Genomic DNA, 143,073 nt, shown 5'->3' with positions numbered 1-143,073 from the left:
TCAGAGACCTCCGAGTGGTGCTAGACAGCTAACAGCAAAAACAAAATGCTGCATTGGCCTTGACACTTTATTCAAACCAGTCTTGGTTGTGATACCAAGTGGAGGCAAATGAATGCTTCCTACCACTGAAAGTGCTGGCAGGGTTCTGTTGCAAGATGATTTGGTTGAGCTGGTCATTTCCAAGGTTATCTATGATTATGGGTTGTCTTCCACAGCTAGTGCTTACTTTATCAGGTGTGTAATGGCTGCTTGCACAAGGAGACTTTTGCTTTTCAGAGGTGGTCAAGCTGGCTGCAAGCGGATTTTCTCCCTCTTCCATTGGTGGAGCTGGAGGAGGCCTTCAAGAAGAATTTTCTATTATCCATTTTTGTTGTGTATGAGTCTTTAAAAATTGGTTCACAAAGCAGGAATGGTAAGCACACTTTACTCAGGTTTAAACATGGCATACACTTTGCTTGCAATCCTGAAGCAACTTCCAGTATGATATCACGTGTACATGTGCATTCCACGCATTACCAGCGTAACTTGCTTTCTAATATCATGCACTTGATTTCCCTTTTCTTATTTTGTATTTTTTTAATTTCATTCCATTTAGTGAAAAGGTTTTCACTTTTAATATGATAAATATAAATTAATTAGTAAAACACAAAGTTTTGCACCTAAGGCTTGGTCTGCAGGTGGATGGTGGGGGGGGGGGGGGTGCTCAAAAACTCATTTAGAGGGACATGGCCCATGAATGCTCTCCCCCATGACACCAGCCTGGCAGTGGAAAGGATTTGGAAAAGGATGATAAATTTGTTCAAGTCAAAACAGAAGATAAACAATAGCTATTTGTGCAACAATGTCAGAAGATATCATTCATGACTGATTTGTTTTTAAAGTTCACTGATTAAAAAAGAAGCCAACTTGATCAGGTGCCAAAAGCTTCTGTCCTTCATTTGATCTTGCCTCTCCATATCTAAGCAATTATTTTACAGCTCTGCTATTCTGCATCTTTAATTGTGGTCTCCTAATCAGCACTGAATTTCCTCTCCACATAAATCTGTCAGAAAAAAAATTGTTGCAACTGCACTTGAGAATGAGCTTGAAAACTGCAGCTTAGAAATCCACCATCTAGCATTAACCAGAAACGTCTGTAATGTGTGAAGGCATTGAGAAGTAATGGCAGGTGGAATAAATAGCAGAGAGATCAGCTTACCCCCCACCCCTCCCCACTAAGAGTAATATATTCTATCTGCTGTAGAGACCAAAGTTGAAAGCTCCATGAATTTTGTCCTCAGAAGAAGAACTTCAGTCATCAACCAAGGGTTTAGATATTCCTGACAATGTCAAGTCATGAGGAGATGTCTTTCACAGACAATGAATTTCTTACTCACAGACTTTTCTAATAGATTCAATGGAAACAAAGAAGAGTGCATTGCAGCCTCATAGGCTTGTCAGTTCCTCCAGTCCAATAATGTGAAAGAGAGTATAAATAGAGGTTACTTCAATCCAGTATTCTGTTGTCTCAAAGTAGTGGCTGAGGTTCACCCTATGTGAATGATAGTGGGACCTGTCCAATTCACTTGCTGCTCTGCCATTCCATCTTACTGCCTACTGAGGGAATAGTCAAGATATTGCTATTTGTAGCTGGAGGTCTTAATTCAAGTTCAAATTTATTTGTCATCCAGTTGTACCAGTACAATCCAACAAAACAGCGTTTTCCAGTCCACGGTGCAAAAAGTGCAAATATATTTACAGACATAACAAACATACAAGTGGTACATACAGTATCGACATTACATGCATTATATATTTTTTTAATATTACAAATAAACAGTAGAGTCACGAGGAGTTGTTTTATCAGTCATTCAGCAATCACACTGACTGATTGGTAGGGACACTGAATGATTGGTAGGGACCCTGCCTGATTTTACAAGCCCACTTTAAACAATTATCCCAGTAAATCACATCATTAGGAGAGAGGGAGATCCCAGTAATCCTCTCTGCCGCATTTATGATCCTGTGGATTGACCTTTGATCCGATGTGCTACAGCGACCATACCACACTGTGATGCAACGGGCCAGGATGCTCTTGATAGAACTCGTGTAGAAAGTTGACAGAAAAATGGTCAGTAGCCTTGCCCACCTAAGTCATTTAAGGAAGTGGAATCACTGTTGTGCATTTCTGTCCACAGTAGGTCACTATGTATGAGAAAATGGCAATGCTGCTGGAGCTGCTGTAATGGCAGTGCTACCATGTGTGGACCCACGGAGAGTGAGGAGCAGAGATACAGCTCACCTGTGGGGTACAACTGCCTAGTCAACTGCCATCACCTCCACACAGGTTTAGAAAGGCCTGTTAAAGGAGCTGATGGTAGTTTTATTTAAAATCCCGCTACAGCAAGGGTCTGTGCTCAAGATGGCAGCGCCTCTTAGAGTTGCAAACACCAGGGAAGTGGAGGACTGGCACAGAGCTCCAGAACATGGGGAGTCCACCCCCCCCCCCCCACATGTGAGAAGGAGTAGTAGAGTAGAAACCCACAAAATGGTGACCATGGTGGCAGATCATTGAGAGGCTCTGAGGCTGAAAGATCCACAGATGCAGCAGGCTGCTGGCAACTCGAGGCGAGGAACACATGGAGGCTCTGGGCTGCTGGAAACTGCTATCAGGGCAATTGCACCAGTTTGTGGGCTGCTGGAGACTGGCTCGAAACTGGCTGAAGAGGTACCAGGTATTGGAACTGGAATGCGAGGGGGTGCCGAAGGTGCTAAAGGGTTCCTGACTGTGTCGCAATTTCAGATCTGGAGCTCAGGTGGCCAATGATTTGGACTGGACTCTGTGTGGCTGCAGAGGCTGCAGGAGCGCTGGAGGCAAATCCATGGACACTCAATGACTCTGAGGGGACTATCTTTAGCTTTTCTTTCTTTGACTGGAAGAGGCATTTCACACAATTTCTGCTGATGGAAATCTGTCTTCCTTATAGCAGACAAAAGCAAATCCATGTAATATGACACAATGTTATTACATAACAATAAATTGAATCTTGAATCTTAAGTGGACTCTGAAGCCCCTTTCACACTTGCATCCCAGTAAATCGGCCATTCCGTGTCCTGGGGTAGGAATGGAGGTTTGACCTTTCACACTAGACCACTACTAACTGGGACACAAAACTCTTTCACTCTTGCAAGGTTTTATCCCCAGTGTTTAGTCTGTTCTACCTTTAATAGAAAGTGTCTGCAATGCAATTAGCCATTTTGCACTTACCTGATCTTAATGCCAATGGCTGCAGATGCCGGGGATTGTCCTAGGGGTCGAGGACAGCAGTCTCTGGCATGAAATGAAGTTATCTGACACCAACGTTGAGCAGATTTTTCTTTCACACTTACCACTTTAAAGGCCATTTGGCTTTTGATTCCTGGGATCACTGGCAAGTGTGAAAGGGGCTCAAGTAACTTGGTGCTCTCCACTCTCTCCACTACCGAGCTAGTAATGTGTAGTGGAGTCTGGTCGTTTCTGGTCCTCTTGAAGTCGATGATTATCTCCTTTGTCTAGGTGCAGGAGGATCAGAATGATAGCATCAGGATCACTCATATGGCAGTGATCCAATGAGAAGATCAGAGGTGATTGGCTGGGCAGTATTTGGGAAGAAGGACTGGGCCGGCACATCGCACGGCAACACACGCGGACAGAGATCGCTAAAGCAACTCCCAGGACAATGAAACAGCAGGGGTAGAAGCTGGGGCAGCATCAGACCAACAGCCCTAAAATGGCATTGGTCAAGCTGTCCAGCTAACTCACCAAAAACAGACTGGTGAAGAAGAGCATTCATAAGTATGGGTGTTCCCGCCCACTATTGTTATTCAAATGGGGGGATTCAGTCGATCACCAAATATGGCAGGAACTTGAACAGCATAAAAGCAGCCTTTCCAGCCCTAATAAAGTGAGTGAGCTTAACCTGCCACACTGTGTGTGTGTGTTTCTTTGTAGTGGTCGGCTATAATTGGTGACCCCAATGGTTTAGAAAGAATCTAAACCTAGCGATGGAGAACGAATCAACAGTCAGCGCAGTCGTTCTGAAGCTCCCAACCTTCTGGACAGTTCGACCCGGCATGTGGTTCGACCAGATGGAGGCTCAGTTCTAGATCTAGGGCATCACAGCAGAGTCCACCCAGTACTACCATGTGGTTATTGCCCTGGATGTGCAGACTGCAGACAGAGTGGCCAACTTTATCCACATGCCACCATCGGAAGGCACTTACACTGCCTTCAAAAAGCTATTAACTGAGACATTCGGACTCTCATGGTGAGAGCGAGGAGCACACCTGCTCCATCTGGATGGGCTTGGAGACAGATCCCCGTTGGCACTCATCAATGAGATGCTGGCCCTCCTGGGAGATGAGGAGCCCGGCATCATGTTCAAGCAGGCGTTCCTGGAACAGATCCTGAAGACACCCAACTACTCCTGGTAGATGCAGATTTCACCGTCCCCCAGAAAGTTGCAGCACAGGCAGACATACTGTGGAAACAGAAACAGAAGTGCTCAGCTACCCTGGGGCTCATAAAGAAGTCCCGCAATCAGACCAGAGCAGTCCCAAGCAAGGAACTGCAGACGAGAGGCAGCAGCTAGTCCAGTGACGGATGGTGCTTCTACACCGGAGATGGGGTAGCAAGGTCCGCCGTTGCCAGTCCCCCTGCGAGTTCCAGGGAAATGACAAGGCCAGCTGTCAGTCACTGATGGCCATGATGGCTGGCCACCAAGAGAGCCTCCTGTACATCTGGGACTGCCTGTCTGGCAGACGCTTTCTGGTGGATACAGGAGCAGAGGTCAGTATGATACCCCTGACAGGGTTGGATATAGGCACAGGCTAGAGGGACCCATGTTGAGGGCTGCCAACAACAGCAGTATACGGACCTATGGCACTCGTAGGCCTGACCTGCAGTTCAAGAGCAGTCACTTCTCTTGGGAGTTCACACTGGCTGCAGTGGAACAACCACTCCTCGGAGCGGATTTTCTGCGAGCCCACAGCCTCCTAGTGGACCTTAAATGTAAGTGACACATCCACACTGAGACCTACAAGACCATCGTACTGAGGGGCGCTAGGTTTCCGGCAATGCACCTGGACTCAGTCCACAGTTCAGAGGATGAGTTCTCCAAGGTCCTAGCGGGACTCCCCGAAATCCTTTCCCCTCAGTTCACAGCGGAGATGCCTCAATACAGCATCAGACATCACATCCTGTCCAAGGGCCCACCTCTCCATGCAAGGGTGAGACGACTTTCCCCGGAGAAGCTCTGACTGACCAAGGAGGAGTTCCGCAAGCTCGAGGAGTTGAGTGTTGTTCGACAGTCAGACAGCCCATGGGCCTCACCTCTGCAAATGGTGCCTAAAGCAACTGGGGGCTGGAGACCATGTGACAACTATCACTGGCTCAACAAAACCACCACCCTGGATCGTTACCCCATGCCACACATCCAGGATTTTGCGGAAAACCTGAACAGGGCAACAATATTCTTAAAAGTGGATCTCGTGCAGAAATATCACCAGATTGCGGTACTTCCTGATGGCATCCCTAAGAAGACCATCATCACTCCATTCAGGCTGTTTGTATTCCTGAGGATGCCATTTTGGCTCAAAAATGCAGCACCGACATTCCAGCGACTGACGGGTGCAGTGGGCTGAGAATGGATGGCAGTTTCATCTACCTCGACGATATCCTCATGGCAAGTAGAACCCGAGAGGAACACCTTCAGCACCTCCAAAATCTCTGTAGTTGTCTGCAGGAGTTAGGCCTCACCATCAACCTGGCCAAATGTCAGTTTGGCCTGAACACCATCAACTTCCTAGACCACAGGATTACAAAGGACGGGGCCACACCACTGCCCTACAAGGTAAGGGATCTGCAGCTTCCCGAAGCCCAGTACAACCAAAGGTCTGCAGGAGTTCGTTGGGATGATAAACTTTTATTGTAGGTTTATCCCAGTAGTTACTTGAGTAATGCGCCCTCTGTTCATCATGATGAAGGAGAAGGACCTGACCTGAAACGACGAATCCGCATGTGTGTTTGTGGAAACCAAAGAAGCCCTGACCAAAGCTGCACTCCTGATCCACCTCAGACCAGATGCACCCACGGCCCTCACAGTCGATGCCTCAGAAACAGCGATTGGTGGAGTCCTGGAGCAGCAGATAGAAGGAAGCTTTCTTCAGCAAACATCTGTGGCCCCCTGAACTAAAGTACAGTGCTTTCAATAGAGAGCTACTGGCACTGTATTTAGCCACCCACCACTTCCGGTACTTTCTTGAGGGAAGGGCTTTCACAGACCACAAACCATTGACTTTTGCCCTGGCTAAAATCTCTGATCCCTGGTCAGCCCGCCAACAGAGACATTTATCTTACATCTCAGAGTACAACACTTACATCCAGCACATCTTGGGCAAAGACAATGTGATCATGGACGCCTTGTTAAGACACAGCATCCACTCCCTCGTCAACAGTCCAGATTTCACAGCACTGGCAGAGACACAGCAGCAGGACGACGAGATCCCACAGTACAGTACCGCTGTCACAGGCCTTCGGCTTCAGGACATTCCAGTCGGCACAGGTGCTACCACCCTCCTGTGCAACGAGGCCACCGGGCAGGTTCGACCTATTGTCCCAATGGCATGGAGGCGACGAGTTTTTGACTCCATCCACGGGCTGCCACATCCATCCATCAGGACTACGATCTGGCTGGTGGCCAGCAAGTACATCTGGCATGGATTGCAGAAATAAGTCCGGGGGTGGGCCAAGATATGTACGCAGTGCCAAACAACCAAAATGCAGCGACACGCCAAGGCACCCCCACAGTCTCTCGAGTCAACAGAATGCGGCTTTGAGGCAGCAGGAGGAGACAACCACCATCCTGGACAGGCTGTGTGAAAAGGTCGGTAACCTGGCTCCGATCCCATCCTCCAGACATGGACAAGCCAAGTCCAACATCCCCAAAGAACTCAAGGACTGTGAGTACGTGTTTGTACACAGAGGACCCAACCGTTCACCACTGCAGAAGCCATACAAAGTTCCCTTTCAAGTCATCCGGAACAATGGAGCCACCTTCGAGCTGGACATCGGTGGTAAACCAAAGGTCTTCACTACAAACCTGCCCACACAGATCCAGCAGAACCTGTAGAGTTACCAAAACCTTGACACAGAGGCAGACCACAAAAGATTTTGGAGAGTATACCTATGGACACTATAGACTATAACGCCAGTTCTGGGGAGGGGGTGGTGTCATATGGCAGCCTGCAATTGCAGAGATTGGGCTGGCATATAGCGCGGCAGCAGACACAGACAGATTGTTAAAGTGACTCCCAGGACAATGAACCGGCGGGGGTTGAAGCTGGAGCAGCATCAGACCGACAGCCTTAAAATGGCGTTGGTTAAGCTGCCCAGCTGGCTCAGCAGAAACAGGCTGGGGAAGAAGGGCATTCATATGCATGGATGTTCCCACCTGCTATCGTTATTCATATGGATGAACTCAGTCAATCAGCAAAAACAGCAGGAAGTGTGTGTGTGTGTGTGTGTGTGTGTGTGTGTATGTGTGTGTGTGTGTGTGTTTCTTTGTAGTGGTCGGCTACAATGCATTATTATATCTAGTGGTAATTAAAGAAAGTTGACTTCATGTTGTGCTGGAAGAAATGAGTGAGTGTATTTTTATTTGTTTGTAAACATTGCCACGTTGAAACAGGTTGTTATTCGAACACCATTTCACAAGATTTTCCACCTCTGCATTATTTTGGTTAGGAGTCCAACTACTGTCATGTCATCTGCAAACTTGATGACTCTATTGCAGTCATCGGTGAGTGGCAGCCCTGAGATGCGCCAGTGCTCAGCGTGAAATGCTCAATGTTCTGCTGCCAACATGGACAGACTGATGTCCTTCTGTTAGAAAATTCAAAATCCAGTTACAGAGATGGCTGTTGATTCCCAGTGAGGATAGTTTCTCCACCAACCTCTGGGGTATGATTGCATTAAATGCCAAGCTGAAGTAAATGAACAATAGCCTGATGTATGAGATGTCATTCTGCAGGTGGGTCAAGATGGAATGGAGGGACGTGGCTATATCATCATCAGTGGAATAGTCCATCTGAAGGTGAATTGAAGAGGGTGCAGCATCTCTAGGAGTTGTGCTTTGATACCTTCTATCAGCAGATGCTCAAAGCATCTCATAATGATGGAGGTCTGTGCCACTGGGCGGTAGTCATTGACACATGTTACTGTCACCTTCTTTTGTTCTGGAATGATGGTGGGTGCCTTGGCACCCACAAAGATGTGTATAATCTCCATAAAGACCTGCATGAGTTGGTCTGCACAGATCATCAGTACCCCACCAGGTATGTTATCTGGACCCACGGCCTTGTGTGGATTCACCCTGGATAAAATTGTCCTCACCTTGGCCATGGTTTTGCAAGTGGGCTGTTCTTTTGGGGGAGACAGAGCTTTCTTTGGCATCAGCCTACTCTTGTTGAACTGTGCGTAGATGACATCCAGTCTGTCTGGAAGGGAGGTGTCATTGTCATTGACTCACAAGATTTTATAAGAGAGTTCAGCCCTGGCTAATATTAGTGCCAACTTGTCCCCTGTCCACAAGGTAGCATCTGGAACTCAGAAAAGTGCATGGACCTCAGCATCCAACCATGAATTTTGGTTTGCCCTGGTCGTGTAGCATTTGATATCCGGGATATCTTTGTTGCACTTGCCAAGGTAGTCAGTTACTCATCGATGTTTATGGAGCCATTGTATGTGGTCGCCTCCCTGAAACCACTCCAGTCCATGGTCAAAAAGCAGTCTAGTAGCGCTGCTGTGGATCCCCCCCACCCCCCCCCCCCCCATCCAAATCCCGATGAGGTTGGCCAGCAAAGTCTGCTCCCTAATCTGTTCCTTTGATATAGTTTTTAGTATCATGTTATGTGATATGAGATGTACGTTCAGGTTGGCTTTTGAGTTGACAGGATTCACCTGCATAGTGAGACAATAGGGTTTGATACTGAATTTAAATGTAGAAAGAATCAAAGGTAGCATGAATTTGATTGAATACAGTTTGAAATGAAATGCAGAAGGACCAAATCTTTCCTCACTAGTTTGTTGATGTACATGCAACTCTAACAGCTGCTGAGGCTAGTTTTGTTCGTCTTCCTCTAATTCCACTTTTTCTTCTACTGTGAGCTTCTGGGAATGTTCCCTTTAAATTGTAAAATACTGATAATGTAGAAAGTGGTTTATGTAGATACACTTTCCAGGACTGTGTGGCAAGACATGTTTGGACCAATCAAAGTAATTGAACCTTGCTTTCAGAAACAATTTCCTTTGCTCAATAAGTAATTTGAAGTTTGGTTCTTGTTTGTATTGTATACGCTCACATTTTATTTAGTAACCACACTGTAAGGGTTAACACAGGCTGAAAACCTTTCATAATTAAACCTTTTAATACCAAAACCATCCACAGCTTGTGGTCAGACAGAAGACACTGTCAAGTAGGAACCATAAACAAAGTTGATGTTTGGAAGAACAAAATGGTTGTTATTTCAGGAAGAAAGACCAAATGGGACATTTACAGGTCATAGGATTATGAGTCATGCTTTTGGGAAATTAAATCAGAAAAGATTTCAGTATTGATTAAGCAATTCATGTGATTGAGACACTTGAAGAACCAAGATTGATTAATGAGCATTTGGACATTTACTGCACACATTGTAATGTTTAGTTTTAATTGATCCACATCTGGGTAAATGAAGCCGGATCTTTCTTGCATTTGGATTGTGACCATTCTGATGGTCAGTTACTGAACCTTGCCTGGGTTCTTGGAAGCAATGTGGAAGTCACAAGTTCCCCCACATAAGGAACAGGGGAGTGGTGACAATCATTCGTATGAAATAACATTTATCTGGAAACAACTTGAAAAGGATTCATGAGTTTGGAGCAGTTTGATGACTCGGTATCTCCCCATCTCCATAATTACTTCTGAACATCAGTTTAAAAGTTTTGAGATTCAACATGGGATTTTGAAGACTGAAGTTTGGGAATTGAGTTTTCAGAAATGTGCCTACGCTGTAATAGTCTGGGTAATCCACACACACACACACACTCATAGGTATATTTGCACATAATCGTGGTTAAGTTTTGACTTGTTAAGTTTTTATATTATTAATAGTTATTAATAAATATATTGTTTTAAAAATACCATTGTCTTGGTGAATTTCTATTGTTGCTGGTCTATAACATACATGATCACCGTAACTCCTTTAACACTACAAATTTGCCAATGACACCACAGTCAGCACCAGAATGACAGATATTATTGAGGAAGCGTACAAGAGGGAAATAGATCAGCAAGTTGAGTGGTGTCACAACAGCAACTTTGCACCCAGCTTTAGAAAAACTAAAGAGCTGATTGTGTACTTCAAGATGGGGAAATCAGGAGAACATGAACCAGTCCTCATCGAGGGATCAATGGTGGAAAAGGTTAAACACTTCAAATTCTTGGGTGTAAACATCTCCAAAGATCTGTCCTTGGGCCTCCATGTCGATGCAATCCTGAAAAAAAAGTTCACCAACGGCTATACTTTGTGAGGACTGTGAGGATATTTGGTATGTCACAAAAGGGTCCTGTAAATTTCTACAGATGTGCTGTGGAGAACATTCTGACTGGTTACATCACTATCTGATATGGGGATCCCAATGCACAGGACAGAAAATGACCAGAGTTGTGAACTTGGCCAGCATCATCATGGGCATTAATGTTCACACCATTGAGGACATCTACAAGAGGTGGTGTCTCAAGAAAGCAGCCTCTATTCTCAAGAACCCTCACTACACAGGCCATGTCCTCTTCACAATGTTACCATCATGAAGGAGGTGCAGGAGCCTGGAAATAAACAGTCAATTGCACAAAACCAGCTTCTACCCTTCAGCCATCAGATTTCTGAATGGACAATCAACCACAACCACAGACACTAGCTCACTTTCTCTTCTTTTTGCACTAGTTTATTTATTGTCAAATGTAATTTGTAGCAATATTTGCATCTGTAATGCTGGTGTAAAACAACATTTTTTGTGACACTTTCATGACCATAAATTCTGATTCTGAAGGATGCCCCACTGCCAACAATCCCCAGCAATGTCATTGTTATCTGCAGCTTCAAAAGATAATGCACTATAATTTTTTTTTCCCAGTAAGCAATATCACCCAGCACAGAAAAAGAAATGCATGTAGCAGCAGCTACACTGCTCCAGAAAGAACACACACAACCAGAAGTGTTGAGCTCAGTGAGCAGACTAGTTTATTGCAGACTGCTGGCTGCACTTATACTCCCAGCCCGGAACTGGCTGAGAACCGCGCTGGAGGGTGCTGACGTCACCCGGGTGTCGTGTGGTCCAGCAGCGCGGGCTTCGAGCCCCATGCTGGGAGGAAGGAAAAACCCTTGACAACGCAATTTTGGCCGGCTGCCCTGCCACTTGGCTTACAAGTGGGGCCGGTTCGCCTGCCTAGTGGTGAGCCGCCACACAGCCCCCCTAGAACCGGCACCAATGTCCTTTTTTGCCTGGCAGCCTCACTTCTTGGGATGCACTACGTCCACGGGCTCGGTGAGATCGAGGTGCACTGGCTTCAGCCTGTCCAAGGTAAACAGCTCCCACCTGCCACCAATGTCCAGCATGAATGTAGAGCCAGAACGCTTTACAACCCTGTATGGCCCCTTGTACGGTCGCTGCAGAGGTGCCGCGGTTAGGCCCCGCTGAATGAAAATGTACACTGCGGAAAACAGTTCGCTGGGAACGTGAGATGGGTGGGTGCCATGCCTCAGAGGCGGTGGGGGTTCAAACGAGTCCAAGCGTGCCCGAGGTGAGGAAGTAGTTTGTGCGGCAACTGATGGGGATTATGAGGTGCGTTGACGAGCTACCAGGTACTGCCAGCGGCGCACCATAGACCAGCTCAGCTTATGACACCTGCAGATCTTCCTTGGGAGTGGATGGGATGCCCAGGAGCACCCATGGCAGTTTATCCGCCCAGTTGGGACCGGTGAGGCGGGCCATGAGTGCCGACTTAAGGTGGCGGTGCAGACATTCAACCAGTCCATTGGCCTGCAGATGGTAGGCCGTGGTGCGATGTAGCTGGATCCCGAACCTGTTGGCAAGCTGTGCCCAGAGCGCAGATGCGAACTGGGTGTCCCGATAGCTGGTGAGGTGACCAGAGACGCCGAACCAGGCGACATAACCATGCAACAGTGCTCGGGAGCAGGAGTTGCTGGAGGCATCTGGCATCGGGATTGCCTCGGGCCAGTGAGTGGTGCGGTCCACCATCATAAACAGATAATGATTGGGCCGAGAAATGGGTAAGGGTCTGGCGATGTCGACGTGAATGTGGCTGAACCATTCCCGGATGTGCTCGAACTCCTGTATGGGCACCCTGATGTGCCTGTGCAGCTTGGACGTCTGGCAATGGGTGCATTTTCTGTCCCAGCCCGTGATCTGCTTCCACAGCCCATGCCATACGAACTGTTCTGCCACCATCTGGACCGTGGACCTGATGGATGGATGTGAAATGTCGTGGATGTGACGGAAAACCTGCCTGCACCACTGCTGGGGAACCACTGATCACGGGATGCCCATGGAGATATCGCTCAGGATAGTGCCTTCGCAGCTCGGAGTCTGGAAATCTCAGAACCACAGGCCTATGATGGCGGTCCTGAAGGCCCTCATCTCCTCATCAGACTTCTGGTCCCGGGCAAGCTGGTTGAATTCGAGGCTGGGCATCAGTGCACAGATGGCTGGTTGTGAGAGTGCATCTGCAACCACATTGTCCTTCCCCACCTTGTACCAAATCTCGGAGGTAAACTCCGACAGGAAGGAGGGGTGACGCTGCTGGAGGGCCAATCAAGGATCCTTTCCCATCGCGAGCACCCGGGTGAGGGGTTTGTGGTCGGTGAAGATGGTAAAAGTCCTCCCCTCCAAAAAATAGCAGAAATGCCGCATCGCCAAGTACATGCCCAGCAACTCGCGGTTGAAGGCACTATACGCGTTCCGGCAGGCGTAGCAGGCGGCTGAAGAATGCCAGCGGCTTCCAATGCCCATTCACCTGCTGCACCAGGATGGCACCGACGGCTGTGGCAAAGAGGCATCGACAGAGAGTGCCATATGCAAGTCGGTGTGCGGGTGGGCGAGCATGGTGGACTTCGCGAGGGCATCCTTCGTGGTCTCGAATGCAGTGCAGGCTTCTGGGTTCCCAGCAAAAGTTTTGTGCTTGGCTGCAATGAAGGAAAATAGCGGCTCTATGATGCATGCAGCTCTCGGGATTAAACGGTTGTAAAAGTTGACCATACCCACGAACCCCTGCAGCCCCTTGAGGCTGTCCGGGCGTGGGAACTCCCTGATGACAGCGACCTTCACAGCGGCGGGTGAGTCTCCTTCGGCCATGATGGTATGGCCCAGGAACTGCATGGACTCTTTCCTGAACTGGCACTTGGCCCGGTTGATGGTAAGGCCGCAGTCACCCTGCCAGTAGAAAAGAGCGCGTAGGTGGGCCTTGTGTTGTGCCTGGTCCATGCTGGCGATGAGAATATCATCCAAATAACTAAAGACAAATCCAAGTCCCTGCCCACAGAGTCCATGAGGTGCTGGAAGGTCTGAGTGACGTTCTTGAGCCTAAACGGCATGCGCAGGAATTCGAACAAGCCAAAGGGGGTGATGATGGCTGTCGTGGGTATGTCCTCAGAGTGCAGGGGATCTGGTGATATCCAGGCACCAGGTCAACCTTGGAGAAAACCCTAACACCATGCAGGTTGGCCGTAAAGTCTTGGATGTGAGGGATGGGGAACAGTCAGGAACTGTTGCTGCGATGAGCCGTCGATAGTCTCCGCAGGACGCCAGCCACTGGAGGCTTTCTGGACCAGGTGGAGCGGCGAGGCCCATGGGCTGTCGGACCGCCAAATGATTCCCAGTTCCAACAGGTGTGAAAACTCCTCCTTCGCCACCCGAAGCTTGACAGGCAGGAGCTGGCGTGCCTTGGCGTGAACTGGTTGGCCCTGGGTGGGGATGTGGTGGAGCACCCTGTGGTGTGGCAAGGCAGTGGAGAACTGTGGCTTGGGGAGTGTCGGGAACTCGTCCAGGATTCGCTGGAACTCGTCTCTGGGCGTGCTGATCGTGGCCATATGCGAATGCTCTGAGCAGGAGACATCAAAGTGAATGGCCTGGAAGGTATGAGTGTCCACCAGGCGCCTACCTTGAATGTCCACCAGAAGCCCATGTGCAATGAGGAAGTCTGCACCCAGGATGGTGGTCGGAAGGAACGAGACGGTAAATCTCTAGGCTAAATTTTGATGGCCGATCTGGAAGTGGACTGTCTTGTCTCCAAACATCTGGATTTCTGTTGCGTTGACCGCACGGTGGGGAGGTCCATGAGGTCAGTTCCTGGACTCGACGGCCGTGGCCGGGATGACGCTGATCTGGGCTCCAGTGTCAATGAGGAACCGCCGGTCGCTGAGGAGGCTGTGTCCTTGGCCAGCCACTGCAGCCATTAACAGCTGCCTGCCTGGTAGTTTCCCTGGAATGAGCAAGGCTGACAACACTTCCGAGCCTTGGCTCCCCAATGCTGGTGGTAGAAGCAGAGACCTGGAGAGAATGCTGTGGCCTTGGTTATGCTCTTGGGGGCCCCTTCAGGGGCCAGATGCTCTACTGCAGCTCTAGGGATGGGCTTGGCGTGATTGTGCCCTTGCCTCATGACCTGCTGGACCACTGAGCCCTCTGGGAATTGTGCGAGCCATAGCTCTTGGACCTTCTGGGCGACCTTCCTCGGGTTGGTGAAGCTCTCCTGGACCAGCAGCGCCCGGATGTCCCCCGGCATATTGTCGAGGAAAATGCGTTCGAAGAGTGGGCAGTTGGTGTGCTCACCCATGAGAGCAAGCATCTCGTCCATCAGCTCCATCGGGGACCTGTCCCCCAGGGCGTCGCTGTGCAGCATCCGAGCGGCATGCTGGTGTCTGGATAGTCCAAGGGATCCAGTAAGCACTCACTTGATGGTCTCGTATTTGTCTTCGGCGGGTGGGTGCTGAACAAGATGCAGCACGGGTCTGGCAGTGGCATGGCCCAGGGCAGCAACCACATGGTAGAATTTGGTCATGTCAGATGAAATCTGGCAGAGGTGAAACTGAGCCTCCACTTGGCCGAACCAGGTCTCCGGCTCCTGAACCCAGAATTCAGGCAGTTTCTTGGCTATAGCACAGATCCCAGGCTCACTCATGATGGGTTCCGTCGGGGTCACCAATTGTAGCGGCAGCTAAACTCCTCCTGAAAGTACACACACAACCAGACGGGTTTAGCTCAGTGAGCAGACTAGTTTATTGCAGACTGCTGGGCTGCACTTATACTCCCAGCCCGGACCTGGCTGACAACCGCGCTGGAGGGCGCTGACGTCAGCCGGGCATCACGTCGTCCCCCAGCATAGGCTTCTGAGCCCTGTGCTGGGAAGGAAGGGAAAACCGCCTATGGCTCCATTTTGGCTGGCTGCCCCGCCGCGTGGCTTACAAGTGGGGCCGGTTCACTTGCCTAGTGGTGAGCCGCCACATGCACTCCGTTATCACGTGTAGTCTAGAACAACATCTTCTTATCCAACAATAATGTCGAGGGTCTAAAATAATGTTGTTTCTATGACTTTCCAAACTGGTCCTGCCCAGTGTCAGACTGTTGAATCCATGCTGACGATGTTCAAATTAGCAGATGATGTTTCAATAAAGGGAATACAATTTCCATTCTGTTCTAACAAATTTCTTGCATGTCCTTGCATAAAGAATCATTTAAAATATAACTTTTCCTCTATGGATCAACTGATCAGTAGAGCACATCATTCCTTTTGATACTTTAAGCTGATTCTACAGACTGCAATTTGTCCATCAGTTGATTTATGAATGCTTTGAATGACAAATTTTAACCCTATATCCAACACAGAATCACTTGAACAACTGCATCTGGATAATCTGAATAAGTGTATGCAAAAATGTTGTGATAGTCCATCATTGATATGAGGAAGATTCACCAGTGGCCTTGATGAAATCAACAATCCTTTTTTTTTACAGTGATAATGTTCAACCTGCTGTATTTGTCCAGCAGGTTGTTTTTGTCTACAGATTCTAATGTCTGCTGTCTCTTGTGGGTCACCAGAATTCTTAACACTGTGTCCTGATTCTTATGAGAATTTCTAATATCCCTGTGTGCCTGCACGTGGAACTATTTGGCAGATAATCTGTGCCTGTAGAGGCCATCTAACAACTTAATCAGCATTGTGAGTTTGTAAAATATCTGCAAATAATTTCACAAGTCCACCACATTGCTTTCAATTGTAATTTCCTTTTAACAAAATCCTTTTTAATACTGCCCAGTTATAAACATTGCCTTCAGTTAATGCTTATTTATCCTTTTTATTTTGATAAGTCATTGATTAATGATTTGGATAAATCTTCTGAGAAGAAATTATTTATAATCATCATAATTCCTTTAATGTTGCAGATTATGCCTCAATAAAACTGGTGTAACGGGTGGTCTGTCAGCACAGCAAAAACTCTGAGACAACAGACTGAGAGCTCAAGTAACACAACTGCTTTATTTTGAATTATGCGCTGCAGCCTTTAAGGCTGTGTCTAGTTCTGCCCCTCTTGCATCCCGGAACTTGTGTCATGCTGACGCAAGCATGTATGCGCCTTTCCGGTCCCGTGACCCCATCTTTTCCGCCACTGCACCACTGACTGTGTGACAAGCGAGGTCGGTTCACCGCTACAACTATGTGCGTCGGGGGACTGAGGTCTGCTGTCTCGTTGGCTGATCCCTACGAACCAGTGGGGAAACCTGTACCAGTTGTGTCAAGTCCAGGTGGGCCAGTTTCAAGTGGACCAGTGAGAACAATTCTTCCTTGCCCCCCAATATAGAGTATAAAGGTGAATGCATTTCTTTAGCAGCACTCTGGAGGGTCCTTCATAGGGGTGCTGAAGGGGAGGGGCCATGAGGTCTTGTGCTTGTCTCAAGTGACATAGGGGAAATGATGCTTATCTCTGCCCCAGTGTTCACAAGGAACCTGTAGCCTGAGATCCTGTCCCAGATGTGGAAGAGGCTGTTCGGTTGGCCAGCCACCGCAGCCACCAATGGCGGCTGGCCCTGTCATTTCCTGGAAATGAGCACAGCTGCCAGCACTTGTGCACTGCTGCTCCCAATGCTGATGGTTGAAGTACCATTTTGGTCAGGCCTTTCTGTCTTCTGGTTGGGCGGGGCCTTTTCACTTGGTGGACTGGACTTGGGTGTTGCCCTTGGTGGCATTTGTATAATGATATTAACTGAGTCCATGGTCTTGCGCTTGGAGCAGTAGAGAACATCTGCTCATGCCACGACCTTGCGTGGGTCGCTGAAATCCGCACGGCCAATAGGCATCTGATGTCTTCAGACATCTGCTCGAGGAATGCCTGCTCAAACATGAGGCAGGGCTTGTGTCCTTCTTCCAGTGTGAGCATTTTGTCCATGAGGATGGGTACTGTCACCTTGGCCATCCAATTGAAGATGCCTGGTGGCCCTCTTGCGCTGTTAAAGTCCATACGTGCTAATAAGGAGGTTTTTAAGATCCATGTATTTACTTTCCTTTGGCAGCATCTGGATGAGATCATCAACCCTTGAGGCAGCTTCCTGGTCAAGTGAGCTGTCAACATAGAAGTATCTAATCGAATTGGAGGTTATCTGTTTGATCTGGAACTGGGCCTCCGCTCGTCCAGGAAGTTGGCAGTTTCAATGCAACCGTGCCTGCGGCTGTGGGTTCCATTGTGCAAAGTCTTCAGAATGTGGAGACTCATTGGGATCCCCAGTGTACTGGGTTTTGCACGAGAACAGCGAAAAAACTGAGACCACAGGCCGACAGCTCGTTTAACAGAACTGATTTACTTTGAATTCCGCATGTTCTGGAGCTTGCATCACACTGGTACAACTGCACATGTGTTCTTCAGTCTAGACTGGAAGAAAAGATCCCACGATGCAAATTTTGCCGCAGCTTCCCCGCTGACCGCGTGTGACAAGTGGGGCCAGTTCGCCGCTACAACCATGAGTGTCACTACACTGTTTTAATTCTTAGTATTTTATTTTAACTTCATTACCAGAAAAAGTAAGCATGGAGCTCCATGTTGATAACAATTATATAGTGTTGGTCCATGTCAAATACAAATATCAGATCTATGCCTTTGACAGTAATTTGGTTGGAACATTTGATATTATCCAGTATTTTAACAAATAAAACTTATTTTGTTTGTTGGCTGATTCTTAACTGGTGAACAGTTGAAGAGAAATAATAATTCACTTAAATCAGTCAATTGTTTCATATTTTTCCTGTACAGTTTGATACTGATTTCACAGTTTGAGTACTGCTCGACTGTCAGAGCTAATCTTAAAATCAGTCAAAAGAAATAGATAAAATGTACTTTAAAATTAAAAAAAACACTATCGACTTTCCATTTCTTGCTCTGAAATAATAATTTCCTTTCTATTCTTTCTCTTATTACTGTTCCTTAAGTTGTTTCCTTGGAAGCATGAGTAAATTATTCAGCTCCCTGAGCATGGCTGACTTGTCTGCTTATACTTCACCACACTACACAAAATGAATTGATTTCAGCTTGGTAATAAATCCATCCAGCCCACTGAAAGAGAGAATGCTACACATTTCAAACATCTGAATGAAGAAATGTTTCCATTATGTCCAGAATGATCAACCTCTTATATTGAGACAACGTGCCTGAGTTCAAAACTTCTTTATGAAGGGAAAACAATCATGTTATCTGCCTTTTAGTTTCTTTTGAAATCTTAAATCTTATTTTCCTCTATCTTTTATTAAACTTAAATGCTGCATGTCATATTTATATTTTCCCTCACACCACAGGAATCAATTTGGTAAAAATATTGTCTGCGGCATCTCCAAGGTAATCAAAATTCATTCTTAATTCTAGTTATCATAACTACACGCTGGTCTCAATGTGACGTCTCATTGAAGGAGCTGTAGAATTGCAGCAGACCTTTATTTCTGTGTTTCATTCTCCTGATAGAAAAAAAACAGCATGTGATTTTATCTTTCAAATGTATTTTGAACAAAAATCGTCCAAGGGTATAAGTGTATGTTATGTGATTTCATCTGCAGTGACAATGTCAGGTAACTGCAAAATAGGATCAGTCTGTGGTCCACTTACCCAGAAATCCAACTTTTTGCTCTTGAAGAAGGGCTCAGGCACGAAATGTTGGTTATATATCTTTACCTCCTGTGGATACTGCATGACTTGCTAAATTCCTCCAGCAATTTTGTGGGGGATTTTTTATGACAACCACAGAGTCCGCAAACTTTTCACCTTATTTTACTTCGTTGGGTTTCATATGAATGTGAATTCCTATGCTCAAAAGCTTAAATTTCAAGGAACGAAAATTCAAATTAAGCAGTTTTTATTTGCTGTCTCTGAGATAATTTTATTCATTTTCTAATTTATTTGGAGGAAATGAAAACAGGATTGGTCAATGGGAGTTGGGGAATATATTTGAAAAGTTAGACCCATGCACTTCAGGAATGTAAGGAAAAGGAAACAATTCCACCTGTAACAGGAGAAAAATGAATCTCTACTGAAAACAGCAGATGATGTTGTTAACTTTTAATTTTCAATCCAGGACCAATAAAGTATTTGAAACCAATGCATGACAGCGTATGATAGTGTCGAACTCTCTTTGTATTAACTTTATCAGGTAGCCCCACAACAGAATCAATTTGTTGCCCATCTATCCAGAAACTGATCAAAGATTTAGTATCCCAGAATACCATGAGAGGGCTAAGGGGTCAGTAAATGCACAAATAATGGGAAGAGACAGAGAAAGAGAATTTATTGAATTTCACAATGTCCTTTCTATGCACAAATCAATAATATTTGTCCTTAATATTATAAAGGGCTAATTATAAACTGTATATAATTATTTTTTGCTGGTGACTTCAACATGACTTCAATGACTTCAATGTGAATTTAAAGGTATGATTTGTACGTTCACAGATGACAAAAATTGGTATTGATATTGACAGTCATGAAGGTAGCCTCAGGTTAGAGGATAATGTTGAATTGTGTTGTCATAAAAACAAAGAGATAGTAAATAGCTTACTTTTACATGTTATCTAAGCAAATTAATTCATACTGTGTAATAAATAAATAAGTAGAGGGAGTTGTGTTGCAATGATCCAAGAAGTGCAGGGTTTAGAGAAATGTAGTTACAAGTAAAACAGTACAAGGGCACTATCTTTTGGCAATCAGAATTTCATAACATCAAAAATAAATAGTCCTTGAATCTGGAAGTTCAAGTTTTTAAGGACATAACTTCTGCCCAATTAAAGGAGGGAGAAAATAATATGGTCAGGGTGGGATGGGTCATTTAATATTTTAGTATCTTCCCTGAGACAGTGGAAAGGATAGAGAGAATGGATGGTGTGGAGGTTGGTTTGTGTGATTTCCTGAGCTGTGTTGACTACACTCCGCAGACTTGGGCAGAGCACTCCCCCATACCAAGCGGTGCTACATCGTGATGGAATACTTTTGATGGACCATCTGTCAAGAGACATCGGATACATGCTGAATTGTCTCTGGGTTTTGTGAAAATAGTCGCTGATGTGCCTTCTTGATCATCACTTTGACATAGTTAGTAGGTCAAACACAAATTGCTTAAGGAACTCAGCAGAAAAGTGGCTTCAGAATGAGTAAAAGAAAGGTTGACGTTTTGAGCCAAAGCCCATCATTTCCATGCGAATGGCAATATTAACTCGTCAGAACATCAAGCTCTTCGCCATCTCCACTTCAACATAACTGAAAAATACCAGGATGTGTGTCGTTCTCCTGAAATCATTGAACAGCTCACTCATCTTGCTAACATTGAGGGAGAGCTTGTTATCCTGGCACCATGACACCAAACTCTTTTATCTCCTTTCAGCACTTCATCTCATTGTTGTCTGCGATCCAACCTATGATGGTGGTGCCATCTGTAAACTGTAGATGGAGTTAGAGCAGTACTTGGCCACACAGTCAAATTGATGTGTTGGTTCGATGTGAAGAGCAATAGCATATGGAATTTAATCCTGATACATGGGAGGACCAGAGTAAAGAGAATGAATTGAAAGACCTGAGGGAGTAATGAGAGAAAGATAAATCCAAAATCTCTGAAGTTAGCAGCATAGGAACATAAGATGGTCAAAAAATAGATTAACAAACACTTGATCATAGATTAAAAAGAAGCAAGGATTTGGTTTAACCATACAAGCAACTTTGTTAAGGTTACAGTTTACTGTGTTTAAGTCCCCACTATTGGATGGATGTGATTGAATCAGAAAGGGTGCAATACAGATTCATTGGGATTTTTGCATGGGGTGGCCATTTTAATTATGAAGAGAAATTGGAGATTCAATGTTTGTCTTCCTTGCAGAAGATTTCATTAATATGGAAGATAGTAGGAAGCTTTTTTCCCCCATAACGGAGGTGTGTAAAGTGCATACATCACGATGCTCAATAGTGACTACAGTTCACCATTCAAAACCATCATGCCTTCAAAACTAATCATTAAACTCCAAAACTTGGGCCTCAAAACCCCACTATGTAATTGGATGATAGATTTCCTCTCCTCCAAACCCCAGTCATTGCAGATTGGCAAGAACATCTCCTCCACAATCTCCATCATCACCGACCGGAGCACCACAGGGATGCATATTTAGGCCTGTGTTTTATTCAATTTACACATATGCCTGTTTGGCTCGGAATGAGAACAACATTGACAAATTTGCTGATGAGATCACAGTACAGGTCTGTATAACAAGAGGCGATGAGTAAGCATGCAGGAGGGAGATTGAAACTTTGGCTGAGCAACCTCTCACTGAATTGAATGTCAGCAAAAACAAGGAGATGATTGTAGACTTTAGAATTAGAAAACAAGGGGTATATAATCCAGTGATTATTGGGGGATCAGGGGAGGAGAAGCTGAGCCAATTTAAATTTCTGGGAGTCACTATCTCAGACAATCTTACCTCAACTAAATACATGAGTGCCATCATGAAGAAAGCACATTAGTGCCTCTACTTCCTCAGGACCATTACGACACTAGAAACCTTGGGAAGCCTCTAATGACGTGTAGTGGAAAGTGTGCTGACCAGCTGCATCACAGCAAGAAATACCTCTGAGTGGAAAGCCCTGCAAAAGGTAATGGACACAGTCCAATACATCACAGACAAAATTTTACTCACCATCAGGAAAATCTGCATGGAATGCTGCTGTTGAAGAGCAGTAGCATTATTCAAGGATTCACACCACCCAGGACATGCTCAGTTCTTGCTGCTGCCAGCAGGAAAAAGGTATAGAGGCCTTAAGACTTCTACCACCAGGTTCAGAAACAGCTGCTATCCATTCACTATCCTAAACAACAGACTCAATCAGAGACTCATTTAAAGACACTTACTTTGGACATTATTTACTCATTTAAAGACACTTACTTTGGACATTATTTATTAATGATTTTTTTTTTCTCTCTGTACTCTGCAGTCATTTTGTTTGCATTTCTTTCTTTGTTTACATTTTTCTCTATTGTATATGCATCTTTTTCCTTGAGTAAAGTTTACAGTTACCAATAAGTAGAAATAATTTCTGGTCCATAGCAAAAAAAATAAATCAGGGTTTTAAGTTTTGCCATGTATGTACACCGACAATAAATTTGAACTTTGAGCTTTGATTTTTAGTTTGAACTAAAGAGGTAAGAGCTTTGGAGGGGATCTGAGGAAGATTTAATTTTCCAGCCAGATTTAGGAATATGAATCTCATAGCCTAAGAATGTGGTGGAAGCATAAACTCTCACAAGAGTTAGGAAGTATCTGAAGGTACAGTTGAGCCACCACAGTCTGGGTGCTGGCAAATGGGATCAGTTGAGATGGGATTTATAAGCTGAGAGGAACATGCTGATCATATAGCCTCCTTCCATTCTCTATGACTCTGTATCACTACTCACAATATAGGCTTTATGTACCTGAGTTTGATACTTAAACCTTTGAACATGCCAATCTGTTGAGTTGTATCCATGACAAGATCACATGCCATGGTTGGCTTCGTAGTTAGTGCCACACCTTTACACCACCAGCAATCAGGACTAGACCAGGGTTCGAATCTTGTGCATTTATGTTCACCCCGTGTCCATGTTGATTTTCTCCAGGAGCTCTGGTTTCCTCCCACCCTTCAAATATGTACTGGGGGGTGTAGGTAATGGAGTTTAAATTGGGTGGCACAGATTCGTGGGCCGAAATGGCCTGTTAACATGCTGTATGTCTAAACTGAAAATTAAAACTTAAAATCTTTTTTTCTGTCCAAAGTGACCCAGGTGAACTTTGGGGGGGGGGGGGGGGGGGGATGGGAAACTCCAAGCAAATGAAGAATGACTCCACCTGGAACCCTAAAACATAAAGGGCTGTTTTAGTCACATATTTGGCTTTTTATGCCATTAAACAGTTAATTAATTTAATTGGAAGGAAACTGATGGATGAAAATCTTGTATTTTCTATATTCAGTGAAACCCTATTGTAAATATATAATTCTATTTCAATTATTGAAAGTGGCTTTCCATTTGAAATTAAATCTCATTATTATTTTAACCCAGCAATAACTATTGAAATTATGTTTGAAAACAAAAAAAAATTACAAAAAGTAACAGTAAAGATTAAAATTGTATGAAGGAGAACATAATGACATGAAACAGAGGAAAAGAGCTGAAATCCTGACTGGCTCAGGATATGACAAAAGGGGTGAGTGATAAACCTAATGTTACCTCAGAGGAGAAGCCCAATTTCAATTACGTTTAGAAGAAATAATAATGATAGAGCATGGTAGAAGGCTTTTCTGTCCCATGAAACCTATGCAGCCCAATTACAACCAATTATTCGACCAACTCCAGTATGCTTTGGAGGGTGGGTAGATACCAGTGCACCAGAGAAAATCCACATAGGTCAAGTGGAGAAGGTACAACCTGCGTGCATTGTTTGGGATAGGAATGGAACCTTCAGACCAATCTGTGGGGGAAAAAAAACAATGCAGAACATAGGTAAGACTGGAAGATTATGCTTCAGGTTTCAGAGTTAAGATGCTACTTTGAAATCCAAATCAGGAAAATAAATGGTGTCAGGTGAGAGATCCAGATATGAGCTTACAAAGTAAAGGTGCCGCAATGAATTATTTTTACCCAGGTGTGATGAGGGCTGCTCTCTGACCTAACTTCACAAAACTGTCATTGCTCCTGCTTCCCTGCCTAGTTATCTACATTCTTACTATTTGCATTTCCTAAGACTGGTCATTCAATCACTGCCAGTTGTGCAGGTTGTATATTTACAGTAGTAAATAATAAGAAACCAAAATTCTTTATTCTGCAGCAATTTACTTTTAACTTGAAGTTGTAGGTTAATAGTATGATTAATGTAACAACAGACTCCATAATACCCTTTCCTTTCTCTCTATCCCTCTTCACTATGACCTGAACATTGGTTGCTTGTGTTGCAATAGATTTGTGCTAACCGCAACCCAAGTTATCAATGGTTGGCCAGGTTTTACCTTAAAAATATAAATTCCAGTCACAAGGGCACTACATTCAAAGGGTAAGGTTGTCAGGCGAGAGCAGATAGTAGCAGGTGGACCTTGGAAGCAGAGCATGAACCAGGAAAGATGACTTGGCAGTTGCTTTATCAGATCATTGATGGATTAGTCTCTGAGACATATAGTTAAATTCAGGTCATAGTTATCACATTTGTGGCCCGAAATGTGAAGTTAATAAAACATTAAACACAACTTTATCAGGTAAACTTCTTAGTGTCTTTTTATTCTCCGGTTTCCTTTGTTCTCCTGCTTGTGTTCTTATCTCTCTCTCATACCACGTGAATTCCGGTACATCTCATACATATTCATTATCATGACATCCCTCCTTTAATCAGAAATAAACTTTACCTTCACTTACCAATATCCCTCGGAAACATACAAACATCGTAACTAATGGTAATACTATAACTCAACTACATAAAGTTAACTTCCTACAGCACTCATACATGCACTTTATGATATAAGATTAAATACTGTCCCAAAGTTCTTATTAAAACTATGGCACAAAGTCTTCATATCGTTTGGGCACTTTCCGGTTTCATTTCGGCCTGCCTGCGATATTGTCGTCGCTTCTCGGTTGTTCACTCTCAGCGTCGGAAATACTGCTCACCACGGCTTCGGGTGTTTCTGGCGCTCTAGTCACTTCATCAGGAGTGCTGGTAACTGCCTCTGGAACATCATCAGGTCTCTCAGTTTCAGCATCTCGTATTGGCCTTTCAACCTCTTCGCTCGATGTATCTCTGGACTGGTACCTTTTTACACCTGATACATTTCTCTTATACAGGACTCCAGTCGGAGACTTGACTGTCACCATACTGCCACTTCTGGATACGACAGTATAGGGTTGATGGTAATAAGGTGTTTCGAGCTTACCACCAGTTTCATGCCTCACTAGAACATTATCTCCTGGCATGATGTCTGAGTACTTGGCTCCACGTTTTGAATCTGTGTACAGCTTTGCTGCACCTTTCTTTTCAGCATCGTGGTCCCTCATCTCCTGATCGTCTCGGATTTCCTTTATTTCTGGCATTTTTGTACGGATTTTTCTCCCAAAAAATGCTTCTGCAGGACTTTTTCCAGTGGTTGCATGAGGCGTTGCTCGATAGACAGCCACATAAGATAGCAATGCTTCTCGCCAATTTTGTCCTTCTGCGTGTGCAATCCTCAATCGTTTTTCAATGGACTGATTTTGTCTCTCTACTTCTCCATTGGCTTGCGGCAATTTCGGAGTTACTTTATGATGGTGGATACCTGTGGTCCTCATGTATTCCGCAAATGTCTCTGAAATGAATTGTGGACCATTGTCAGAGTATAATGTAACAGGTAATCCATATCTTGCGAATATCTCTGCTAACGCTTGTATTGTTTTTTTCAGTGGTTGTGGACTTCAACACCACGTACTCATAGTATCTGCTGTAGTAATCTATCACTACCATAATTGATTCACCTGTCGGTAAAGGTCCAAGAAAATCAACAGCTACGTCGATCCATGGTCCTATCGGAAGTTGCGTACTCCGGATCGGTTCTGGCGGATTACTCCTACTTGTGATTTGACATCCATGACAAGTTTTAACAAATTTCTCTGCGTCTTTATCACAACTTGGCCACCATACCTTGGTTCTGAGGTTTTGCTTGGTACCAACAATACCTAGGTGTCCTTCATGCGCTAAGGATACGATCTTCGGTCTCAATCTTTGTGGTATCACCAATCTGCAACCTCTTAATACACACTGTCCGATGCAACAAAGTTCGTCTCTAATGGGAATGTAAGCCTTGTGAGTACACTTGTCCCATTGTCCACTCTGTATGCATTCTCTTACTTCCATGAGTTCTGGATCACGTTCGGATTCTCTCTCGACCTCCTTCGTAGTCACAGCTTTCGGTGTCGCCTGAATAGCTACGAAGCATACAAAGCTCTCTGTTTCTGTTCCCAATTCTGACTTGGATTGTGGACCACCATCCTTCACCAATCTGGACAGCGGATCAGCAATGTTTGCTTTGCCTGCAATGTGGATTACTTTATATTTATAGGGTTGTAGTCTGAGTACCCATCTCTCTATTCTGGCACATGGTTTGGATCTAGGTGCATAGATCACCTCTAATGGCTTATGATCTGTGATGAGTTCAAATTCAATGCCGTATAAATATGCATGGAATCTCTCACAGGCCCATACAAGTCCGAGTGCTTCTTTCTCTGTCTGAGAGTATCTTCTTTCCACATCTGATAACGATCTGCTGACATAGGCAATGATTCTCAGACCTCCATCATGCATCTGGGCCAATACGGCTCCTAAACCAACCAGGCTGGCATCCGCTATGACTTGGGTTGATGCCGTCGGATCGTAATATCCAAGAGTTTTTGCATCTGTCAGGCTTTGCTTCAGCGCTGTGAATGCTTTCTACTGCTCAGATCCAAAATGAAATTGTACACCTTTCCTGGTTAGTTTCCTTAGTGGTTCTGCCACTGTAGCGAAATTAGGAATGAACTTTGCACAAAAATTGACCAATCCCAGGAAACTCCTCACCTCTGTTGCGTTCTGAGGTGCACGTGCCTCTGCAATAGCTTTCACCTTGGCCTCTGCAGGGTTTAGTCCTTCCCGTGTAAGTCTGTGTCCCATGAAGTCCATTTCTGACACACCGAACTGGCACTTGTTTCCATTCACGGTAAGGCCTGCCTCCTGTAGTCTAGATAGTACACGCCTCAACCATTTGTCATGCTCTTCCTTCGTTTGTGCATGGACTATGATGTCGTCAGAAATGTTGGCAACTCCAGGAATGCCTTGAATCACTCGATTGATTTCATACTGGTAGATCTCCGAAGCTGCATTAATTCCAAATGATAGTCTCTTGTAACGATACAATCCACAGTGAGTCACAAATGTTGTCACATCTCGGGAACCTGGATCCAGCTCTAATTGATGATAGCCCCATTTCAGATCAATTTTTGAGAATACCTTGCTGGTAGTTAGTTCTTGAAGTATTTCCTCCACTATTGGTATAGGGTGTCGTTCTCTAATTATAGCTTCATTGGCCATTCTCATGTCAACACATAGTCTTATGTCACCCTTTGGTTTGGGCACAATCACTACTGGGCTGACCCATTGTGTCGAATGTTCCACCGGTTCAATAATGTCTTGTTTGATCAATTCTTTAATTTTGGGTTCGACTTTCCCACGAAGTCCAAACGGAGTTCGGCGCATTGATTGTGCCTTGGGTTTGACCGTTTCATCTACCGCTAGCTTCAATTGTTGACCTTTCAGCTTTCCTACTCCTTGGAAGACTGCGGGGAATTCTTGCTTCATATCCTCGTATGACTGAATTGAATTGACACAAGCTCCAATATGAAGTATTGCCAGGTCTTGCGCTGTGCTTCTACTCAGCAATGGTTCTCCCCTCTCTTCTATGACCATAAACTCTGCTTCGGTGTACTTATCTCCAGCTTCAACAGTTGCAGTAAAACATCCAATGGTCTGTAATGGCTTGGTTGCTGTGTATGGATACAGTTTCTTGGAACACTTCTTTGAGGTACAGATGATCTTTTTCCTTTTCAATTTCTCCCATAAATGTCGATCAATCACATTACTGTCACTGCCTGAGTCTACAATGACCTGAACTGTCACTCCACCATTGATCACTGGGACCTTCTCATGATGTCCTTCATTCAACGTAAATTGGTAACAACTCTGTTCCTCCTGGGAATCATTATCGTCACCGTCTATCTGGCGAATGGTATCTTTCTTTCCAGGATACTTTCCTTTCCCCCAGGCTTTGCCTTTGGAAGTTGTACTCTTCCTCTTCTGGTCACCGTTGGACTTGCTTTTGCACTTCTTTGCAAAGTGGTCCTTACCTCCACACTTTTTGCAAACTTTGCCTTTGGCCGGGAAATATGGGTCTTTTCCAAAGTGACCTCGGTTTCCACATCGATAACACTCCACGTCCTGTGTCAATGTATATCTTGGCTGATTATGCCGATGTGAGAGCCTCTTAATTTGCTGGCTTGAGTTGTCTTTCAGGGTCATGGTATGAAATTGCCCTTCAACAGCCTCTAATGCAGCAGCAATGGTTCCAACTCACTCCCTCTTTCCAGTAGACATCTTCTGAGTTTATCTGATCTGCAGTGCTGTACGACTTGATCCAATAATTGGTTGTCCAAATCAGCTGGCATGTAATTGCATCCAACTGCTAGCTGGCATAGTCTCGTCACATACTGAGCAATTGTCTGGCCATCTTCTTGACTCGTTCTCCGAAACAAATGGCGTTGAAATGTAGCATTCGGTGTCACTACATAGTGTGCATTTAATGCATCTACCACTTTCCGGTACTCATCTTTTCTTCCAGTATTCAAAAGTGTCTTAAATGTTTCCTGAACTGAGGGTCCTGCAGTGAAAAGAAGTAACGCCCTTCTCTGTGCTTTTTGTTCAACTGTACCGGTATCTAGAAATAGGCCACGACTGTCAGCGTAGGATTCAAATTCTTCCAGCCATGCCTTCCACTTCACACTTACAGTGCTTGCATCACCCGTTGGGTCAAAATGAGCAATTCCACTATGTGTTAGAAAGTCACTGTCTGCCCCAGCCATGAGGAAATATTCCAGCCCCAAAAGTACTGAGACAAAGAGAAAATTCTTATCACCTTGAAGTTGACTGTAATCCTCTGTAATCTTGTTTAGTCTTTAATTTTCTTCAAGCTTCTTTCATCCTCGTCGCCAATGTCACATTTGTGGCCCGAAATGTGAAGTTAATAAAACATTAAACACAAGTTTATCAGGTAAACTTCTTAGTGTCTTTTTATTCTCCGGTTTCCTTTGTTCTCCTGCTTGTGTTCTTATCTCTCTCTCATACCACGTGACTTCCGGTACATCTCATACATATTCATTATCATGACAATAGTGAAGAGGGATAGAGAGAAAGGAAAGGGTATTATGGCATCTGTTGTTACATTAATCATACTATGTGGTAAAATTCTGTCTAACAGTTCTTTGGCCCCAAGAAAATTAAAAAGACATCTGGAAACAAATTATCCCCAGCACAAAGATAAGGACGTGTCCTTCTTTAAAAGAAAGCCAATTTAACTTGGAACTAGTAAAGGTTTTATGATGGAAACCATAGAGATCAAAGATGGAGAAAGAGAATGAGACTGAAACTTCTTACAGGATAAGTTATCGAATTGTCCTTGCTGGAGAGGCCCACACTCTTGGAGAATATATCATTAAGCATTGTACAAAGGCCGTAGTGAAGTGCATGTTCAACAAGCAGGTCAGCAGGAAGTTTTATGCAATGCAAATATCAAATAATACTGTTGCAAGACATATTAAAGATCTAGCTGAGGACATAGAAGGGGAATTAATATGTCATTTGATGTTATGCGATACTTTTTCATTACAACTGGATGAGTCAACAGATGTAGCAGGTCTTCCCTGGACTTTTGGGATCCATTCTTTTATACACTAAAACAGTGCTGCTAGTCATCGGTAGTTAAGTGTATGAGAAGGATATTGAGGAAGATGTGCTTCTTTGTGAAACTTTGCAAGGGCACACAAATGGGGAAGACATTTTTTAATGGCATCAATAACTACATGATGAAGAATGCCATTCCATGGAAAAAGTGTTTAATGTGTGCACAGATGGAGCCAAAGCTCTCATGGGGAAAGTTGCTGGAACCGTTTCCAGAATTAAGAGGGTTTGCACCAAATTGCAGCAGTACTCACTGTGCCCTTCATAGACTTGCACTTGTAGTGAAAAAAGCACATGCCCTTGACAGAAGAGCTTGATGAAACTTTAAAAAATGTTAATTATATCAAAAGCCGACCTCTGCAGTCCCGTTTGTTTAAACCTCTCTGTGAAGAAATGAGAAGGCAACATACAGAAGTGAGATGGTTATCCCGAGGAAAAGTATTGGAAAGGCTATTTGAACTTCACCAATAACTTCATGTATTTTAGTGTATTCACCTCAAGCGTATTTTAATAACTTGAAGTCTTCATTTTCAGATTGCCTGTTCAGTTGGAGTTGGTTGGGAGGAGTCACATGATGGAGTAGTGGCCGGTAGGAGAATACCAGCCCTCTCTAGAAAAGAAGAAAAAAGTGAAGAAAAAACAAAGCCCCAGATACACAAAACACAACAAATAAAAGATAAAGGTGTGGAGAAAATGGCACTTAAGAAAGAAAAGCAAAAACAACGGGAAAAAAAAAGAAGGAAATACGCCAGAAGAAAAAGCAGGGACCTGCCATGGAAAGAGGAGCCTGCTCCCTGAGGTTAGTGGAGACCCCGCAGGGTCGCGATCTACTAATCGCGGGCCTACAAAAATGGCTCAGTGAGCCAAACAGAGGTGCGCAACTGCGCATGCATGAGGAATTCCGCAACTCCACATGTGCGAGGAATAGTGCAACTGCCCATGTGTAAGGAATCGCGCATGCGTGATGCGCATGACAAGGAGAACACCGACGGGAGGTGGGACCAGCTGTGGAGTGAAATTCCACAGCATGAACAGCTGAGAGATGCCCGACAGCAGGGCTCCCAGCAGGAAGATAAAGAAAGCAACAGGAAAGGAAGGGGTGAGAATGAAAAACGGAAGCAGGAGGCCCAACAGATAACCAGCCCAGAAGAAGAGGACCAAGATCAAGAAACCATGAAAAAAAACCTAACAAACTGGGGTGGGGGGGGGTGGAGGGGGAGGAGGAGGAAGAGGAGGAGGAGGAGGAGGAGGAGGAGGAGGAGGAGGAGGAGGAGGAGGAGGTAAAATGAATGGACAGTACATAGAATTTTTTTTCAAGAACAAATGAAAGCATTAAAAGAATGGCTGACACTACAATTTAGTGAAATGAAAAGAAAAATGAAAAATACAGAAGAAAAAGTGAGTAGAATAGAGCTGGTCATAACAGATGTAGGGAAAGGATTAGAAAATGTGGAAGAACGTGTAATGGTGGTATAAATGGAAGTGAATGACTTAAAAAGAAATTTGGAAGAAAGTGACAAAAAAGTTAAAGGAACACAGGAGTTGTTAGTTCAGAAGATGGATATAATGGAAAACTATAGTAGGCGAAACAATATGAAGATAGTGGGCCTTAAGGAAGATGAAGAAGGCAAAGATATGAAAGAATTTATAAAAGAATGGATCCCAAAAGTCCTGGGAATGCCAGAAATGTATGAAGGAATGGAAATAGCATGGGCACACAGAACATTAGCCATGAAACCACAGTCACAACAAAAACCAAGATCCGTTTTAGTAAAATTTCTGAGATACACGACAAGAGAAAATATATTTGAGAAGGCAATAAATAAAATTAGAGAAGACAAAAAACCACTCAAGTACAAAGGTCAACATTTTTTTTTCTACCCAGACATAAGTTTTGAACTCCTAAAGAAGTGGAAGGAGATTAACACAGCAAAATCGATCCTATGGAAAAAAGGCTATAAATTTATGTTAAGATATCCAGCAGTGCTTAAAATAGTTATCCTGGGGGAGCAAAACAGTCTGTTCTCGGATCCGAAGAAAGCGAGTGAATTTGCAGAATGCCTGCAAGACAGAAAGAGAGATGAAGAGATGTAACAAGAACAAAGAACGATGACAAACTACATATAAAAAAGTAAAAATAATGTATAAATAAGAACTAAAGGAGGGAAGAAAAGGGAAGTAAGGGAGAAGGGGGGTGGGAAGAGGAGGGGTTATAAAAGAAAAAGAAAAAGAAAAAGAGAGGAAAAGAGGGGGAGTTTATTGTAATGTGAAGATAAAAGTCTTTTCTGGATGGGGCTGGATGGGAGAAAATAACAGTCACTGTGAAATCAGTTGACACTTGCGAACGGGTTTGCAGTCCGAATGGAGAGGGGAGTTGTGGTTCCCCGGCAAGGGACCAGGGGTGACTCAGAGAGGGGGGGAATGATACTTGGGGTTAAGGGAATTTTAGATGTGGGAGTGGTTGAAGTATTTTATGTTTTAGAAGTGTTGTCATACAGTGCATTCAAAAAAAGAAAACTGAGAAATGAAAATGGGGAAAAGGTGGTGGTGAGGAAGTGGAAATGTGATGTAAACAGAATATGAGATGGCCATGTTGAACTATATGACTATAAATATTAACAGAATGCATAACCAAATCAAAAGGAAGAGGCTATTAAATTTACTGAAAAAAGAAAAAAAAAGATATATAATTCGTGCAGGAAACGCATCTAACTGAAGTGGAACACAATAAATTAAGGAGAGACTGGGTAGGGCACGTAATGGCAAAATCATATAACTCAAAAGCCAGAGGTGTAGTTAAATTAATCAATAAAAATGTACCAATAGAAATAGAGGAAATAATAGATCCAGCAGGGAGCTATGTAAAGATAAAGTGTCAGATATGTTCAGAACTCTGGTATTTGGTCAATATATATGCACCTCATGAAGAGAATCAAAAGTTTATGCAAGATATTTTTTTGAAGATTGTAGATACGCAGGGGAATATAGTGATAGGAGGGGAGTTTAACCTTAATTTGGATTCAAAGATGGATAAAACTGGACAAAGACTAGCAGAAAGAACAAAGTAGCCAAATTTATGGTTAAATCAATGCAGGAAATGCAACTTTTGGATATATGGAGGAGGCAACACCCAAAGGAGAAGGAATACTCATATTATTCGAGTAGACATAAAACATACTCAAGGATTGACCTGTTCCTGTTGTCAGCCCATATCCAAGGGAGAGTTAGGAAAACGGAATATAAAGCTAGATTGTTATCTGATCACTCACCCCTGTATTAGCAATAGAACTGGAGGACATCCCACCAAGAACATATAGATGGAGATTAAACTCCATCCTACTTAAAAGACAGGAATTTAGAGAATTTATTGAGTGCCAAATTAAAATGTACTTTGAAATAAATATGGAATCAGTTAAAGACAAATATATTATAGGATGCAATGAAAGCCTTCATCAGAGGGTAGATAATAAGTTATGTAACTAAGATGGAAAAGGACTACAATCGGGAAATAGAACAGCTGGAAAGGGAAATAGTAAGTACAGAAAAAGAACTAGCAACAAGGGAAGATACAACAAAAAGAAGAGAATTGGCAGACAAAAAATTAAAATACGAAACACTACAAATGTATAAGGTGGAGAAGAACACAATGAAAATAAAGCAGAAGTATTATGAGCTAGGAGAAAAAAATGCACAAAATATTAGCTTGGCAGCTTAAAACAGAACAAGCTAAAAGAATGGTATTGGCATCATGAAAAAGTACAAACAAATTACATATAACCCAACAGAGATCAATGAAAACTTTAAGGATTTGTACGAGCATTTATACTGAACTGAGAATGAAGGGAAAGAAGACAAAATAGATGAGTATCTAGCTAAAATTGAACTACCAAAATTGCAAGAAGAGGAGCAAAACAAATTGATAAAACCATTTGAAATAGAGGAAATACAAGATATATTAAAAAAGCTACCGAACAATAAAACACCTGGGGAGGATGGACTCACAATAGAATTCTATAAAACATTTAAAGAGTTACTAATTCCTGCTCTTCTAGAAGTAATGAACCAGATAGCAGAAACACAAAACATGCCAGATTCATGCAAAACAGCAATAATTACAGTAATACCAAAGACAGGGAAAGATCCACTAAAACCAGCATCGTATAGACCAATATCTCCACTTAACTCAGATTATAAGATAATCGCTAAACTATTAGCAAACAGATTGGCCGACTGTGTACCAAAAATAGTAAAACTAGATCAAACTGGATTTATTAAGAAAAGATGAACAACAGACAATGTCTGTAAGTTCATTAACTTTATCTATGCAGTACAAAGAAATAACCTGCCAACAGTGACTGTTGTTTTAGATGCAGAGAAAGCCTTTGACAGGGTAGAATGGAATTATTTATTCAAAGTATTACAGAGGTTCAACCTAGCAGAGAAATATATTAATTGTATTAAAGCATTATATAAGGGACCAATGGCGAAGGTGACAATAAATGGATATATATCAAATCAATTTAAATTAAGCAGGTCAACTAGGCAGGGATGTCCACTATCTCCCTCACTGTTTGCTTTAGCAATAGAACCATTGGCAGAACTGATAAGAACAGAAAATAAAAAAAGGGATAAAAATAAAAGAGAAGGAATATAAAATCAGTCTATTTACAGATGACATCATAGTATACTTTGGGAACCTCTGGTATAAAGACATTATGATTGCAGTAAAAACACAGAAATGGCAAAGGAACTCAGCAGGTCTTGCAGCATCCATAGGAGGTAAAGATATATCACCAATGTTTTGGGCCAGTTTTATCTCTTTACTTCCAATGGATGCTGCAAGACCTGCTGAGGCCCTCCAGAATTTCTATGTTTTATTATTATTGTCTTATAACAGTTTTCCTTCTTTGGCTTGGCTTCGCGGACGAAGATTTATGGAGGGGGTAAAAAGTCCACGTCAGCTGCAGGCTCGTTTGTGGCTGACAAGTCCGATGCGGGACAGGCAGACACGGTTGCAGCGGTTGCAGGGGAAAATTGGTTGGTTGGGGTTGGGTGTTGGGTTTTTCCTCCTTTGCCTTTTGTCAGTGAGGTGGGCTCTGCGGTCTTCTTCAAAGGAGGTTGCTGCCCACCAAACTGTGAGGCGCCAAGATGCACGGTTTGAGGCGTTATCAGCCCACTGGCGGTGGTCAATGTGGCAGGCACCAAGAGATTTCTTTAGGCAGTCCTTGTACCTTTTCTTTGGTGCACCTCTGTCACGGTGGCCAGTGGAGAGCTCGCCATATAACACGATCTTGGGAAGGCGATGGTCCTCCATTCTGGAGACGTGACCCATCCAGCGCAGCTGGATCTTCATAACAGTTTTCCAATATTATGAAAATAACCATAAATCCTTATTTCTTAATTTATATCTCCAATTTGGGTATGAGAGCCAGTAAGCATAATTAATGCTCATTTCAGTGGCTTTTCAGCCAATTTTGTAAGTAATTTAAAATTCTATCATATCAATAATGGCTTGGTCACAGCCCATTAGTGTGATGAAGTAACCATACATAAAATGTTTAACAAAAGCAGCAGGAGGTCCTGCTGAAATTGCATATTCATGGCAACATTCTGAGAAGTACTTAGATACTTAATTCAGGCTTCAAGAGTTTAAATAAAAGCTCAGCTGGATCAAGCTGAAGAAATTGCAGACAACCGTGTATTTTGGACTCAGATTTGCATGCAGTCATGTTGTTCAATCTTGTTATCACAATGTGAGTGTTCTTTGTGTTGTTGCAGCACATAGATTTAAAACTCATGCCAATGCTTCTAATGTCAGCCACGCTTGTCTATTCTTCTTCTTGACCTTTAATTCAAAAGAAAATAGCTCTGAAAAACTAAAAAAAAGATGGGAAACCATTTCTCAATTTAGACAGAGAAGAAGTGAAAATGTGATGGATAATTGCAAAACTGTTTGACAAGAATTATTCATTATTGTGAGGCATCAATAAATCAGCTAAATATAAAAAAAAACACAATGAAAACATTTGCATTTATATTGTATGGTTAATAGCTTCAGGATGTTACAAATCACTTTGCAGCCAAATCATTGCTTTTCAAGTGCAGTAGTCATTATTTTTGTTCTCAAATGCAACACCCAACAATCAAAGAGCAAAGTGTCATGAACAACAAAAGCCAATAACCTATGAATCAATTTTTGAGGTGAATGATGAATGTTCAAGGGAATCAGAAGAAATATACTGTTCTTCAAATGGATCCGTGAAATCTTTTCTATCTACTTGATCAGATAGGGCTTCAATTCAGCATCTGACCTCGGTAAACTTGTACCTCTCACTTTGTTCGTTTTAGATTGGTCACAGTGTTTGAGCTAGCGAAAGAAAACAGACACTCATGCCGAGAGCACTTCAGTTTATACAAATCTTTATTACTAAATCTAAAGCTGATTTCAAACTACAATATGCAAGCCCTTCCCAATTATACTGATCAACGCCTGGACTAGTCCCAACTGCCGAAGCGAGGCAACGACTGCACACTTGTAGTAGGTTGTCGGGGTGCTGGTAGCACCTTCTCCACCTCCCCCGACCGGGACGTTGGTTGGACTCTAGAAGTTCTTCTTCTTGCTGAAAGACATTTCCACCCCTCAGAGAGTCTGAAACTTCAGCAGCGGGACCACGGCCTATATTACCCATAGCTTATCACTTTGAATACAATGGTTTACTTAGCTTCAAGGCCTCACCTGACAATCTGCGACCAACAATCCCATCAATCTCAAACAGCAACCAGCTAACAAGCAGGAAGATTAATCATTCTTGGTACCAGATGTCTTTTTGTCAGATAACTGCATCTCTGGCCCCATGGTGGAATTTAGCTTATGCCTGCTGATTCCTACATTATTCTCAAAGTAGGTTACTGATACTCAGCCTTGCATAAGCAAAAGCATGGTCTAAATCCTCCATTACAAAATCTCATTAAATAGAGGGCACCAAGAGCAAGGAGTTAAACAAAAAAAAATATGCAGATGTTGTCATGAAGTTCAATGCACAAATGGGACAGAAAAACTCAGCAGATCATGCAGCATCCATAAGAAGCCAAACCTCAAAGTTCAAATTGATTGTCAGAGTGCATCCATGACATCATATGCAACCCTGAAATTCTTTTATCCTTCGGGCCAAGTTGACTTTCAAATGATCGATAACTTTAAACTGTAGAAGAGAATTGTGCTTTTCACTTGTGTTTTGCCCCTGGAGCAAGGTGACATCTTTAGTGCGATGCAGTCATCAATCTCTGCCTTCATCACAATCACACCATACAAACTCATCCCCAAGTTACGTGAGAAATGCATCAACAGACGATGGTGGAATCTTGAGCAGACAATGAATTGCTGGAGGAACTCAGCAGGTTAGACAGCATCAATGAGTGTCATTTGGTTTGGGTCCGAGCTCTAGCAAAACAAGGTAAATTGCATATATAAACTGAGAAAGCAGATGGGTGGTGGGACCCAGCACAACCATAGAACCATAGCACCTTCGGCCTTTCTAGTCTGTGCAAAACCAAATTTTTTTGGCTTAGTCCCATTGACCTGCACCCAATCTAGTCCCTAGCCCTCCATACCTCTCCCATCCATGTACCTGTCCAAATTATACTTAAATGTTAAAATCAAGCTTGCATTCACCACTTCAGCTGTGTGAAGAAGTTCCCTCTCGTGTTCTCCCTCAACTTTTCCCCTTTCACCCTTAATCCTTGTCTTCTAATTTGTATCTCACCTACCCTCAGTTGAAAAAAAGTCTGTCTACATTTACTCTGTCTATCCCCCTCATAATTTTAAATTTGTCTGTCAAATCTTCCCTCATTCTTCTATACTCCAGGGAATAAAGTCCTAACCTATTTAAATTTACTCTGTAACTCAGTTCCTGAATTCTGGATAGCATCCTAATACATTTTCTCTGCACTCCTTCTAACTTATTGATATCTTTCCTGTAGTTAAGTGACCAAAACTGCACATAATCCTCCAAATTTTGCATCACCAATGTTTTATACAACTTTATAATAATATCCCAGCTCCCATACTCAATACTTTGATTTATGAAATCCAATATGCCAAAATCGCTCCTTACAACCCTATCCACCTGTGATACCACTTACAGGGAATTATGTATTTGTATTCCCAGGTCCCTCAGTTTTACCACACTCTTCAATGACCTCCCATTCACTTTGTGCCTCCCTTCTTGGTTTATCCTTCCAAAATGCAACACCTCACACTTGTCTACATTAAATTCAATCTACCATTTTTCAGCTCAATTTTCCAGCTGGTCCAGGTCCCTCTGCAAGCTTTAAAAACCATCTTTGCTGATGCCTGACCACAATGCCTTCAATCTTACTGTTATCTGCAAAATTGCTGATTCAATTTACCACATTATCAGGGTGCTCCACCCGAAACTCAAAGAACCTGTAGAGTTGTGAATGTGATTTAAACTCTCCTTCCTTCCATTAACTCCATTAATAACTCCTTCTGCCTTGCCCCAGCCAACATATTGTAAAACTCATCCCACCCTGGCCACCCCTCCCCCATCACTTCCCAAGATCAAGTACTAACAGTTTCAGGGATAATTTATTTCCAACTGCTCTCAGACTCCTAAAGGAAACTGAAAGTTGTAAAATTATGCTGATTTTGCTTTGCAACAACTGATCTCTCTCAGTAATCCTGTTCTTTAGCACTGTACTACTTGTATAGTATAAGCAAAATTGTGCAGGAAATTGTGCTGACAGGTTACATCACGGTGTTACGAGCCCAGACGACCCCAAAACCCTGCAGCAAGATAAATGGTTACTTAAACAAAAGTTGATTTTAATTATCTTTAAACATGAAAACAGGATTACACTTTAACGTATTACTATTAACTTAACCTAACTTAACCTCCTTCTAATTCTAAGCACACGTGTATATAATGTGTATGTAAGTTTAGGCTTTGGTGCTTGAAAGGTAAATGGTTACCGCTCAGGAAAGTTCTTGTCAGTTTTCAGAGAGAGATTTGTTTTTCCTGGCCACGTCAGTGTCTTGCCAAAGAAACTTGACCCATCAGGGTTTTCCAGATGATAGCCTCTTTCTTTCAAGTCACCACAGTGTTCCATTTTGTGTCTCTTATTCCAAGTAAAACATTAGGAGCCAGTCCTCTCCTCTTACATGAACCACAAGGGCTTTGATCAGGCTGAACTAAGCACTGACAACCCAACTTCCAAATAGGGTTTTCCCACAAGCTTTCTAGCTTGTCCTATTCCTGCCTCAGCTGCTGCTGCTGACTGCAGCGCTGCAGAACTGATCTCTCTCTCTCTCTCTCTCTCTCTCTCTCTCTCTCTCGCTCTCTCTCTCTCTCTCGCTCGCTCTCTCTCTCTCTCTCTCTCGCTCTCTCTCTCTCTCTCTCGCTCTCTCTCTCTCTCTCGCTCTCTCTCTCTCTCTCGCTCTCTCTCTCTCTCGCTCTCTCTCTCTCTCTCTCGCTCTCTCTCTCTCTCTCGCTCTCTCTCTCTCTCTCTCTCTTGCTCTCTCTCTCTCTCTCTCTCTCTCTCGCTCTCTCTCTCTCTCTCTCTCTCGCTCTCTCTCTCTCTCTCTCACTCTCTCTCTCTCTCTCTCTCTCTCACTCTCTCTCTCTCTCTCTCTCACTCTCTCTCTCTCTCTCTCGCTCTCTCTCTCTCTCTCTCGCTCTCTCTCTCTCTCTCTCTCTCTCTCTCTTGCTCTCTCTCTCTCTCTCTCTCTCTCTCTCTCTCTCTCTCCCTATCGGCTTGCAAAACCACATGACCCTCTTAGAACATCAAGCTACACGTCAGACAGTCTGCTGTCTCTTTCATTTGTTGCTTTTCAAAACCACAATCCATTAGTGAAGTCTCTTGGGAACTCCCCAAAGTTTTTGCAAAGGCCCCCCAGGAGCCGCCCTGTCTGGCTTGAGCAGAGTTCTAGTATTTTAAATGAGATCTGTTTTGAAGTGTTTGTTTGTGACCTACACTAAAAAAAAAGGTTTTCCCAATTTATCTCCCCAAAACATATCTATAAACATTACAAACACAGCCCAAGACATTACAAGCAAACCCCTTGCCACCATCGAGAAAATCTATGGGCAATGCTGCAGTCATCAAGGATCCACACCATCCATCACATGCTCTGTTCTCACTGCTCAGGTAAGAGGTTTAGGTGCTACAAGACTCACACCACCAGATTCAGGAACAGCTGCTACCCCTCCATCATCAGACTCCTCAACAACAAACTCCATCAGGAATCCATTTAAGGACTCTTATATTTGCACTTTACTGTGTTTATTTCTCTTCTCCATCAGTATGCTTAAATTTTCTTATTTCTTTTCATGGGTACATTGGGCACAGTTTTTTTGTGCTCTACAAGAGTGGTAATTCTGCTTGTCCACAGGGAAAAAAATATCTCAGGGTTGTATGCACTCCTACAATAAATCAGAAATCTGAAATCACAAAATAGCCTCTACCACTGCATCTTTGGTACATGTGACACTAAACTTGAACTTGAATCTTCCAAGGTGGGCTGTTAACTCTCAGACACAAGAAACTGTACCCATTGGAATCTAGAACATTACAAAATAATGTGTTGGAGGAACTCAGTAGCTCAGACAATTTCTGGGTGCTGATTTATGGTTTTGTGACTAAGACAAGTTGAAACTAGACAGATTTATTGTAAATATCATGTATTTTCTTTGGCTAATAATTGGAATTTAAACATTTCAACTTTCATGAGAATGATATTTTTGCAATTTATGTTTTAATTATATAATTATTCATTGTCACATAAGTTAAATCAGTGGTTTTCAAACTTTTTCTTTCCACCCACATACCACCTTAAGTAATTCCTATGCCAGAGGTGCTCTGTAATTAATAAGGGATTGTTTAAAGTGGTATGTGAGTGGAAAGAAAAAGTTTGAAAACCACTGTTTTAATTGTACCTAATTGAGTCATTATGTGCACGGTTTCTGATGTACAATCAATAATCACAAAAGGCTGATATTGTGAAATTATCAGGCTTTTATTAACTAAAGATGGGAACTAACATTAATCTCATTGACTGATTGAAACAAAGAGAAAAGGACTATGGGTAGGATTGGTCTTGGAAGGCATGTCCAGCCAGCAGCAGCTGATCATGGCACAACAATGATTTATCACATTCACCCCTCCTTTTTAAGAAGAGTCCTGTGGGGCCAGAAAATAAAGAGAAGATGAAACAACCATACATATATACATTTTACAGATTAAACCTATCGGTTGGTTGTTGGGGGGAGGGGGGGTCTTTTTCCTCAGTGAATGATGTGACAATGGTTGGTGTGCCACCATAGCGTCCTGAGCACCTGGTGACATTGGTCTGTTAATTGTTTGTTGAGGGGTGGGGTTAGGTCGGGTAGTGGGGGAATGTGGAACTGGTACATTGTTGGCAACAACAGTGGTCTGGGATAGGGGGTGCTCAGATGCAGGCTATGGGACCACTAAGGTTGAAGTGGGAGGGGTTGACTATTGAAAATCAATGATGCCCCTGATGGACCAAGGTTGAGACCGTGTCTTTGCGCTGTCAGGGAAAGCAACATAGACACACTGGGGTTTGTGTGGAGAAGACGGACCATCTTGACCAATGGGTCAGTCTTAGACGTGCTTCCATAGCAGGACTGGTCCTGGTAGGTAAGCCAGGTGGGCAGCATAGTCCCAGACATTGACCTCCTTGGGAAAGCAAACATCCATTCATGAGGAGTGTTGTTGGTGGCCGTGCATAAAAGCGACCGGACGGAGTGACATGCATCTGGGAAGACTTCCTGCCACTGGAAGGCAGGAAGACCGGTGACCTCAGAGCCAGGAGGATGATCTTCTATACTGTGATGTTTTCACTTTCTACTTGCCCATTACCCCAAGGATTGTAGCTGCTGCTCCTGGTTGTGGTGATGCCTCTGGCTAGTAGATACTGCTGCAACTCGTCACTGGATACTAAAGAGAGTGAAGATATTCTGGAGGGCCTTGATAACAGTGGCCATGGTCATATTTGGGCAAGGTATGGCGAAGGAGAAACAGGAGTATTCATTGAAGATGGTAAGTAAGTAGATATTCCAGTTGGAGAGTGGAATCAATGCTGAGGCACTCAAAGGAGCAGGTAGCCTTGATCAGATCTGCTTTGTCCAGCGGTAGAATTAAGGTTTGCATTCGGCACAGACCTGACAGTTTTAGTCATAGTCTGGATGTCCTTGATGGAGTATGGTAAATTCTGAGATTTGATAAAATGGAAAAACCGAGTAACTCTAGGGTGGCAAAAGTCATTGTGGAGAGCCTGCAGTCTGTCCATTCGAACACTAGCACAAGTTCCTTGGGTAAGAACATCCAGGGGCTCATTAAGTTTTGCCACTGCCCAGATCTACATCTTGCCAATCAGGTGTGAGCCCAACAGCCAGAGCACACACTCCCATTGGCCAGCCCCGTACCTCACACCCCCTGCTGAGCAGGGGAAGTTATAAACTGCAGCACCTCATTTTCAGTTCCTCTTTGCCATGTGGTCACAGGTGAGGGACTAGTTAACCAGGCATTTGATGTAGACACAGATGATATGGTATTGTACCCCAATATCAGGGGTATGGGAGCATGTATATCCCTGTAGGTAGTCCATGTGTAGGGTGCCCTCCATAGTTGGAATTCCCCTGTCCCTATGGGCGTGTTCTGGAGTCAGAAGCTGGTTGTGTTCCTCTCTCCTCTCTCTGATTGCATGCTGCTACTGTGTTTAGGTTCCAAATGCTTGTAAGTTGCTAATTACTTTGCTTGGTGCTGTTAAATGCTCCTGATCTGCCACTGTGTTGCTGGGGTAGGTCATCCTGTTTGTTTCTGTGTTAATAAATTCTTTAGTTATCTATTCCATGTGTCTGGAGTCATTTCCCTCTGAACTCCAAACAAATCTTAACACAACAGATCCTGACTCTGCGCGCAAAAGTAGCACTTAGAGAGATCTCCCACAATGGCGGCAGAGGTCAGATCACTAGAGTAGTGGGATGCTGTAGGGGATTAGTCACTCACAGGGTGGGACGATGGCCCATCCCAGGATAGTGCTGCCCGCAGCATCCAAGTAGTCATCTGAGTTTTAGAGGACAACCTCCAGTGTCTCTGTATGTTCAATTTCCCTTTGCAGATTGAGAACCTTTTGCTCCAATAGCCTTTGCCGTATGTAAACAGAGTGGATACCTGCCACATACGCATCTCTGATGAAGTCCTCTGCATTCTGAGTGGCCGAAAGGTCCTTACAGTCATACGCCCTACATAGGATCTGGAGGGACTTCAGGTACTCAGCAGTTGACTCACCAGGTTGTTGTTTTCTGGTAGCCTGGAGATGCCTGGTGTAGACCTCATGAACCTTCCTGTGATACTGGGCTTCAAGGGTCTCCATGGTTGCTTGGTACAAGCTGGTGTCACTAGTCAATGGGAACACTTGGGGCTTGACACCAAAAAGGAGTAATCTCAATTGGTTAGCATCTGTAGTGATGGCATCCATGGCCAACACCGAGAAATTATCGAAGCAGCGTAGCCAAAATTCTATTATGTTTGGGGCATCTGGCATTTGGGGGTCAATATTGAGGTCCTCAGGTATTTTTCTTTGAAAAAAACTAGTTAATAAAATTGATTTTCTATCAATAATCACAAAAGGGTGATATTGTGAAACTATCAGGCTTTTATTAACTAAAGACAGAAACTACCATCAACCTCATCAACAGATTGAAGCAAAGAGAAAGGGGAACATGCAAGGGGCTATGGGTAGGATTAGTCTTGGGAGGTGTTTCCAGCTGGAAACAGCCAATCATGGCACAACAGTGGTTTACCACAGTTTCATAACTCCAAAGGAAAGGTATTTCATACCATCAAACTGCATAATATGGATGACCTTATGTTCTAAATGGATTTTTGCACAGACATTTTTTAAAAAATGCTGATTACACATAAGTTGGCTTGGATTGACTAAGAAGATTTCACATTCAGTGCTGAAATGTGGGTTGCTGGAGACTGGCTGTGTGAACCAGGTATCAGGACTGGGTGCTGAAGGGCCTTATTGTATCAGGGATTCAGAGCTCAGAGTTGAGCAGGGTGAGTTTGTGCCTGGAGTTGGAACAGACAGGAAGTTATGTGGCTATGGATGATATAGGAGTGCACGAGGCAGTGACATTGGAGGAGGAGGTGCTGGGATCTATGAATAATTTGTGTGTCCGAAGGAACGCTCTTTTGATTCTCTTTCTCTTCTTGTGGGGCCCGCTGGACAAGTGGCACCTATTTGCATGTTGTTATGGGTGAATAAAAGCAAATAGATTTTGTGTATTTATGTACATGACTATAAAATTGAAAAATTGTCATTTGTGTTCTATATGGGCATGAATGGCGTGATATCAATTTTGCTCAGCCATGTTCTGTTTGAATGATGTGGGCTTCAAGAGATGAATAGCTAACTTCTGTTTCTTCTTTCCCCAACATACCTCTGTCCACAATTGTAACAAACAACATTCAGAAACTCCTCTTCCAACAGCTTTCCTAAACCTCTGCAAACATGCATAAACATCTAATGAGCACTATTTTAAATCTGGTCTCAGTGATTGACATAATGAACAGTTTGCCCATTTCCATTAGCTAGCTGCATGTATGGATAATACTCCCTCTTCTTGAGATTTGGTAGTGGAATTATATTACAACTCACATATCTATGACTTCAGGATAAAAACGAATCAGAGAAGGAAAATATAAGATTGGAAGGAAGGAACTTATGGTATCTACAACAATTGATTATGCATTATTTCTGAAATTAGAAAACACAAAGGTTTGTGCAAGAAGTAATTTTGTGAATTCATATAGCAGGTTAATTCCTCAATTTTTTTTTTTAATTTAAAAACCTGAAAGGTTGGAGTGATGTATGCCTGAATTTCTGACATGGTGAGTGAAGTGGCTGTGCATGTTTAGAAAATGACCCAAATAGATTCCAAGATTTGAAAGAAGCTGCAGAGATTATCCAGTGAATCTGGCAATGGAGAGCTCAAGTTGTAGCTTGCTATTTACCATTTGGTATAAATTAATTATTCCCATGCATCTGTGAGATGACAGTGATTTCATTTGGCAGTTTATTCCTCTTAGACCTACCAATATTGTCTGTTCCAGAATTATTTAAAGCACAATTATTAATTTATGAGGTGAATTACACAAATTAGAAACACTTTGCAAAATGATAAACCCCAGCCGTGGCCAAATTTAATCAACTCGGAGCAAAGCATTCTGTTACATCCAAAAAAAAAATCCTGACTCAAAATAAATTTCTGGTATATTTACACGCATTTTCAATTTTGCGAAGCGTCTTAAAATTTTTCTCCTCCCAAGGCAATTTCATGATCAAAGATGATTGAGAAAGTTACGATCCACATACAAACCTCCTTTTTCACTAGTTTATCCTTCCCATGAAGATTTTTTATTTCACTTGGTAAGTTTAATGCTCTCTCCACCCATGCTTACTGGACATAACAGATTACTATGAGAGATGACCTAACCATATAATATCAGTTGCACCTATTAATTTATGAGGTGAACACAGATCTGTGATGACATCACAGATGTCTTTGCTGAATATCTGTCATGTGGCTGTGACTAAACCCTGATCTGACATGCTGAGTGTCTGTCTGAGGACATAAATTTGAAAGACAAAAATGAATATCTTTATTTGATGATTTGTGGTCTTTCAAATCAAAACAAAATTATGCTATCTGTTAAGAAATATACCTAAAGCTGGGATTGGCAAAAAGTAGATTAAGCATAACTCAATTTTCAAAAGCCATGAGCAAAATTATAAAGATGCATCTGTAAACAAGGAAAGATGGACAATGTGATGCCTCATCTCTATCAACAGTTTTAGCAGTGATCCTTCTGCAAACGATGTTAGAACATAATTTTTCCACCTACTGCCTGACTTGGTTTAATTAGGTTATGAATGTATTTTGCTCAGAGGAAAAGCAATAGCTACTTGTTTTGCATCCACAAGATGCAGGTAAGGAAAAGAGTTACTGTTTCATGTACTTCCATTGTGTCCTGTCATATAATCATGTAACAATTCACGGAGCGGAAACAGGCCATGTCGGCCTTTTGAGTCCGCACCGGTTCAATAGAACAATTCCACTAGCTCAAACCTCCCGCTCTCTGCCAATAACCCTCCAAACCCCCCTCACCTCCATGTACACATCCAACCTTATCTGAAATGACAGAAGGGACCGTGCTGCAACTATCTCATTCGAAAGATCATTCCATTCTGCCACCACTCACTGAGTGGAAAAAGCCACCTCTAATATTTCTCCTAAAGTATTGCCCCCTTACACTTAACCCATGGCCTCTTGTTCCAACCTCCCCTGACCTCAGGGGAAAGAGTCTGTTTATGTCTAGTCTCGAAAGACATTTGAGCCGATATATGGATAGGAAGGGTTTAGAAGGATGTAGACCAATGATTTTCAATTTATTTCTTTCCACTCACATACCACCTTAAGTAATCCCAATGCCATAGATACTCTGTGATTAAAATGTATTTCTTGCAAACAAATTACATTTTGTGGCTTTCAAGAAGATAGTTTACATATTCTTTGAGCGTCCATAGTAACAGTCTTTGAGGTAAGGTTATAGCTGAATTTTCAGACATCTTAGAGATTACCAGTTAGTTAGTTTCTTTGTTCTACGAAATGGTAAGAAATTAGAATGATCCGACAATTGACATCATGTGCACGGTTTCATAAACCAATTGAAATGGGCCAATGACAATTTTTCTCAAGCAAAATATTTCAGAAACAATTGGGTCTAGAGCAGTGGTTCTCAATTTTTTTTCCCCACTCACATTTCTTTGGCTTGGCTTCGCGGACGAAGATTTATGGAGAGGGTAAAAAGTCCACGTCAGCTGCAGGCTCGTTTGTACCTGACAAGTCCGATGCGGGACAGGCAGACACGATTGCAGCGGTTGCAAGGGAAAATTTGTTGGTTGGGGTTGGGTGTTGGGTTTTTCCTCCTTTGCCTTTTGTCAGTGAGGTGGGCTCTGCGGTCTTCTTCAAAGGAGGTTGCTGCCCGCCAAACACATACCACCTTAAGTAATCCCTTACTAATCATAGAGCACTTACGGCATAGGGATTGCTTAATGTCATATGTGAGTGGAAAGAAAAAAAAAGTTTGAAAACCACTGATGTAGACCAAATGAAGGAAAACAGCACTGACATGGAATGCCAACTTGGTTAGCATGACGAGAGGGTCCAAAGGGGATATTCCATGCATTGTGGCTCCATGGCTGTATGATGCTAAAATGTGAGTAGATTCTCTTCCTCGGCAGGAATGATTAAACACTTTGCTTGTGGGAACAGGTGAGTTTGGTAATGTCCTCCAATGAGTCAGATGGTAAATAATCTAATGAAGGAAACTGACAAATCCTCAGATCTCTGCAGCTCCATCAAAATCCTTCAAGGCCATTTCTGCTGCAGCAGTGGCACCTTTGCTACCCCAGCAACCTATTTTGTTTGTGCTAACGTCTCGCATGGAGCTTGCATATATGATCAGTTCTCAGTAAAGTATGCACAGCAGAGTCCAAGGGTAATCTTAACCAGCCTATACGTTCACCTGTTCCAAACAAGAGAAAGCAAATCAGTGGTGAATATCTGTTTCAGTTAAACTTCTTCCTTTTTTTTTGAATTGACTGCCCTGAGAAATTTTCATAATTCTGTCACACCTCACACTGCGCAAGTTAGCAGAAGGAATTCCCCATTGGAAGCAGAGTGCAGAGTTCCACAGTATGACTCTAGATCCCGGTACTTATATAAGATTTTACTCTTTATCCAAGCCTTCAGTAAGACCCTACCTTCTGATAAATGTATTCCGTCCTTGTGGGCTTCACATGATGACGTGAGTCCTACGGTGATGTTGCTTTACATATTTAATGAAATACAATCTTTTCACCAAAATGAAACAGTGTTAATTTTACCCATATCCATAAACTGTACTTATTCATCTTTTCTTTAAAGCAATCAATTAATTTAGCATTACATGCCTCAGCTAGATCCAGTTGAAATGAACACCTTTAGTTCTGAGCGTGCCTTCACAAATGATAATTATTTAAAATGTATTATTCAACACCAAATTACTTTTTTGAAAGCAAGATCTTAACTTTTATTATACTTCCTTTTCTCAAATAAATTGAGGCCAGCAGAGTTGCGCAGCTAATGGAGTGGTTGCCTCACAATGCTGCTGGCCCAGCACTAATCCTATCCTCGGGTACTGTTCTCTCTGTGATCGTGTGTGCTTCCTCTGAGTGCCAAAGGAAACAAAGATATGCAGGTCAGGAGGTTAAGTGGCCTCAGTGAAGTGGCTCCTGGTGTGTGTGGATGATTGATGGAATGCAGGTGATGGTGGGGGGGTTGATGGGAATGTAGGGAGGAAAGAAATGGGGTTAATGTAGGACAATGGTTTTCAAACCACCCCCTCAAACTCACATCTCACCTTCAGCAATCCCTATGCCATAAGTGTTCTGTGATTAGTAATGGATTGCTGAAGGTAGAATGTCAGTTTAAGGGGCAGTTTGAAAACCACTGATGTAGGACAAGTGCAAATGCATGATCGGCATGGAGTTGTCGGACTGAAGGGCCTGTATTTGTATTGATCTTTCTTTGAATCTTCTATTCATTTTATTTGGTCACCCCTAATTTTTATTCAAAGTGTTGAGAGCATTGGTTAGTTTTTAAAAAAACCTTTAGCAACAATGGATTTTCATCATTTCATAACAGATGGTTTGATTTCTGATGAGCAGCCGCTTTGCACCTAAATCAGAAAGTCAAGGTCACAAGCTGAATGTCAGGCAATTCTAGCAAATAGACTCCTTAGTTGACATTTCAAGCAGCAAATCCTGTCCAGATGTGAAAGATATTGGTTTCTTTTATTTTAATGTCTGCCTGAGCCTCACAGCTTTTGAGAGTCTAGAGTCCACTGAGAGTACTTGCATTTGTGCCAGGGTGAATCCTTGTTCCTTATCACATTGGTCTGTTTTGATGACCAACTGGAGCTCACAAACTCTGTGGAACCAAGAGAAGCAACTCTGAAGATAAAAATCATCAGGATTTGACCATGGGAAATGACCATGATTACATTACCTTCCTAATGGTACATAAAATTCACTTGCATGACCTGCGATGAGATTTATAGATGGATGGAATAGTTGGATGGAAGGAGGGATGGATGGATAGAGGGCTGTATGAGAGGAGGGAGGAATGGATGGATAGTTTAAGAAATGTTAATGACTATTTGGGCTTATCTTTTGAAAATAGTTTTCAACAATCCAGAATGTTTTTTTTTATTTTTAATTTTATTTAGAGCATAGTAGAAGCTGAGTCAGCCCATTTAAACCCATGTGACCTAATTACACCCAAATTAACCTACAAATCCATAAGTTTTGGATGGTGAGAGGAAACCAGAGCACCTGGAGGAAACACGCAGATATGGGGAGAATGTCCAAACTCCTTAGTCAGTGCCGGATTCGAATCCAGGTTTATGGCACTGCAATAGCATTTTGATAACTGCTTCGCTAACTGTGCCACCATCTTAACTTTCTATCTTCTCAAGTTTTAGCCAATAAATCATCCACACATCTTTCATTTAATAGTATGCAGTGATTCAAACATTTGTTTGAATGTGTTGGGAGACTTACAATAACATCACAGAATTTCCTACTGTATCGATAACAACAGCCAAATTCATGGATTTTATTGAAAGTCACGTGACTGTGGATTCTGTCCACAGCAATTAGACCAGATAACTGCAAGGCACTGAACAGGAAGATAAACTTAAAAAATTTAAATAAAAATGTCACTGGATAATGATCAGTAAGGTAACATTCCTGCAGAAATAGGATTCAGATATTTTGTCTTCTCAAATCTCTATAATCTCATGCTCCTTGAGGAAATCTGGTATTCAGTGAAAAGTGTATTCCTAAGGCAATATTTATTAATAATTTGGGACAGAATATCAATTGATTAATATGCCTCGTTGTGATTATGCCCACCAATATTACATGACTAGGAGAATTTCTGGTAGAAAATCTTCAGCATGCAATGATCTGAACAAAGTTTAGACTTCACTGATGGAGGGTCCCTATCTGACATATACTTGCCCATGCCACCTTTGGACTGCATCAATACTTACTTCCCCTGCTGGAGCCAACAATTTAGTTCTGAGTGTTCCATGTACAACTCACTTCCCCCTCTTCACATCATGAACTTACAAAGACAACTGGTTTTCTACATGAGTGCTTCAGTCCCTCCTCCCTCCAGAATCACATCCAAACAAATTCCCCCCATCTCACATTTCAGCACCAATTTCACTCCACGCCAACCTTTCTTACCCCCACTTCCTTCCTCAAATCCTGTTTGTCCCCACCACTGTACCTCCTGCACACACCCCCCCATGGAGTGCTCCCACTTCCTCAGCTTCTCTCCCTGCAGTTGACCCTTGCTTTACCACCTCTTCAGAATTCTTTCTCTCCAATATTGTCCTCAGCATCCTTCATACCTCCTTCTCCTCAGTTCTGCTCCATGACCAAATTGATTCCTAAGATGTGCCCTAATAGCTTAAATACATTTAAGATTGTCCAATCTCGGAAGCTAAGCAAGCTCAGGCCTAGTCAGTACTAGGAGGGGAGGCTATAAAAGAATATCAGATGCTGTAGGCTTCTGTGAGGGGCACTGGACAAAGTGGTGACTCTCTGTCTGCCTTATAGTAAACAAAAATTAAAGAATTTTGTGCTTGTTAAATTCCAAATGTAATATTATGGAATAATAATGGAACCTTTTACCTTTTACCTTTCATCCAATACATCTGAAATGTCCTCTTCCTTGAAGAAACTCAGATCTTCCTTCCCCATTCATCCTTCCACATCCTCAGGTACTTCTCACTGCAATCACAAAAATGCAAAAAATGTCACAACATCTACCCCCTTACCACCATCCAGGGCTACAAACAGCTCTCCAGATGAAGCAGAGCTTTATCTGGATATTGTTCAAACTTGTTATTTGCATTCAATGTACTCATTGTGGCCTCCTCTACATTGATAAGGCCAAACGTAAGTCGGATGGCCGCTTCTCCAAACTGTTCTGTGGGCCCAGGCTAGAACTTCTCATTGTCAACCATTTTAATTCACTTTACCATTGCCATGCAAACATGTTTTTCATTGGCTTTATCAGTCTGAGGCTAAACATTAACTTGAGGATCAAAACATGGACAATCTTGCACCCAACACCTTGAACATAGATTTTTTTTCCAGTTTTAGGAAACACTCACATGCATTCCACTGTTTTGATCTCTTCTTCATCTACTCCCATTTTTACATTTCTCTCTTAACCTTCCCCTCTCTCAATGGTCTCTCCCTCCATCTGTCTCTCCTCGTCTGTTACCTCCTGTCCAAAACCATCACCTGTGGTGAACGAAGCTGTTCCCCAGCTTTTTTCACCACCTCCTTCCTCTCTGTCCTTGATAATCTTGATCTCACTTCTTACTGTAGTCTCAATAGAGGGTTCTGAGCTGAAACCATTGACTGATTACTTCTACCCATGAATGTTGCTTGACACGCTGAGTTCCTCCACCTCCTCATTGTTTGCTAATTGAATCTTGCCTCTATTAGAATGTCATGTAAAAAGGTAGCTTGGGTTGAATAGCTTGAATCAATTTAATATACTTTATCCCTTTTTAAAATGATATTTCTAAGCTTGTTCACAAACCGTTGCATATTTTAAAAGATACTGGCATAATGGGTACATCTGCGCAAAGTGCCCCAAGTATAATAATCAAAAACAGCGAGATAAGAACCTATAAAGACACTTACAATTACATACCTCTTTCAATGTAGCAAGACTGTGGCATATGTAACAGCTTGTGCAATTCAAGTCATTTGTTTTGAATCATGTTGATATATAATGAAACATCTCAAGCCAGAAATAATAGAAGACACAATACAAAATGGTTACATTTTAACTCTATATTTATTAATGACTATTAACGATATATCTTAACACAATTAACCCCACTATAAGTATTTATAGCAAATATACAGAGATATAGTGGGGTTAATTGTGTTAAGACTGTGTGTTTGTGAAAAACACAGACCATTACATTCCCAATATTCAAAAAAAGGAAAAATTCCCAAAACTCCAGGTCAGTGAGTCAAGTAAGTCAGTCCAAAAAATACAGTCCACAGAATTCAATCTCAGAGTTCAATGTCCAAGTTCAGTTCTTTAACTGAATATAAAGGACATCGTTTTGAACGCTGAAGAGTGAAATGACTGACGTTACATTTTAGTAAACTTACAAATAATGACTTATGAGGCATCTGCATTTCACACAGCTTTCCAGCTGCCCTCCATCACTCCAACTGCTGCTCCTCTCGAAAGTTCCAAGCTATTGGTGAGTCAGCACTCAGCTGTACCACAAGTTGCACAGAGTTCTTAACAGAAATCCATCAGTGCAGTCCATGGTCCAGATGTACTGGATGAAAGGTAAAAGGTAAAAGGTTCCATTATTATTTCACTAATATAACAGATTTGTTCAGTTTGAATCAGGTATCCTCAGATTAATATCTAAATTCAATTTAGAAAATAATGGGGATTTGTGAATTTTCCATGCTGTTTTGATCTGAGATTGAGGTCTTTTGGGATTGTGATAATTTGGTTGCAACTGAACTAGTTAATTCAACAAAACAATATAATTGCACCCTCACAGTCTAAAAGCATAAAGATAAAGTAAGTTTGCTGTTTCCCTGATTTTGAGGTGTAATTCATTGCACACCTGAAAAATGGTGAATTGATTTTTTTTTGTTGGTTTAATTGCACAACAAGAAAAGTATTTCATCAAATGACCATGCAGACAATTTATAGATTTTATGAATATCAGCATTCATATGCAGAACCATACCACACTTTGATGTAACCGGCCAGGAGACTCTCAATATAATGGTAGCCATTAGCCATGCCTGCTTCAGTCTGCTCAGGATGTGCAGTCACTGCTGCACCTTGCTGTCAACTGAGGAGATGTTGAGTGTCCACAATAGGTCACTAGTTAAATGAACTCCAAGGAGCTTGGTGCTCTCCACTTTCTCTACTACAGAGTTGTTGATGTGTAGTGGAAGGTGGTCATTCCTGGTCCTACAGAAGTCCACAATCATCTCCTTGATCTTTTCCATGTTGAGATTTATAACATTTCACAAGATTTTCCACTTCTTAGCTGTAGTACAACTCATTGTTGTTGCTGATTAGGCCAACTACTGTTGTGTCATCAGAAAACTTGATGACACTTTTAGATCTTGACCTGGCATTGCATTCGTGGGTCAGAGGAGTGGAATGAGCACCCAGCCCTCAGTACTCAGCATGATGGTGCTTGATATTCTGCTACCAACCTGGACAGACTGTGATCTTTCCGTTAGTAAGTCCAGGATCCATTTATAGGGAGCGGTGTTGAGTCCCATCAAGGACAACTTCGCCATCAGCCTCTGGGGAATGATCATATTAAATGCCAATCTGAAATCAATAAGCAGCTCCCTGGCTTATGTGGTACCATTCTCCTGCTGGACAAGGATGGAATGAAGCGACAAGGCTATAGCATTGTCTGTGGAAATAGTTTCTTCTATAGGTGAATTGAAGTGGATCTAATGTCTCTGTGGGGTGTACTTTGATGCATTTCATAATGGTGGAGGTCAGTACAACAAGGCGGTAGTCATTGAAGTCTGTAATTGTTGCCCTCTTGGATACCAGAATGATGGTGTCTATCTTGAACTCTGCAGGAACAATGGACTGCTGCAATGAGATGTTAAAGATGTCTATGAAGACTTCCATCAATTGATCTGCACAGTCTTTCATTTCCTGACCAGGTATGTTGTCTGGCCCTGCCACCTTGGATGGGTTCACCTTGGATAGAGTGAAGACACTTAGAAGTAGAAGGTGATGCAAAAGAGAGTATTTTCAGAGACATCGATTGTCACCACCTCCTTCATTTCTACTGCTTTTTGCTTTCCCATAACCTCCATAGCTGCATGGTCTCTCAGCAATGAGCCTGAGTTCCAGGCATCCAAATCAACCTCCTCTGCCCGAGGTTCTAAATTCCCCAGAGCAATTAGGAACTTGTCAGTGCCTGAGACCTTTCATGAGTGCTGCTCACCATTGATAGCCTCATGACTCCTGGTCCCAACAGCTGATTCTCATTAGCCAGTTTCCATGAACACGCAACCTGGAACCAGTCCTTCAGTCATTGAGCCATGCATTGGTCCATTCTATGATGTACAATTTTTTGTAATGAGACTTTTTAAAAAAAACTTATCACTTGTTTTCATCCAGATGACCCAAACAAAAGATACAAGAATTAACAAGAAATGAATCAAGGTGGGGGGAGGGTGGGGGGTGGGGGGGGCAGGGGGTGGGGGGGGGGGGCGATGACACAACAACAGGTTAATGTAGGAGAGAGCATTTAGGCGCTGAGGAACCTTTGAGACGAGAAAGCCTGAACAGTCATTGGGCTACAGCAAATGATGAGTGAAAATCAGAACATTTCCTTTGATTTTTTTATTGTTACATTTTAACTGAATTAGTTTAATGCAACTGATTGCACTCAGAGACAAACACAATTTTAATAGCTTACAATCAATGGCCGGTAGACACAATAGTTCTCATGTGAATCTGAAGTAAGGCGGAAAAACCAGAGTTTATATTGGGGTAGGTGAGGGTGGAGCCAGGGGAGGAGCCAGCCATCTGAACAACACACAGACAGTGAAGTCCACTTCACTGCATTCACCCCTTTCTTCAGAATTGAGCCTGTGGATGAAAAACAGAAACCATTCATTGAAAAAAGCTAATAGTTTACAAATATTTACAAGTTAATTCTGTCAAGGGGTCTGGTAATTCTAGTTGAGCGATGCAGTACTAGAGGACTTTACGCTTCCTGAAATTCCTGGACCCCCTGTGGTGCAGGTTACTGCGTCTCTAGGACTCTGGCTCAGGTCGTGGTGTGGATTGTCAAACAGTGTCCTCTGGAACCCTGAGGGGGGTATTCAGTAGCTTCTGGCTTGCTTGAGGCATCGGATCCTCAGTTCCGGCGGGTGCCGGGTCTCTGATTGAGACAGTGTCCTCTCTGTTTTCAGGGTATGCCACCTAGGCATATGTTGGTTGGAGTGCAGCAGGTGCACCCTCTCGATCAGGGGGTCTGTCTTGCTCTTCCTCAGCAGGACTGGCCCTGGTGCCATTAGCCAAACTGGGATGGTAGTCCCAGACATGGATTCCCTCTGGAACATAATCATAAGCTTGTGGGGAGTTGTGTTGGTCACTGTGCAGAAGAGTGACCTTATGTACTGGGTAGGACTTCTTGCCAGCGTGAGTCTGGATGGCCTTTGGACCAGAGAGCCAATTTCACAGCCTTTCATACAGTTGCATTCTCTCTCTCAATGTGTCTTTTCCCCTGGGGATTGTAGCTAGTTGTAGCTCTTCATTATAAATGATGAGCCTCAGTCACTATGGATTACCCAAACAGAGTGAAAATAGAGTGCAAGGCCCTGATGACTGTGGTGGTTCTCATGTCTGAGCAGGGGATGGTGAATGGAAAGCATGAATACTTGTCAATAAAGTTGAGAAAGTAACTGTTTCTGTTGGTGGAAGGGAGGGGACCCTTGAAAACTGAGTTGTTTGAAGGGCCAGGATGCCTTTTTCAGGAGTGTTTTGTTGGGGCAGTAGAAGTGTGGTTTGCACTCCACTCAGACCTGGCAGGACCTTGTCATTTCCCTGATGTCCTCAACGGAGTAGGGCAAGTTGCATGCCTTGACGAAATGAGCCAGGTGAGTGATGCCTGGGTGGCAAAGCTCATCATACAATGACCGCAACTGGTCGGTGTGTGCAGAGATACAACTTCCTCTTGACAGAGAATCTAGAGGTTCATTGAGAGTACCTGGCCTGAATGCTATGTCATAATTATGGGTGGAGAATTCAATCGTCCACCTAGCTATCTTATCATTCTTTATTTTGCAGCTATCTTATCATTCTTTATTTTGCCCCTTTTTGCATTATTAAACATAAATACCACTGATTGCTAGTCAATGAGCAGTGTAAATTTTCTGTCCACCAGGTAATGCCTCCAGTGCTTGATGGCCTCAACAATGGCTTGGGCCTCTTTCTCCACTGATGGGTTCTGAAGCTCATGGCCTGGTAGGGTGCAGGATAAAAAGGCAATCAGCCTTTCTGCCTGGTTAAGAGTAGTGGCTAGAACTATGTCAGAGGCATCGCTTTCCACCACATGCATGGTGGCCTTTGTGATGTAGCTCCAAATATAGTCAAAAGCCTACAGCTGATAGTGGGAAGGAGATGGATTTTAAGAGGGGAGTGACCTTATCAGTGTAGTGAAGGACCCATTGGATGCAGTAGGAGAAGAAGCCCAGGCACCACCTTAAGGCCTTCATGGTCTTCGAGATTGGGAGGTTTAACAGGGGGCGCATTTGATTGGGGACCGGGCTAATGATGACATTCTCCACCACATAGCCAGGATCGCCAGATGTTTCATCCAGAACACACACTTATTGGAGTTCTATGTGAGGTTCAGGGCCTTGGCTGTGTGGAGAAACCTCTGAAGGTTGGCATCATGCTCATCCAGAGAGTGTCCACAAATGGTGATGATGTCGAGCTAATGGAAGGTGGCCTTCAACCTGTATTCATCGATCATTTTTTTTCATCTGTCTCTGGAAAACTAAGACCCTATTAGTGATGCAAAAGGGACCCTCTGGAACTGATAGAGCCATCTGTCTGCCTCAACTGCTGTGTAGGGGTGGTTCTTGGAACAAATCAGTAACTGGTGGTATGCAGCATTTAGGTTAATGGTCAAATATACCCGGTACTGTGCAATTTCATTTACCATGTCCGAAATTTGAGGGAGGGGGTATGCTTCCAGGAGTGTGAAGTGATTAATTGTTTAGCTATAGTCAATCATTAGCCTGGACTTTTCTTCCCCTTTCACGACTACCCCCTGGGCTCTCCATGGGCTGTTGCTGGGCTCAATTATGTTTGCTTTGAGCAGCTGCTGTGTCTCAGCTCCAATAAATTCCCAATCCCCTGCACTGTATCACCTCCTCTTTGTAGATATTCTTTTGCCATTGGAAGTCACGATTGGAAACAGTGGGGAGGGGGGATCAATACTTAGGGTGGAGAGACCACACGTGGTGTCCGATTTTTGGACCTTCCATCCAGCACTGTGATTGGAGAAAGTGGACCAGAGTACTCCATGGTCACGCTTTTAAGGTGACACGCAAGTCCAGGCCCAGCCACACTGGAGCACACAAATCCTTCAGTGCATACAATTGGAACTTATAAAATTCTCCCCCTTTTACAATACCCTTGGATTCTCGCTGAGTGCGAGTGTGAAGCTAGGAAAATATGATAGTCCGTGGGGTACACTCTTAAGTTGTACCACAGAGCCGTCGCAGAGTTTATATATCTCTCAGTGGAACCAGTGTCTACTAAGCAATCAGCCAAATGTCCATTTACACTCATCCCCATTGTCAAGTTATTCAATTGGTGAGGTATTGACGGATCCGGGATGACCAATGCCACTGCTCCAGAAACCCCATCGCTCCCCATGCTGATGTCAACTCTGTCTTCTTGGTCCACGGGCAGACAAGGTGTCAACCATGAGGGACAGCAAGATGTCTGCCCTCCCTCTTGATCTGAAGAAGGACTAGGTGGCATTGATCTTGAGATACGGCAAGATGACTGCCGTAGCTTCCCACGATGCTTTACCTCCAGTGCCAAGTCTCACCATGAGGTGCAGTAAGATGCTGACAGCAAATACCATGGAGAGTCTGCGGCCGTCACCGAGACTCGGGCATGGGTCGAATGATGATTTGGGGGTTCCACACGCAGTCACCCTCTTTGGGTTCCCTTTAGCTGGGCAGACCTTCACCCAGTGCCCTTGCTTACCACATTCTGAGTACATGCTGTCTTTGCAGGGTATCGGACATGGGGGTGCTGTGTCTGTCCACAGAAGTAGCCTCCCCAGTCACATGTGGCTGCAGCAGTCAGCACTGGAGCTGAGGGATGGTCCTCAGAAAAGGCGCCACTTTCGCACGTGAGGTCGTCAGCTCCCAGTTGGGCCTGCTCGAGCACTTTAGCCAGCTCCAGGGTGCTGCCTCAGTATTTGTTCCCCAACTCTAGCAGTCGTTGCTTTACGTATCTCGACCTCACTCCTGCCACGAAGGTGTCCCGGATTTGTTCCTCCTTTCTCACCCAGGCCATGAATGCTTTGTAGTTTAATTTTTTTGGTCAGTGCCCACAGTTCAAGAATTTAATCGTTCAGTCACTCACCTAGGTACTGCCAACCTTGAGAGAGTCGGTGCCTCACCAGCACATTGTTCTGGGGCCTCATGTTGCACGCCTTCATGTCTTCTATGGTCAACTTGTATGTAGCACTGTCTCTGATGACAGCGAACCCCTTGGGGCTAACTTGAGAGAAAAGTGCCGATCTCCAGAGACTTATCAGAGTTGAAGACGTCTTGTGTGGCCATCCTGTAGGAATGGAAGCACTCCAGCAAGTAGATGAATCCCTCTGGGGCCTCAAGGGACAGAAGGTCAACCTGGAGCATGCTTGGCTTCAACAGGGTTTCCATCCTGCTTAAGCTATTAAAATTGTAATGCGACTGATTGCACTCAGAGACCCTTTTAATATCTAACAATCAAAGGCCGGTAGACACAATAGGCTTCAGGTGAATCTGAGGTAAAGCAGGAAAACCAGGGTTTACGTTGGAGTAGGTGAGGGTGGAGCCAAGGGAGGAGCCAGCCATCTGAACAACACACACAGTCAGTGAATTCCAGTTCCCTGCAATCAGGAACTGCAATTATCTAAGCACTTCTTTCTCCTGGATAATGCAGAAGGATCCGTAAAACCACTTTATATCCTGATATGACTTACAGAATTTATGTTTTGCAAGGAAAGCTTTTAATATGGAACTGAACTAGTACCCAGCCTTACAGTTTATTTTTCGGTACAAGCACCTGGGAGAGTTCCATGCACTGAATGCTGAACAGTAGAATTCTTCTGACTGCCTCAGGATGAATGCTGTAAAATTAGTGTCAGGCCTGCCCAGAAGCTTCAGGTAGGTAACAACTGTTCAGCATGCCAGAGGCTAGCTAGTAAATCCATCACCCCATGGTTCCATGTCACCATCAGTACACAACCAAATAGGATACCTGTGCCAATAACCTTGATAACCATAACTGTAACTATCAAGAGTTCAGATAAAATAACATGACATTCTGAGCAAAAATGCCATAATGTAAAATAAAACTATAATTTTATTTTAAGGTATGAGCAAACAAATCTAAAAAGTAAATAACCTCGCATTCTGATGTTATTTCATATATACAAGTAAACAGAAATAGTGTTATTGAAAGATAATCCTTTATTAACCATATAACCATTTACGGAGCAGAAACAGGCCATGTTGGCCTTTCGAGTCCGCACCAGTTCACTGATTTTGTGCGCCCTCTTCAGGCATTGGTCCCAGTTTGTATGACTCGGTCTTACCCTCATTGTGAAACATCTTGGAGGTGCAGTTTGTTACCAATTAAAGAATACCCTCACTCGTTTCTTCCAGAAGACAATGGAGTCGACCTTCTTTATCCTCCTCAGACACAACATTGCATCTTCAACTCCCCGAACACCACCTAGCCAAACCCCTTTGACCTTCTCATTGGCTCAGTGCCACGTGGTAATCTCTCTCTACTCCTCCTGCATCCGAGATCCATCACCCATATACTGATGCTTAACACACCCGGACACATGGGCTAATCCTCCAGCGTGATGCTTCAATTACATCATCAGCGGCAACTGGCACCATTCCCAAAGCAGGCAGATGCATCACCGTGACAGCCCCCTTCCCCCCCATCTCCAGCCTCCAATCCATGCAAGGAGGCGACTGAATGGAACTGTCCCCAGTGTATTGAAGCATAAATTACAGTGATTGCATACTGTATGTCAAGAGCCATACCAATTGGTAAAAGTTTCCAAAAGGTACACACATGTTCATAATGCAATATTCTACTTCTGCTTAAAAAAAAGATAAACAAGCTCATTCAAAGCATCAATTATTCATGGCAGTGAAATCAAGCAGTTAGTTGAGCACTTAATCAATATGTTGTTGTAAATTCAATCAAGAATAAATTCATTCAATCTCATTGTCCATTGACCCCTTGTCTGCTATTTGCACTAAATATTCCTGAAGCATCTACTCCAGTCATCAGTAATTCCTCTGGATCACTTCCTTAAGAAGACCTAAGACACATCTGGACTCACAATTTGTTCTCTAATTCTTTCTTCACATAAATGTCTTCATGATGTTGTGATACAACACACGGATCATCCTCTCTATATGCATTGCATTTTGCAAATCAAACTGAACACAGAAACTAATACTTATAAATAAATACAGTAATGAGTGACCATTACATGTTATACCTAGCTGTCATGAACTCAATTGCCAGAATCTCTTTAATTTCAAATATAATTTTAATTTAAATTTAGAGATACAACACAGTGACTTTTGGCCCACAAGGCCGTGCCAAATGCTCCCATGTGACCAATGTATCTACTAGCACTGTACATCTTTGGAATATGGGTTGAAATTGGAGCACCTGGAGGAAACACACGCAGACATGGGGAACAACCTCCAAACTCCTCATGGACAGTTGTAGATTTGAACCCAGGTCACTGGTATTGTAATAGCATTGCATTAACTACAATGCCAAAAATGCTACCCTCTTCTTCAGTTGTTTCTTAAAGATCTTCATCTTTGTGTCTCTGCTCTCACATGGCTTGCATTCTGAGTCCCAAGCTGTCTTACTGTAGATGCCAGGCATTTATTATATACTTCCATCACCCCATATGTCATGAATTCAAGACTTACACTGCCTTGATTATCACCAGGGGTTTCAGTTATGATGTGATCATTTCCAATCTATACCCTCATACTTGGTCTAATATAAAATCAGAAGTGCCCAGTTAATATCATTCAAAAATTCCAAGGGCTTTGGAACTTTCTCCAATTTGTAATGATTTCTCACCTTCTTTGTGGACCATGACTTTTCATAAAACTGTGTGAATTGGTTTTGTCATGGTACTCTAACATATATTTTCTCTGAATTGCTTCTCTATTAATGTTCTGAAATTATCAGGGCACCTCAAAAGTATTACCTGAGCAGTGAGATGCCCACCTCACCTATTTTCTTCCATTGGCACTGAAATTGAAACATTTTTCCCCAGGTCCCTTAATGCAAGTGACCTCATCGAATCAACTCCCTCCTTTTCTGGTGCATGCTCAGAGTCTGTAACTACAATAAGCAGTGGGCCATGTTTTCTAAAGTTTGAAGGGTATCCTTGCACTTGTGTGTTTTGCTTTGCCTCAAAGGGTGGAGGCATTTTAGATACACATTCAATCCTATGACTGACAGCAGTATCAAAGCACATATATTTAGTTGCATGCTTATTAAATGTAGTTGTCTTCAATATTCTCTCTTTATTGGTTTCTAACTCCTCATTTTTTGATTCTTCCACACCTACAAAACCAAGAGAAAATATTTTGTAGGTTTGCTCACTTGCACCCAAGCCATGTAGAGACATATATTTGGCTCGAACTATCCTCAGTAGCTTTCACCACTATGAAATGTATTCTGCCTTGGGATAACAGTCGCTCTGGCAGTTTGGTATGAACATTCTAAGGACTGTTAGTCCCTGTGACATCCTTGACAATTCCAACTGACTCTTGTACAGAAGTGATCTGTAAGTTTTCCAGTAATCATACCTGCTTATTTTGTGGCTAAGAAGTGAAAAAGATCACCACACCAACATTGCCATCTCCACAAACTTTGTTGTTCACTGCCTGCACCTTAGAATCATTGTCAAAATGAAACGGACTCATGCTTTCAATATTGATCTCCTATAACTTGGAAGGTCCTTCCAATAGATTTGCCCAAACTCATTGCCAAACTGAAAACTCACACTTCCATTATATGTTCCGTATTAAATATAATGCATTATGTTAATCTAGTAGTCTTTACAATAAGTGATCCTGCAAAGTTCCAATTAAATAGATCTGGACATTTTATCTTTTTGCCAATGCTTTTGGACTGACCATACTTTTTCAACCATTTCCTCTGGTTCTGGTTACAAATGGCAAAAGTATAGCTCTTGACATCTTCTGACAGTATTGGATAAATATGTACTTTGAAAGTTTTCACTATGATCTCAAATGATGAACTAATTGAAAGGTCATGGTGCTAATAGACTTATTAATATCTCCTGCCTTAACTCTGGCAGAGACATCACCATCCACTTCTTGTGTATCACTGTTATTCCTTCATCTGTTTTCCACAGGACTTGGATGACATCATCTCAGTAAGCTTATGGAGAACTATCCTCTACCAAGATCTATTTGCCACTCTCGCCCCAAGGTAAAAGGTTGGCTGTTCACCTTAATAGGAAATCTTTTAAGTTCCTTTAATCCTTTGCTCTCTTACACCACACCCCCCCCCCACCCCAATTACCCCATGCCACACAAACAGCACTAAAACCCCAAGTCCCCTTATCTTGCTGACAGCACAATGAGGCACACAGACTAAATTCTTGAATCATGAGGCCAATGGTCCAGAATTATCCAACTCTCTGATCTCCTATCCACTCCATCCCCTATTGATCCCAAGCCTTCATACATGAAATATAAAACCTTAATGCAACAAAATGATAGAAACACAGTCAGTATGGTCATGAGCATCCAGGTGCCTGCAGTGCCCTCATTTTGGAACAATATCCTGAAACGACTTGCATGTAACTTTCCAAATAAATCTCAGGGAGTTTCAAAAATAGAAGCTTTACTCCCTCTCAGCTTCCTGCTCTGGGGGCCCAGATTGGAGGAGCCAAGATACAAAACAGCTGGAGCAGTTCATGTTTGGGAGTGTGGCAACAGCATTCCCTTCTCAATGACTATCAATATCCCGGTTATCAGATACGAGTTGCTGTTAACGATGCAGAATGTGGTGCAGGGGTGGCCAATATCCCACTCCCCTACTGTGGATATCACCTGAGCCTTTTTCTAGGGATCCACAATGTTCTTTTATGACAAAAATAAACATTATCCACAATTAAAAATATGTACAAAAACAAAGTGAAATTTCTTAAACTTTTTTTTTGTTATGCACTCTATGCATTCATATAAATTTTTCATCTATGAATTCTTCACATTACAGTGTTAGCCAATCATTATTCTATATTGATACTATTTCCATTAATCTGGTCTCCTTAGGTGGGTGACAACACTTCAGATGTTCAGGGGACTTCCCCATTAGCCTGAGTCTATCAATATTCAGAAGTGGGGATACACTAGATGGTGGTCCTTTCTCAGAAAGCCACAGCACAGACTGCACCATGCTTCATTGTTTTCCTCAGCACATACCCCTGCAGCATTCCCTCACTGACATTTCACTGTTCTGAAGGTCCAAAATGTTTTGGGCAGAGTAAAGTGCATCTTTCACAAAGCTGCTGATCTTACAACCATACTGGATGTCTGTCTCCCCAGCTTACTAATCAGAAAAGCCTCTGTCATGCTGCTTCTGGGGATGAAATGGGACAAGGATCTTTGCATTCTTGTCTACACACTCTTATAAATCAACAGTCAGCAAAGAGCCAGGCAACTGTCTCCTCTCAACTCCAACTGGCTTGAGGGCAAGATATGTTGGGGATGATAGTTCAGCTGCATAGGAAAGATGTGACCAGGAGAGCTCCGCTCTCTGTCAGCTAAGCAAGGCTTTGGTGTTTGTATGTTCTGGTAATGAGACTTCTGTCGGATCATCTGGATCATCTGATCAGAAAACCACTCCACAGTATCCATTGAGTCCTTGTCCCTCAGCATCTGCAGGAAGTTCTGTGCTGACCATTGCCTGATAGACTTGTGGTCAAAGCTCAATTACCTTTCAATTCTTTGTTCTGTGACTTTAGAAATTAAATATTCTGAAAAAAAACATGTCTTCTTATGGCAATACTTTGTGAGCTGTTGATATCATGAAAACAGAATAAAAATTGAGGATAGATCTTTTTTCCCTTTATGAAATAATTGTTTATTCCATGCTCCTAAATTATGTAGCAATAAATGACTGTCACCAAAATATAAGTGCATCTCATTAAGTCACTCATAATTGTGTAAGCATCTCTGGATGTTCTGCCAATTTTTAATATTTGGATATTCATGTAGTTTGCAGAAAATAGCTATTTTTAGGCTTCCTGGCAATCTTTTCAAATTCTTGGCATTTTCGATCTAGAGGTGATGGCAGAAATAAGAGCAAATGTGTTCAGAAATGTATTGTTGCTTTAAAATTAGTATTTTCATCTTTCATTCCCCTGAGACCATCATTGCATGGTGCTTTGAAACATATATATATATTTATATATATATATTACATCTCTGTCACATTCTTGCAAAACCACCTGGAGTACATATTTTAAAGAGTTCATCTGGTAGCCCAAATTTACAACTCCAATCTAACCTAGCAGCAGTTGGTGAAGTTGCATTTTTCTATAAGAGCTGCTGTTTTCAGCAATAGGAATCAGTTGTAACGTCCAAACCCTGTTTAGATGTGACATACATGTCAATTCCCATGCTCAATTTCACATTTCCCTTTCTACACATAGTCATTGGCAATTATTTCTTGTGGTCGATTATCTGACTGAAGGGCTGGGAGGGTTTATCTTTATCTAAAAATTTCTTGCTGTTATTTGATTGTATTTTGCTTTTTAAAAATCTTTTAAATAAAATTTGAAAACAAAAATCAGTACCCTAATGCATGTATTGTGGCTTCTTCGGATTCATCTCTACAGTTGGGCACCAGTGTTGAGGATGTAGTCAAAGTCATTGGGCCAGAATGACTGGACATTACTTAAACCGCAGACATGGGACCCACTGGAGGATAGCCAGTCGCTTGACTGCAAGGCTGAAGAGATACTAATGATGCTTTTTGTCATAATCATTATACAATGGACAAATGCACCAAAATTCTTATTTGATGATCAGACTGAGTGGAGTGTTTCAGAATATTGCATACTCCAAGAAGGCTCTTACTAGCCTCTTTGACTTTGTGATTGAGAAGCTGTCTTCCCTTTGTACGATACCCAGGCTAGAAGCTTACCTGTTGTTGAACAATACCTGACCATCCTGACAACCCATCCTACCATCATGATTACAAATGATGATTATGGTGGTGTGGTAATTCACCATCTTGTCAGAAAGTTATATCTGCCTTGACCTTGGCAAGGTATTTCAAGGTGGCAGTACATCATGCAGTATGGCATGGTTGACACAGCGGTTAGTGCAATGTCTTTACAGCGCCAGCCATCTGGATAGGACTGGGGTTTGAATCCCATGCTGTCTGTAAGGAGTTTGTATATTCTTGCCATGTCGGTGTGGATTTTCTCTGGGGGCTCTGGTTTCCTCCCACCTTTCAAAAAAAAACATACTGTGGGGTCTAGATTAATGGGGTGCAAATTGGTCAGCACAGACTCATAGACTGAAATGGCCTGTTACCGTGCTGTATATCTAAAAGTGATGTGAATTTCATAAGCTTTGCTCAGTACTTTTTAAATTTTAAGGTTCACTGTCACAGTTAATTGTCCGCACAACATGCTGAGGTTCAACCCTTCAATTTTCCTAAATACAAATGGGAGGCCAATTCACCTAGAATTTCATTTCTACAGCCTCCCTCCCTTCTTGAATAGTGGGATGACATTTGGAATTTTTTCCATCCTCTGGGACTATTCCAGAATCTATTGATTCTTGAAAGATCATATCCAAGCTTCCACAAACTCAATCTTGTGTGCAATCCATCTGGGCTGGGAAACTTACCATGAACTTGTTCATGAAGAATTTTTTTCAAGAAAAAAAACCTATGACCACATCTATAAGTCTATGTTCAGCATGGAAAACCCAAACAGATAGAGATGGGAATCAGACTTAAATGTAAGAAATGGTGAGCAAACCTGGTCTGAACTATGTCGGGCTAGTATGACTAACAATAAATGTAAGATATAGATTAGTGCAATATAATTTTGTGCATCAGTTATATCTCACACCACAGAAATTAAACAAATTAAATTCAGACATATCAAACGGATGTTTTAAATGTGGCGAGGAGGTAGGAACTTTTTTTTTACACATTCAACTTGGTTATGTTCTAAAATAAAACCTTTCTTGAGTTGATCTGGGAAATTTCCTAGAGCAGATCACAGATATCAAATTTCCACACAACCCAGAATTATTTTTACTGGGTAATATTACATGCATAAGACTATGCCTGAAACTATCCAAACATTAAAATTGCATTGGCAGTAGCTATAAAATGTATAGCAGTGACTTGGAAGTCTGATTCACATCTAGGTATGGCACGTTGGAACACAAAAATGCATAGTTTATTCCTCTTGAGAATATTACCTATAACTTAAGAAATAAGTATGACATACTTTTACAAGTATGACATCCATATTTAAAAATCACTGGTGTTTTTTTTAAAATTATGTTCATTCTAATCCTTGAAAACTGCATTGATCTTCTCCAAAGAAAATTAATCGAATATGCATTTATGATCTGTGGAGTATATGGCTCTTTTCAGCAGTCCATCTTGCTTTACTTTTTTTTTTCTTTTAAGTCTTGCTTTTCCTTCCAAATTTATCTTTTTTTTAATTTTCTTTGAAGTTTTTTTTTTGGGTGGGTGGTGGTTGGGGAGTAAATACTGGATTTACTTTTGTACTTGTATATTTCATTTTGTAATTGACTGCATGTATGGTCAAAATTTTAAAATAAATTAATATTTTTAAATGTTCAGTATGGAACATCCTGCAGGCACTGCAGAAGGGCAGGATGGTTACTATGTGATGGTTCACCAGGTGGACTATTCCACAGAGTTCACTAACAAGAACCTAGGTTACAGAATACCTGGAGGTGCATGAAAAGATAGGGTGATCAGCATGGTTTCCTTTAAGGAAAATCATGCCTGACAAACCTATTGCAATTTTTTGGAGAGATCATAAGTTGGATAGTCATGAGAGATGCAGTGGATGTTATGTATTTTGACTTTCAAAGCACCTTCGACAAGGTGCCACACATAAGGTTGCTAGACAAGATGGGAGCCCATGGAAGCACAGGAAGGATACTAGCATGGGTAGAGCAATTGCTGATCAGCAGGAAACAGAGAGCAGGAATATGATGTTGTAGCTATTGTGAGATGTGGTTGCAGGAGGGGTGCAATTGTCAATTAAATATTCCTGGATTTTGTTGCTTCAGGTGTGATAGAATAGGATGGACAAGAGGTGGAGGCGTTGCATTGCTTGCCAGAGAAAATATTATTGCAGTCCTTTGGCAGGGTAGATTAGAGGGCTGGTTTAGAGAGGCTATCTGGGTGGAAATGAGGAATGGGAAATGCAAAGTAACACTTATAGGAGTGTATTTGCAAGGAGATTGCAGGTATGTGCAGTAAACACAGGGTGGTGATTCTGGGAGATTTTAATTTTCTGAACATAGACCAGGAAACCCATATGGTAACAGGGATGGATGATTTGGAGTTTATGAAATGCGTGCAAGAATTTTTTTTTTTGCAGCAATACATAGAAATACCAATTAGAGAAGATGCAGTGTTGGATCTCCTGTTAGGGAATGAGGTAAAATCAGGTGACAGAGGTGTGTATTCAGGAGAACTTCTGGAGCAGTGATCATCATGCCATAAGTTTCAAAATAGTTATGGAGAAGGATAGGTCTGGACCCAGGATTAAGATTTTTGATTGGAGAAAGGCTAACTTTGAGGCAATGAGAAAGGTTTTATAAAAGGAACGGATTGGGGTGATTTGTTTTTTGGGTAGGATGTAATGGAGAAATAGAGGTCATTTAAAGGTGACATCTTGAGGGTACAAAATCTTTCTGCTCCTGTTAGATTTAAAGGAAAGGTTAAAAGATTGAGGGGGCCATGGTTTTCAAGGGAAATTGGAAACTTGGTTCAGAAAACGAGAGATGCCTACAGTAAATATAGGCAGCATGAAGCAAATGAGGTGCTTGAGGAATATTAAAAAAATGGAAAAAAATCTGAAGAAAGAAATTATAAAAGCTAAAAAGAAATATGAGGTTGCTTTGACAAATAAGGTGAAAGTAAATCCAAAGGGTTTCTACAGTTATATTAACAGCAAGAGGATAGTGAGGGATAAATTGGTCCCTTAGAGAGTCAGAGTGGTCAGCTATGTGTGGAACCAAAAGACATGGGGGAGATTTTGAATTATTTATTTTCCTCAGTATTTACTAAGGAGAAAGATATTGAATTATGTAAGGTATGGGAAACAAGTAGTGAAGTTATGGAAACTGAGGGGATTGAAGAGGAGGAAATTTTAGAGCTTTAAAGAAATATAGAGGTGGACAAGTTTCTGGGTCCTGACAGGATATTCTCTTGGATTTTGAGGGAAGTCAGTGTAGAAATAGCAGGGGCTCTGACAGAAATATTTTAAATGTCATTAGTGACAGGGATGTGCTGGAAGAATGGCAGATTGTGCATGTTGCTCCATTGTATAAAAAGGGTTCAAGGAGTAAACTGAGCAATTATCGGCCTGTAAGTTGAATGTCGATGGTAGGCAAACCAATGGAAAATGTTCTTAGAGATGGTATATAGAATTATCTGGATAGACATGGTATGATTAAGAACACTCAACATGGATTTGTGCTTTGAAGATCATGTTTGACAAATCTTATTGAATTTTTTGAAGAGGTTACTAGGAAAATTGACAAGGATAAGGTGGTGGATATTGTCTATATGGACTTCAGTAAGGCTTTAGACAAGGACCCACATGGAAGGTTAGTTAGGAAGGTTCAATGGTTAGGTGTGAATATGGAAGCGGTAAAATTGAGTCATCTGTGGCTTCATGGGAGATGCCAGAGACTGGTGGTAGATAACTTTTTCAGGTTGGATGCTGATGGCTAGTGGTGTGCCTCATGGATCTGTATTGGGTCCATTGTTGTTTTTAATATACATTAATGATCTAGATGATGGGGTGGTAAAATGGATTAGTATTGTTAGGTCTGCTTTGTTCATGAATGAGTGAGACAAACACCAGGCTGAGTCGAAATCAGGGTTCTTTGTTCTTTATTACCGGATTGTAACACTTGCGACTAACCATGTTAGTCGGAGAATGCATTCTGCCGTTATCAGCAAAATGGTGATTTTTTATACCCTTGGATATGTGCTTAGAACATCATCATATCATTACTTGTCCAATGACTAAAACTGTTGCTATCCTTTCCCTGCTAGCTTCCTGCCTCTCAATCCATCAATGTCTCTCTTATCTTGTAAGTACAAGGATGCATTCACATCTTGTTACAGCCCTGCACATTCCCATCTCATGATGTTTTACCTTACAGTATGTATGCAGATGATACGAAGATAGGTGGTGTTGTGGATAGTGAGGAAGGTTTTAAAATCTTGCAGAGAGTTTTGGGCAAGTTAGAAGAATGGGCTGAAAGTTTGCAAATGGAGTTTAATGCTGACAAGTGTGAGGTGCTACATTTTGGTAGGACTAATCAAAATAGAATGGTCATGGTGAATGGTAGGGCATTAAAGAATCCAATTGAACATAGAATCTAGGATTAATGGTACACAGTTTCCTAAAAGTAGAATCTCAGGTGGATGGGGTAGGGAAGAAGGCCTTTGGAATGCTGGCCTTTATAACTAGGAGCATGGAGTATAAGAGCCGGGAGGTAACATTAAAATTGTACAAGGCATTGGTGAGGCCAAATTTGGAACATGGTGTTCAGTTCTGGTCACCAAATTATTGGAAGGATGGGAACAAAATAGAGTGAATATAGAGAAGATGCACCAGAATGATATCTGAGTTTCAGCATCTGTTACAGAGGTTAAACAAGTTAGGTCTTTATTCCTTGGAGTGTAGAAGGCTGAGGGGGGGGGGGGAATTTGATAGGAGTCTTTATAATTTTGAGGGGGATAGATAGAGTAGATGTGGATAGACTTTTTCCATTGAGGATGGGGGTGATTCAAACAAAAGGACATGAGCTGAGATGTATGGGCCAAAAGTTTAGGTACAACACAAGGGGAAGCTTCTTTACTCAGAGAATGGTGTCTGTGTGGATGAGGGGCTACGCCTTGTCTACTGAGCAGCCTCTGAAACATTGGGGTTTTTGGTCTACACCCCCTGTGAATGTAATGAACTGACAACACTCAGAATGCAAAGTGACACAATGAATGTCAGAAAACAGTACATTTCTCTTTTTGTACTTAATATTTCTTGTATATATCTAAATAAATAAAGATTTTTCCAATCTCCCCTGACCCACAACTGGACTGTCAGATTCAATCTAACCCAATCATAACGTTGTCTATGATACAACAGTAGTGGGCCTCTATGACAATGATGGACGAGTTGCATTTCAGAGGAGGATGGAAGGCTGATAACCGAGGTCTCAAAGTGGTCATGACAATGGAGAAGGACAAAAGTCAGCCACTCTCCCTACATCAATGGTACATTCATGGAAAGAGTGGAAAGTACAAGGTTCCATAGTATGCATATAAAGGATGGCCTATCCTCGACCTCCAACACCTCTTCATTGGTCAAGAAGGTGCAGCAGCACCTACAATTTCTAAGGAGGGAAGGACTCTGCAGGAGCACAATTGAGAGAATGCTGTCTGGTTGCATCATTGCGTGGCATAGTACCTGCAAAGCATTGGACTGGAGGTCAATACAGAGGATTATCAAAAGGGCTGAGAAAACTACTGAGCATTTCCATTCCTCTATTGATGACATTCATGGAGAGCATTGTTTAAATAGGGCACAAATAATTATCAAGGACCCCTTCTATCCAGAAAACAGTATTTTGACCCACTATCATCAAAAAGGAGGTACAAGAGTATCAGAATCACACAGGCTGTGAGAAAGATTAATAGCATGCTGTAACCGAGTAAATCACCCAAAATATTGGTATATATTTATTTTAAATTATATTGTTATGCATTAATGTGATTTTTATGTGTTGTTTATTGTGTGTGCACTGTAGTCTAGAGAAACACTGTTTTTCATATTTATATGTACAATCAGACGATGATAAATGTGAACACAGGAAAAAGAATCTCAGGGATGTATATGATGTCATATAATCATCCTAAGAATAAATCTGAATAATGAACTTCTAAACTTTGAACTTGAATTCCCCAACACTAACCATAAATTACCCCAGGACCACAAAAAAATCCATATGCTTTACTAAATAATATTTTTTATTCTAGCATCAAATGCAACTGTGAATCTTTATTTATGTATCCTCTACTATTTATGGTCTCTTTTCCTTTTTTGGCATATTATGATCATTTTTATGCCATTGTAATTCTCTATCTTATGGGCCTGAGTAGCTGCAGGAAGTAGGAATTTCAGTGCATCTCAACTCCTCTCATTTCTTCTCCGCTCATCTCAATCCTCAAGGTGCTGCCATAGAAAAGGATTTGTGAGGATTGACTCTAAACATATACAGCATTAACCCTGTGTGAAATACTTAGTTTGTATTGTCCTAGGAACTAATAGCCCCCTTTTCCACTGGCAGTTTGCCTCAGGAATTAATGGGAAATTAACTGGTTAAGGGTGTAGTGGAAAAGGAAAACAATCAGCATGCCAAAATTAAATGACATCAAATCACACCAGGGATTGACGGCCTCTACCTTACTCATATCCCTGGCGTCAGCTGACGCTTGTGTGCTGATTAAAATGGAAAAAGGACAACTTCCATCCATTCCATTCCATTCGAAGGTAGACTCTCCGATCCCTGGGGATGAGTTATGTTTAGTGGAAAAGCAGTCAGTGTCCCAGTTAAGGGTGGCCTAGTGGAAACAGCACAATTGGCTTCTTATCCTGGGACACTGCATGGCCAATCAACTAGGATGCCAGTGGAAAAAGGGCTAAATATTGGCAATAGTGCTTGGGGCATATATTGCGCAGATACCACAAATGCACATAGCTAATAACACCATAAATGCATGAACTGAGCATCACCAAGCATAGAAAGAAAGCAGTTTTTTTTCCTACATATATTTTATATGAATACATTTTATTTTTTGAAATAAAAAAATATCCACAATCTTTTTTGCAGTCAGTCTGAAGCTGAACTGTAAACATTGTACAAATAATAAGACAAAAAATAACTAGGTGACAAGTTTCTTTCAGTAGTTCCAACCTGTCCATCTTAAAGCAACAATTCTGCTTCCTTTTATAAAAAAAAACAAAGAAGGAAACAATGTTGTACAAGCTGCTAAAGATATACAATCCAGAATTTAAATCACCACCACTTAATTTAAATGTTCACATTTTGTTATCCTCAAAATATACATTCGGAAATTGGATACATTTCAGGGTCTTGTGGTCAATAGTAGATTGACATGGTACATAGGAAACACACCTGTATTCACAAACTTACAATGCATGGCAGTTCAGTTTATTCACAATTGTACTTAAAACAAATCCATTTTGCTTAGTAATAACTATATTTAATATATTTTAAGCATTCTGTGAAGTTGGATACATTTCAGGGTCTTATGGTCAATAATAGATTGACGTGGTATATAGGACACACATCTGTATTCACAAACTTACAATGCATGGTACTTCAGTTTATTCACAATTGTACTTAAACAAACCCAATTTGCTTAGTAATATAATAATTTAATATATTTGAAGCATACTGTGAAGCATTCATCCTCAAATTTACTCATCAGACTAAATGTAACCCGAGAGTCCACATTGCCACTTGGATTATCTTTTGAAGATAAAATCACATCCTTAGTCCATGAGATCACCCCCGACAAATAAACCTGTACTCATTCATCACTGGACATTCCAGACTTGAGAAGTGCCTGGCTCCAGGCTGAATAGTACTCCAGCTCCCATTCCCCTTTCCAGATACCGTGCCTCCTCCTCTTAGGCCCCCTGCTGAACAGTTATCTTCTTTCTCTTCAACTTTCTTCTTGCTGATTGCTCCTATGCTCTTTACTTCATTTTAGGTGTTCTACATCACCTATCTTGCTATTAGCCATGTTTTATTGAGCAGATGCTAATAAAGCTGTGCTTGCTTCTATTTCTTCAAGGTGATTTGTCTCTGCCTCTGAACTCTTATATAGCTCCATTTATAGACTCCATAGCACTAAAAGTCTCATGGATGACAGGTACTTCTGCAGACTGTGTTCAGCTTTGGCTTCAATGCCGTTATCATCAACCTTCACTGTTTGATTTCATCTGATCCTACTGAAACTACAACAAGCTACAAGACAGCAGAGTTTTGGATGTTTCCTTACATTTGACAAGTTTACCACTGAAAAGCAGTCTCCTTTGCCAGGACTCTGCTTATTTCTCGGAGGGGCATCCAGCTAGGGACCATTTTTCTGTTGGCTTACTGTCCAATATATTTGATCCCAATCTCTTGATTCTCTTTTCTGTTATCTTCAAAGATCTTGGTCCTCCTCATCAGGAATACTTTGGACATTTTGTCACTTTTCCTTGTTTTCCAACTGAAGATTATTGCTTTTGATTTTCAGTTACAGTAGTTAACTGTCTAGCATCCAGATGATGCTCTATTCTGTGCTCTTATTAACTTCATCTCAGTTCCAAAATAAATGTAGGTACGGCATTAGATTGTTGCAATCCTGACAGCCAATTTGAGGTAAAACATGAAAGACTGCAGATGCTGTGATTGTAGTGACAACACAGAAATGCTGGAGGAGCTCAGCAGGTCACACAGTGTCCCTCAGAGGTCAAGACATATAACCAACGTTTTGGGCTTCAGCATCTATGACTTGTTCAGATCATCAACTCTCTTCATTACGAAGTCTTGCATCATGTGTCTGACATGCATAGCATTCATCTTCTTTTCAAACTTGCAAAATCACTCATCAGTTGAAGGGTAAAGATTGACATGTTTAGCAAGTGATGAACCTATAACATCTCGGTTCCAATCTGGTGCTGGGGCATTATCAGCTACTCCAAATACAAATGCTTTACTTCAACCATCTGCCCTATTCATGATTTCTGCAGTTTAAAAAAAAATTATATAATCTCACACAACTTCTCCCGTGCACCATCCTCCTTTCCAGTGAAATGATGGCTCAGAATCCCTTGCTTGCTGTAACGTTTGTTAAGTGTCTTTCATCAGAATGGTTGTGTCTGACCTCCTCCTCCTCATTGTCCTTGGATAACTTTATCAGGATCATTGGATTGTGGCTCCAGCTGCCTGCGACTCATGTGAATTACTGACATAGGAGGATGTCTGACTGCTCTTTCATCTGCCCTTGATGAGGTATTTATAAAGCCACAACACATTTTCACCAGGTATTCACAACAATCACATAGAGATCCCTCACCTCCCTCGGCTCCATCGACACACCCTACAGTCTAAGAAAGGCAGCTAACGTACTGAAGGACCTATCATACGCAGGACACAATTTTTTATCCCTTCTCCCATTTGCAGAGAAGGTTCAAGAGAGTGAGATTGTGCATCAACACGCTTTAAGGATGTTTGTTCCCACAGCCATCGGGTTTCTAGATCAAGCCTATAAGCGTGCATTCATGCTGGCCTTGCTTTGCATGAACTGAGCTTTTATCACATTGCAACTAATTTTAATTGTACTCTCACCTTTCTACTTTGTAGGATTGTTGGAGATGACCTGCCTGTTTCTTTTTTCATACCTTAACCAAGGGCTCAGGATAGAAATATTGGTTATATATCATTGTCTCCTATGGGTGCTGCAGGACTTGATGAGTTTTCCAGCACATTTGTGTATTTAATTTAATACTCTATATCAGCTATGCTTGTTTGCTTCTATATAGTGGTGCCAGGTGTCCAGTTTTACTAAAAGTAAACCCTCAGATGAAAGGAGGATAGGTGCTTCCACTGACATTAGTGCAAGGCTTCCTCCCTTCTTCAATCAAGTTGCTAATAAGTAATTCTCAGGTTTTCAAATGGTCAAAGTTGATACAGTATGTTAGCCCATAAATTCGTATCTCACCTTGAGCTGTAGTGTTTTGCATTTGGAAGTTGAGCCTGCTGGATCTAAACACTTCCCTCTGCAATTGGATTCTTGACTTGCAGCCAGGGAGGCCTCAAGCAGTCTGGATCAGTAACAACACTTCCAAGACCATTACACTGAGAACAGGCCATCCCCCAGGGTTGTGTGCTGAATCCACTGAGTTCACTCTGCTGACTGTGAGTTAAACACAACTCAAACCACATCATCAAGTTTGCTGACGACATGACTGTCATGGGCCTTATTAGTAAGAATGGGGAGTCAGCGTTCAGAGATGAGGTGCAGTTGCTAACAGATCTAACAACCTGCATCTGAATTTAATAAAACAAAAGAGCTCGTGGTTGACTTCAGGAGGACCCAATGGGACCATGCTCCACTAACCGTTGATGGCTCAACCATTGAGTATGTCAAGATTATCAAGTTCCTCAGAGTGCACCTGGCAGAGAATCTTACCTGGACTCTTAACACCAGCTCCATAGCCAAGAAAGTCCAGCAACTCCTCTACTTCCTGCAAAGGCTGAGGAAAGTTAATCTCCCACCCTCTATCCTCACTACATTCTACAGAGGATGTATTGAGAGCATCCTGTGCAACTGCATCATGCCTAGTTTGGAAGCTGTACCACCTCGGACCACAAGACCCTGCAGAGGATAGTGAAGGCAGCTGAATGATTATTGGAGGCTCTCTCTTCCTACCATGAAGGACATCTACAACACTCGATGCAGGCGAAAGACATTGTGAAGGACTCCACAAACCCGTCATGTAAACTGTTCTCCCTTCTGCCATTTGGTAGGAGATATTGCAGCACTCAGCCCTTACATCCAGATTGGGCAAGAGTTTTTTTTTCCCTCAAGCCATCAGGCTCCTTAATTCCCTGAACTTATGTGGATAGTGTATCATGGACTGTTACTGTATACATTTTAAATATTTATTATTTCAATGTGTTTAACTTCTAACATATTTATGTAAATATGCTCCATTGTCCTGGAGAAACACTATCTTGTCTTTACCGTGCGAGCATGGTATGAATGATAAATGGAGGCGACTTGACTTGACTTGATTTCCACCCTGAGAAAACAAAAGACACTGATGATCTATTCTATGCAAGTCTCACATAATATTATAAAAAAGTAAAACACAAACGTCTGCATACACAGTGGTTGAAGTAAACACACAATGCTGGAGAAACTGAGCAGGTCAAACAGTGTTCTTTATATAGCAAAGATAAAGATACACAACTGGTTTTGGGCTTTAGCCCTTCATCAAGGTCCCATAATTTTATGTACTCACATTAGTTCACTTCTCACTTTCCAAAGCTATTGAGGAATCAACCCAAGTTTGTCCAACCATTCCTTCGAGTTAATACTCTCTGATCCAAGCAACTTCCTAGTGAACCTCTTGGGCATTCTCTCCAAAGTCCCTACATCCTTTATAGAATGCAGCAACAAGATCTGTACACAGAACCTCAAATGGCACCTAAGAATTTTTTTTATAAAGCTGCAACATGACTTCCTGACTTTTATAGTCAATACCTCAACCAATGAAGGAAAGAATGCCATTTCCCTTCTTCACCACTCTCTCTATGTGTGTTGCCACATTCCTATGGACTTGTACTTCAACACCCATGTATGTACATATTACCATATATTACTAAAGATAGTGTGTGTGTTTGTGTGCGTGTATTGGCAACACAGGGTAGAGGTGGAAGTCATTGGCTTGAGTGGAAGTCTGTCACCAGTGATGGAGCTTCTGCTGCTTATAGGGTAGTTATTCCAAAGGAGGACATGGTCATATGTCACAGACTTCTACTCAAGCCAATGGCCAATTTGTAGACAGCTATATAGAAACAATAGCCAAAGGAACAGTCTGGGTCTGAACAATCTTCATATATGTTTCTTATGACCAAATTCTGAAGGCATCACAGATAAACTAACAATCAATACAATTTCAAAACCCCTTGTATAACCAGCATGTGGCCTTTCAGAATCAGAATCAGAATTTATTGTCACGAACAAGTCATGAAATTTGGTGTTTTGTGGCTGCATCACAATGCAAACATTCATATTGCGAACCATTTCACAACATAAAAAGAGGATAATATTGCACGAAAAATAAGTCAGTGTTTTTGGTTCATTGATTATTCTGAAATCTATTTTTTTTTACTTTATTTATTCGTTCAAAAAACAAATAATATATGACATATACAGCAATTAAACATGAACATTTTTAAAATATATATATAAAAAAAAAGAAAATATCCCCCCCTTCAGCCAACTCTCCTAAGGAGAGCCATAACAAAAAGAAAGAATATTAAAAAAAAGTTAAATATACATATTAAAATCTAATCAATATAAATATTCTGAGTATAACAACCACTTATTAATAAAAAAAATATAATTATCATGCAAAACATATGTAATTTTTTTTCCATTATTAAACAATATTTCATCTCATTATGCCATATATTAATATCAATCATATTTGTATCTTTCCACATACTAGCAATACATTTTTTTCACTATGGATAAAGCTAAATATACAAAAGCAAGCTGAAACGTATCTAATCCCAAGACTTTCAGAGATCGCAAACTATCCAATAAAAAAACTGTTGGATCTAAAACTATTTTAATCTTATACAGATATTCTAAAAACAATTGAATTTTCTTCCAAAAAGATTGTATATGTATACATGACCAAACATCATGAAAAAATTCCAACTGTTTCACCACGTCTAAAACACAAATCTGATTCATTAAAACCATATTTTTAAAAAAAATTTCAGGTGTCAAATATAATTGATGTAAAAATTGTAATTAATCATTGCTTAACATGCATTTATCAATCTAGTTACACTATCATAACAGATATCTAACCAATCCTCTTCAGAAAAAATAAAACCAATATCCGATTCCCATTTAATTTTAGATCTATCTCAACCTTTTTTATCCATACCATCCTGTAATATTTGATAAATAAATGAAATATAACCCTTCTCTGTTACCTTCATAAGAGAAGTCTCAAATTTAGTCATTTTAGGTAAAATCATATCTCTACCAAACATACATTTTACTAAAGATTGAATTTGATAATAAAGAAATAAAAAAATTCTTATCAATACCAAAACCTTCCCTCATCTTATTAAAAGATAAAAACTTACCCTCTTTAAAACAATCTCCCAAATTTTTCACACCTTTAAATCTCCAATGAAATAGACTTTGATTATGTATTGAAAAAGAAATGTTCATTATTATACAACGGAGTCAAAGCCAATAATTTACCCATAGAACCTATCATTTTATTTTTTCTTTATCTATAACTTCATTAAATGTTTTAGTACAGGCACATTATATTGTTGTAACAAATTCATATTCCACCTAAACAAAAACTGATGTATTTCAAATTCAGAAATACTTGCCATCTCAATTTTAACCCAACTAGGAGGACCTACCAAATCCATCAATGAACTAATAAATTTAAGTTGGGCTGCCTCATAATAATTTTGAAAATGTGGTAAACGTAATCCCCCTAACTCATATTTCCAAGTTAATTTATTCAAATCTACTCTCGAAAATTTACCCATCCATAAAAAATCCCTAACCATTTTATTTAAATCTCAAAAAAAAAATTTATCAAGTAAATACAGAATAGATTGAAACAAATATTGTATACGCGGAAAAATATTCATCTTAATTGTATTTATCCGTCTCATTAAATTAATAGGTAAATCTTTCCATTTAATCAAATCAGTTTTAATTTTTTTTTCATTAATGGAGCATAATTTAATTTATATAAAGATTGATAATTAACATTCAGAATTATACCCAGATATTTAATTCGATCAGTCCACTTCAAATTAATAATATTCTAATAAACTGAATAATCTTCTTCACTTACCGGTAATATTTCACTTTTTTTCCCAATTAACTTTATATCCAGAAATACATCCATACTGTATTAAACATTCCTTCAAATGCAAAAGTGACTGAGCTGGATTTGTTAAACACACCAATATGTCATCAGCAAATAAATTAATTTTATACTTCTCATCTAAAACGTTCATACCTTGAATCTGTGTATTTTATCTTATTAACTGTGCTAAAGGTTCAATCACTAAAGCAAACAAAGCTGGTGATAAAGGACAACCTTGACGAGTTGATCGAGTTAACTTAAAAGATTCTGAAATCAAACCATTCGTCAATACTCGAGCTACCTGTTTACTATATAGAGCCCTAATCCAATCAATAAAAGAAGGACTAAACTTAAATTTCTCCAAAATTTAAACAAAAAATTCCATTCAACTCAATCAAATGCTTTTTCTGCATCTAAGTATATCACCATCAGATGATCTAAAGATTTTCGAAATCTATTAATCAAACTAATTACCTGCAAAATATTATCTGAAGCATATCTATTCTTTAAAAAACCTGTTTGATCAATATGAATCAACTGTGGTAAAAATTTAGCCAATCTATTCGCTAATATTTTAGCTATTATTTTATAATCTACATTTTACAAGGAAATTGGTCTATATGAAAATATCTTCAAAAGATCTCTATCTTTTTTAGGAATTACTGTAATTAAAGCACTACAACAAGACTCAGGTAAATCATAATATTCTCCAACTTGACGTAATATATCCCCAAACTCTGTAGATAAATCATTATTAAAAAAAATTATAAAATTCAACTGAAAATCCATCATCACCAGGCGATTTATCATTTGGCATTTCCAGCATAGCCATTTTAATTTCTGAATCAGTAAACTCCTGTATATCTCCATCCTCTCATTGTGGTAAATTCAACAGTGATTAAAAAAAAGATCAATCGATCCAGTTTCCTGTTTTCCTTCAGATGTATATAACTTTTTATAAAATGAATAAAATTCATCATTAATCTCACGAGGTTTATAAGTAATAAGAGAATTCCGTCTAACAGCATTAATAGTCCTCGATATCTGTTCTTTCTTTAATTGCCACGCAAATAACTTGTGTGCTTTCTCTCCCCATTCATAATACCGTTGTTTAGTCCTATTAATCACACATTCAAATTGATAAGATTGCAAGGTATTATATTTCAATTTCAGCCTAGATAATTCTATTTTCTGATCTTCTGTAGCATCTTTCTGAAATTCCTTTTCTAACTTATCGGTCTGTTTCTCTAATTCAAGACTGATTTAATCGATTCTTTTTTTTTATTTTAGAAGTATAACTAATTATTTGTCCTCTCAAATAGGCTTTCATAGCATCCCATAATACAAACTTACTTTGAACAGACTTAGAATTTATTTAAAAAAAAATTAATTCTGTATTTTTAAAAAAAATTGTATTAAATCTCCAACGATAAGCTATTTGAATTTTCTCAGAAGTTTCATATGCAAAATATAACAGAAAATGATCTGAAATCACCCTACTTTCATATTCCACTTGCTGCATTTTCCCTTATAAATGTGCTGATACTAAAAAGAAGTCAATCCTTGAAAACAATTCATGTCTAGATGAATAAAAGGAAAAATCTTTCTCTGTCAGATTAAGACATCTCCAAATATCTACTAAATTAAGATCTTTCATCAATGCTTGGACCTGGATTGCCATCTTGGATTTTTTAACTTTCTTCTGAGATTTATCTAATAAAGGTTCCAAAACACAATTAAAATCACCACCAACTAAAATATTATCATTAGCTTGACCCAAACATAAAAATGCATCCAAAATAAATACTTCATCATCTGCATTTGGAGCATAAATATTAAGTAAAGTCCAAAATTCACTAAAAATCTTATAATTCAATTTAAGAATACATCCTGCCTTTTCCTCCATTGATTATAATTGGAAAGATAAATTTTTATGTATCAAAATTGCTACACCTTTAGCTCTGGAATTAAATGAAGAAAAATATATATGCCCAATCCAATCACTTTTTAATTTCACACTTTCCTTCACATTCAAATGTGATTCTTGTAAAAAGGCAATATCAATTTTCATTTTCTTAATATACACCAAGACTCGCTTATGTTTAATCGGACTATTTAATCCTCGAGCATTAAAAGTAGCAAACCTCAACATCGACATATATGCTATAATAAAGAATAAATAATAAAGAAAAAAAAGAAAATCCCCCCCCCAAAAAAAAACTACCAAAAGGTAGTGGATTACCCACCAGTGGCTGATGACTAGTAAAGAACCTAGTGCAAATCTCCCCCTCCCCAGCCAAATAATCAGCAACATCCAAGTATCATAATAACAAAAGAAAAAAAATAAAATAAGAAAAATCTTCTTTTCATCCAAAAGACTCCAATCTCAAAGATCCCATTTCGGAAGGAGGTGGACTCTTTCCATTCCCATTTTTCCCATTTCTGCCATTTCTTCCATTTCCAGAACCACCAGACTTTTCTTTAGGAGATAATGGTGGGCTATGTCTTTGTCCTCTTATATCTGGCAATGTGTCAGCAAAAATCATTTCTCCACAATCATTTTCAAAAAACCGAATTTGAAAGTCTCCATAAAAGACCTTCAGCACTGTAGGGTAACGAAAAGTAGACTTATAACCCTTATGCCACAAGACTTCTTTAACGTTGAATGACATCTTGACTCAAATCAGGATTAAAAAAAAGACTCTACTATTCTGAATCAATAATGGGGTTTGTCGTTGTCTCGCATTTTGTACTGCAAGTCGAAGTATTGCTTCTCTACCCAAATAACTCAGACATCGAATTATTACCTGTCTCGGGGGTTGACCAGCTAAGGGTATTCTTATTAAAGCTCTATGGGCTCTTTCCAGTGCCAATCCCCCAGAGAAAAATTCTTGCCCTAATATTTGCAGAATCCAGTCTTTAAAAAAACGAAGAGGATCTTGTCCTTTTATACCTCCTGGCAAACCAACAATTTTCACATTATTCCTTCTTCTTTGATTTTCCAAATAATCTATTTATATTTCTAGCTCCTTCTCATGATCTCCTAATTCTATGACTGATTTTTCCACCTTAAACACTTTTTCTGTGTTAGAAGTCACTTGTTGTTTACAGTCCAAAAAAGCAGTCTGAATTTTTAAAAATTCTTCATAAGATGCATCCACACGTGTCTTAACCATATTTAATTCTAAACTTATACCAGCGTTCATTTGAACCATCTCATTCATTAGAGATGTCAACATAGGTTGAATAACTGCATTTAATTGCATACACTGTGAATCCGTAAATCTCAGCTCTGCTCTCTCTGACATGGTGGCAGAACAAGGTAACTGCAGCTCCTGGTGCAATTGAACAAAAGGCATTTTAAAAGATTTACTGCGGGTCTGGACTCCCAGCGACGGCATCCCGACTTCTTCAGGGAGTCGCCGCTGGTCTCCCCCCGCATCTTGTTGTTTTCTCATCCATTCGCGAAGAAAAATGACCTCTTCAGACTGCAATGCTGCCTGATGCATTTCCTTTTCATCCTCCACAGGTGATCTTTGGGATTTAGGCAATGAAGAAATTGAGCCTGGGGCTGTTTCAAGTTGTCTAGGCCTCAAATCTTCAGCACTTCGAAAATTTATCTTCTTTTAGACTTGAGATTTAGTCTTTTTACCATTAGTGGCCATAATAATTCCTTAATACTTTAAACAAAGGGTTAAAAAATGAGTATTTAAAAGTCTGGCCAGAGAGGTTGAGATTGCACGTCTAGACTCTATGCCATTTTGCCACACCCCCGATTATTCTGAAATCTGATGGCAGCAGGGAAGAAGTTGTCCTTGAGTGCTAATCTTTAGGCTCCTGTACTTTTATCCCAATGGTAGCAGAATGGCCTGGGTGGTTGGGGTCTTTGAGGATAGAGCTGCTTTTTTAAGATGTTGCCTCATGTAGATGTCCTCGATGGAGTGCAGTTTGGTGCCTATGATGTTGCAGGCCAGGTTAAAAACCCTCTAGAGTTTATTCTTGTCTTGAGAGTTGGTGCCTCCATAGCAGGCAGTGATGTAACCAACCAGAATGCTCTTCATGGTACACCTGTAGAAGTTTACAGGAGTCTTCAGTGACATATCGAATCCCCTCAGACACCTCACAAAGTATAGCCACTGGCAAGCCTTCTTTGTGATTGCATCAACATGGAGGCTTCAGGACAGATCTTCGGAGATGTTGACACCCAAGAGTTTGAAGTTCTTGACTCGCTCCACTACTGAGCCCTCAATGTGAACTGGGCCGTTTCTCCCTGACTTCCTCCTGAAGTCCACAATCATCTCTTTGGTTTTGCTGACATTGAGCATGTTTTTGACATTACTCCTTTCAATTAGCTGATCTATCTCCCTCCTATATGCTTCCTCATTGCAGTCTGATTTTGCAACAATTGTAGTATCATCGGCAAATTTGTAGATAGCATTGAAATAGTGCCTGGCCACCATTCATGATCACAACCATCAGGCTCCTGAATAACTCCACAACAATGCTCTCATGCTGCCCTTACTTTGTGCCAAATAATCTTTCCTTTGATTGCAACCCTATACTCTGTCATTGTTCTCTTTTCATGGCTCTAAGAATGTTGGAGACCACCTGCTAGCTTGGTCGCAGAAAAGTGCTTCTCATTTCCAAAGTACATTGTAACCAATAAATTTAAGATTAAACATAAAAAAAAAACTTGAATTACTAACTTCAATTTTGGTCACGAAAATTAGCCATTAACCATGGGACACTCTGGTTGTAGAGACCATAGTAAAATATGCAATCAATGAACATTTATGCAAATAAACCCTCAATTAAATTCTCAGGATAAAATCAAGGAATGGATCAAGTTTCATCTCTTATATTAATGCACAGTAAAATAAAATACAGTACATTTTGATTATCCGAAATGGTCAGGACTGGGCCTATGTCAGGTAAATGTTTTTTCTCGGAGATCAGGTAATTTTTTAAAAACAGCCCAGGAGCAACAGCAAATCACTTGTATCAATGTTTAAATAACAACGAACAATAAGCGAAGGGTTTTAAGCATTAAAATAATGTTTAATTCTCACCAAAAAAAATATTGGTTGCTGCCGATCATGGAGACAAACCCAATATAGCCACTGATCACCAAGACAACCCAACCACCATGCCACCCACCACTGCCACTGATCCCTGGGGAGGCTTCCCATGTCGGTGGAACACTCACTGGTGAGTCGGTGAGCTCCTCTCTCTCCAGTCACTGAGCTCCCGGTGCTGGAGTCCCAACTCTGAATCGTCCTCTAAGCCTACTTCACATTCACACAGGGGAAGTAGGCTAAAAGGAGGATTCAGAGTTGGCATTGGCATCCGGTAAGAAGGTAGGAGGGAAGGAGAGATGAGGGAATGCCACTGAATCTGAGGTCTTGCTCCTGTTCAGAAGCTTAAAGTCCTGCTCCTGCCTGGAATCCTGATGTCCCCCACCCACCTGGTGGCCCGAAGTCTCACTCCTGCCTGGGAAGCCCCTTTCCTTGATGACTCTGGGATAAGGGATTCTTCTGACCATTTATGGCAGGGAAACAGAGGTCCTCAGTTTGAGAGGGAGAGTTGGAGAGAAAAGTAATTAGGGGAAAGTAAAGAAGAAATAAAAAGAGAGAGGAGAGGAAGTTACGTGAAATGAGGACAATCGTCGTTCTAATTTCATGACAAGTGAATTTTTTTCAATCAGTTCGGCCATGAAAAAAAAGTTGATTTCTGATTTGTTTCTGATATCCTCATTTATCTGAATTTTTAAAAAAAATCATAAATGAGGATTTCGGAGATTCTGATTTCAGAGAATCAGAGTTGTTCTGAATATCCCTGCCACTTAACACAATACAATGAATGCTTCTGAAAAAGAATTGGCACTCTCTGCCCTACCTGAATCAAGGGGGCTGAGGTTTATGCTTTTAGACATTAATATCTCTAATGTCCTCTCCTGGACAAATAATTTTGTATCAACAACCAAGAAAGAGCAATGGTTCATCAGCTTCCTCAGAAACCTGACAAAATTATACCTGTCCCCTGTATCCTGAAACAACTTTTACAGGTGAACCACTGAAAATATCCAAATAGGTTGCATCACTGCAAGGTGCAAGAATTGTTCCACCCAAGACTGCAAGAAACTGCATAAAGCTCTGATCATCATTAAACACCACTTCCTCTCCACTGACTCTATCTACACTTCCTGCTGCCACAGAAGAGCACCCAACATATCATGCATTTTATGGACTTTGGGTTCCTGATCATGTATATCACCTTAAAACTTTCCTATCACATATCTTACTTTAGATAGAATCTATTTTTGCAATTTCCTGTCATATTTTATTTCTACTTCAAGCATACAAAATATAAAGTGCAACATGTCATTGAAAATTCATTTTCTGCCTTCCCATTGGATGTCTTCCCTACTGATCTTGGTGCAGTCAGTGATGAACATGGTGAAAGGTTTAACCAAGACATTGCAACCATGGAAAAGTGGTATCAGGGAATCTGGAATCCATCAATGCTGGCCGACTATTTTGGACACTGACACGAGAGGCATCAGATGCTGAGTACAAGTAAAAATCAGTGGCAAAACATTTTAGGTCAGTTGAACTAATGCTATGTGTCAGCATCATTATCTGATTAAACATGCTAAATTCAATAAAAAAAATAACTTAATGATTTTTCAACTCCCTACAGGACACAGCAAATCTGACCTCCATGTTTAGCTTGAAGTTTGTCTATCATAATCCCCATTTTTTTTTCAGGAAACAAACATTTTGAATAAAAAAACGTTGTCCAGTATGATTGCTGCTGCTCTCGGATGGCAGTATTCCATGTACATAGTGTCAATAGTGGGGAGAGATTTGCATGTGATGGGTTAAGGTTAGGATTAGGGTAATGAATTTCAAATCTTGACTACTGACTGGGTGACAAAATCACTTAGTATGCTGTGTGTCCAGTCTCTGACTAGACATCCCAACAAACAAGTTGCATCAGTCTCTCATCATATCCACAGAACATCTTTTTTTGGAATATTTTATTTAAGAATTTTAAAACCACATCCATGTATACATATTTAATAAAGCTACGAGAGAGAGAGAAAAAAATATACATGTGGCATGTATATATAAAAACATTCCACATGTGGCATATATATATATATATATATATATATAAAATCCCGCTCATCCCTCCTTTCCTTTCTCCCTCCCCCCACTCATTCACCCCCCTCCACAAAATATGTCAAAGAAAGGAGAAAAAAAAGAAAGAGTTGGGACAAGGTCGAAAAATATATAAAGTCACAATAGCAGTAATAATGGAACTGGGAGTTACCAAGAAGATGGACTTTCAGAGAGTCCTTCACATTTTCAAACCAATATGTTATAAATATTGGCTCCATGTTTTCAAAAGAAAAGTGGTAAATTTGTTACTTTTCAATGAATGAATGAAAAATTGAATGTTCCAAATAATACCCTTTTTTGTTATTATCAGGTTAAGGCTTTCTCGGTTGATAAGTTAGATCCAAAATTGGTATTATCTAGGCCGAATGAATTAGAATTCATTTCAGGGATGTATAAATTACTTCAAAAAGTAGCTCCTAAGTTATGAATTTATAAATCAAGATTAAGATGGATTAATGTTATGTATAGGCCAGTTTAATATAATTTTTTTGCATCAATTATACTTAACTCTTCAAAATTAAAAAAAAAAAATCCTCAGAACTTCTTCACGCTACAACAGGAGAAAAGGAATAATTGTCTTTCCTATGTATTTGGAATGTTCTTGTTTCATTTTGAATATATTTACCTTTGTAGGTGAATATTGCCTTCAAAATCTTTGAAACCATTGCATCGAAATGTTATTATTCTTCAAAATAAAGTGTAGAGTGTGAAGTAACTCATAGAGGAATTTCTGCTTGTTTGGTGAAGCTTTATTGTGGCAGCAGGCAACACGACCTGGGAAAAGTCTTCCAAAAGTATATGCAAAAGTAACACTATCTACAGCAGCTGCAATATTTAATTACCACAATGTTTCGAGATGTTTTAAGATGTAAAGTAGCTTTTGCTTTGTGAAATCTAAAACAGGATTTATTTTCTTAAATATTTTTTGAATTATAGCTTGAAGATTGGCCATTACATTTGGCCAGACAACCAGTCATTCCTTTTTTTGAAGGGGAATAATGACTCCTTGAAGTAAAGCCAGCCTGAAAAACACAACATTCCAGCGAGACCTAATTAGTGTGCAAGTGGTCCCAGAAATTAATGCTCAATCAACCTAAAATGGATTGAGTGTGAAATGAAAATCTTCTCAATGCTGGCATGCGATGCTGTCATCTCGTGCCGGGGATAGACTGCCTCAACCTCTAGTATTATCCCTGGCATCTGCAGATGCCAGTGTGTTGCAATCAGGCAAGTGTAGAATGGGCAATTGCATTTTGGGATAGAAATGACATCAGTTTTTGCATGAGTGCAAGAACATGAAGGAAGAAAAGATTAAAATGCCTAGGGAAAGTCGCAGTGGGAGAAAGAGAGGGGAAATAAATAGCAATAGTGGACAATTTTTAAAAAGTGTGGGGAAGTTGGTAGCGCTATGGTGCATAGTTTAATAAGACCATAGGAAAAAAGCAATGGCAGACCTGACTTCCCAGAAAGCCATGCGGCAGAGAAATGCTTCCATGAGTGCTCTGTGCATGCAGCTGTGTATACAGCCCTCTCTCTGCTGCACAGAATTCTGGGAGGGCAGTTCCACCATTGCTTTTTCCCATGATATTTACAAATTATACTCAATAGCGCTACCAATCTTTCCATGCTCTATAAATTGTGCACAATAGGGCTGTAGACACAGCTGTGTACACAGAACACTCATGGAAGGGTTTCTCTGCTGCATGGCATTCTGGGAAGTCTGGTCTGCTATTGAAGTCTGGTCTGCTATTGTTTTTTTCCCATGGTCTTTATAAATTATGCACTATATAGTGCTACCAACTTTCCCACATTGTTTAAACATTGTCTGCTATTGCTAGTTATTGCTAGTACTTTCCCACAGTCCCTTAAAGAGGCTTATATACATCAGCACAACAGCAGGGGCTGAAGGGCTCATACTGTGCTGTTCATAAATGTTATCTTTGGCTCCTAGAATGCTTCCACCAGCGTTGTCTCCACTCCATCCTCAACATTCATTGGAGCGACTTCAAGATAAGTTATCTTTGACTTGAAGGAATTTCCTAAGTTAAAACAAAATAAGGGTTTTTTTTAACACTTCAAACTGATTTATTTCATTTTGAGGTCAGTATCTTCCATTGAATGTACAATATAGTTTTTACTTCAGCACTGATCCAACTCTGCACCAAGGAAGGTGCATCTTTTCTGACTCTCGGTAAGCACTGAATTGGAATGTTATCATGGTACTCTGAATCACTAAAACTTGTAATTATGTATCATTAAAACACAAATTTTGCCTTCGATTGATAAAAGTTGGGCTCCTTTCAGTAAAATGCAACTGAAAATTTATAGATCTGGATGATACAATGGAATTGTCTCCAAAGAAGTGAAACAGTTATATAAAATCATTACACACCAATATGTCTTGAAGCCATCCTTTAAGAGAACATGTGGTTCAGTTGCAATTTGAATCTTAGGTTATATCTGGCTTGCCTATTGGCTTTTAAGGAAAACAATAGGTCCAATAAGAAGCAAATGTATTTGCTGAGTTGATTTATAGGATTAAAGTGCTGTCAGCAACTGCCAAAATATTACTTTTGAAGTCATAAGACATAGTCATGTGGGATTTGGAGAAGGTGTATGGAAAGAAACAATTAAAACAAGAGCAGGTCACAACTGACTGAATGTTAACTAATTAAAAGAAGTATAAGTGATGCATATGGAACTACATGGTTTCCATAATGTCAACAGATACCGAACAGCCTTTGGCTAATTTTAGATTTACTTTCAGAGTTCAGTATTCCAATTATTTGTCAAAGCTACAAACACTTTAAGTGTACAATGAAGAGCAATAAAGATATTATTCCAATTTCTGAATTCATCCATTATTCATTGTATAACATGTAATTGTATCTGAAAAGGTAGAGTACTTTATTCCCTTTTACCTTACTTTACATTTGTTATTACATTTCAAGTACGACTTGTTCTATTGCAGTAAATCGTACACATAATTGTTTTGTTATCATAGTTCAGTATAATTGGCCAAGTATCATTGTGTGTCTCACTGGAATCCATTGTATAAGTTTTTTCAAGAATGAGAATGTTATACTTTCAGAACAAATTAAGGACAATTATGTCTGTATAATAGCATGAAACTGACAATAGTAAATCACCAAATCATACTGTGTTTTTCCCTTGTTTACAATTTTAGCTAAATAATTCACTGATTCCCCAGAATGGGTGAACAAATGGAAGGCAAAATCTTCCAGATGTTGGGGAAGATAGTAAATTAAATATGAATTATTGCTTTTTCTGAGGTTGGGTGTAGAATGATACTTCTCATTCTGTTTATGACCTTCTGATAAATATTAAAACTTAATACAGTTCACTTCCAAAAATATAGATCATCGTAATTTTTCTTCATTACAGCATGAATTAATGTTTGGTGATTATAGCTAAGGGACTGTATATATATATCTTTCTTCTTTGGCTTGGCTTCGCGGACGAAGATTTATGGAGGGGGTAAAAGTCCACGTCAGCTGCAGGCTCGTTTGTGGCTGACAAGTCCGATGCGGGACAGGCAGACACGGTTGCAGCTGTTGCAAGGGAAAATTGGTTGGTTGGGATTGGGTGTTGGGTTTTTCCTCCTTTGCCTTTTGTCAGTGAGGTGGGCTCTGCAGTCTTCTTCAAAGGAGGTTGCTGCCCGCCAAACTGTGAGGCGCCAAGATGCACGGTTTGAGGCGATATCAGCCCACTGGCGGTGGTCAATGTGGCAGGCACCAAGAGATTTCTTTAGGCAGTCCTTGTACCTTTTCTTTGATGCACCTCTGTCACGGTGGCCAGTGGAGAGCTCGCCATATAACACGATCTTGGGAAGGCGATGGTCCTCCATTCTGGAGACGTGACCCATCCAGCGCAGCTGGATCTCCAGCAGCGTGGACTCGATGCTGTCGACCTCTGCCATCTCGAGTATATTTATATATATTTTTTTATTATTTTAAATTTGTAGCTGGAATACTAATGCCATTTTCTGAGAATGAAGAGTGATGGCATTTCAGTAGATCAATTGAATATCCTGTGAGGAGTTTAAAGAAAAATAAACTTCAGAAAACTTAAATATTCAGTTCTGGCAAAGTTTGTACCCCAATCAAAGAGAAGAAAAAAATTCTATCTCTTTCAGTGAAAATTTGTCCCCAAGGTGCCACTTGATTTTTAACAGAACTTCCAAATGTCTTCCTGGATTACTTCCTGCTTAGATGCTTTTCCAGTAGAAAGCCAACATGACAGAGTTTCCTCATGATCATTTATTTGATTTTTTTCCCATTCAAAATAGTTGCACAATATTTTGATATTCATTTTATGATGGTTTTACTTAGAAACCTCTAAAGCTGGGTTTGAAATACTCAACAGAACTTGGGGAAGTGGGGGAATCATTGTACCTCAGAACTCTCTACTAGCAGAAACTAGAAGTGAGCTCAGTGTCTTACAAACCCATTGTTTGTGTCATGATCTTGAGCAATGACATTTGCTGCACTAGGGAAAAACCTACTGCAGGTTTAAAGAGGAAGAGGAAGTGATCACAAATAAATGCATGTATAGAGTTCAAACATGGAACACTGCAGCATAGGAACAGATCCTTCAGTCCACCAATCTAAACTCCTGATGCTAATCTAAATTAATCCCATGTGCCTGCACACATTCCTATCCCTCTACCCTATGGCTGTCCAGTTGTCTGTCAAAATGGCTGAGATATCTGCTGATACTGATAAACTATATAAGCATTAGAACCAGGCATTAGACATATAGGTGATATGTCGCATCAAAGGGAGCTCTGCGCCAGCATGGTTAGCATGGCGGTTAGTGCCATGCTATTGCAACACCGGTGATTGAGACTGGAGTTCGAGTCCCACGCTGTCTGTAAGGAGTATGTATGTTCTCCCTATGAATGAGATTTCCCCGGAGGCTGTGGTTTCCTCCTACCTTCCAAAACATTCCAAGGGTGTAGGTTAATTGGGTGTAATTGGCCACCATGTGCTTGCGGGCCGAAATGGCCTGTGACTGTGCTGTATATCTAGATTTTTTTTAAAGTACAAAAAAGGGAGCAATTTCATTTTAACTTAGACTGTCTAAGATGCAGCTTGGGATTTGAATCTCGGTTATCCTCATATTTAATCTCTCCATTAGCACTTGGTTGCTAGATACCCAACTGTTGCGATGCTTCAGTGAAAGAGCAATGCTATATCCTTGGAATATTGATGTGACTTACATTTTATTAATAAAGATTTTAAATATTCAAAGATTGTCTTTTGATTCAAGATGTGCTCCCATTGTAAATGTATAACACCATAGCAACATTTGTTCATAGGCCAAAATCTAGAATTAAACTGCACTATAATGATTGAAATTGTACTTCGCTTTGTACTGGAAAACTTGCTGCATTTTATGATTAGCGATAATCTTCAACTGGGTCTTCCCTGCTCATTTGATTATGCTGAACAAAGACTTGTAACGCGTACTAGCTGCAGACCTCACTAGCTGTGAGGTTTATTTGGACTACAGCAAAAGACATAATTTTCTTATCTTGGTTGCATTTCAAATAACAGATTGCTTATGCCCTGATCTTGAACAACCTCAACTTAACACAGTGCTACTTATAGCATTAGAGAGCTGCTTGCATCAGATGAAAGAAGAAGAGTAAGTAGCCACTTGCTGGATTATGTGAGATAAAATAACAATTTGTCAGGTGCATTGCTATAAGGGAATGGATGGAATGAAAAATCTTCAAGTTTAGATATACAGCCTGGTGATAGGCCTTTATGGCCCAAGAGCCTGTGCTCCCCAAATACACCAATTAGCCTACAATCTTTGCATATTTTTGAACGGTGGGAAGAAACCGGACAACCTGGAAGAAACACATGCAGGTATAGGGAGAAGGTACAAACACCTAACAAACAGCGTTGGATTTGTACCTTTTTGCTAATGCTGGAATAGCGTTGCACTATCTACTTAATTAACAAGTACTCATCAACAGTTTTGCCGCTAATATATTTATTATTACATCTCAAACCAGCAACAACAGAAGACCCAATTTAAAAAGGTTAAATTTTAACTGTATTTAATTCATGTCTATTAACAGTATCTTGTCTTAACTAATTAACCCCACTATAAGTAGCTATAGCAAATATACAGATAAACATTATGCATGTGAAAAATCTGAACCATTACAGACTGTGTCCAATATTCAAAAGAAGAAGAAACCCTCAAAACCCTAGGTCAGTCAAGTAAGTCAGTTCAAAAGCACAGTGCACAGAATTCAATCTCAAAATTCAATGTCCAAGTTCAGTTCTTTAACTGAACTTAAGGATGTTGTATTGAACTTTGGAGAGAGCAATGACTGATGTTACATTGCAGTAAACGTATGAATCCTCACTTATGAGGCCTATACATTTCACACAGCTCTCCAACTGTCCTCTGCCACATCAACTGCCATTCTGCTGTTCCAACTGCTGTTCTCCGCTTCTCAGCTGGATACTCCCTTTGTTCTTGAAAGTTCAAAGCAATTGGTGAGTCAGCACTCAGCTGTATCACAAGTTGCACAGCGTTCATAGCAGAAATCTATCCTTTATAAAGACAGCCCACAGTCCAAAAGGTCAGTCCATGCTCCATAACACTATTCAAGTTCACGGATTACATTGATAAAGAATAAAAACTCATTATATGTTTCATCTCATTCCGTTAGAGAAAGGATTTGGTGTTATCTAATTTGTTGAGAGAAGTCAACTGCTGTTTGTAACAAGTTAGTAGAGTTGGACCAGTTACACAACTGAAGTTATCATACTGTATAACCAAGTGAAAAGTAATCATCACAGTAAAATAAAACAATCTTGTAATCAATGATGCAGCCAGGCATGTCAGTATATGTTTTATGGTCAGTTAGAATTGGGAAGGTAATCAAAATTGAGGACAGGAATATAAGTGCAAAGACATTAACAAGATGGTCAGGGTAATTGGATGAGCTCTCCAAGTGTGCGAGAGATGACATGCAAACATAGAAATGCTGGAGTAACTGAGCGGGTCTCGCAGTATTCAAGGAAGGTAAAGATATATTACCTGAGCCCTTCTTCAAAGAATGGGGAAAAGCAGACAGCATCTTAATAAAATAAATGGCGGGGCAGGAGTACATACAAATAGACAAAAGGTGATTATACCCACCTCTCCTCCTTCACTATGTTCAGGACCCCAAACAGGCATTCCAGTGAAAGCACACTTCACGTATGAATCTGCAGGGGCCATCTACTGCATCCAGTGGTCCCGTTGTGGTCTCCTCTACATCGGAGAGACTGAACATAGACTGGAAGATCATTTCATTGAGCATCTGGGTTCCGTTCACTGTAATAGCAGCCTAGTGGCCATCCATTTCAATTCTCCACCCCATTCCCTTGCCAACAAGACTGACAATGGTGCTATGCATTGCCAGGCAGAGACCTCCAACAAATCAGAGCAACAGCTGGGCACCCTCTAACCAGATGGCATTAGCTTCTCAGATTTCAGTTAGCCATCTCTCCCCCATGTGTCCTTTTCTGTAGCTCTGTCTCTCTCTCTTCCTTTTTCCCCAGCCTCTTTCACACTGCCAAGTACATATAGGTTGAACTGACCAATTTAGCGGGTCCAGAGCAGGTAATCTAGCAGTGTGAAAGGCTGCAACTTGGCAAGGAGAGTAAAAATCAACTGGACTCTGACTCTGGGTGGGGACAAATGTTGGAGCCTGTCCGAGTTAACTTGTTAATCACTGTGTGGGGCTGTGGATGGTCTAATCGAATTACCAGGTACCACTAGTGACAGCGTGTTTGTATCAGTCTGTCAGAGCATGGCCAGCAGGGCTTTTTAGCACGTACCTGTGCTTTAAATCATCACAAGATTACTTTTAATGCTAATACAGTATTATGCTATGTAAATTATTGTTATACTCTATTGTTCAGGGAATAATGATATGTTTATCTGTGGGTTCACGCTGCATTTGTCCTCTGTTTGAATAGTCTGAAGCCCATTGCAGTAGATTTTCCGATGGTCTTTTAAACATTGAGTATGTATGTCTTATTAAATGGTACACATTTTTTTCCCATGGTCTTTTATATATTGCGTGTGTATGTGTTTTATTCTCGCTGCATTTCACTGCCCTGCGAATACGTAATATGTCACTCGTGACATCACCACTGGAGACAGGAGCCCCCTTAAAATGCTGGGTTCCCGATGAACCAGGTACATCATGGTGCACTGGTAAAGACTCCCTGGGTGTAACTTGCCTGGTATGTTTACCTGCTTCCTTGGAAGGTTGTCAGTGTGAAAGGGGCTCCTCCTGTCTCCTTTATCTCAGCTCTGCATTCATAGAGGCAACTGCCCCGCCCCCCCCCCCCCCCAATCAATTCTCACATTTCATTTCTCTTGGCCTCTTCGCCATGTCCATTTATCACTTGGATCTGTGGGTCTGTATTCCGGCCCCTGCCATTTCTTTTATTCAAAGGCTACCTGATTTTTCATATACCTTGAAGAAGGACTCAGGACAGGAACATTGGTAATGTATCTTTACCTCCTATGGAAACCTGTATAACCTGCTGAGCTTCTGCAGCATTTCTGCATTTTTTCTACAAATCGCAGCATCTGCAGACTTCTATGTTTCCCTCTTGATAAAGATGACAGATCTAAATGACTGGCAGCTTTCACATTGAAGCTGCTGACTGCCAACTGCTGACTTGCCAAGACCGACCAGCGTGTAACAGCAACTTCTGGAAGCAGCTTGGACTTTGGCCAATCTCACAAAGTTATGTAAGAAGGATACATTTCATGTGTGTGTGTGTGTGTGTGTGTGTGTGTGTGTGTGTGTGTGTGTGTGTGTGTGTGTGTGTGTGTGTGTGTGTGTGTGTGTGTGTGTGTGTGTGTGTGTGTGTGTGTGTGTGTGTGTGTGTGTGTGTGTTTATAATAAACTTACTTTTGTTTAAAGTTTAACAAAAGAATGAAAGAACTAACTAATTCTCATGAACCCACAACAATTTTTTCTGGAGTTATGGTTGAATTTTGAGGCTGCATTGAAAATCAAGAGTTGATTTTACAATAGTAGACTTCATAAATACATAGATTTTAAATTGACTACTGTCCCAAAATTTTCTCAATATTATGTCCATTTCATGCCTCTCATGGGGCACAGTTTTCACTCCATTATATTCAACACCACACTGCTTTGAAAGTGACCAGCACTTTAGTAAACTACAAACTCAGATAAATGAGTTTATCCTACTTCAGGAAACTTTATTTATATTGTCCCCAATTTATACCATCCCCAAGCTAAGAATAATTGTAATGCAGCAGTCTGCTAAATTAGCTTTGATATCAACTGGCATCATCCTAAGGGCCAGTGAGAGTGATCATCTTAACATCAACAAGATTGCAAGAAATAGAGAGAATGTAACAGCATCTTAACTCCAAAAGGGGATTGTAAAAGTAAAATTCAATCATCTTTGGAAATTGTGTGGGGATTGCAAATAACATTTCCTTCTGAACAGATTGCAAATCAACCTACCACATTTTTTTTTCCATTTGTGTAATTAGTAGGTGCAACCAACATTAGCCAGTTGTTTATTGGCTACCTGTATTTTCAGTTCACCCACTATCAAGAGTAAGTATATATAAAGCCAATCTACAATTCTTGAAGGTGATGTATTGTTGCAGAAGTAGAGGACGACATTTTAATATAAGAGGACAGGCTAATATGGGAGGGAAAATAGAAGAAATTATTTGCTTGTTCTGCATTGGGGAACTTGATGAAGAACAAATGAAATATGATCTTCCAGCAAAGGAGCAAGAGGCTTCCTCACAAATATGGCACGCAAATTGTAGGACCAAATCTCTTGTCCCATATACAGTGTCACTGACATCAAACACTTCTCAATGCACATTATTCCTAATGATCACACATCAACAATTTTTTGGTCATGCCTCCAACCTAAAATTCTTATGTCCCACTGCAGCTTCATACCATTGGCCTTGTTGCAAGCTTCACATGTACTTTTTGTCATATGTGTATATGCCAATTATTTAAAAGATTGGAGTTACTGAATTTACAATTAATGTCCAACACTCACTAGCAGACCGGATGCCATGTAATGTGTTGGCAATATCATCTAATTGGCACATTTCATTCATCTCTCCAACATATTGGGGATTTGCATGGTGAACCATTAGAGATGGTGGCCAGCACTGAGAATGAAACAATAGAAGATATGCGGTGCTCTTTTACATAAATCACATCAAATTACGTCAAACTTTCCCCCTCCCCTTAATACTGACTCAGATATTAAAACTATGCATAGCAGTTAAGATGAAATATTGCATGTGGTCTGTCACCAGGCATTGATGGCCCACCTCTAAGGCTTGGGATATGGATAATAACAGTACCTATTTATTGGTTAATACCTCATTGAGGTAACTGGCAGACATGGTGAATTGGAAAGTTTTCAATGGCCTACATATTATTCTGAGGAAGGTGGGAGAATCTAGCATCACCTTTGCACTGAGTTTTGAACAGAGCTCAAAACCTCTACTTTCCCCATCCATTTGTACATTTGCAGGCCTTATAATAATTCTCAGTGCACTGATGCACAAGCAGTAGACACCGAATGACTGAGTATTGCACCCGAACTCAGGATTCAAGTTCCAACTGTTCTGTGTGGTCAACTTTCTACCAGGTCACTTTGGAAGTTTGTCATTGCATCTAGTTCTGCCCAAAGGCTTAGGCAGGAAAGTTCCTCCCTGAAAATCCTTTGTGTGATAAAGACCCACTGAAGGTTTCAAGTTCAAGTCCTCGAGTACTGAAAGCTTCTTGAGCATATCAAAGGTTTGGACTTGGAACTCAGGTGGTTAATGAATTAAACCCAAATCTGTTAGGCTGCAGAGGCTGCAGGAGCAATGGAGTCTCTGAAGAGACTCTCTTTTGCTTCCCTTTCTCTTATTATTGGGGTGCTGGGCAATGCTAATGGCAACTCTCTGTCTTTACAGTTTGCAAAAGTTCATATTTTTTATGTCTTTTACATTTTTTACAGTATTACATCACAATAAAGGAATCTTAAATCTTGAAACTTCAAGTTCAAGTTTATTATCATCTGGGTCAACATATAGAACCAGACAAAACAGCATTCCTCCAGTTCACAGGGCACATACAATACATAGCACATAATATATCACATAAACAAAAAAAATAAATATTTTAGAATAATTTACCTCAATACAAGATACCATTCATCAATCTCACAGCTTGTGGAAAGAAGCTAAATTCACTGTGCCTCAGGATCTTTCTAGAGTCAATTTTTTTTTTCCTTGATCTCTTCTGCTCATTGATCCAGTCATCCTGACTCCAAGATGTACTAAGGAATCTATATCTGGGAACAATTGGTCTGTTCCAAAATGTTAATGACGAATCAATCAATTCAGTAAGTAATTAATGCTTCATCTGTGAGGAATTCATGAATAGAGAACCCCTTTAATTAGAGTTGGAACAGGAGGGGGCAATAGTTATAAGTGGGAGCTATTGCATATGCTACAACCCTTCACTATTCCCCTCTGAACCTTCCATCAAACCGCGCTTGCATCCAGTTGGCTGGCTCACCCTGGGTATAACTATCAGTTTTTTAAAAATTATTGCAAGTGCTGAATGTAATTGTTTTTTCTTGTAATTTACTAATTGTAAATGTATACATATTTTTAGATGATAACAGAACATATTTGCCAGACACAAAGAAATCTGATTTTTTCCATCTTGGAAATTAATTTCCAAGGCCTTTGTTAGTTCCATATTCTGTTTTAGTCTTGTGATGCAGCTGGTCTTTCAAAAAATTGACTTTTATTTGTTTCTTCCTCAAATGAGCTTGGACAGCAACAATTTTTGAGTTGTATTTATTGTGAACTTGCACAATATCTTCATGAAGTTAATTCAATTATTGCTCAGCATGGCATGAGCTTTCAGACCCTAATATCTCTTTTTCTTTTTGTTAATCCTTTCACAATTATCCTACAGATTCTTTTCTTTTAAATGTTTTTGTGTTTTTTTTTGTTCTGGGGCTGCACAAGCACCTCGAAATTTGGAATGCATGGGTGCCAGTGTTTCTGTGGATAGTGTTATGGGAAGGAAGGAAGGTAGATGGGATCCCTTCCCTTTGGATGGAGAAGGAAACAAATCTCTGAGAATCAGAGCACAGATGTGCAAGCAAAGAATATTTGACATTTTAATAACGAGGCAGCCTCAGATACAACAAAACAGATCTCTGACAAATGACAGACTTTTCAGTTTAATAAAAGGTAAAGGGTTTTGCTCATCACACCGTGGCTAATGTAACAGCTACTGATGTTAATTATAAAAATTTTGGTGAGGGTAATGAAGTTAGCTCCAATAATTCCAACTGTCCTAGATCTGGATGCTGGAGATACTGAATTTCGGTAAGGTATTTCATGAAGATAATGGGGAGATAAACAAGAAAATCTGCAGAAGCTGGGATCAAGTGCAATGAATTGTGTGAGAGAAGCTCAGCAGGTCACAGAGCAGCCACAGGAATTAGCGGGTAACCAACATTTTAGCTTGGCCCTTCTTCAGGAATGTGTTGGGAAAGGCTGGAATTGAGGGCTCAGCGATGGTAATGCCTGAATTGAGAGGTATTAGATGAGGAAAGCAGGAAATGACAGGGTTCTGCATTGGGAATGCTGGAAATAAGGACAGTGAGCTAAGAATGCTGGACATGATGGGCCACCAATGGAAATGTTGGAAGTGGAGGGACCATTATGTTGGGAGTGTTCGGAATGGAGGGACCATTGTGTCGGCAGCGTTGGAACTGAAGGAGATTTGTGCTGGAAATGTTGAACTGAAGGGGTATTGTGAGGGGGCCACTGCTGGGAATGCTTGGACAAGGTCTCTATGCTAGAATTGCTGAATCAAGAGCAGCACCATTAGCGAGGTGGTTAGTGCAACACTGCTACAGTGCCAGCAATTGGAACCTGGGTTTGAATTCCATGCGGTCTTTAAAGAGTTTGTAGTTTCTCCCCATGTCTATGTGTTTTTTTTTTATTTTCCTGGGGACTCCAGTTTTCTCCCACCGTTCAAAACATACCAGAGGTTGTAGGTTGACTGGGTATAACTTGGGCAGCATGGTGTTCATGGGCCTGAAGAACCTGTGACTGTGCTGTATGTTTACATTTAAAAAAAATTAAAATAAAATTATATTGTGTTGACATCAAACATCTTGCATTTTCACTAACGAAGAACTGAGGAGGAGGAGGAGGATCTGTGCTTATGTACATTAAAGATGAAAAGAATAAAGTACCAAAGTACTAAAATAGGGATACATCCATTACTTACCTATCAATTTCCAACATCCAAAAGAAATTTACCCATGCAAAACTCATGATGTAATAGTCTATTTTATCCTATATAAAAGGTAGAGACAGATGAAAACAATGTTACAATATCAGAATGCAGCTGTAGGCAAATGGACAAGTACTTCAACTACCAGCACTGTTCTGAATGGAAATATATTCAGTATTTTGCAACCAAATTAGTTGGCCGAAACAGTTAAATAAAATACCAAATTATCCATCAAAAGCATCCAACATTAGGGCAATGTTGACAGCAATAGTGAATTGACATGATGCTTTTTAAAAAAAAATCAGAAGCAAAAAAGCTTATAATGGGCTTTTTCAACAACTGGAATGTCATAGCACTTTAGAAATGCAAACGAAAAATATTAGAATACATTTCAGCTTATGTAAAAATCAAAAGGTATATTGATGTTAGTTGATCTCCAACAAGCTGACTAGGGTTATGGGGGATTTTGGGTCTAGTTCATGTCTTGTTCTTTAGCAGATGGAATTTAACGTGGTTGCTGCAAAGACTTTGTTGGCAGGTATGTGCACTTGGTAGATTTGAAATAAATGAATAAAGTTCTTAAAGTCTTGGCCTGTACTTTTTCTTGCATGTTGCAATGTAACAAGTAATACTAAGGGAAGTTGGATTCTGTGAAAACTTTACTATCAGATCAAATGATTTTAGTTAAAAATATATTACAGCTCTTTATGCACGTAGGTGAGACACCACCATTGTGGATACAGGTGATTTGGGATTTACTTGAAGTGATTGACATATTTTGACAAGACTTTAAAGAGATCTCAAGTTGAAAATAATATTTTTTTTAAAATTTAATTTAAATTTGAGATACAGCACAGTAACATGCCCTTCTGACCTACTAACCCCATTTGTCTTTAGAATGTGGGAGGAAACGAGAGCACCAGGAGGAAGAAAGACACGAGAAGACATAAACTCTTTACAGACAATATCAAGTTCAAATCTGGGTCACTGGCCTTCTATTAACATTGTGCTAACTGCTATGCTATGCATTTCTCAGCCAGGGAAAACAAAATCATAAATGAGAATGCTTAAGCAGTCAAAGTTTCATTGGAATATCTTTTGACTCTTCACGAACAAAAGCAAGATTTGCAGTCCCATGCCCTGACCAAAATTGAAAAGTTATCTGTCAAAGGAAAAAAAATGTGGTCATATTAAACTATAGAGTCATAAAAAAAGTACTCTATAGATTGTGTACAGGTAGTGTAAATCTGTCAGAATGTGATTGAACATTTGAAGCATCACTTAAGTCCAAGGTCTGATACAACCGTCAAAGGTTTATCATTAGTGGAGGGAAGTTATGCATGTATATTCTACTCAACCGCTCCACAGAACAAAGGAAAAAAGATTTATGCATATCTTTTATTCAGACCTCCCTTGGCAGGCTACAGACTAATAATATTAACAACTCATTATGAGCATTACATTTATATCCAACCAGGTGGGTAGTAGGGTATAAGGGGGAATTTTAACTGCCTTAAGGACAAATGATAGCTCTTGATCATCTCATGACGCTTACCAGGTCATTGTCCCTGAGTCAGAACAATAGCCCTAATCAAATGGAACTGCCTCTGTTCTGACAAGCAGAGGCTCAACTTGTCAGTTCTGTAAAAATGAGACCACACAGGTGGAATGCAGTCAAGTCCCATAATGGCAAGTCATTTCTCAATTTATGACATAGTGTGCCACATCTAATGATCCCATCTTTCAGTGACAGAAAATTTTAGTCCTATCTGCATTTTTATAGCACTCTGACAATAAATCTGAACTTGGAACTTTGAATGCTGAGTCCAGAGGATTGTTAACTCGGCCTGCAACATCACAGGCATCAGACTTCACTCCATCAAGGACATCTACAGCAGATGTGTCTTTAAAAAAAAGCCTCTATTCTCAAAGACTCCAACCACCCAGGCCATGCCCTCCTCACATTGCTACCATTAGAAAAAAAAGGTACAAGAGCCTAAAAATGAGTACACATCAACACAGGGACAACTTCTTCCCCACTGCCATCAGATTCCTGAATAATCAATGAACCAAAGATGCTGCCTTACCTTTTGTGCACTGTTATTTTTAATTTATTTATAGTAACGTTGTAAGATGGTTATAATATGAATGTTTGCACTGTGACGCTGCCGCAAAAACACCAAATTTCATGACTTGTGAATGACCATAAATTCTTATCTGATACATGACATCACATAGAACCCTAAGATTCTTTAAGTAAAAGCACAGTGCTGGAGAAAGTCAGAAGTTCAAATAGTATACTTTATATAGCAAAGATAAAGATATATAACCAACATTTCAGGCTTCTGCTCTTCATCAAGGTATGAGCAAAATATATGTAGGTGCTATTTGACCTGATGAGTATCTCCAGCATTATGCTTTTACTTCATTCATGGTGTATACAGATTTTTGTGTTTCACTCCTGACATTCTATGTCCTGCTTCTAGGAATTGACCAGTGACATCAGGATCTTTGGTCATTTAGATTATTTAATAGAATCACCATCCTCCTAAAGTGATATCCTTCTGTCACTATTTAATTTGGGCTCTGATTGCATTAAAAATGAAAATGTTATCTTTTTGGATCTACAAGGCATTGTTCCCATGCCAGAGCCATTATCGTTTGTGTTCCCACCAATATTTGTGCGATATCCTGATCCATGGGCAGATGTTAACATTCATTCCCCAGTCTAATGCTCTCTTCCACCAATATTAATCCTAGAGTGTTCTTTAATGTCCTTCTATTTAACTCTGCAGTTAGTTGAACTTAAGGAACTGACCACTTTGTGCCTTAACATCTTCATTAAGTGGTTGGATGGAGGCTTGTTGTTGCTCCACATAATCTTGAAGGTGATTATGCACCTGATCAGTGACAATTACGATCTCCAACCCCAGGTGCTGCATACATACCATTCAGGCGTGTCCCACTATAATGGGCAGCTGAGGGGTACAGCAAACCTTGCATAGATGGGCAGCACAGGTTTCTTACTAGTGTGATGGATCTGTTATAGATGTACACTCTTCAGTACTTGAAGGAGAGACCACCGGATTACCGGGTGCTGTAGGTTTCTGTGAGGGGCACTGGACAAAGAGGTGACTCTCTGAAGAATTTCATGCATGATACATTCTAAATGTAGTATTACATGACAATAATAGAATCTTTACCTTTTCCCCTTTTTGTTCCTGATTCCCTGCCTCCTGAGAACCTATTTATCTGTGCAGTTAAATTTATATTGGTCCTCCTCTCCTTGTCTGATTGGGTGAGAGCACACCATGATGTTGCCCTGCTGCTTACAACCAGTCAAGGAATTCCTGCATATTTCATGGGTTCCCTGAGGTGAAAGCATAGTGTACCATCAACAATCAGCATTGATGTCAGATGCAATGATAGGAATCGTTAGGACAACTCCAATCCCTATAATGGGCCTGACATTACATCTGCAGATTACCGGGTAAACTCTCATCAGATCCTTCAGGGTACAATGGTTCAGTATTTCCTATTCAGCTAACCCAGGCAATCATTGATTTGCAATCTAATCTGGTATATTCCTCCAGGTTGTGTCTGATTTGCTCGACCACCCATAAACCATACAAATAGTTCAGCTGTCCCGCTTGGAGTCTGTTGTGTCTTCTCTCTGACAATAACATTATTGACGGTTCTAGCATTAGCTTCTAATACACTATTTATCCCAGCTGTAACTTCTCTATCCTCTTTGATTCTTTAAGCTATTCTATTTTTTTTACTCCCTGTATATTCATGTTAGCTATTGTTGTAGAGGAAAGAATAGTAAAGACTATACCTAGTTAAAAGGGATGTGAATTGTGCTAATGTGGTAATGGAGAGCTGAAGAGAGATCCAAGAGCAGAGTTATGGAATACAGCAGTGACAACACCCAAGTTTCAGGAACATAATTACAGCCATACTTCGACTTATGCCCAATTGAGTAATGTCCGATCGCAGATACGTCCAATGTCACCATAAAGGCTTATTAAAATTATTTCCTATATATGTGTATTTTTTATAGGCACTGTGCATAATTTACATTTTATGTACTATGGTATTTAGATATGTGTGTATACAATATAGAGATTTAGCTAAATATGTATGTGTGTCATAGTATTTTATGCTTTAGAGCACACATGTCAAACTCTGGCCCGCGGGCCAAATTTGGCCCGTGATATAATTATATTTGGCCCACAAGATCATATCAAAAATGTATTAGAGGTGGCCCACTGGCCGCCGCGCCAGTATAGTGCATGCACAGTAACCGCTGTGTCCCAGGGTGAGAGAGAGAGAGAAAAATCCTGGTCCTTGAAAAGTAGTGGTGGGTGGTTTTATAAACACACTGTCGTGTCCCCCCGCCCACCCCCCCACCGCAGCGCGGCCTGGCCGGTGTCAGGGGAAGCCAAGGCCGCTTCCCAGCGCCCGGAACCTCAGTGGCACAGCGTTTCTTGGAGCTGCAGATGGAGTTGGGACGCCGGAGGGAAGATTGGGGCTCCCCGCCTGGCGATGGGGGTGCCGGCCGCCCTGCGCTTTCCCACCGGACCAGAGGTGGGTGCCCGGTGTACACGTGGAGAGCGAGGCTGGTCGAGCAGATAGGGTGGAACCCCCCGCCAATCTCGGGAGTGGCGTGGGCTGGATCGGGATTAGTCGTGCTCACCTGCTCCTCCACCGCTGACCGGGATCCCAGCGCGGTCCTGAGCGCGGAGACTGCCCTGGAAAGGTACTGGGACAACGGCACGAAAAGAAAAGGGTGTCCGGGAGAAACTCAGCAGGTCAAGGGGGGTCCGGGAGAAACTCAGCAGGTCAAGGGAGGTCCGGGAGAAACTCAGCAGGTCAAGGGGGGTCCGGGAGGAACTCAGCAGTCAAAGGGGGATCCGGGAGTAACTCAGCAGGTCAAAGGGGGATCTGGGAGAAACTCAGCAGGTCAAAGGGGGGTCCGAGAGAAACTCAGCAGGTCAAGGGGGAGGGGTCCGGGAGAAACTCAGAAGGTCAAGGGGAGGGGGTCCTGGAGAAACTCAGCAGGTCAAGGGGGGTCTGGGAGAAACTCAGCAGGTCAAGGGAGGTCTGGGAGAAACTCAGCAGGTCAAGGGGGGTCCGGCAGAAACTCAGGGGGGGCCTGACCTCGCCAGGACCGTTGCCCACTCCCCCTCCCTGCCGCAGGCCGACCCGCGGCTCATGGTGATGGGGCTGCTGATCCGCCGAGATGCCGCCCTGCAACGAGAGCCGATGCCCCCGCACTGTCGTTGTCCAACCCGATCGCCCGCAAACCCCGCCCTCCCGCACACAGGCCTGAGTAAGTATTATGAACTTTAATCTCAGAATAAAACGATCTTCCAATTCTTCCAATAGTTTCATGTCACAGTGATAAATATATTCCTGGTTAAAAATGGTCCTGCACCTGGATACAAGCTCATTAGGCATAAAACTTGAAAAGTGTGTAAATCAAAGGATATCTGTACCAATGGAAAAAGGGCATGGCAAATAACCCTGCTAGAGTTCATGCCCACAATCAGTCACCCATTTGATTGTTTCAGGAATCATGTTATTCTCCCACATTCTCAATAGCCCTCAGATTTTACTATTCGACAGCACACTAGCAACATTTGACAAATCCTCTATAGAGAAATATTATTTATTGAATATTTTATTTCTCATTTGTTAATGCTTCTGGAAAGAGTTTATCCAAAACTATTATTAAACATTTATTTTAATAAGAAAAAGTTTAACATTACATATGTTGAAAGAAGAGAAAACATACAGATGTTGTTGAAAATTTTCAATAAATATTTAGTTCGGCCCTCGACTTAGTCCAAGTTTTTAATTTTGGCCCTCCATGAATTTGAGTTTGACACCCCTGCTTTAGAGTATATTTCACCTATAATGATTGATTTACACCCAAATTGATTTGCATCCCCACTTCCAAAACATAATGGGGATGCAAATCGATGCATGGCTGTAATTATGTAATAATGTGTACCTTATGCTGCAAAAGGAAATTGGACTTATTGTTCAATAATTTACAAACATAACAACATAACATTCACCCATTATTGTAAACAGAAACATGGACTCATTGTTAACTGAAACTTCTAAAGAAGTATCCTATTCTGTAAACAACCTTTATCTTGCCAGAACGAGACCTTTGTAACTTCCATTCTAAAATCAAAATGGTAAAACTAAGTCAATTAAGTTTCTGTAATAAGACCCATTGAGAGTATAAAACCTGTACCAACATCAGGCTCAGGAAATCAACTTTGACTAGTTTCCTGATGCTCATCAGTTTTAATAAATCACCCATTGGTTGAAATAACAACTTGATGTGGAATTTATATTTGCTCCTACAGCTATCATATCTCTTTCTGAATCTGTAGCATGTGTTCTGTCCTCTAAAGCATGTTGTCCCATCTATTTATTTTCCCCAGAGCACCATAGAAACAGCCAATGTCCATTCTGACCTTTCATACCCATCCACAACTGATGTCATTTTGCCTGCATCATGACTGTCGCCCTCCTTATCTTTCCTATGCAAGTATCTAAATGGCTCTAAAACCTGGTACATGATTCTGATTTCAATACATCTACTTGCAACACATTTCTGTCTGTTAATCTTTTGTTGTCCATGATCAATAACCCCTAGATCCTTCTGTAGTTCACTCATCAGCAATCTTTCCTCATTTAGGTTCCTCTTACCGAAATGTATGTCTTCACATTTCCCCTTATTAAACTCTATTTGCCAAGTTTTCACCCAACTACTCAATCTATTGATGCGCCATGACAGAGACTAAATTCAGTATTATCCTTATTACAACATTCCCTTACACTGACATCCAAACTTGAAAATTTACGGCCAAGCTGTTCACCCAGTCATTAATGGAAATTTTAAATAATTGAGGGTCAGAATTGATTCCTGGGATAGTCCTCTAGTTACAAGTATCCATCCTCAAAAAATATCCATTTTGTCGGTCTCTGTAATTTCAATGTGATCACCAAAAGCTTTCGCCCAGGGTAAATGTGTCACACAAAGTTTAAAGGAGATGTGCACAGCAAGATTTTTTTTTTACACAGAGAATAGTGGGTGCCTAGAATTAGTTACCAGGAGGATTGCTGGAAATAGATATTATAGTACTGTTTAAAAGTCTTCTGGATAGACATAGGTAGATTTTAAATAAAATTAAATGTAAGCTTAGACATTCAGCATGGTAACAGGCTTTTTTGGCCCGTGAGTCCATGGCACCCAATTTACACCCAATTGACCTACAATCCCTGGTACATTTCGAATGGTGAGAGGAAACCAGAGCCCTTGGAGAAAACGCACGCAGACACGTTCTGTATAAGCTCCTCACAGACAATGCTGGATTCAAATCCCGGTCCTGATCGCTGGCACTGTAAAGGCTTTGTGCTAATGGCTACGCCATCTGTGCTGCCTCCATGTAGAGCTCGTCGAAAGAAGCAAAGACTTGTTGATCCAAACCAAGGCTTTTATTAGCAAAAGACAGGAGCTCTTCACAGGTGGCCGACCAGTCCGGAATGATCCGACCTGGCTAGGGACACAACCCATTAAGGCCAAGACAGTAGGCGTGACTAAGCTCTCAGCCAATCGCTGTAAGCACAGTCATTACATACATACTCTAGATACTGTAACTATATACATTGGTGATAGGTCTGTACTATCACATTCACCCCTTCTTGGAGAACTGACCCTGGGGTGGAAGGGCTGAAGAGGGAGAAAAGGAAGGGATAGGTTAAGAACTGTAGCGGTCAGGGGGTCTGACCATCCAGCGTGACCGCCGTGATGCCGGGATTGGGGTCGCTGGAGTGGTGTCGCCAGCGGACTCGTCGGGTGCAACCGCTCCTTCGCTCAATTCCCCAGCCGTGTTGTCGGCAGGGTGGCCCGGATCGTTGGGGTGCTGTTGGTCCTTCTGTTCCGGCACGGGGTCTGGGGAATAAAGAGTTGGTGGAAGGTTGGGTTGGGGGGGGGGGTTGTTGGGCCTACCGCGTCCTGAGCTAGGTCCCACACCGAAACAGTGCCCATAAGCACTGGTACGTGAGCGTCTAGCTCATAGCACCAGAGACCTAAGTACAATTTTGTATGGAGCTTGCACCTTCTAACCTGTTTTTGCCAATTTTTCTGGGATCCTGTGGGCTCTGCTGGAGGGATGCTGTATTTACACATTCTGTTTGCCACTTATTGAAGCTGGTGTAGTGCATTGGAAAACAAAAAGCACAAACTTCTTGATCAGCTTAATGCATTTAACGCTTGCTTCAAACAGGGAGCCAGGGAAACACCCAAGTTTGCTGCTCCTGTTAGCAGGTGGACCTTCTGAAAAGTGAACTTGGGGAAAGTGATCAGCTCAGAATGAATCACAGGGAGAGCTTGTGCAGGTCAACCGAGGGCAGTGTTCACACATCTCATTACTATTTCTTTGAAAGAAGCCATACTTCCCAACCATTCATCGTGATACCAAAGAAAGGCTCAAAAATGGACCTAAATATCAGCTGACTGTTAGCTCTGACATCCACCATCATGAAGTGCTTTAAGAGGTAGATCACAGCTCACACCAAATCTCACCTCTCAGCCAGACATGACCCACTTCACTCTGCCTAGAAGCCACAGTAGACACCTTCTCCCTGGTCCATCACTCGACCCTGAAGCAGCTGGACCAAGGAACTAGACTATGATTCATCAAATACAGCTCCTGCTTCAGTATTGTAGTTCCCACTAACTCATTCCTGACTAGAACCTTGGCATCATCCTACCACCACCAACCCCCACCCCACCCCACCCTGCCACCCCCGCATCTGGATTTTTGATTTCTTGTCTGCTAGGCCAGTGAAAGTAAGCAAGACAGACAGACTGTGGATGCTAGTAAACTGGAAAAAAAAATACAAAACCTTAGCTCAGTGGATCAGCTAAGGTTGATGTAAGGCAGGTAACAGTCAACATTTTGGGCCAAAATTCTTCATTATGAATATAAATAAACTGTCAAAAGCCTGAATAAAAAGTTAGTGGGGTGGAGAGGGAGGGGCGGGGTGGGGAGGAGCACTGACCTAAATTAGAATGAAGCTGTTTCAGTTCACATTCTGCTCACTGCTGCAGATATTGTGATACATAGATCAATGCAAAGCCTTTCTCTCCATTTAAAAAATTTAGACAACAGCATTTTGTCCCACAATCCATGCTGCCCAATTTACACCCAATTAATCTACACCCCCAGTATGTTTTAAATGGTGGGAGGAAACGAGCCCCTGCGGAAAGCCCACACAGACAAGGGGATAACATAGAAACTCCTTATGGACAGTGTGGGATTCGAACCCCAGACCTGATCACTGGCTCTGTAAAGGTGTTGCGCTAACTGTTACATCAACCATGCTGCTCCATGTAACAACATCTTCACCACAATTACACTCAACATTAGTGCTCAACTTAGTGTGGTGATAAGACCACCAGCCTTCTGTAGGGGGCAACCTTTGCACCATCAAGAAGACCACCTAGGAGGCTGACTCCACCTGGCTGGCTGTCAATCACCCGACCTGGATATAAACCTGAGCTGGCCCCTCCTGGGCCAGTAACTCATGGAGCCATCAGGACTGAAACTGGTGTACAAGACTTTAAATGGATTAAAGCCTGTAGTACAGTCTTTTCTGTGTTTTGTGTCTGCTTGCTGCACCACAACGCACCACACACAGATGTATTCAGTCCCCAATTATTCACACATGGCTGCATAGCCAAACTCTACTCCAACTCCATCTTTAAGTTCGCTGATGACAACATAGTGATAGGCTGAGTTGAAATAATGCTGAGACAGAATATTGGGATAGGAAGGAAACTGAAAGTCTTGTGACATAGTACCAAGGTAACAATATCTCTCTCAATGCCAAAAAGATAAAGGAGATGATCAGTAGAGAGGAGAGGGAGGTGTTATCTTCAAGTTCTTGGGATTAAATATTTCTGGTGACTTTACTGGGATCATCCATGTTAATGTGACTGGTTGGGAAATCACACCAACCCCTCTACTTCCTGAGAAAATGGAGAAAGTTCAGCATGTCCCTCAACTTCTTTAGGGACACCATCAAAAGCATCCCAGCTGGATGCCTCACAGCATGGTATGGGAGCTGCTTTACCCAAAATTGGTGAAGCTGCAGAAGGTAGTCAATGCAGCTCAGAGTATAACATAAATATTGGCCCCCTTCAAGGTTTCCCACTACAAGTTCCACAGCTAATGAAAGGCATCTAACATACTGAAGTACCTATCATGCCTGGATTCATTCTCTTCACCCTGAGAATGTTGAAGTGTGAAATCACACACCAACAGTTTCTTCCCTGCAACCATCAGACTCCCAAATGTACCTCAAAACAGTGATAGCATATGTTGCCCTTAATAATTGATCTTTTCACTGTAACTCTGTACTCTGTAATTGACCTATTGCCCTTCTACTTTGTACATATTTGTGTATGTTACAGTGAACTTGCTGGACAGTTCATGGAAGAACCTTTCTCACTGTACGAGGTATACAGAGAGAATAAACCTGAATTTGAATGTAAAAAGAGGTTCAGGGTGAAATGGGGTAAGGGCAAGTTAAGTTTTATCAATGACCTCATCCATTCCCAAAAAATCACTTCACATCTTTGCACTGAATTCAGGTCCTTGAGGTTTCAATCCTAGCTTTCATTTCTTATAATGACCTATTTCTTTCACTGCCTCGCCATAAACATTAATGGCTCCCTGTCCAGCTCTGAGTCAAAACTATGTGTCCTTCTACCCAGCACTTCAGGGTCCCCATTCCTTACCAACATCAGCCATTACTGATTGATCTGTAGAATTAATTCACTATTCATTTATATCTTCAAACCTCTTCCTCTTAAATGATACTGATCTGTATTAGAATGAAACTGTTCAGCTCACGTTTGCTTGTCACTGCAGATATTGTGATATTATATAATAATACCAATGCCAGTATCAATGAGCCCTGGCTGATCAGTCTAATCACGAAAATATGATTGCACTATAAGTTAACTCAATCAGTGAAAAATTTATTCCGGCATTATCAAGTTCACCCCCAAATACTCTTCTGCAGTAACTGGAATTATGAAAACTCACAAATGAGTTTCTATTTTATGACATGGTAAAATTGATTTATGAAAACAATTAATTGTAATAGCCTTGCAAACTGTGGATCATTAACTCCACTGGATTTCTCTTTATGTGGCTCATAAGATTTTAAGAACATAAGAAATAGGAGAAGGAGTTGGACATTCAATAAGATCATGGCTGATCTGACAGTGGTTTATCTGCCTGTTTCCCATAACTGTCCCACCTTATTCTTCAAAACTATATCCATCTGTGTCCTCCACATAATTCATGAGGCAGCCTCTTCTATTACATTAACCAGATAATTCCACAGGTTCACTGCTCTCTGGGAGGTATTTTCCTCATTTCTGTCTTAGTTCTGTTCCCCCTGTAATGAGCCCGAAGGACCCCAAAACCTAGAAGCAATAGACATTCACCGTGACAAATGGTTATTTAAACAAAAGTTATTTTTAATTGACTTTAAACAGGAAAATAGAATCAAACTTTAACTTATCTCTATTTACTTAACTAACACAATTAATTCTAAGTGCACGTGTGTGATGTGTGTGTAAGTTTAAGAAAAGTTCTTTGGTTCACAGTTCAATCTCATTTCCAAATTTTCTGGTTGCAGGCAATTCTTATTCTGTGCACAGAAATGAACTTGTGTAAAGTTCACCAGGCTTTGGTGCTCGAAAGGTAAACATTTACCGCTCAGGAAGGTTCTTGTAGGGTTTGCAGAGAGAGATTTGTTGTTGCAGGATTTCCACAATTGAGGTACCACCATTAGTCACCTCAATGTCTCGCTGATGAAACTTTCCCCATCAGGGTTCTCCAGATGATAACCTCTTTTTTTCAGGCTAACACAGAGTTCCTTTCTGTTCCACTTATTCCAAGAGAAACATCAGAGAGATAGCACTGCCAACCATCTGCCACTCTGAAGCTTTATGTTTCCAACGAGCTTTTCCTGGCTTGTTTCAGCCATGACTATTCAGTCTGTTTCAGTGTCACACACACATACACTGGCTCTCTCTCTGCCTCTCTCTCTCTCTGTGTCTCTCTCTCTCTCTCTCTCTCTCTCTCTCTCCCTCTCTCTCTCTCTCTCTCTTCCAACTGCTAGAAAGCCCATGTGACTCTCTCACTTGAAAAAAACCCCACCTTCTTCAGCAAACCACAGGAATTTTTCTTCTTGGTCAAGCTGTTGTCTTAGGTAAACAAAACCCAGGAGTGACCTTTTTGTGAGGACTCTGTAGTAAGGTCAGAAACCTGGTAGTTATTCAACCAGCCAGCCTGTCTCCAATCCAAGATAATGGTCTATTCATTTTATGGCATCATTTCAATTAGCTCCTACTTCTGATATGTGCTTTGTATTCTCCATTGTTTCTGTAAAGTTCACTGAATATGAATTCTTCAGTCTTTCAAATAAGATCTGTTTTAAAATGTGTGTATGTATGTAACCTACTCTAATTTTACCAATTACCTCCCAAATATATATTTGATTTCACTCCATATCTTGAGGCTATGTCCTCCAGCTCTAGTAAAGCACAAGGAGATCAATTTCATCAGGTGCTTTAGCTTCCAAAGAAGTGATCAGCAATGAGGCCTTAAGCTGAAAATTGCTGCAGTTTACCTTTAATCCATACACCACTCAGTAAAAGCATTTACTCAGAATTTTGGATCCAATACATGGCAACTGTAGTTTAATCTTGCTCTATGCACTTATCACCACAGCAGAGTGCTATAATATATTGGTAACATTTAGCTTCAGGTCTCAGTGCTAACTACTCTGAAAGAGTCTGGTGGAGAAGACAGAGGGATGAAGAGATATGAAGAGGTGAACCACAGTGGATTCAATTCACCTCCTGATCCTCCTTTTTCTTTCATATCCAGCTATTTTCAAATCTTCTCCTCTGCCTTCAACTCTGCATCTTGATTCCCCTGGATTCCAAAACAGGAAGCTTCAACTTCTTTTTGCAACTCCCATCATTCACTCTTTTGATAAGATCCTCACAAATTTCCATAAGAAATGCTAATTGTTGACCATGTCTTCTCAATGTATTGAGATATCCCCAAATCTGATTCCAATTCCCCTCCTGTTTTCCAACTATAGGTGATCAGTAAAAGATGAGATGATTTAAAGTTGCATTTCAAGTTCTCATCAATAAAGCTCATTAGACCAATTCAGCCAAATTCACCCCACCATATATTTTTTTTTAAGCTGTGAGATTTCCAAATCATGTTTTCTGTTGAAATTTTACTTTTTAAAGATTTTGACAATCTATTGAATCCACAAAACCCAATTAGAAATAACTAATTGGAATAGGTTGGAAATCAAAGTTAATCTGAATGTAGTCAATTTGAATGACCCAGGATTAGCCTGAATTTTTGGAAGAACTCAAAGATCCAGTTCCATTCTTTATCTTTTGATTTGCAATTGATCTCTCAATGACTTTTGCTTTTAGCTCTTACTGAATTGATTAATGTGGCAAAAGCCTACTTAACAACTTCAACTTAAAAAGATCATCTGTCTCACAAGGTTTAATTGTTTAGAATGCAGCATGGTAGGAACTTGAAGCCTTGAACCAGAAATACAATATAGTAATGGTATGGGTTCATATTCTTCTTTAATTAAATTTCCCTGTTCATGAAATCATTAAAACTTGTGACCAAGAAGGAGCCTGAAATATGTCAGTCAACATCATTCTCTTACACACATCTCATTCCACCTAAAGACCAACAAATTTTAGGCAGACTAATGAGTGTATTTCTTTAAGTTGATGCTCTTCCAGCCACACTTGATGTTTGTCTTGGTTATCATTCCAGGAAACGGCTTTTCAATCAGAGTTCTCTGTTACACAGGTGCTTGGGATTAAAAGGAAGGATTCTCAATTCTTTTTCCAGAATCTGTTTGCAAATACACAATTTCCAACGAGTTGGATGATTGTCTAAACTCATCACAGCCATCCCAAGGGTAGCAATAATTGGGAGAGAGATTCCTACCGTAAAGCAAAGATCTGACAGGGAGGACCTCTTTCACTGCCAGCCAACTAAGTACCTGGTACATGTTTTGTGAATTGTGGCAGTGAGGTATTCTGCCAAATAGTTTTGACAGTCTGCTCAAGGATCTATCATGACTTTCTTCCATGCAGGATGCTCTGTGCTGACCACTGCCTAATTCAGAAAGAACTGTTCAACAAGGAAGAGATGGTTTGGCAGTATTGAACTGAATGTTGCATTGTATGGCAATAAAGTCAAGTCCATCCTTTACTTCACCAGGGACAGATAGAACTTCAGCACATGGAGACACTTGGTTCCTGTGTATTTTGTTCTTATTACAGGTTTGATGCAGGTTTGCACAAAGGTGGTCATCAAGATAAGGGCAGCTGGGGTACACTCCCTCCTCCACTGTTGTTTGAGGATTGTGTATCACAACACATCAGAATTGTTCCATATTGGGTTCCACAGTGACTGCCATTACAAAGAAGGGGGCCATGTGGACTTATGGTCAAAGGTGCTTCTGTCCTCTAAACTAGCTGCTGTCATTAATATTGACATTTATCTTGGTTGACTTCCCAGAGCAATGTTAGAAGATCACTGTAACATCAAAAGAGATACTCTTGAATCAATTTTGAAAAATTCCTTGGCATTTCAAAAATATCAGAGGCCTTGGACATCGACCTTCACAGATGCTTAAAGGTGAAAAGACAAATCAATAAATCAGTTAAAAAAGAAACATTTAGGATGTGAACATATCAGCACGTAGCAGGAGTAAGCTGGTCAGCCATTCAAACTTGGTCCATCGTTTAAGCAACCCTGGTCTAACTGCAAGTTCATTTGTTTTCCCATCTAACCCTACTAATCATTCACTACCTCACTTGTGGAATATCTCTCTATACAGTGTGTGCCTTATAACTGCTCATTGCCTTTGAGGAAGAACATTTCAAAGACTCAAAGGCTTCTGAAAAAATAAAGTTTTGTCTAGTTCAGTCCAAAAGAAATAAACCTTCCTTTTTAAGTAGTGACCTCTAATTCTACCCTCTCTTCAGAAGGAAAGGTCCTGTCTATATCCACCCACTCGTCCCCTCAGGATCTATGTGATTCATCCGTGTCTCCCTCACTCTTTAAAGCCTATCCTGTCCATCTTTCTTCAACCTGCCTGCTTCAAGTGCCAGTCTATAAAACATTCACTGAATTTATTCAAAGACGTTAAAAACCTTCCTTATAAAAAGAGATGAAGACTGCACACAGTACTTCTGATAACTTGTCACCAAATGTCCCATCAAGCTGAATCATTGCTTCTAACTTTTGCACTATTTGTAGTTTGCTTTGCTTTCTTAATTATATTCTGTTTTATGAATAATGTACAGGACCACCCAGATCCTTCTGAATCACAGTGATTGGAATATCAAGAATGAAGATTGAAAGCTCCTCCATTGTCATGTGCATAAATGCACAATTCTTGACGACTTTTGCTTGATGTAAAGATGCACACAGAGGCAACACTATCCCAAATCCCCCACCTATAAGAGAAAGAGAAGCAAATGAGAGTCCTTTCAGAGATACCCAGTGTACGTGGATTTGCCTCCAGTGCTCCCAAGATGTTGCAGTGGCATAGCTTCTTGTCTGCACCAGTGATAAACCCGAGCTCCTGGTTCTGAACCTGTGATGTGATTAGAAAGCTGCTAACATCCAAGGTCTGTTGGGACCCTTTGCACCATTGTCACCATCATGAATCCACATCCCAATGCTTGTTTCCCATGAGCCAGTCTCTAGCAGCTTTCAGCCTGTTGTGAGTTCTTTACAACTGCTGATCCCCTTGCTGGTCCACAATCACCTTCCCTGTGTGGTTTACTCCCAGACATTCACAGCTTGAGGAGAAAGGACATTATCCCACTCTGGTGCTCTGCACTGGTCTGCTGATGCCCTGGAGCCCACAACCCTCATGGCCTGGGCTGCCAGGAGTGACAGCTGCCATCTTGGTTTTTGCTGATATTAAATCAAAGCAGTGCTAGTCAATTCTACAGGCCATTTAAAGCCAGACACGGCTTAGGACCCTGCAGAGGAGCACAGTGTTCTGCCACTCCCTCTACCTGCACTCTCAGATCTGCACTCTTGATGAACCAGCTGCAGTAGGAATTCCAGTTCTATACTTTCACCTTGTCTCGAGATTTCCTCCTGAAATGAGCAGTGTCACCCTACTCCATCTTGTTCACTCACCAGCCCATATCTCTCCACAGCAGTGATAATGGTGCTCTGCGCACACCAGGTTATGTTGGCACTGATTACATTATGAATGTCAAGGGTGAATGAATGCAAAGAAACCTATTTGCTGAATTTTTTGTTGCAATTCTTGACTAATATTTTTTTAATAAAGATCTTTTTTTTAAAAAAAGATGTGCATGCCACAACTTGAGCCAATCTCCAACAGTTGTTAACCAGTGCACTTAGGATGCATGGACTTCTATCTGGTCTGTTAATTGTAGGCCTGGCCTTTGAGAATTTGCACTTGTCAAGTTGATTTGGCAAAAGATCTTCCTCGATGAATTTCAAACAGGCATGAATATTAATATTGCAGTGTGCGATTGGCTCTAGGTTAGTTATGGGCCTCGAGTGAGATGACTTTTTACTGTGATACAATTTGTAGTCCTTTTTCTTAATTCAGAGAAGTTAAAGTACAAATTTTATTCCAGAGACATCAGTGGAAGAATTGAGGCTGACTCCATTCTCATATAAAGGAAGAACTGCACCACTGAAGATGATTAATTTGTTACTATGTTAGACTGTAACTCTGTCTCTAATTTCAGAGTTAAAAGATCACATGCTACTACAGACATTCCCCGAATTAGGACCGTAATTCGGACTGAAGGATCGGTCATATCTCAGAATGGATGTATGACAGAATTCTGTACATTTTTAAAAATATATATAAAGAAATACATAAAATTTATGTGGTTTATGTTGTATTTGACAACTATAATGCTTTAATGATATTGAATTTGCAGCCTTAACTCACATGCATGCGTCAACTGAAGACTCACGCATGCTCAAAGGTATCAAGATGGCCTCACTCAGCCTACAGACCCCAGGATGTCAACTGACAAAGGAAGTACGCACATTTTGGCTATTACATGGCCTGCCTCCCTGTCATAGTTGGTTGAAAACAACATAAACCATGTAAATTTTATATTTTTTTCTTTATATTTTAAACAAATTTTCAGTTGTATGTGCAGATGGACGTAAGTTGCAGAGGTCGCAAGTCGGGGAGTACCTGTATTTCACAGGAAACTTGCTAATTTTTATCCTCTAATCCAGATCTTAATTACATTATGGTCAGTATTGCATCACATTACATTGGAGCCTGCAGATGCTCTTTATTTCCAGTATGCCCCGTATTACAAACCTTAATAAACTTCTTATTATGCTGAATGGGGATTTATTTTTAAAGATCAATGTTCTCATTCAGAGTCTTAATGGGGGTGAGATGTGAGCTGCAGCTAAATCCATCTTTGTGAGTTTCTGAGGGAATAAACTGGAGGATATATTTTTGAATCTTTATCAGCAAGATATAGTTGGTGGGCACTAACAGGATGGCCAGCATGAGTTACTAATTTTATAGTAAATCTGAGGCAATGTTACAAATGATTATATATGGTATAGAAGCTGAATATTTATTGAGATTAAAGTTCAGTATTTAATATCTGGGTTTGAATGGTTTATTTAATGGTAGAAGAATTTCTAGTTCAGTGGGTTCCCCATATAGAATTATAAAAATATAATGTTAATTTTCATAAACATTATTTTTTTTATAAAAATAAGTTTTGTTTATTTCCTGCTGGATAAACAGTCCCAACTATCACCTTGCAGTTCAAGCCCACCTGAATTGTCAATTACGTTAACTTGCAATGAACCGGTTAAGTTAAATTGAGCAAAGAGATACATTCTCATGACCATGGCTATACTGGAATGTAGAAACCAGACTCTGAAATATATTCAACCTCAGAAATAGCAAAGTATTCTAAATAGATAAAAATGTTTACAGGTGTTAGATATCAGATTAATTGTCAAAGTACAAATATTAAATCACATAAAACCCTAAGATTCTTTTTACTGCACGTGAGGCAGAATTTCCACTTATTGGTAGTGTAAAAATAAATTGTACACAGTGTAAACATGTAAACAGATAATGAATGTAAACAAACTGACTCTACAATACAGAGAGAACAAAGAAAATCGATCGATAAAGTGCACAAATAAGAGTGCTGAAATGAGTCCCTGATTGGGTTTGTTGTTGAGGAGTCTGATGGTGGAGGGGTAGCAGCTGTTCCTGAACCTGCTGGTGCAAGTTTTGAGGCATGTATACCTCTTTCCTGATGACAGCAGTGAGAACAGAGCTGGGTAGTGAGAATCTTTGAATCCTCGATTTTGGTAATGTCCTGGGTGATGTCAACTACTTTTGGAGGGATTTACACTCAGGGGCATTGGTGTTCCCCTACCAGACTATGATGCAGCTGGTCAGAACACTTTCCACCTCACCTCTGTAGAAATTTTCCATGGTTTCTGGTGTCATACCAAACCTCCACAAACTCCTGAGGAAGTAGAGATACTAATATGTTTTCTTTGCTATGCCATTGGTGTGCTGGGTTCAGGAGAGATCCTCTGAGATAGTGACTCCCAAGATCCTAAATTTGTTCACCCTCTCCACCTCTGATCCCCCATTGATCACTGGATTAAATACCTATGTCTTTACTTTTTCTGAAGTCATCAATCAGGTCCTTACTTTTGGTGACATTGAGTTCAAGATTGTTATTGGTGAGCCATTCAGCCATGTTTTCAATTTCCCTCCTGTATGCCGATTCATCCCCTTCTTTTATACCACCCACTACTGTGGTATTGTTGGAAAATTTGAAGATGGTGTTATGACGTTCCGAGCCACACAGTCATAGGTGTAAAGTGAGTAGAGCAGGCGGCTAAGAACACAGCCCCATGATGCTTCAGTTCTGATGGAGATTGTGGAGGGGAAGTTTTAATTGTAGCTTAACTCAATTACATTGCTTGGTGCTGGGAGCATTTACTGCACAACCCTTTTGCTGCATTTCAGAATGCCACATCTAGTAGATCCTTGTTGATGTAATCAAGTGTGATTTACAATACAGAGTGACAAAGATTATAATTTAATTCATGTGAATGGATTTATTATACAGATACACAATGATAGAATTCTAGTTATCAGAGTAATTTCAGGCCTGATGTAACATAACAAGATATTTCATCCAATGTCAATTAAATGTTTACACTACTTAAAGCAAGTTTGATGATTGAGATTTTGCTTTACTATAGCTGAAACTGTTTAAGTGGCATTTAGGATTTGTTGTGTTTCCATAAATAATGTTTACAATCAGAGAAAAAGGCAGGAAAGACAATTATATTTTTATTTGTCTTCCCAACATGGCAATCCCTAGATTAATTGGCTATCTCTTTGTTTGAGGGATTATTGGTAGCCGATGGCTACCTATCTGAACCAATGGAAGACCACAAGAATAAGAACAGCAGTGGGCCACCAGTGAGATTTTGGCAATCATATTTTCCTCTTGCCTTTTATAAACAAATCAGGAAAGAAGAAATAAAATCTGCTGGAATGCCATCTTTCATTGTGCTAACAAGTGTACAATTTCTATAAATTCGCAAAATCTCATGCTATTTGCATTCTGTTAACATTTGTTGAACAGTTTGAAATCTGATAATGTTACATAATTCATGTTCAATTACTGATGTGGTATATTTTATATTAAAACATCAGGTAATAGTGATTACAAATCTGAAATGCAATTACTCTTCTTCTTTGGCTTGCCTTCGCGGACGAAGATTTATGGAGGGGGTAAAAAGTCCACGTCAGCTGCAGGCTCGTTTGTGGCTGACCAGTCCGATGCGGGACAGGCAGACACGATTGCAGCGGTTGCAAGGGAAAATTGGTTGGTTGGGGTTGGGTGTTGGGTTTTTCCTCCTTTGCCTTTTGTCAGTGAGGTGGGCTCTGCGGTCTTCTTCAAAGGAGGCTGCTGCCCGCCAAACTGTGAGGCGCCAAGATGCACGGTTTGAGGCGTTATCAGCCCACTGGCGGTGGTCAATGTGGCAGGCACCAAGAGATTTCTTTAGGCAGTCCTTGTACCTTTTCTTTGGTGCACCTCTGTCACGGTGGCCAGTGGAGAGCTCGCCATATAATACGATCTTGGGAAGGCGATGGTCCTCCATTCTGGAGACGTGACCCATCCAGCGCAGCTGGATCTTCAGCAGCGTGGACTCGATGCTGTCGACCTCTGCCATCTCGAGTACCTCGACGTTAGGGGTGTGAGCGCTCCAATGGATGTTGAGGATGGAGCGGAGACAACGCTGGTGGAAGCGTTCTAGGAGCCGTAGGTGGTGCCGGTAGAGGACCCATGATTCGGAGCCGAACAGGAGTGTGGGTATGACAACGGCTCTGTATACGCTTATCTTTGTGAGGTTTTTCAGTTGGTTGTTTTTCCAGACTCTTTTGTGTAGTCTTCCAAAAGCGCTATTTGCCTTGGCGAGTCTGTTGTCTATCTCATTGTCGATCCTTGCATCTGATGAAATGGTGCAGCCGAGATAGGTAAACTGGTTGACCGTTTTGAGTTTTGTGTGCCCGATGGAGATGTGGGGGGGCTGGTAGTCATGGTGGGGAGCTGGCTGATGGAGGACCTCAGTTTTCTTCAGGCTGACTTCCAGGCCAAACATTTTGGCAGTTTCCGCAAAGCAGGACGTCAAGCGCTGAAGAGCTGGCTCTGAATGGGCAACTAAAGCGGCATCATCTGCAAAGAGTAGTTCACGGACAAGTTTCTCTTGTGTCTTGGTGTGAGCTTGCAGGCGCCTCAGATTGAAGAGACTGCCATCCGTGCGGTACCGGATGTAAACAGCGTCTTCATTGTTGGGGTCTTTCATGGCTTGGTTCAGCATCATGCTGAAGAAGATTGAAAAGAGGGTTGGTGCGAGAACACAGCCTTGCTTCACGCCATTGTTAATGGAGAAGGGTTCAGAGAGCTCATTGCTGTATCTGACCCGACCTTGTTGGTTTTCGTGCAGTTGGATAATCATGTTGAGGAACTTTGGGGGACATCCGATGCGCTCTAGTATTTGCCAAAGCCCTTTCCTGCTCACGGTGTCGAAGGCTTTGGTGAGGTCAACAAAGGTGATGTAGAGTCCTTTGTTTTGTTCTCTGCACTTTTCTTGGAGCTGTCTGAGGGCAAAGACCATGTCAGTGGTTCCTCTGTTTGCGCGAAAGCCGCACTGTGATTCTGGGAGAATATTCTCAGCGACACTAGGTATTATTCTATTTAGTAGAATCCTAGCGAAGATTTTGCCTGCAATGGAGAGCAACGTGATTCCCCTGTAGTTTGAGCAGTCTGATTTCTCGCCTTTGTTTTTGTACAGGGTGATGATGGTGGCATCACGAAGATCCTGAGGCAGTTTACCTTGGTCCCAACAAAGCTTGAAAAACTCATGCAGTTTGGCATGCAGAGTTTTGCCGCCAGCCTTCCAGACTTCTGGGGGGATTCCATCCATACCTGCTGCTTTGCCACTTTTCAGTTGTTCGATTGCCTTATATGTCTCATCCAGGGTGGGAACCTCATCCAGCTCTAGCCTTAGGGGCTGTTGAGGGAGCTGGAGCAGGGCGGAATCTTGGACTGAGCGGTTGGTACTGAAAAGAGATTGGAAGTGTTCTGACCATCGGTTGAGGATGGAGATCTTGTCGCTGAGGAGGACTTTGCCGTCTGAGCTGCGCAACGGGCTTTGGACTTGGGGTGAGGGGCCGTACACAGCCTTTAGAGCCTCGTAGAAACCCCTGAAGTCGCCAATGTCCGCGCTGAGCTGTGTTCGTTTGGCGAGGCTAGTCCACCACTCATTTTGGATCTCCCGGAGTTTGCGCTGAAGATGGCTGCATGCGCGACGGAAGGCTTTTTTCTTCTCTGGACAGGACGGCTTTGTAAGGTGAGCCTGGTGGGCAGCTCGCTTCTTTGCCAGCAGCTCCTGGATTTCCTGGCTGTTTTCGTCAAACCAGTCCTTGTTTTTCCTGGAGGAGAAGCCCAGTACCTCTTCAGTGGATTGCAGTATGGTAGCCTTCAACTGATCCCAGAGGGTTTCAGGGGACGGGTCCGTGAGGCGGGTTGCAACGTCGAGCTTTGCTTTGAGGTTTGCCTGGAAGTTTCCTCTCGCTTCGTCTGACTGCAGTTTTCCAACATTGAACCTCTTTCTGGGGGCTTTATTGTTCCTGGGCTTTGGCTTGAAGTGAAGGTTGAGCTTGCAGCGAACCAGCCGGTGGTCAGTGTGGCATTCCGCGCTAGGCATGACCCTGGTGTGGAGCACATCTTGTTTGTCACTTTCTCGCACCAGGATGTAGTCCAGGAGGTGCCAGGTGGGGGGCAATTACTCTGATAACTAGAATTATATCATTGTGCACCTGTGTAAATCCATTCACTTGAATGAAATCATAATCTTTATCATGCTGTATTGTATGTACACTTGATAACATCAACAAGGTTAGTTATGACATTCTGAGATACAGAGAAAGGTTTATGCAGTAAATACTTCCAGCACCATGCAGAGCATAAGCAATGTAATTGAGTCAAGCCACAATTAAAACTTCATTATAGTTTCACAAATTGTATTCTGGTAGTCTGGTGTATCAAAATTAACCAATAACCATTGTTTATGTTTCCAGTTAGTGATCAACAATCAATCGCAGCAAACTTATTCTGAAGTCTTCATGATTTCCAATTAGAATGAAGTACAATTCATGATTAAGAACTGTCAAAATGTAGTTTTAAATTAGTTTCCTGAATATTTATTCCTTTGAAAGCAGGAATAAAGGCTCCATAGTCTCAATGGGCATACAATATTCATTCATGACACCAAAAATAAGCATTAGTATTTTACTAGATCTTTATGAGTTTCTTTTTAAAGTTCACTTTTCAATGAAAAGACAAGACAAAGGTAACTGCTGAAAATAGTTTTGTGAAAATACTGACAGGGAGAGTCATGTGATCATAGCAATCTGCCAAGGAAGTTTTTTCCTACATAGTTTTACTGATTCAGGCATGTTTGAATTACCAAAGCAAGCATCTCTTGAGTATTTTGAACATATGTCAGTTGTAACATTACAACTGACAAAACTGTGGCAAACAGTATATTCATGGAAATTAAAATCTAATATATTCAGAATTTGTTCCATCCTAAAACATTAATATTTAGCTGAAAGTAATGTATGACTAGGATAGACTAGGGTTATACCTATGGGAATTTAGCAGAATGAGAGGGAATCTCACTGAGACATATAAAATCCTGAAAGGACAAGACAGATTCATTGCAGAAAGAATGTTCCCAATGCTGGGGAAGTCCAAAACAAAGGGTCACAGACTAAAGGGATGAGAAACTTCATCACTCAAGGAGTTGTGATTTTGTGGAACTCTTTCCGAGAGGAATTTGTTGAGGACAGTTTATTGGATATATACAGAAGAGTGTTGGATGTGGTCCTATTGGCTAAAGGGATCAAGGTGGATGGAGAGAAAGGAACAGGGAACTGAAGTTACATGATCAGCCAATATTTTATTAAATAATGGTGCAGGTTCAAAGAGCTGAATGGTCTATTCCTGCACCTATTTTCTACAAATTTCTATGATAAATATAAAAAAAGGATTATTTGCTCGTGAGGGTGAGGTTTGATCTTATATATACTTTGTACTTCATCTGAACCACTTTATATTATCCTCCCAGTCTTCATCTTAGTTTGCACTTGAACTCAATATTCAGGCTACTTGAAGAAAAAAATAATTCATTCAATTTCATTGTGGAACTTTCTGGGTTGTGGCCTGATCGCACAACAGTAGTTGGCCTCTTCAGCAACACCAATGAGTCACAAAATCATTGAGGACCCCTTCCACCCTGCACACAGCTTCTTTCAGCTGCTCCCATCAGGAAAGAGATCTAGGAGTACCAGAGCCAGCACCACCAGGCTGAGGAACAGCTTCTTCCCAGGGGCAGTGAGTGATGCACCATCAATCACCCAGGAGACTATTGTGGAGAAACCAATACTAGAGAGCATAGTATATCCCTTCTGTTCGGTTGTCCTGCCTTGACAGTCACCTTTATACAGGAGCCTGTAGGGAGGGGCCACAGGTACAACTGGCCAACAGGCATGCTCGACCAGATTTACCACAGTAAGAACGCTGAATGACCAAAAGAGCTGCTCGCACTAACCATCCGAGACTCTCATTTGTAATAAACAGTATTTATTTGTATTGCTATAATTCTTGTCCTGCATATGTATTATTTATCTGTATGTGTGTTATGTCTGCATGTTTTGCACCAAGGACCAGAGAACGCTGTTTCGTCAGCTGTACTTGTACAATCAGATGACAATAAATTCGACTTGACTTGATCATTCCATGACACAGTGAAATTTAATTTGTTAGTCAAACTTTTGAATGAGTTGTTGCTGGGCAGATTATTTATGAAGATTCTGATATTTTCTGAACAAGAGGAGTAGTCAATTTTGGAAGAACGTATCTCAGGTTGTTGTCACATATCCATAAATAACTGTCTTAAAGCAGCTGATGTTCAGGCATGAGAAAAGGTTAATTGCCTGTAATCTCAGGTGAATTATCAATTGCTTCTAATCTCAGATGAATGGCTTCTATAGTCTTTTTCTGAAGAAAGACATGTTCAGGATTTATTAAAAAAAAGTAATAGATTGTGCACAGCATCAAATCACTGGCAGTGCGCAGGGATGTAAAACTGTATCGCATGTCAAATCTCCTGTGAGTTTGGATGTTGCTTTTGCATTTGGTTCCCTGGTGGATACTTAGATCATCAAATCAGTTGTCAAGAACATCCTATGATCTCTTTCTATTTGAAACCTTGCTTCAGTTGGGCCACCCATAATCTTACTTGGATCTTTAGCCTGGGGCTAATTTTTATGTGGCGATTTCCCAAATATCCTGCAGCTGTTAACTTTCCATGCCACATACAGCCTGATTGAGAAATAGGAGCTATTCTGAGTGTTTATTTTTAACTTTATTTATTCATTCAAAAATCAAAAAATATATGACATATGCAGCAATTAAACATGAACATGAATGTTTTTTTATATATAGAAAAAAAAAGAAAAGAAAAGAACTCACCCCCCCCCCTCAGCCAACTCTACTAAGGAGAGCCATAAAAAAAAGAAAAAAAATTAAAGAAAAAGTTAAATATACATATTAAAATCTAATAATTATAAATTGAAATGTAAATATTCTGAGTATAACAGCCACTTATTAATAAAAAAATTATAATGATCATGCGAAACATACATAATGTTTTCCCATTATTAAACAATATTTCATCTCATTATACCATCTATTAATATCAATCATATTTGTATCTTTCCATGTACTAGCAATACATTTTTTTCACTACAGATAAAGCTAAATATACAAAAGCAAGCTGGAACTTATCTAATCCCAATCCTTTCAGAGGTTGCAAACTACCCAATAAAAATACTGTTGGATCTAAAACTATTTTAATCTTATACAGATATTCTAAAAATGACTGAATTTTCTTCCAAAAAGATTGTATATGTATACATAACCAAACAGCATGAAAAAAGTTCCAACCATATCACCACATCTAAAACACAAATCTGATTCATTAAAACCATATTTTTAAAAATGTTCAGGTGTCAAATAGAATTGATGTAAAAAATTGTAATTAATCATTGCATAACGTGCATTTATCAATCTAGTTACACTATCATAACAGATATCTAACCAATCCTCTTCAGAAAAAAAAATCAATATCCACTTCCCATTTAATTTTAGATCTATCCCAACCCTTTTTATCCATGCCATCCTGTAATATTTGATACATAGATGAAATAGAACCCTTCTCTGGTACCTTCATAAGAAAAGTCTCAAATTTAGTCATTTTAGGTAAAATCATATCCCTGACAAACATACCAAACCAAAGATCGAATTTGATAATAAAGAAATAGAGTTCTTATCAATACCAAAATCTTCCCTCATCTGATTAAAAGATAAAAACTTACCCTCTTTAAAACAATCTCCCAAATTTTTCACACCTTTAAATCTCCAATGCAATAAACTTTGATTATGTATTGAAAAAGAAATAAGTTGATTATTATACAACGGAGTCAAAGCCAATAGTTTACCCCTAAAGCCTATCATTTTATTTTTCGTTATCCCTAACTTCATTAAAAGTTTTAGTTGAGGCACATTATATTGTTGTAACAAATTTATATTCCACCTAAACAAAAATTGATGTATTTCAAATCCAGAAATATTTGCCATCTCAATTTTGGCCCATCTAGGAGGGCGTACCAAATCCATCAATGAACCAATAAATTTAAGTTGGGCTGCTTCATAATAATTTTGAAAATGTGTTAAACGTAGTCCTCCTAACTCATATTTCCAAGTTAATTTATTCAAAGCTACTCTTGAAAATTTACCCCTCCATAAAAACTCCCTAACCATTTTATTTAAATCTCGAAAAAAAAATATTAACAAGTAACTACGGAATAGATTGAAACAAATATTGTATACGCAGAAATATATTAATCTTAATTGTATTTATCCTTCCCATTAAATTAATAGGTAAAGTTTTCCATTTAATCAAATCAGTTTTATTTTGTTTTCATTAACGGAGCATAATTTAATTTATATAAAAATTGATAATTAACATTCAAAATTATACCCAGATATTTAATTTGATCAGTCCACTTCAAATTAATAATATTCTTATAAACTGAATAATCCCCTTCACTTACCAGTAATATTTCACTTTTTTCCCAATTAACTTTATATCCAGAAAGACAACCATATTGTATTAAACAATCCTTCAAATGCAAAAGTGACTGAGCTGGGTTTGTTAAATACACCAATACGTCATCAGCAAATAAATTAATTTTATACTCCTCATCTAAAACTTTCATACCTTGTATCTGTGTATTTTGTCTTATCAACTGTGCTAAAAGGTTCAATCACTAATGCAAACAAAGCTGGTGATAAAGGACAACCTTGACGAGTTGATCTAGTTAACTTAAAAGATTACAAAATCAAACCATTTGTCAATACTCTAGCAACCAGTTTACTATATAGAGCCCTAATCCAACCAATTAAAGAAGGACCAAACTTAAATTTCTCCAAAACTTTAAACAAAAAATTCCGTTCAACTCTAACAAATGCTTTTTCTGCTTCTAAGGATATCACCATCAGATGATCTAAAGATTCTCAAAATCCATTAAACAAACTAATCACGTGCAAAATGTTATCTGGAGACATATGAGCTCTATGAACAATTTTAAACTGTATCAGTGAATGTTTTGCACATAGAGAAGAGGAGTTTACCAGTCGCAGAATTTTATTCCAATTTTCATTGGAAATATGAAGGTTGAGTTCTCTTTCCCAATCATTTTTAAACTTTCCAAAAGTGCCAGAATTTATTTTTGTAATTATATTGTATAATTTAGATATCACACCTTTTGGAGGGAATTTTGAATATAGTATATCCTCTAAAACAGTCGTAGTCTCCCGATTGGGAAAAGAGGGTAAATTCGAAACTAAGAAACTCCTAATCTGCAAATATCGAAAGAAATGAGATCTAGGTAAATCATATTTCATGGATAATTGTTCAAATGACATGAAAGAGTTATCCAAGAATAAATCCGAAAAGCATGTTATACCTTTAACTTTCCAGAGTAAATAAGCTTGATCAATTAGAGAGGGATGAAAAAATAAATTTAGTACAACTCTATCGCTTTTATTTTCATATCGATCCTATATGTGATAAATGTCAATTGGAAATAGCTTCCCTTACACATATGTTTTGGTCCTGTCCCTCTTTACAGAATTATTGGAAGGAAATTTTTTCCATTATATCTACCGTTTCGAATATTGATTTACAACCACATCCCATTACTGCAATTTTTGGATTACCTATGATAGATTTGACTTATTTATCTCTTCCTGCGGATCGTATGATTGCTTTTCTTACACTAATGGCTAGAAGATCTATACTATTGAATTGGAAAGAGGTTAATCCTCCCACTGTTTTCCAATAGTTTACCCAAACTATACTATGTTTAAATTTAGAGAAAATTAGAAACTCTGTCTATGAATTCCCTTCTAAGTTTGAGTTAACCTGGCGACCATTTATTCAATATTTTCATTTGTGGTGAGTTGATCTGGCTCTGTTTTCTTTTTATGATTATGTATGATAATTGGGCTGTTAGATGAGATCGGAGTGAACGGCGTGGTTTAGCTATATCGGTAGGTATTTTTTTTAAGTTTTTTAATTCAGATTTGTTTTTTCTTCCTTTTTGGGGTTTTTTTTCTCTCTTTTTTATATATTTTTATTAATTATATCATTTTTTTTAGAGATAGTTCATACTCTAAACTGATCTAAATTTTTAATGATATATTTTTATTCTGCAATATTATTGTTGAATATATCTGTATTAATTCGTTATTTACTATGTATTTTTCATATCTCTTTGAACTGTATGTGTTTATAAATTATAATAATAATAAAAAGATTGGAAAAGAAAGAAAATGTTATCTGAAGCATATCTATTCTTTATAAAACCTGTTTGATCAATATGAATCAACTTTGGTAAAAATTTAGCCAATCTATTAGCTAATATTTTAGCTATTATTTTATAATCTACATTTAACAATGAAATTGGTCTATATGAAGGTACCTTCAAAGGAACTCTATCTTTTTTTTTTAGGAATTACTGTAATTAAAGCACTAGAACAAGACTCAGGTAAATCATAATGTTCTCCAACTTGACGTAATACATTCTCAGGCACTGTAGGTAAATCATCATTAAAAAATTTATAAAATTCAACCGAAAATCCATCGATCGGCATTTCCAGCATAGCCATTTTAATTTCCGAATTAGTAAATGGTTCTTCTAACTCCTGTATATCTCCATCCTCTAATATTGGTAAATTCAACTGCGATTCAAAAAAGATCAATCGATCCAGTTTCTTGTTTTCCTTATTTTTTCTGAGTGTTAAGGCTACTGCCGAGAAGATTATTATATATATATTTTTTAATTTAGATGTACAGCATGGTAAAATGTCCTTCTGCCCCATGAGTCCATACTGCCTAATTGCATCCAACTGACCTACATTGTGAAAGGTGGGAGGAAACCAGAGCCCCTGGGGAAAACCCACGCAAGCACAGGAAGAGCATGCAAACTCCTTACAGATAGCACAGTACTCAAATCCCAGTCCCAGTTGTTGGTGCTGTAACTGTGTTATGCTAACTGCTATGCCAATTGTCCCACTCCATGTTGCAGACCTGAAAGAATCTACATCACAGGGTAAAGGAAGGTCAGTGTGGGAGGGGGGAATGGGGGGGGGTGGTGCTGGCACACAATTGGTTAGAATTGCCAAGGGAAAAGATATTGTTTTGCTAACCTAGCTCCAGTCAGATTAAGGAGTAGAGAGTGGGCAGGAAGTTCTATGAGGTTAGTGGAAGCAGACATATCATGGGCAAAGGGAAAGCATGATACACCAGACTCCAAAAATAAGTATTGTATCTCCAAGCAGGGACTTGACATGAATTAGAAGCAATAATAAAGCTATCATGCAAAACTGAAAACTATAAGACTGTAAGCCATAGAAAAGAGTGAGGCCATTTGACCTATTTAGAAGCTATCATGTAGGATTCAAAAACTGCCAGGAATTCTTTAAATACAAATGGATTGTAGATACAAGAAGATGTACAGATTTTTTTAAAATTAGACCATGGAACTAGTACATTTCTACAAAAGTGTGGTTGAAAATGTGCTGACCGGCTACATTGATAAGAATGTAAGGATAAGGAAAATGAACGTGTGGCTGAGGTGCTGGCGTACAAGGCAAGGATTTGGCTTCTTGGATCATTGGGATCTCTTTTGGGGAAGGCATGATCTTTACAAGAGGGACGGGTTGCACCTAAATCCAAAAGGTGTCAACATTTTAGCAAGTATGTTTGGTACAGCAGTGGGGAAAGGTTTAAACTAATTTGGTAGGGGTATGGGAACCAGAGTGATAGGGAAAAGGGTAGGGAAAATAACGTAATGGCCAGAAAAAGTAAAATAGGAAAAGTAATGTTGGGAGGAGAAAGTAAAAAATCAGATGGTGCAGTGAGTTTTTGGGTCAATGATAGTCTTAAGAAAATTACAAAGAAAAATAGTGGGCAGAAAAATCAAAAGAAAAGGTTACAGAAATCACTAGATATTAAAATGACAAAGAGCATAAGGGCACTTTATCTGAATGCCCGCAGTATTAGAAATAAGGTTAGTGAACTTGAAGCGCAAATCGGTACCCATGCCTATGATTTGGTAGCCATCACGGAAACATAGCTACAAGGTGACCCTAAATGGGAATTAAACTTTCAAGGGTATCAGGTGGTGCAAAGAGATAGACAGGATGGTAACGGAGGTGGAGTTGCACTCTTAATCAAAGATGAGCTCCAGGCAGTAGTGAGGAATGATATAAGATCTAAAGAGCATAATGTTGAGTCCATTTGGGTAGAGATAAAGAATAACAAATGGAAAAAATTATTGGTGGGTGTTATCTATCGCCCACCAAATAACAATAGTTTAGTGGCACAGGAAATAAATAGAGAGATAAGTGAGGCATGTAATAATGATACGGCAGTAGTCATGGGGGACTTTAACTTCCACATAGATTGGGAAAATCAAGTTGGTCGTGGGAGTCTGGAAGAGAACTTCATAGAATGCATCTGCGATAACTTTCTTGAACAGCATGTTAAGGAACCCACAAGAGAAAATGCTCTCCTGGATCTAGTGTTGTGCAATGAGATAGGTAGAGTAAATGATGTAATAGTCAGAGACATCTGGGAAATAGCGATCATAGTATGATTGAATTTCTCATTCAGATGGAAGGGGAAATAGTTAGATCTAAAACTAATATATTTATGCTTAAATAGGGGTGACTACCATAGGATGAGGGAGGAATTGGGCAGAGTGGACTGGGATCACAGGCTAATTGATGAAACAATTGAGGAACAGTGGAAGATTTTCAAAGAAATATTTTGTAATGCTCAACAAAAATATATTCTGGTCAGGAAAAAGGGCAGCAAGGGAGGGAAAAATCAACCGTGGTTAACAAAGGAAATAAAGGAGAGTATAAAATTGAAGGCGCAGGTGTACAACGCTGCAAAGAGCAGTGGGAAACTGGAAGATTGGGAAAACTTTAAGAGACAACAAGGGGTTGCAAAGCAGGTAATAAGAAATGGGGAAAAGGATTATGAAAGTAAATTAGCACAAAATGTAAAAATAGAAAGCAAAAAAATTTATAAATATATAAAACGGAAGAGGGTGGCCAAAGTTAACATAGGACCCTTGGAGGATGAGAAAGGAAAACTGGTCGCAAAAAATGAGGAAATGGCTGAGACATTAAACAAATATTTTGTGTCAGTCTTCACGGTGGAAGACACGTCCAGCATGCCCAAGTGTGGAGTTAAGGATGTGAATGTTGGTGAGGGCCTTGATAAAATAGTTGTTTCAAAGGAAGTAGTGATGGAGAAACTAATGAACTAAAGCCAGACAAATCACCTGGTCCTGATGATATGCATCCAAGGGTTCAGAAGGAAATGGCAGAAGTTATAGTTGAAGCATTGGTGGTCATATACCAAAATTCCTTGGATTCTGGGCAGGTCCCGGCAAACTGGAAGACAGCAAATGTCTTTAAGAAGGGATGTAGGCAGAAGACTGGAAATTATCGGCCAATTAGCTTGATGTCTCTAGTTGGAAAAATGCTTGAAGCCATCATTAAAGATGAAATAGTGAAACTTTTGGAACGTAAAGGTTCAATCAGGCAGACGTAGCATGGTTTTAGAAAGGGAAGATCTTGTTTGACAAACTTGTTAGGATTCTTTGAGGATATAATGGGTGCGGTGGATAGAGGGGAACAGATTGATGTTGTATATTTGGATTTCCAGAAAGCGTTTGATAAGATACTGCACAAGAGACTTATCAGTAAGTTACAGGAAAGTGGAGTCCGGGAAAGTATATTGGCCTGGATTGAATATTGGTTGTCTGATAGGAGGCAGAGAGTCGGGATAAATGGGAGTTTTTCAGGTTGGCAGAGAGTGGTAAGTGGGGTGCCGCAGGGGTCAGTGTTAGGCCCACAACTGTTCATCATTTACATTGATGACTTGGAGGAGGGGACAAAATGTGGTGTAGCCAAGTTTGCGGATGACACCAAATTGAGTGGAAGAGCAAATTGTAATGAGGATGTGGAGAGCCTGCAGAGGGATATAGTTAAGCTGGATGAGTGGGCAAAGGTCTGGCAGATGGAGTACAATGTTAGTAAATGTGAGGTTATCCACTTTGGCAATCAAAATAAAAGAGCTGAATATTATTTAAAGGGTGAAAAACTACAGCTTGCTGTTGTGCAGAGGGACTTGGGAGTGCTTGTGCATGAATCGCAAAAAGTTAGGTTGCAGGTGCAGCAGGTTATTAAGAAGGCAAATGGAATGTTGGCCTACATTGGGAGAGGAATTGAATTCAGGCATAGGGAGGTAATGTTGCAACTGTATAAGGTACTGGTGAGACTGCACCTGGAGTACTGTGTCCAGTTCTGGTCTCCATATTTGAGGAAGGATATACTGGCTTTGGACACGGTCCAGAGGAGGTTTACTAGGTTGATCCCTGGGATGAAGGGGTTGACTTATGATGAAAGATTAAATCGTCTAGAATTGTATTCTTTCGAGTTCAGAAGAATGAGAGGAGATCTTATAGAAACATATAGGATTATGAAGGGTATGGATAGGATAGATGTAGGAAGGTTTTTTGAGCTGGCCGGGGAAACTAAAACGAGAGGACACAGTCTCAAGATTCGGGAGAGTAGATTTAGGACAGAGATGAGGAAAAATAGTTTTTCTGAGAGAGTAGTGAATGTTTGGAATTCTCTAACCAGGGAAGTGGTTGAGGCTGCCTCATTAAACATATTTAAAATTTGGTTAGATAAATTTTTACATGATAGAGGAATTAGGGGATATGGGGGGAAGGCAGGTAGGTGGAATTAGGTCATTAATTAGATCAGCCATGATCTTATTGAATGGCAGAGCAGGCTCGATGGGCCATTTTTGGCCTCCTCCTGTTCCTACTTCCTATGTTCCTATGTCCCTATCACAGTCTGGATGGGAACACAAATACCCTTGTGTAAAGTCCTCCAAAAGGTAGTGGATAATGCACAGGACATCTTGGGGAAAAAAAACTCTCCCCACTATCTAGAGCATCTACAGGGAATGCTGCTATCAGAGAGCAGCAGCAATCATCAAAGACCAACATCACCCAGCACACGCTCTATTCTCGCTGCTGCCTACAGGAAAGAGGTATATGTGCCCCAAGACTCACACCAGCCGGTTCAGGAACAGCTGCTACCCCTCCACTATCAGACTCATCGATGGCAAACTCAATCAAAGACTTATTTAACGACTCTTGTGCATTTTATTGATTTTCTTTTTTAATCTCCCTGTATTTCACAGTCAGTTTGTTTGTATTCATTATCTGCAGTTCTTTGTTTACATGTTAACATTGTGTTCAGTTTTTTTTTTGCACTACCAGTTAGTTGTAACTCTTGAGCACCTGCAGGAAGAAGAATCTCAGGGTTGTATGTGATGCAATGTAAGTCCTCCGACAATAAATCTGAAATCTGAGAACAGACCATTTGACCCACAATGTCCGTGCTGAACATGAGGCCAAATTAAACAAATTCTCTTCTGCGTGCAGGATCAAAATTTCCCTATGTGAAATGAAAAATATCAATAGGACTACAATCAGACCTGCATCCACCACTAATCATGGCAGTCCATTGCATGCACCCAGCACTCTTGATGTAAAACACTTGCCTGGAACATTGCCTTTAAAAAAACTGGATGCACTCTATTATTTCATTACCATGAGAAAAAATGTTCTGAGCCTTTATCCTATCCATACTTGTCATAATCCTTTGAACAACAGGCTCCACACTGGAAACTTTGCTGGAGGAGGTAGAGATCTAGCACAAATCCAGGAAGCCATTCAGGCAAACAGTGAGAATATAGATAGAGGATAGAGTGGTGACAATGCAGGGGTGAGAATTTGGATGAGGTGTTGCAAAAAGAGTCATGACCTCACATGAATTATCAAAATCAATGACCTTTCAAATGCTTAATATCATCAACCACCTGATTTAGCACATCCCTATTACTCACCATTTGGACTCACCAATTGGTCCATTTGGACTGAAAATCATTGTTTATTTTCTCTTTCAAAAATTTGGCATGCTTGCAAGTGTTTCTCTCATATCTCACCTTTACCAGCTGGTGACATCACCTGCAACATAGTTCATGACACTCACTGAGACTCTTGCCTCTTTTACTTTTCCAGGATGGGGGGAAACCTGGTGAGCAAGGTGCCAGCAGAATTGCAGTTTGCCCTGGTTTTCATTAACAAGACCACACTCTTCAACAATCATGTGATCATTGGCGAGGTTATGGCCATCAATTGGGCTGTAGCCATGGAAACAACAGTAGATTCCTGATGTCTAATCAATCTCACAATGCAGTATTGCCCTCTTAGGATAATTTCTTCTTATCATAAATCTTTGGTGTTGTAAGCATACAAATCGTACTTTCCATATTCTTCTCAACACAACCTCAAACGTGTGCCTTTCTCTTTCAGAATCACAATTTATTGTCATAAACAAGTCATGATATTTGGTGCTTTGTGGGACCATCATAGTGGAAATATACATATTATCCCCATCTTACAACAATAAATATATTTAAAAAAGAACAATTGTGCAGGAAAAGTAAGGCAGTGTCTTTGGTTCATTGATTATTCAGGAATCTGATGGCAGTGGGGAAGAAGCTGTACTTGTGCCATTGAGTGCTCATCTTTAGGCTCCTGTACCTTTTTCCCGATGGTAGCAGAGTGAAAAGGCCATGACCTGGGTAGTGGAGGTCTTTGAGGATAGAGATTGGTTTTTTAAGATACTGCCTCATGTTGATATCCTCGATAGAATGAAGTCTGGTGCCAGTGATGTCGCATTCTGAGTTAATAACCCTCTGGAGTTTTTTTCTTGACCTGAGATTTGGTGCCTTCATACTAGACAGTGATGCAACCAGCCAGAATGCTCTCCATGGTACACCTGAAGAAGTTTTTGAGTGTCTTTGGTGACATATGGAATCTCCTCAAACACCTCACAAATTATAGCTGATGGCGAGCCTTCATGATTGCATCAACATGGAGGCTTCAGGACTGATCCTTGGAGATACTGACACCTAGAAACTTGGGTTTCTTTTTGGATTACCAACAACTATTACCTTATCAGGCAGAGTAGAAAGAAACCAGCAATTCCACTCAGTCAACTGTGTGCGTCAATCAACACAGACACTGCCTGTTCATGCATGTTATAGTATGCACATGATGTGGTGGGCAAAGATTTAAGGCATCTTGCCTTCCATCATTCCATTTGAAGCAGTAGCAACAAATGTCATGCCATGAAAGCTTTTACTTCTATTTCTACCACACAAATTCTCACCTGAAAATAAAATCAAACAAGTGCAAACATGGATGTAGATACAGTTGAGATTCAAAACAGGCTCTCAGCGATAATGCCCCACGCTAGGATGAGGCAGTACCTTTGCAGAGAAGAAATTCAACAATCACTCAGAGAATCAGAATTAGAACTTATTGTCACGGACATGTTCCTATATTCATCATTTTGCACAGCATTACAGATGCAAATATTGCTATAGATGACATTTTTTAAAGAAGTATATTTTTTTCTTTTCTTTGGCTTTGGCTTCACGGACGAAGATTTATGGAGGGGTAATGTCCACGTCAGCTGCAGGCTCGTTTGTGGCTGACAAGTCCGATGCGGGACAGGCAGACACGGTTGCAGCGGTTGCAAGGGAAAATTGGTTGGTTGGGGTTGGGTGTTGGGTTTTTTCTCCTTTGTCTTTTGACAGTGAGGTGGGCTCTGCGGTCTTCTTCAAAGGAGATTGCTGCCCGCCAAACTGTGAGGTGCTAAGATGCACGGTTTGAGGCGATATCAGCCCATTGGTGATGGTCAATGTGGCAGGCACCAAGAGATTTCTTTAGGCAGTCCTTGTACCTCTTCTTTGGTGCACCTCTGTCTCGGTGGCCAGTGGAGAGCTCGCCATATAACACAATCTTGGGAAGGCAATGGTCCTCCATTCTGGAGACGTGACCTACCCAGCGCAGTTTGATCTTCAGCAGCGTGGATTCGATGCTATCGGCCTCTGCCATCTCGAGTACTTCGATGTTGGAGATGAAGTCGCTCCAATGAATGTTGAGGATGGGGCGGAGACAACGCTGGTGGAAGCATTCTAGGAGCCATAGGTGATGCCGGTAAAGGACCCATGATTCGGAGCCAAACAGGAGTGTGGGTATGACAACGGCTCTGTATACGCTAATCTTTGTGAGGTTTTTCAGTTGGTTGTTTTTCCAAACTCTTTTGTGTAGTCTTCCAAAGGCGCTATTTGCCTTGGCAAAAAGAAGAGAGTGAGGTATTGTCTGTGTTTCATTATCCATTCAGACATATGATAGTAGAGGGCAGGAAGCTGATTTTTATACTGCTGGGTATTCCTCTTCAGGCCCCTGTACCTCCTTCCTGATGGTAGCAGTTTGAAGAGGGACCTTGAGGATCGAGGCTGCTTTGAGACGCTATCCTTTGTAGACAGCAGAATTCTTGATTCCACTACTGTTAACCTGCCCACTTCCTACAACTTCCCGTCAGACAGACAGCATGCATAATTAATACACAAAAGTGCTGGAGAAACTCAGAAGGTTTGGCAGCATACATGGGAAACTGCCTTGACTTTAAGTCAAAGTGGTGGGTCATAGGCACTTGCATGGGCCCCAGCCTTTTTGCTGGGAAAATAAAGCAATCCTTACTAAAAGCCGACATGGGCAAGGTTCCTCAACTGTTCCTCTGTTCCTCCTATGATTGTTGCAGGACCTGCTGAGTTACTTCAGCACTTTTGCACGTTACTGCAATCACCGCGCCTGTAGACTTTCTTGTTTCACAACATACATAATTGCTGCTGATGCTAGAAATGCAGTGAAGCTGGGATATCTCACCTGGATAAGTAATGTGAAGTCTTCCTCCAAAGCAACCTGCATCCTCTTCTTTTGAAATTTATCAATTTATCAAACCCCACTATCTTGCTGCCATTGAGAGAGCAATTCATTGGTTAATGTCTCTGTGCATTATTTATCCATTCAATGTTGTTTTATGTATATGTTTTTTTTTGCAATAACCAAGAGGTAACTACGATGGAGGGTGAAATGGTCAAATGTTGGACTGGAGAATGATTGAGGAATTTGGAGTTGATTTTACTGTTATCATTATCATATAACCATATAACAATTACAGTATGGAAACTGGCCATCTCGACCCCTCTAGTCCCACTTATCTTCACCCTGCCCATAACCTTCTAATCCCCTCACATCCTGTGCAACTTTCCAACTTTTTCTTAAATGACAAAATTGACCTTGCTGCAACCACTCAGCCATCACTCTCTGAGTGAAAAAGCCCCCTCTCATATTCCTTCTAAATTTTTGCCCCCTAACCTTTAACTCATGACCCCTCATTCCAATCTCACCTACCCTTAAGGAGAAGAGCCTATTCATATAACCATATAACCATAAAACAATTACAGCACAGAAACAGGCCAATTTGGCCCTTCTAGTCCGCACTGATCCAAGTACCCTCCTCTAATCTCACTTACCAGCACTCTGCCCATATCCCTCCATCCCCCTCCCATCCATATACTTATCTAACTCTTACTTACTTATCAGCATTAAACTCCATCTGCCATCTTTCTGCCCATTCCTCTAAGCAGTTTAAATCCCTCTGCAATCTTTGAAAACCCTCTTCATCATCCACAATTCCCCCTATTTTAGTATCATATACATGCATAGTTTTCAGAAAATCCAGCCAGAAAAGATTTGGATGGTTTGCTTCTCTCCTTCTGCCTCCTCCTGCTGGCAAATGGTTGTTGGCAGGGGCTGTGTCCTAATTGGGAGCTCATGAATTCTGCTACTTGTTATCTTGAATTTCCCAGCCTTGTTTGCCAGGTTCTGCAGAGTTCTCAAACTTCCCAAAATGCCTGTGGTAGAAGGATTTGGGGGAGATGAAGAAAATTCTCTCAAGCAGAGAGGGTGATAGGAATCTGGATCTCATTACCCAAAAAGATGATTGAAGCAGTGTAGAGAGAGGTAGGGAAGAGAGTGGCAGGATAGATAGAGCGAAATTTTGTCCCATCTTATATTGGTAAGAAAAAACTCTGATACGAAAATCTGATAAAAATTTGGAATCCTTTAGTACAAATAACAGTATCGTTGCTCAGTCAGTATTTAAGTCAATAAATTGAATAAATTTATGTACATCTTATTCATGGGCATGGGAGAAGTGATGGATAGATGAATTGGCATGTTTTCAGGTTTGCAGAGGTGATTAACATCAAAGAGTTAAAGTTGTTGGAATTTATTTAAATATTCCACAGGACAGCTAACATCTGAATCCAATGATAAAGTCATTATAATTCTGATTATTTCCAATTTAATTTTTTTTTTTTAATTGCAGCAATTATAAACACTGTGATTAATAAAAAGGATTTAAATATAGATTCTGGGAGATTTCTAGTAGACTCTGAAGTTGAAAATTTCAGGTCAAAAAAATAAAGGATATGAAAACACCATTTTTAGAGTTACAGAGAGAATTTGTAATAATCCCTTGGATTTAAAAAAAAAAATATTTTTGTTGCTTTAGCAATTTGTTCTGATCTGAAACTAGACCATTCTGGGTACCCTCCCATGAGTGTCATTGTTCATTGAGAATGAAGTGGAAACCTCCTTTCTGAGTGTTCATTTAATTACCTGAAAGCATGATACCATTTACAATTGGATACTGAAATTTTAATGTACATTTTATTTTTTTTAAAATCCCCTTGTTAAATAAAAAGTGACAAGAGAATTTAAACAATGGCTTAACTCCAGATAGTTCATTGTTCCTGAGGGAACTGCTGGATTTAAGATTATTCTGTTTTTCAGAAATTTGAACAAATACCAAAGGAGGAAAATGTTTAAAATTAGTCATGCCAATGGAGTTGGTGAATTAAATTACTAATGGTAAGATGGTGCTCAGCATCAATTCCTGTATTTTCCCATGAAAGGACTTCAAATATATTAATGGAAGGCAAAGCAAAGTGATCCAAAACACAACATTTAGCACAATGCTTCCAAAATTATTTATTCTCAGAGTGAATATGCTTGAATTTATTGACTACCTACTTGCCCTTAATTGGGTTGGCATTTAAGAGTGAGCCACATTGGTAGGTTGGAGTCACCTAGACATCAAACGACTTAATGTTAGAACATGCCCATCATCTGAAAGCCTGTTGGGAGATTATGATTTTTAACAGTAACCCAGATTTACTGTTAACATTACGGACATTATCTTTTGATTCCAGATTGATTTCATTGCCTGTATTTACTTATCCCAGATCCCCTGAGGAGATTCAAGTTGATAATTTTGGATTCATGGACCAATATTCTCACTGTTGGTACCATAACAAAGTATACGGCATTTAGCGCAACACTATTAAAGTGCCAGTGAGCGGGGATCGAATCAACTTACTTCTTGTAAGTTGTTTGTACATTCTCTCCATGTCTGCATTGGTTTTATCTGGGTGCTCCAGATTCCTCCCGTGATTCAAAAGATGGACAGGGTTAATTGCTGACTGAAGTGTACTTGGACAGTGCGGGCTTGTGAGCCGTAAGTATCTGTAACCATACTGTATCTTTAAATTAAATATACAGTGGAACCCTACCAACATTTTCAAAGTCAGTTGTTGATATAATGATAGAAAAGTTTGGATGTTGATGTTGCATTAAAAACAAGTAACAAAGAAAAGTCATAAAGCAAAATGTTGAATAGCTTTCATTTGTGTTGCTGGGAATCAGTGCCATTTTATTTCAAAATGTTGTCTATTCCCATCACCAGGGTATTAGATGATAGGAGCTTCTGTTATATATATGTGATTAATAGCGTCAGGTCTATCTGTTGTTAGATTTGCATGAAAGAACTTAAAATGTCTTTCAGCAAAAAAAAATCCATCATCAACAACATAATGCAAATTGTTAGACAGTGAAATCAAATGATAGATCAGTAGAGGCAGCAATATTTTTGGACGACAAGCAATACTTTCAGCTATCTGGCTCATTAATTGCTTTCAGCATGTAGAATGAAGATTTGTGACTTTCATTGACCATATAGGAGCCAGGGAACCTACAGTAATCTCCTGAGGCTTCTTCCAAACCATCTCCCAACTATCCGGCAAAGAGTGCATTAAAATGGCAACTGGTACCTAGTTCTGTGAACAAACTTCATCAAAAGGAGCAAAATTCCCCCAAATTAGTGTTTATTTACGATGACAGTGCCAATTAGTAATGGATTATTTTGTTCCAGTTCTGTTGGCTCGGAAACTTCATTAAAAGAGTTGACAAAAGTTGGACAGCACAATGCTATGAAAGTGCTGGTGTCTGGATTTGAATCTGGTGCTCCATAAGGAGTTTGTACCTTCTTCTCATGACTGTGTGGGTTTTCTCTAGGAGCTCCCAATTCCTCTCATCCTCAAAAAAAGTAGAGAGGTTGGTAGGTGGTACGGGCTTGTGGACCAGACAGACTTGTTACTGTGCTGTATCTAAAAAAAGTTAAAAATCTAGCCAAAGTGAAACTTTCAAATTTAATTTGAACAAAGATGTTTCTTTGGAAATTTTTTTTTTAAAGAGGAAAATACTTCTGGAAATTGAGAGGATTATTGTGCTGTTAAGGAATAAGAACTTTTAGGAGCTGTTTAAATTCCTCCAAAATGTTGTTAAGTTTAGCACGTTTCATAATAAAGAAAAGACACGCAGGTTGTTGGTCCATAATAAAGAAAAGTCACGCAGGTTGTTGGTCCATAATAAGAAAAGACGGCAGGCTTGATCCATTGATACTTTACTACATTTTAAAATGGTCTTCTAACAAGCATGTGTGTGATTGTGTGTGTGTGTGTGTGTGTGTGTGTGTGTGTGTGTGTGTGTGTGTGTGTGTGTGTGTGTGTGCACATTCTTGTGTGATTGTGAACATATGTGTGTATGTGTGGGTGGGTGGGTGTGTGTGTTTGTGTGTGTTTGTGTGTGTCTGTGTGTGTCTGTGTGTGTGTATATCAAAGTGTCCCCACGCCATCACGTACATGTGAAGGTGTCATACCTAACACTCTTCCCCCCCACCAAAAAAAACACATTAAATTAAGGTAACATGCATAATGTAGTGGGATGATGAGTATTGGTTATATTGGGCGATAGAGCATCCCTTGGAAAGAAAAAAAAACATGCTGAAAAATGCCAACCCTCTTTTTTTTATCTTCTGGTTATGGCACATAGTCTTTCAGTTGTTCCAACGGGCGTCTGTCCCATTTGGATCTGCAGAATTGGATGGCATCAGCTGGACTTCCCTGTTGTTTTAAAGGTGTTTTTTTGGTTTGAGCTGTTCCAGTTCCAGTTCATCGGGTAGGATATAGCTGGACATTGGTGAAGATGATCTTGAGAGTCTTTCCTGTGTTGGAGTGTGAAGGTCCAGATGACTACTTGCTTGGTCTCTGGTTTTGTGTGCCTCTCTTGAAGGTATTTTTTCAGATGGTGATCAGGGCATCTCACTATGAACATCAGTGAGTGGCAAAAACACTTCATCCCATTGGAAGGTTGGCCTTTCTGTGTGGATGCCTACTGCCTCATCCTCTGGTGTCAAAGAGCTTTCCACTGCTCTTAACTGGTCAATGTGTCATTTTCCATATCATATCTCCCACTAGAATGTGTTAAGAATATAGGCTGAGCTTTTTCAGGACTACTCCCTGTACCCATGGGGCAATTTCTTACCAAAACTGGTTCGCCCACTTTACTAATCTAGGGTCTTTGTTAGCAGAAGTTGTTTGTCGCAATCTGAGGCTTATGTTTGGGCATAATGATGATAGTTTAGCCCTCAAATTTCTCCCAAACTTCAGTTCTGCCGGTGTCCTTTTGGTGGTTGAGTGTGGTGTATTTCAATATCACAGCAAGAAATCAGCAATTCTATGGGTCCATGAGAACTTCTGCTACACCATTTGTGCTTGGATGATATGGCACAGACAGAATGTGGTGTATGTTGCTATTACGCATGAACTTTTTAAATTTTGCTGATACAAATTGTGGACCATTGTCCGAAACTAGTTCTATGGGTAATCCATGCAATGCAAACATTTCTTTTCATTTTTCAATGGTACGACCCGCAGTCGTTTTCTCATTCGGGTTACAGTTGCCCATTTGGAATGTGCATCGATTACTATCCGGAAATTCTCTCCCATAAATGGTCCTGCAAAGTCTATGTGGATATGATGCTACAGTGTGTTGGCCATTTCCTTGGGTTTGCTTCTGCTTGAGATGCTTTGGGTTGTGCTTCCTGCCACATGCTGCATCTCTTGACTGTGCGCTCGATGTCTTCCATTATGGAAGGCCACCAGATATTCATTGCGGCGAGTGTTTTCATTCGCACTATCCCTGGGTGGTTATTGTGATGTTCAGCCAGGACTTCTTTCTGCCACTTCTTGGGTCGAGAGTCCTGGTTCCTCAGAGTAGGCATCCTTCTTTAATTGATAGTTCCCCACGTCTGGCATAATAGCGTTTAATTTCCTCTGACATTTCCTGATCTTCCGGCCAACCGTTTTTTGTGAAGTCTAACACTCTTAACAATATTACATCTTTTTGGATTTCCTTACTGATCAATTTTGCTGTTATGGGAAGTTGATCCAGCTGACCTTGATTTATTGCTGTTGCTTCTGATGTCCATTGAACAATTGCTTCATTCTGCTCTGTGTCTGGGAGTGGTAAGTGGGAGAGGGCATTTGCATGGTTATTCTGTAAAGCCGGTTTGTATTTTAAATCAAAATCATATACTGCCGATAGCATTGCCTACCTTTGAATTTGGGCAGCTGCCTTTTTAGATCCTAATATCAGACTCAGTGGTTTGTTGTCAGTAACTAGGGTAAACTTTCATCCATACGAGTATTGGTGAAATCTCATTAACTACAAATATGATGGATAG

The 143,073-nt window shown here is 40.7% G+C and overlaps 2 long non-coding RNA genes across 2 annotated transcripts; one reads left to right on the top strand and one right to left on the bottom strand.

The window, feature by feature from the left end:
* Positions 1–35,749: 35,749 nt before the first annotated feature.
* On the bottom strand, positions 35,750–45,636 carry LOC138739930 (uncharacterized). The gene is made up of 2 exons (XR_011342574.1): positions 45,548–45,636; positions 35,750–35,961 (listed from the first exon to the last, which is right to left on the bottom strand). It is a non-coding gene; the product is annotated as an uncharacterized lncRNA (long non-coding RNA).
* A 129-nt stretch (positions 45,637–45,765) lies between these two features.
* Positions 45,766–100,885, top strand: LOC138739929 (uncharacterized). The gene is made up of 4 exons (XR_011342573.1): positions 45,766–46,158; positions 53,953–54,039; positions 62,565–62,641; positions 100,644–100,885. It is a non-coding gene; the product is annotated as an uncharacterized lncRNA (long non-coding RNA).
* The last annotated feature ends 42,188 nt before the right edge of the window (positions 100,886–143,073 follow it).

Source organism: Narcine bancroftii, chromosome 7 (assembly GCF_036971445.1).
Source record: "Narcine bancroftii isolate sNarBan1 chromosome 7, sNarBan1.hap1, whole genome shotgun sequence".
Classification (NCBI taxonomy): domain Eukaryota; kingdom Metazoa; phylum Chordata; class Chondrichthyes; order Torpediniformes; family Narcinidae; genus Narcine; species Narcine bancroftii.
Note: the sequence above shows the minus strand (reverse complement) of the source record. Positions and strands in the feature narration are given on the sequence as shown.